At 47.7% G+C, this 143,277-nt stretch overlaps 2 protein-coding genes and 3 long non-coding RNA genes across 14 annotated transcripts; 3 read left to right on the top strand and 2 right to left on the bottom strand.

Moving 5' to 3' along the window:
- Positions 1 to 1,712: 1,712 nt before the first annotated feature.
- On the top strand, positions 1,713 to 15,266 carry RPN1 (ribophorin I). The gene is made up of 10 exons (XM_007059985.4): positions 1,713 to 2,124; positions 4,544 to 4,608; positions 6,415 to 6,721; positions 8,141 to 8,350; positions 10,740 to 10,932; positions 11,276 to 11,375; positions 11,673 to 11,811; positions 12,260 to 12,379; positions 12,909 to 13,154; positions 14,476 to 15,266. Exons 1-10 carry the CDS (start codon positions 1,768 to 1,770, stop codon positions 14,656 to 14,658), a joined length of 1,920 nt encoding a protein of 639 aa, XP_007060047.4. The 5' UTR covers positions 1,713 to 1,767; the 3' UTR covers positions 14,659 to 15,266.
- Positions 15,267 to 47,209: 31,943 nt separating this feature from the next.
- On the top strand, positions 47,210 to 52,321 carry LOC122466613. The gene is made up of 3 exons (XR_006292266.1): positions 47,210 to 47,339; positions 50,831 to 51,279; positions 51,438 to 52,321. It is a non-coding gene; the product is annotated as an uncharacterized LOC122466613 (long non-coding RNA).
- LOC114019533 lies at positions 47,289 to 101,572 on the bottom strand. 2 transcript variants are annotated; one of them, XR_005226331.2, is made up of 4 exons: positions 101,264 to 101,572; positions 70,667 to 70,834; positions 66,475 to 66,636; positions 47,289 to 47,417 (listed from the first exon to the last, which is right to left on the bottom strand). It is a non-coding gene; the product is annotated as an uncharacterized LOC114019533 (long non-coding RNA). The 2 variants fall into 2 exon arrangements; XR_005226332.2 differs by lacking the exon at positions 47,289 to 47,417 and adding an exon at positions 54,086 to 55,702 and having other exon boundaries at positions 101,264 to 101,553.
- A 3,447-nt stretch (positions 101,573 to 105,019) lies between these two features.
- Positions 105,020 to 107,733, bottom strand: LOC122466612. Its single transcript, XR_006292265.1, has 3 exons — positions 107,516 to 107,733; positions 106,576 to 106,742; positions 105,020 to 106,411 (listed from the first exon to the last, which is right to left on the bottom strand). It is a non-coding gene; the product is annotated as an uncharacterized LOC122466612 (long non-coding RNA).
- Positions 107,734 to 110,925: 3,192 nt separating this feature from the next.
- Positions 110,926 to 134,910, top strand: GATA2 (GATA binding protein 2). Of its 9 annotated transcripts, none has more exons than XM_037905180.2 (6): positions 110,926 to 111,346; positions 123,550 to 123,980; positions 124,886 to 125,491; positions 128,190 to 128,368; positions 131,398 to 131,523; positions 132,341 to 134,910. In XM_037905180.2, exons 2-6 carry the CDS (start codon positions 123,752 to 123,754, stop codon positions 132,638 to 132,640), a joined length of 1,440 nt encoding a protein of 479 aa, XP_037761108.1. In that variant the 5' UTR covers positions 110,926 to 111,346; positions 123,550 to 123,751; the 3' UTR covers positions 132,641 to 134,910. The 9 variants fall into 9 exon arrangements, with proteins under 9 accessions (XP_037761108.1, XP_043407521.1, XP_043407520.1 ...); XM_043551586.1 differs by having other exon boundaries at positions 111,017 to 111,346; positions 128,223 to 128,368; XM_043551585.1 differs by lacking the exon at positions 110,926 to 111,346 and adding an exon at positions 114,736 to 114,983 and having other exon boundaries at positions 128,223 to 128,368.
- The last annotated feature ends 8,367 nt before the right edge of the window (positions 134,911 to 143,277 follow it).

The raw sequence follows: 143,277 nt of genomic DNA, 5'->3' as shown, positions 1-143,277 counted from the left end.
TTCTGTACTAGAAAGGGCCTCACCTGGAATCCTGGATCTGATCTAATCTCCCCCAAACTTTGGGAGAGTTGCCTCCAGATCTAAACGTTGCAGTTTAGGACTATCTTTAACTAACACCCTGCTCATATTTGGCAGTCTCAGCTCAGAGAAATTAGGATTTATTATTTGTATTATGGTAGCACGTAGGGGCCCCACTGTGTTAGTGCTGTACCAACAGAACAAAAAGATGATTGTTGCTCCATAGAAATTGCAGTCTAAGGCCCCAATCCTGCAATCACAGTAAAAAATGCTAGTCTCTTGCCATTACCTATTTTAGGTGCTTATTATATAAGGTGCCAGTCACCCCAGTGCACTGTTAAAGCAGTAAAAATTTTACTGTTAGAACTTCTCTTTGCCTGGGTTAAGTCAGGTGTGGTTACTATGTCTTTGACTGTCTTGGATCTTTCAAACTTCAGCTTTATTTCACCATTGGTTAAGTTATTGGCTTCTTTTTTAAGCACTAGCACTAGCCGATTTTGCTCCCTTTAAAGAACATCATATTTTGATTCAGTTTAAACTTTCCTTTGGTATTCTCTTTCTCCTGGATAAACAAAATGTCACATGCCAAACAAACAAGGCAATTCTAAACAGGTACAGCTCATAAATTCAGAATGGAAGACACAATGAAACAAGCACCAGAACCCCATGTAAAGAGCATCATAATCATATCCACACCCAACAACTAAAACCCCTACTCAGAGCCAACGTTCCCTCTAATTTTTGACAGGCCGTGTGCACAAAAAATTTCTTCTGGGCAACTCGTTGTGCTTTTGTGCAAATTTTTGTGCGCACTGTGTTTCGCTGTGCGCGCGGGGTTTAGGATCTGTGTGCGTGCACACAGCTTAGAGGGAACAGTGCTCAGAGCTCTCAAAAAACAGCTTCAACACTACTCTCCATTCCCTGCCCTCCCTGATAGCCACAGAACAAACACCCGATTTCCTGCACCAGCCCCAAAACACATCTTCCCTGACTTTTTCTTGTCCTTCCAAGTTTCTAGCTCCCATGATTACAGAGAAAAGAGCTTGAAAACATGACCCAGTGGCATCCAAAATAGCTCGGAAACTGGAAAACAAAAAGATATTTTAAAAATCTCATTATTTTTAAGCCAATCTTATTTTTGGGCCCAACTAATTAATTTGCAGCTAAGGGTTAGCGATATTGACAGCAGTGTTGCCCATTCTTATGATTTTATCATACTTCTTATGACATTTGGTGGTTTTCTTAAAGCCCCAGCTCTTGGAGTCATGATGATGAGAAGCTCATCTTTCAATTTTAAAAAAGTCTCTAGCCCTCATGGTTGAAAAGCTTAACCCCAGTGTATCCTAAAGGTGGCTCAGAAACTAGACGGTAAATGGGGAAATACCCACATGTATTGTTTGAATGAACTCTCATGATACTGGAGCCTGGTCTGTGGTTTCTGAGGGTTGGCATCACTGTAAGCGTCATGTCCAGGCTGTGCCTAGATCTATCCAGGTTCCCGGAGGAAGCTGGGAGCTGTGAAGAACAGACTCAGTATCCACCCCCTGCACAATATATGGACAATCTCTGCTCTCTGCAATGAGGTCTGAGCTCTCACTAACTTAGGATTTTGATCCTACAGGAATATTGTCATGCTCAGCGCTGCCTTTGGTCATAGCATTTTTAGTTAGGCATCGGCGTAGCCCCCTTGGTTGCGGAGCCTGACAGGGTCCTGGCTGTCGTGCGCGCCGCCATCTTGTGCCCTGGTCCATGAGTGGGCGCCGCCATCTTGTCCCTCCCTCGGCCTGGGCGCCGCCATCTTGTGCCCTCCCCGATGGATGGGCGCCCCCACCGCTGACTGTGAGAGTCCATCCGGTTTCATCCGCTGCCTGGCCGGCCATGGAGGGCCTCGCCTGCCGCCTGCTTCTCTGCCTGGGCTGCGCCCTGGCGGCCCCCGAGCTGCTCAATGAGGAGGTGAAGCGGACGGTGGATCTCAGCACGCACCTGGCCAAGGTGACGGCCGAGCTGAGCCTGGCTAACCCGGCGGGGGGCTCCGGGGGCGCCAGCTCCTTCCTGCTGGCGCTGGACCCCGGCCTGGAGAGCCACCTGGCCTACCTCGGGGTGCAGGTGAGTGCGCGCCCCAGCCCGCGTGGCAGCGCGCCCCGGCTGCGCTTCGCCCGCTCCTCCGCAGGGGCCCCGTCCCCCCGGCGACCCTCGGCCTGGCCCGTTCCGCGGCGCGGCCTCTGCGTGGCGGGAGCCCCCGGGCTCCCCCTTGCGCGAGGCGGGGCCCCCGCCCCTGCATGGGCCCCCCTCGTGTGTGAGCGGTTCGGGGCTGGGTCACTCACTGCAGGCATGCAAACCTCCGGGGCGGGCAAGCGGCCTTGCGGGCCGTGCTGCCAAGCTAGGGCAGCGCCCAGCCAGCCCCAGCCCCGCGCTTCTTTCTTTCCCCTCGGGTGGCCGTGGATTTTTCTCCTGCTTTTGACTCTGAGCTGATGGTGCCGTGACAGCCACTTCCCTGCCTGGCAGATACTGACACGTAAGCAAAAGTGCCGCAGGCGTTGCAATGCAACCACTAACCACACCGTGGGGGAGAGGGAGAAATCCGAGGGGTGTCTTAGTAGGAACCTCTACATGGGTGTTCCCTAAGGCATAATGCTAACTGCTGCAGGCCACCTGCATGAGATCCATCCAGCTTCTGAAACCTTATTATTTCTCTGCTCTTTCTGGATGCCTTTAGTAGTAGGGACCCCGCCTGCTCTTATAGTGTAGATTTAAGTTTTTATTTTTGGCAGAGGGTGGTTTTGTTATGCCCTGGGTAGGTTGGTGACTGATTTGACAGTTAACATTCATTTCCTTGCAGTTCTTTGGGTTCAGCTTGGTGTGGCTTTAAGTTTAGAAGGGGATCCCATATAAATGGGAGAGTGAAAGATATAAATACAAGCGGGGCCCTGAGTCTGAATGGGCAACTGTCAGATGGCTGCCTAGCCCTTCATCCACTTATAATCTTCTTCAAGCACTTGAACCACTTACAGTATTTAGTGGTGAGTGATTCTGAAAAGCAGCTGTTAGTTCAAGGAGCTGGGAGCTAGGATTTTTGGGCTTTGATTCCACTCTGCGACTGACTGTATCACCTTCTGCAAAGTCACTTCACCACTCTGCCTCATTTTCCCCTACCATAAAGGATAAATAATGGTGCCCTACCTCAGAGTTTGTAATGTAAGTCTTAAGCCTTTGAAATTTCCTGGTATATAAAGAAATGGCAAAGCATTAGAATAATAGCCTAATGCTTTAAAAATACAGTTGGGATTTAATAATAGTAGAGATTATCAGTAAAACTCCACTGAAACACAAAAAGGATCAGGTTCTGCTTTGATCTAAATTTTGCTTTCAGGTTCTTGAGTTGTACACACTTGGACAGTGACTGCTTCTGTGAGTAGAGCTTAACACACTTTAGGCACCACTGCAGTACAAAGAATAAATCATTATCCTTTGCCAGCATAAATCTGGATCAACTGCAGAAGGGTTACTCCAGGCTTACACTGGTGTAACAGAGCAGACTTTGGTCCACACTGTGTTAATGTGGTACTGAAACAAAGGCTTTTGCATGCATATTCTGTGTGCTGCTTTTAATAGCACTCAAGTGGCTTGGTGGTAGGATACAGAGACTTTCACTTCTAGGTCCCCTGTTCAAAGCCAGCTCAGTTTGGTAATGACTGAGAGTTGTCACCATCAGATGTCTATAAAGTTCCTAGCATGCTGCTGGTGCTCTACAAATAATTAGGCTACTAAAAGGCCGTTATTATGACTGTGAAACAAGGAGGCTGGGTAACCTTGCTTAGAGTGTCTCAAAAGGGAATGAGACATGGAGAGTGATGCTAATCTGTGTGTCTCATTTACCACATCTAAATGTGGTCTTTCCAGAGCAGTCTTGATACATGTTGGAGCAGGACCCAGAGATGCATGGGGGAAGCTTTTGTCTTGCAGGCTGTGTTTGTCCTATGGATGCTCAGGAGACTTGAGTCTCCAGTTCCAGGGCTATCAATCCAGCACTCTTTTCCTCAAGAGGTTTGAGAGAGTAGCTGTGCAGGTGCTGCTTTCTGATGACAGTAGAATGAGACTGTTGTGCCAGTCTTTGCTTTTTCACTTGGTGGCCGCTCCCCTAGGAGCTCCAGTGAGAGAAGCTCTGTAAAAGGACCTGCTGGAGGAGTAGGGCTGGCCATTGACAGACTCCGTTCCATGCCTTTGACAGCTTGGGAATTGGCCTAGGACACTGGCAGAAGCTTCAAAAAATTTAACAGGAGCCTCCAGTTCCTATTCTTGGATACAGACCACAATTTGTTGAATTGGCCAATATTAATGACTGTGAAGCTAATAGATATTGGGTTTTTAATAAACAATTTTTTTGTCAACTAGTATGCGTTGTGTGCACTTCAATAAGAAATGAATAGGAATTGTGTAGTATTTGACCTGATAAATTCAGCTGCTTCACCTGGGAGGCCTAAATGGTGACATGGTGATCAGGCTGTAATGTTTTGTTTTGGAACAGGTGAAAGGTGAGGAAGAGGAGGAGAACACCTTGGAGGTGCGGGAGACTAAGGTGAAAGGTAAAAGGTGAGTCTTACCCTGTAATGCCAAATAACAGGGAGCAGTTCTGTTAGGGACCAGTATTTGTAACTTACCCATTCAAATTGGACCTCCCCAGTTGAGTAATAGCAGAATCAAGAGAGATGTTAGTCTAAGGAGCAAGTCCAGGACTTAAATATTTCATCACGCAGCCCCTACAACAATCTTGCTGGTGGTTGGGTGTCCTTTATTCTTTCAGAGGCCCATCTTACGTTTCACTCCACAGCCTGTAGCACAATTTGAGAATACAGATAACAGTGTAGGACCTGATTCCCAGGTCAGCAAAAGTAGATGCCCTCAGTTTCCTGGGGAAATGGAGAAGTCTGTCTGGCAGCCTCTCCGCAGAGAGACTGCTCTCTCTTTATAAGTCCCTCTATTAGGGATGCAGTACAGGTGTCTTCCTCAGCTCCCCTGTGCCATGTAGGGAACTCCCCCTGTGTCCTAGCATCTTATGAAACCCTCCTGTCAGAACATCTGTTGCCACCTCCCTGTATTAGGGGAACTGGGATGGAGATGCATTAGAACCACATGGGCCTCTTAAGGGTCTGTACTGCCCATCACATACAGTTACAAATTTGGTTTGGCTCTGTTTACGCTGCAATACTGAACCATATTTTTGCTGCAGGATGTTAGATTCTGCAGCTTAAAATGGGCTTGTAGCCCCTAACCCAGAGAGAGAGCCCTCTTTCTAGCCAGAGGCTCCACATCCACCACACTTGGGGAGTATCCCATATTTGCAGCATGCTTGAGGGAGCAGAAATTTGTAGTGCAAGGCTCTTTCAGAGGCTGTGCATGTTAGCTATTAAATAAGGTGAGCTTTTTAAACTGGTTCGGCACTAGTTGCTGGTGATCTCAAGAGGTTCATAGCTATGGCGTGAAACACTGAATTATCAAGGCAGAACAGTGCCCACTTTGTAGCTATGACTGGCTGAAGGTGCCCCAACTAATCCAGGTGGAGGGCTGCATCACCAGTGAGTTAGAGACTGCTCCCTTCCTGCAGCTGCCAAGGTCCATCCATTGGGGCTCTTATCTACTCTCCTTCCACTGTCTGGGCAGCAGTTCTTGCTAGGTGGTGTGAACCCGCTGGGGAGGTATCTGTTTCTTTGAAGGCTACAAGAGAACTCTGCTGTGGATTAGGTGAGAAGTTTTCTCTAGTCCCACACCTCCCGACTTCACTGTCTGCAGGATACCCCTGCTGGATCCCTGGCCATAGACATCCTTATTCAGCTTCAGCCCAATGGGAGAACAAGTAGTGCTGACTTGAGAGGTAACAGACTCTTAGGGGCAGGAACTTAGTATGTTTGTTTTCCTGTCAGATCATTGCCTATGCTCCATTTTAGATTATTCTCTCCACCTAGAGAATAATGGAAAATCCACAGTGAAGTGCAGCTATAGAGAAATGGTGAAAGGAACGCACCAGTATCTCTACCCCAAAAACATCACACAGGTGGTATGTTAGCTTGATTCCCTTTGAATATCCATTCAGGCCTGTGCCAAATGATATCCAATTATAGACTGCCCCATCACCATTTATATGTAAATGTACCCATACTGTGGAACAGAAATCTCCTCCTGAGGAACAAGCACCAGGCTACTGGCAGAAATCTACTTTGGGCCTGATCCTGCAAGGCCGTTTTACAGCACTCCCAGTTTTGAAGGAGGGAGTCCTTTAAGAGCAAATAGAAAACTTCCAGGTTCCCCTCTGCACCAGTGTGTGTTGCAGGGGCTTAAGAGTGCACGTCAGGCCAGTGGAGATCTTGGTGTTTATAGCTTTCCTGCTGTTCTCCCTTTCAGCGGCAAATTCTTCACCGTCAAGTTGCCATCTCCTCTGGCGCCAGGTGCCAAGATCCGTTTATCCATCGAAACAGTTTTCACACATGTCCTGCAGCCGTACCCCACGCACATCACACAGGCTGAGAAACAGTTTGTGGTCTTTGAAGGGAATCATTATTTCTACTCTCCATACCCAACGAAGAGCCAAACTACACGTGTGAAACTGGCCTCCAGGAACGTAGAGAACTACACCAAGCTGGGCAATCCTACCCGGTCAGAGGACATGATTGAATATGGGCCTTTCAAAGACATCCCACCATATAGCCAGGTAAATTCTTGTGGCTAGCAAAACCCTGGCTGAAAGGCTCTTGAAAATAAATTGTAGCTTGTTGTTGTCCTGCAAAGTGCACCACATAAATAGGTCAATTATGGCTCAAGACGTTGAATGGGATGTAGAGACATTTGCCTCTCGGTCACATATTAGGATGGTGCCAAGTGTCTGAAAACTGGTGTCGTATGTGAATTGAGTTGGTATTTCTCAGTTCAGTTCCTAATGGGTAAGTGTCAGTATCACAAAACCACCACAGCTGGCATTAATTGCCTCTGAACTTCGCCTCTCTACTGAGACTGCCAATGAGAAACCCTTGGAGAGAGGGGTCTCTCTCCAGGGCATGGATGTCTTGGGGTAGTGAGGGAGAGCTTGAACTGTAGCTGCCTTTACTATACCTGCTCGAGTACACAGAGAGGACTTGAGGGTGTCAATTCAGCAACACTAAATTCACTCCAAAAAAGTTAAAAGGAAATAGTTGTAGTAACATGCTGAGGGGCAAACACCTGCTACTCTGAGTGTATATTATTTAAGGAAGCTCATGGGATAGTATGGAGAAGAGACTCTGTTGAAATATAACCTAGTTACTTTGTACATATTGTCCTTAATATGCAGTATCAGCATTCTCGCTGCAAGATTCAGAGTTTGATTTAGCACTTAAGTGTTAAGCCAAGCACCTGAACATCTGGCTGTTTTTCCTGTCAAGTTTCACCCATGCATCACCAGTTGTTCCAGTGGGATTTATGTCAGGAACTCAGTTACTCTCATGATGGTACAGGTGTGGGCTCAAAGGAATGGCACCTTGGAACATAAGGGTCAGATGGTTTTGTTTATCTTGGGGTGCTGATAGCAGGAGATATGCCCCATCCAAGCTGTCTTATTGTCAGTGGTCTGTATGAGATAACACCTTTGCTCTGCGATCCTGATTCCCTCCAGTCCAAAGCATTCATCAGTTAGCTCAGTGAATCCTGCTACCTGCAGTCAGTTGTATTAAAGGCAGGGGACATCTCAGTATCTAGGGGCTTCCTATCTGCCCATGCTAACTTCCCTTGTTGTGAGCAGTCACTTGTGAAACCTAGCATATCCATTAAGCTGCTTCCACTTGATCAGTTAAAACAGCCAGAATGGATGCTGAAATTTTGCTAAAGTGCTTTAATTGATATCTCCAAAGTGTCATAGCTGAGCTTCAGGTTAGGTGTGTTAGTTTTGAGCTGTGTGCATTTTTCACCCTGTATTGTGTGACCAGCTGTTATAAATCAAAAAAAGGGGGGGGTCCAGGGATGGCCATTGCTAATGGCTGTCACTATAATGGAATGATTCACTCTGGGATTTGATGGAGGGGGAATCCTTTTCCCCTCCTCCCTCTGGGTTTGTTACTTCCTTGTCTGGGATTTATATCTTGTTTTCTTTCCTTCTCAGGACATCCTTAAGGTACACTATGAAAATAACAACCCATTCCTGACCATCACCAGTATGATACGGGTCATTGAAGTGTCTCACTGGGGAAATATTGCTGTAGAAGAGACTGTTGACTTAAAGCACACAGGAGCTGTGCTCAAAGGGCCTTTCTCCAGATATGACTATCAAAGGCAGCCAGACAGTGGAATATCTTCTGTCAAATCTTTTAAGGTTTGCATTTTGTGCCCTCCTTTACCACCTTCCTTTAGAAAATCCTATTGCCCTTTCTTTTGTCTCTTATTTGGCAGCAGCGCACAAGGGATAAGGGGAAAACATAAAAAGCTTTCAGATATTTACAAGATGTCATTACCAAAGAGGAATTACTCAAGGTAGTACAGGAAGGTATAACTGGAGGGGTGCGGGAGGTGTCACTTTGTTGCTTCTGTAGGCTTATTGCATAAACCAAGTGCTCCGTGTATCCTACATTGTCCTCGCAAGCTGCCTTTGTGCTACCTGTCAGAGATCCAGTTGAATGCCCCTTCTTGGGCACACACCAGACTGCTGTGAAGGGATCCAAATTCTGAATCCCTGTGTGCTTTAAGCCTCCAAAGTCTGAACAGTCCATTCACTGCCTCTAGCTTGGGGTCTCTAGGCACACTTTTGGGGTGCCAATCCTCTGTCTAGTACCCCTCCTGAGAGCTGTAACCCTGCGGTCCAACTACCCAGCCCCTGGGACTAGTGCTGGCCCCCCTGCCCCCAGACTCCCTTGTAGCTTAAACATACCCTCTCCCAGAACTCCAGCCATGTTCTGGATTAACTTTTCAGGGACACACGATAGGTGTGTCACATAACACACACACAGACTGCACAGAATTGTAAAATACCATTGCTCTTTACTTGATAGCACAAGAAATACACAGATGTATACAAAAATAATAAACATTACATGCACTTCCTTGCCTCAGTTTCCTCACCACTCTGGAGCATTCTTTGGGCTGGGCTCAAGGTCTTGTAGGGGTGTCCAGGATCCTCTGCTGCAGCTTATGGCATGATTTCTGAAACATGGAGCCCCTCTCCAGGGCAGGTCAGCTTGCTTTCTCTGACTGCTAAACCGGCCCGTCCTTCTGAACTCCTGCTTTGTCACCTCTGCTCTCTCTTTGTGTTGTATAGGAATTTTCCACTCTCCAAACATCTTGTTGAGGGGTTAGAGAAAACTAGTTTTCCTAAACTTAGCCAACCCATTGTCCTTCATATGTTTCCACCTGAATAGGCAGCAACTGAAGTGACCAGCCATTGTCTGGAGATGTGTTTTCAGCCCTGGCGGTAATGGCAGATTCCACATTTACATAGAAACAACAAGGAGTCTGGTAGCACCTTAAAGACTAACAGATTTATTTGAGCATAAGCTTTCGTGGGTAAAAACCTCACTTCTTCAGATGCATAAATATATGTATTTATGTCTGCATCTGTAATGTTCACTCCATGCATCTGAAGAAGTGAGGTTTTTACCCACGAAAGCTTATGCTCAAATAAATCTGTTAGTCTTTAAGGTGTCACTGGACTCCTTGTTGTTTTTGTGGATACATACTAACACGGCTACCCCCTGATACATTTACATAGAGGCATTCAGTGGTAGAGCAATTTTTATAGTAACAACTTCATATCATCATCAACCAGAACTCAAATTGTACAGACAGATTCCCCAAATCATCACACCACCCTCCCACCTCCTTCTATTTCAGGGACTCCCTGTAACCTCCCTCATAAAAGGGGCTCTCTGTGGCACCCTCCCACTCCTCTCCTTCCTCCCTATGGCAGGAACTCCACCGTCCTCCTCCTCCCATACTGTTATCTCCATTGTTATGCTGGAAGGTGTTAATGGCTGCCATCAACAAGTTCTTTGATTTGTAGACAATTACAGAGCTGGTTGAAGCTGCTTGCTCTGCTGATCAGATGCTAGGAGCTCTGCCCCCATTTCCCCTTCCGGTTTTCTGATTTTTCACCAGAATCTGTGGGCTTCTGCCCATTGATGCCTAGAATATTCCCTGAAATTTTGGAATTGATTGCATGCAGAGTTCAAAAAGTGTCAAGTGACATCAAGACAGACAGAGAAATGTTATTGAGTTGAATGTATGAATTCACAAGCTCAGCCCCCTAGGAGCAATGGGATGGAATGAAATGGGACTTTTAGGCTGATCAGATAGGATGTGAAATAAAATCCTGAAGGAAGTGGTAGAGCAGCACATCCAGGACATTGTGGTAGGCATGTCCCTCATTGCTTAGGAAACTGGACTGGATAAAGTACCACTGACTGTCTGTAGGGAACAATGTTACATTGAGTTCAAGGCCATAGACTGGATGATCCAATAGGGCTTCGTCATCTATAACTTCTCTGAATATGGGCAATAGCTTTTGCTGAGCACATTGTGGCCAATCACTTACATTAATGCCATTTTGCCACATGCTGCTGCCAAGCAGTCATTTTGTTGCTTCTTGTGAGAAGTGGTGCTATTCCTGACTGAAGCTGAACCAAGTGTCATCAGTAGCTGCTTTGCCTATTCTAGTGGAAATTTTCTTTCTCTAGCAAATGCACTGAGTGCTGCTTCTCTCCCCCATGCAGACCATTCTTCCTGCTGCGGCTCAGGATGTATATTACCGAGATGAAATTGGAAATATCTCTACCAGCCACCTTCTCATCCTGGATGACTCTGTGGAGATGGAGATCCGCCCCCGCTTCCCACTCTTTGGGGGTTGGAAGACCCATTACATCATTGGCTACAACCTGCCTAGCTATGAATACCTCTATAACCTTGGTGGGTGTCACAGGATTGGGGTAGTAAAAGGCCAGACTTACTGTGTTGAAAATCTGACATTTGTACAGTATGGGGCTCTTGTAACCTTTTAGTGTTTATTGCTAGCTCTTACTTCTGTAACTTACAAGCCAGTCTCCTGCTTGCATGTGCCTCTTCCTGTATCCTTAGACCTTTTGTTAAAAACTGCCATTTTCAGGGGAACCAAATGATCCTCTGCTGAGGAGTGCATACAGCCCCTGTCCTTCAGCATGCTGAGATTCACAGACACTGGGAAAACCTTTCCATGGAAGTCTGTTTTGTTAAACTACCTGGAATTTTTTCTGTCCTTTCTGCCTTCTCTCAGGTGACCAATATGCCCTGAGGATGAGGTTCATTGACCATGTGTTTGATGAGCAAGTTGCAGACTCTCTGACTGTAAAGATAATCCTGCCAGAAGGTGCCAAGTAAGTGACACTGCTCTTGTGCTGTTACTGCTGAAAATGCTTCACCTGTGCATTGATGGCCAAGTCTCCTGTCTGCTCTTGGGGATGGAGCACCATGAAAACATAACGGCTGACATGAGCACAGAAGACACCTTGGAACACAATCTGTCACATATTATAAATTGCTTTTTAAACTGCAGTGAACTTGTTTTCAATGTGCAATTGAGTAGTGTGCATTGGGCCACAACAGGCCAATCAAAAAGCCATCCCATCTCAGACATGTTAGAATCATGTGGGAGTGTCTGTTTATTCCTGCAGGAATATTCATGTGGACAGCCCATATGAAATCAACCGAGCCACTGACGAGCTCCACTACACCTACTTGGACACGTTTGGACGCCCGGTTATTGTGGCACACAAGAACAACCTAGTAGAGCAGCACATCCAGGACATTGTGGTAGGCTTGACCCCTTTGTTTGAATAACTTAAATGAGCAGCCATGCCTCCTCCTCACTCACCCTTGTAATCATAACAATATCTGGTCTGGGGCTGAGGAGTTCCTGAAAAATGACATGCAAATTGTGTGGCTTTGCTTGTCTGTTACTATGTGAAGTTCTCTCTGCTGGAAGATGTGAGAATCTGTAATGCAGATGCTGGGTTGCAGCCCTTAAGGAAAGCCAGTGTAGCCAACGCACAGCCCAGTTGGGGAAACTTGTTGCTCAAGAGATATAGAAAACCAGCAGTGTGACTAGGTTCTTGACTACACAGTTTGCATTATCTGAGCTGGATCCATTCTGTGTGCCATAACTATTCTTCCTTGGTTTTTAGGAACATTTAGGTGCTTGAAGTTTCTCCCTTGACTAATGGCAAGTCATTGATCCCATTCTCTGAATCCTATTTTGCAGGTGCACTACACCTTCAACAAGATCCTGATGCTGCAGGAGCCACTGTTGGTGGTTGGAGCCTTTTACATCTTGTTCTTCACAGTGATCTTCTATGTGAGGCTCGACTTCTCCATCACCAAGGTACTATATGGCAAGTTGCAGCCTTGTGACTGAGGGGAAAGTTTTATTCCCCTAATGGCTGGAAATTGCCTGTAGAAATAGTTCCCCTCACTAAATGTTCTTTCCATTGGAATATTCCTATTTAGGTACTTGGTGCCTTATCACCATAGCATCTGAGCACCTAAAGACATATTGGTTTTGTCTTGGTATGTGATGGATACTCCATCTTTAGCTTTCATGTAAAATATTCCAGCCCTGGGACAGCAAGCCCATCTGAATCTAATTGGTTTGTGAATGTCCTGTGGGAGTCCCTTCCTCCATATTTTCCCTTGGTTTTTATTAACCCAGAGCTAGGCTGGCTGATTAGAGGCAGCCAGAGGCTTCTATGCTCGGACCAAGCTAACTTCGGCATTCTTTTGACAGCTGTTGGTGTTAAATTGTAAAATGTAAGATCTGAGGTGCTTTTGCATAGCACATGTGGCTAGACAGGCATTGGCTCAGTTTAAGTTTTTTGTATGTGCTTGTCTATGTACCTTATCGCCCTTTATAGGATCCAGCTGCTGAAGCTAGGATGAAGGTGGCCTGCATAACAGAGCAAGTTCTCACCTTGGTGAACAAGAGACTGGGCCTGTACCGCCACTTTGATGAAGCGGTGAATAAGTACAAGCAGTCACGGGACATCTCCACTCTAAACAGTGGCAAGAAGACCTTGGAGACAGAGCATAAGGCCCTGACCAATGAAGTAGCCTCTCTGCAGTCCAAGCTGAAGACAGAAGGCTCTGACATGTGTGATAAGGTAAGAGCTCTCTCCTGTCTTAGCTGTGCTTTGTTGCTGGCCTTAAGCTACGCTGCCTCCATTCTAGATGTCTTCTGATGCTTAGCTTAACTGCTGCCTCCTGTTCTCTCTTTCATGCGCTCCAAAATTACTTGCTTCTTGTCAGAAAGATGTAGGGGATGGTATTAATTGTTTGTTTTTTCCCCCCCTCTGCTGTAGTTTTTCTCTTGCTTTTATTGCTTTATAAAATGTGTGGAGGTGAAAAATTGCTTGCCACTAGCATTCACTGTCTCCAAAAGATCCCCTAGACCAGCTGCCTTGGAAGCAGGATTGTATGTTACAACTGCATTATCTTATCATTACACTCCTAGTAATGGCAAATGGAATGAAAACTTGGATCTTCTAAGTTGAAACATAGCAACAGATTGTATATTATTAAACTATCCAAGCCAGTAACACAAGTTATTTTGGGGGTCCTGGGCTATTTCTGGGTTTGTTGCCAGAATCCACCTGGGAAGCTTTTGCTTCATATTACATGGCTTCTTTGGGAGAACAAGAGAACAACACCTACAGGTGTTCAGCTACTCCAGTTTTGTCTTGGCTGACCATGTCTGGGGCTCTTATTTTTGCATAGAAGGTGCCTCATCACATTGCTTCACTTGTATCATGGTAAAACGAAACCACAAGAGTTGAACACATTTACTTGTTAATGTTTTATTTTTGTGCAAGTGTGAATTTCACACTGGTGGAAGATGCTGCCTTCACAGTCCAATAGACTGAATTCCTTTCTCTGCAACAACGTGGCAGCACAGCACACCCCAGGCGCACACACTACCATTCCCAACCTTTATGCCTCAACTCTGACCAGAAGCAGCCACCCACCTTGAGGCGTGGGGAGTTCAGTTTTTATGCTGTGGGTACTGATCCCACTGTGAACTTCACTGAGATCCGCCAAACTCACTTCACACTGGCAACCACAATAATTATCAGAAAACAGCTACTTTTGGCCACCATGGTCCTGAGTTGGATTTGTACTGGTGACCTAGATTTGAAAGTCTCTAACTTATCATTAAACATTACTGAAAGTAAGAATTACACCTCTCTCAATGCTAGTATCTGGCTTCTGAGGTTCCGTTTAAACCTCCTCTGTCCATTTAGCCTCTGCCCCCTCCCCGAGAGGAACCCTCCAAATGCCATGTTCACTTATAGCCATGCCAGTGGGAGAGGCTGTTCTATATCCTGTGCTGTGTCTTCCTTGGTCCCAGCTTTTCTGCTTAGCCATGTCATAGGGCTGTTTGTGTTCAGTCCTCTTTAATATTCTTTTATTCTGAACTCCTACAAGGTGAGCGAGATTCAGAAGCTCGACAGCCAAGTCAAGGAGCTGGTTCTGAAATCATCTGTTGAGGCAGAGCGGTTGGTGGCCGGCAAGCTTAAGAAGGACACGTACATTGAGAATGAGAAGCTGCATTCCAACAAGCGCCAGGAGCTGGTCACCAAAATTGACAACATCCTCGATGCACTATAACTTCAGAGTTAAAGTGGTGGGAGGGGGGAGAAACGTGAGTTGAGATTAAAGGCTGTTGAGTGGACATGCTCGGAGCCAAACCAGTGATGCTCTTTGGTCAGTAAAATTGGGGAAGGGAGAAAATTTGAAATGGAAAATGCCTGCAAATAATTTTTTTTGGCTTACTCTTTTTTAGGGCTTGTTTGCCAATCAGAATCTGCTGTGGAAGGGACCATGGTATAACAAGATTTGGATTTGGTTGTAACAGGGTTCCTTCCACACAGACAAGGCAAGACCAGGTTATAAAGCAGTCTCCATTCTGTATTTTGCTGTGTAAGAGGGCCCTTACTGTCCCTGTACAACTAGCCAGACAGCCTGGGTGGAGACGTGCTCATGGCAGATCTGAACATTGGGGCCAGTGAGAATAAAGGCATCTTTGTTCTTCTGAAGGCTTTAAAATAAATCCACTCCCCCTTGAATTTATACTTTTATATTTTGGGGGATAAGGAACCCGAGCAAAGGAGATTTGTACTGTTTTTTGTCACAAAAAGTGAGGTTTTTGAGCTGGCAATGTCCTGAGTCTGTTTAAAATAAAGCCAGTGCAGCTGAGAGGTTTTCATCTCCTGAAAGCCTGTGTTTGTTCCTGGTATTTTTTTTAACTATGTAGACAATACCCAATTGAAATAAACAAGGGAGGATGGATATTTAGCGCTTTCTCTATTTCTGAAGGACCTTGCTGGCTCCTGCAGTAACTTATGGGAATGCCCAGCTAATATACAGATTGGAGGTTTTTTCTCATATACCCTTTTCTTGTGCCCCATGTCTCAGGGCATTAGGGTGACTCAGTGAGGCAGGCTCAAGAGGAAGAGCCGTTGTCTGGAGGAGAGGTTAACAGGGGCAGGAGAGATCAATAAGACTCGGACTTTCCAACCTGGAAAATAAATGACTAAGGGGGATATGATTGAGGTCTATAAAATCATGACAGGTGTGGAGAAAATAAGTAAGGAAGTGTTGTTTACTCCTTCTCATAACACAAGAACTAGGGGTCACCAAATGAACACACAGTCAGCCTCTTTGCCAGAGGATGTTGTGAAGGCCAAGATTCAAAAAAGAGCTAGATAAGTTCATGGAGGATAGGTCCATCAATAGCTATTAGCCAGGATGGGCAGGGATGATGTCCCTAGCCTCTGTTTGTCAGAGGCTGGAAGTAGGCAGCAGGGGATGGATCACTTGGTGAGTGCCCATTCTGTTCATTCCCTCTAGGGCACCTGGCATTGGCTACTGTCAGAAGACAGGAGATTGGGCTAGATGGACCTTAGGTCTGACCCAGTATGGCTGTTCTTAAATTCTTAACAGTGGCGACTGGCAGGGCAAGAGCTGGGAGTAAATCTAGCTCTGCTCTGGGGGAAAGAAGGTGCCCCTGGGGCAGCCCCTCTTCTTTCCCCCAATGGCCAATAGGGGACTAAACTCAGCCCTAGCCATGTTCCAGCTCCTACCCTGGCCCCCTTAAACTGTTCTGCTTCCCCCGCCACCCCGTCAGGCTTGGCTCACCACTGCAAGGGGCAGGCTATGGGCTGTCTTGCCTTCCTCACCGAGAACTGCTCTGCAGCAGCTTCTCTTCACAGGGGAACAGTTTGAGCCTCAACTAACCTGCATGGGAGTGTCAAGGTTCTGGGTTCCTTGGTTTTACTGTCACCACCCCCATTTCTGGGGTAGGCTGAGTAGCATGACTCAGAATTTGCCCACCAGAGGGCACTGCTGTTACAACACCTCAGGCCCACAGCGCAGGGCTCTGGGTTGCAGGGGGCTGAGTGCCCATGGAAGGGTGGGTTGGAAGGTTGGGGTGAGAATGGATGGGGCAGCCCCACACACCCTGGTTCAGTTCTACTCTTATGGTGCCATTGTTTTGGTTCAAACACTAACTCAGCTTGCCTAGGCCCCCAAGCCAGACTGCAGGGGGGTCATGCAGGGGGCCCAGGCCTACCCACAGCTCAATTCAGGCTCTCCAACCTGCCCAGAATCAACATTGGGCCTGTTTCAGCCGGAACAATGAGCCCAGGGAGGCTAGCTGCCTGGCCCGTTAATACTAGCACACAAAGACAGGTTCCTGCCCTCCAGAGCCTCCCTCCAGGTTGTTCCTTTCCATGTTGACTGCCTCACCTAGCACCAGTACCCAGACTGTCTTTGCAAAGATAGATCCGATAAAAGCATGTTGGTTCCTGTCAGCCTTTAGATTCCCTCACCAGTCACGTACTTTCCCTTAAGAAAGGAATGGGGGGTGAGGGGGTGAGAGCGAGAGAGAATTGCCTTAAACATATTCTCTTTCCCCACACTGGCCTGCTTCTGTAGATAGAAAACATGTTCTGTGCACCTTACACAAACCCCAGTTCCTGTCCCACTTTCTAGGTCTCTCCCTTCTGTAGGCATTGCTCATAAGTTGCACCCTGAGACCCTATTGTGTGCACATTTTTCTTTGTTCCAGACAACAAGCCAACAGTGGAAGTCATGCAAGTGTGGGCTGCAGACAGTCTGCCTGCCAGTACCACACCAAAGTTCTCAAGGCTGGTGCCACACTGTCTGCACACACATCCTGAAAGCCCCAGAAGGCAAAGAGTTTTCTATTCATTTACAATACTGAGTGATTGGATATGTGTTTCTGTGCAGTCATTTGTTCACTTATTACAGTCAGGGGAATAGAAACCTTGCTACATGTTTATAAAGCAACAGGACTGACAAATGTCCCTTTCCTCTCTAGGCCAACCCATCACTGGCCATTGCAGATCTGTTATGATCCATCATAGAAACCACAGAACTGTAGGCCTGGAAGGGACCTTGATAGGTCATTTAGTCTAGTCCCCTGCACTGAGGCATGACTATATGTAGACCTTCCCTGATAGGTGTTTGTCTAGCCTGTTCTTAAAAACCTCCAGTGACAGAGGTTCCACAACCTGCCCAGGTAATTTTTTCCACTGCTTAACTACCCCTTACAGTTAGGAAGTTTCTCCTAATGTCTAACCTAAATCTCCCTTGCTGCAAATTAAGGATGCTGCAATAATCCTCTCAGGTCTTGTATTCTGAATTGTTCCTCTAGGCCCTCTTTCCTGTATGGGGGTTCAGTGCAGTTCCCACTGGAGTCTTTCACTGTTCCTCTGTAGATCTCCCACGTGGAGAGCTAGACAGCACTGTGTAAAGGGAAAACCTCTGTCCCTCCAGAGTCAGCACCTGCTGCTGCAAAAGCTGGGTCTTTGCCCTGCTCCCTGTTCTCCTGAGGTGACCAAGAGGGAATCCAAATCCAAGTTTAACAGTGATAAATACTTAAAGGTATTTGAAGATTTAATCCTAGATCATACTGAAATTAGCTTTTAAACAGGTCCCAGTTAGGGAGGGAAGGAGTGACAGCAGCTTGGGTAAAAGAGCTATGTCCAGTTTGAATTTTTTGATTAATAGATTATAAGGCCAGAAGGGACCACTGTGATGATCTGTGACGTTTTCCCCCAATCAATTGCAAGGGAGCAATCAACTGCTGCTGGATCTTCAAGGTGTCTGCCCCAGAAGCCCAGAGTACATTATATCCTTACAGGAGTTCTGGTGTGGTCTCCAGCTGTGTGCTGCAATTCTATCTACTCCCAAGCTAAGTAGGTGAAGGGTGGGTCAGTCAGTACATGGATGGGAGCGTTCTAAAGAAAACCCTGTGGGTAAGGATGGTCTTGACTCAGCTGGCATTCAGTACCGACTTGGAAAGAAGAAAGGTGGGACATAAAACTAAGGTTCGAGTCAATAAAGATGCTGTGGCATTACAGTAAGTGCCCCAGTGACCTAGTCCATTCAGCCTACCTAGAATTCCTTGGCAGCTGTAGTTGAGAGATTTTTCTGCACTTCTGGTCCTAAAATGTTGTAGAGAGCTGTTAAATAGCTGCGGTGTTCCTGCCTAGAGGTGGCTGTAGCAAACCCTACACATCCCTTATCTACTTTACAGACATATGGTGAGGCTTAATTTTTTTTTTTTTTAATAAAATACTTTGAGATCCTTAGAAGGGGTCTGAGAAGGGCAGAGGGTTAGTATTTGCATAGAAAGTGTATTATTCACCCCTCTACCTTCCCTAAAATCCTTCCCCTTCTGCTGTCTTGGAAGCAGGTGATATTGCAACTGTGGACCACGGGAAGGCTGCCTTAGGCCAGGAGCTTTCTGCTGAGGAGGGGAGACATTATCTGACACACACTTTTCTCTGAAATGTGCCCTAACATATCCCAGCCTCCTGCAGGTGGAAGGGACAGAGAGAGCATTCAGAAGGAGAGCGGGCTGCTGCTTTGAAACTGGGCAAGAGCTTCTGGATTTAGAATGAGAGGAGGAAAATCTGTGTCCTTTTCTCTCTCTCCTCTGTAGGCCTCCTGAGGCTATGCTCTCCTCTGTCTTTTTGCCCTCTTTGTTCTCCCTCAGGGATTTCTCCTTACTGCACCAGGAACAGAAGGTGTGGTGCTAGGGCTTCCTAGTTCTGATGGGTTTCAGAGTGGTAGCCGTGTTAGTCTGTATCAGCAAAAAGAACGAGGAGTACTTGTGGCACCTTAGAGACTAAAAAAATTTGAGCATAAGCTTTCGTGGGCTAAAACCCACTTCATTGGATGCATTCAGTGGAAAATACAGTAGGAAGAGATATACACACACACACACAGAGAACGTGAAAAAAAAATGGGTGTTGTCGTACCCACTATAATGAGAGTGATCAGTTAAGGTGAGCTGCTATCAGGCGGAGAAAAGAACCTGTTTTTAGTGATAATCCTGATTATCACGACAAAAGAGTTTTTTTCTCCTGCTAATAGCAGCTCACCTTAACTGATCACTTTCATTACAGTGGGTATGGCAACACCCATTTTTTCATGTTCTCTATGTATATAACGATATCTTCCTACTGTATTTTCCACTGCATGCATCCGATGAAGTGGGTTTTAGCCCACGAAAGCTTATGCTCATATAAATTTGTTAGTCTCTAAGGTGCCACAAGGACTCCTCGTTCTTTTGCTAGTTCTGATAGCTCCTCCACCCTATCAATGCCTGAAGGGTTATAATTTACTTCAGCCAGCTGGCTTCTCACAGTGCTAATTAGACAACATATAGCTATTGCCCTCATCGTTGGGCAGAGGGGGGCTGTAGGGCAGCGTGGAGGAGGCCAGCCTTGCAGCACTACCTTCATTGCAGAGCCCACACCCAGCCCCATTGCACCTCACTTTGAAGTCCTTGTTCATCATCTCTGTAATTACAGTATATTCACATCTCATGGAGCCTAATCTCACAAATAACCCTGCCTTGTGTTGCCGTAGCCTGTGGGTATCCCAAACTGGGACTGTATCCAAAAACCCTGGACAAACAGACTGCACAGCAGCCAGCTCATGGATTGTCAGATCTCTTCTCTGGAGTTTGATCCCAACCTGCGCAGAGGGGAGCTGCAGTCCCTGTGCTATCTGAGGCTCCCTTGGCTCAGTATAAACAGGGCATTGGCAAGGGACCTGAATCACTTTTGCATCGTTTCTCCAGTCTCTGTTGTTTATAACCCCTGGAGAGCCTGTCCCTAGCTTTCTCCACAGTTCTCTCTTTTCCTCTTGCAAGCAGGCTGGTTTATGAGCATCCTCTCTCGGGGTTTTCTGTGGCACTCACCATCAGGGCATGTTAACACTGATGGGCCAAGCCATCTGCTGTTCCAGCCCTAGGACTCCACACACATTAACAAACCTCAGTCCTGACCTACAGCCCCACACCAGCTATTCCAGTCCTGGGACCCAACACAACAGCCCCTATTCTCAGATTCCTTGATTTTGATCCTTACCCAGTGCCAATGACAGGAGTGCTCTTGAGGCTGCATGGCAAGCAGAGTGGAGTGCAAAGCACTGCCTCTCCCAGACAGGTAAAGGGAGGGGGAAACAGATTCACAGCTCAGTCCCCCCTCATAGCCAGAGTCCTGGAGTGCGGGAAGAGGAGGACGGGCTGCTAGCTTAGGCCACATTCCAGGCCCATCTATCAGAAGGATCTGCAGTGCCACCTCCCCTCCCAGTCAGTTCAACCTCCAGGCAAGGGTGTGAAATACAGCAGCCTGCTCTGAGTTGGACCTCCTGCCATGCTGCCCATCTGCAACATAGAGAGAGAGGGAGTGTGGTGGTGGTGGGAAAATGTATTTCTGGTCCCTAGGAGGGGGAATCAGGCCAGCTAACATGGAGCTTGGTGTCAAAAAGAAAGGTGCCCATGAGAAGCCCCTGCCCTTACCCACATTGTTTGCTGGGCTCTGTCTGAGAAATAGGAGAGCCCTTATGTTCCAGCCAGGACCTGAGAATGCAGAATCCCCCAGGGGAAGGAAAACAATATTTCAGACTCAAACAAGTGCCTGTTTCCATCATAATACAAGCTGGATACCCCATAAATAGAGTGTGATGGCCCCTTACTGTTTTGTCTGTGCAAAAAATGACATAATAATACCTTGATCTTTACAAAAATTCTTCACAGACCCTGGAAGGCAGGTAGTTCTCCTCCTCCTCTTGCAGAGAGGGGACAGACACAGGATGGGGGAGCTGGGTTTGTAACCCAGGAGATGCCTGGCTCCCAGGCCATTACAAAAACTTAGAGTTCACATTATCTCATCTCATAAGGACTGACTTCCTTCCTATACCTGCCCTCCCCCTCTACTCCCTGCTCCCATATAAGCTCTTGGCCTCAATGAGTCAAGTTTAGATGCTATTATGAGGAGCCTCTACTGAAAAATTCCACACTGGACTGTTACAGATAGTAAAAGTACAGAATTCTGTATTCAACACTCCCAGGCAAGCAGGCTTTGAAGGAAAGCAGGGTGATAGGGCATATTCTGTGCCAGGGTTCAGGACACATTGGTTACCAGATTTTGAGTGGCACTGGGTAGCAGAGTGAAAGGGACTGGATTGGAGGGGCATCCAATGCCACTATGCGGGATCTGAACTCTCCCCTGTAAGACAAGGCAGGCAGGTCCTGCGATGGAGAAAGCTGCCCCCCTCAGGCACGGGGTTTGTAATGCTGCCCCCTGGAGATGTTGCCCTGTCGCGTTGGCTTCTGGCAGATCCGCTTCATGCTGCCTCTGCACCGACTAGCCTGACTGGCTACCCCTAAAGAGACTCCATGGCCCCCTGACTTTGCGCTGGGCTTTTCCCCCCAGCTGTCTTAGATCCTTCTCAGGAGGGAACTGTTTCTGTAGAGTGGAGCTCTCAGTGTCCAAGAGATCAAAGCCGCGCAGAAGGGACAGTGCATGCTGTGTCTTTCCCTCTCCAGCCCAAGCGGTTACTGTTCAGCACTTGAGGCTGCTGAGCAGCGCTCAGACTCTGCTCATTAATGGAGGGCTTGGCTGCAAACAGGCAGCTATAAATAGGAGCAGAACTGCAGGAAGCAAGGCATGGCAGCGGCTGCAGAGTATCAAGCTGATTGCCCGGTGGTGGCGGTAACTAACAGTCCCCTGGAGGGAGCCAACCCATTTCCACAGGCTGGTGATTAAAGCAATTACAGCAGGACCCTTTTTCCCTTCCTACCACCCAAATCACTCCCCAGTCAGGATGTAAGCAAATGCCAGTGCACTTTATAAACCAAGTCACATCACCCACCCAAAATGCAGCCACCTGCAGAGTTGGGCACAGCACATTAGTGGAGAGAGGGGAAATCTTTGGCTAGGCAGGTCACGGAAATCCCAACTCTTAAGAAAAGTGCTCTTGGGACATCTGATGCCCATATAGAGCAAAAAGGAACCTTTATAGCTCCATCCAGTGCTCCTGGCCCCAGCTCTGGGGAGGAATCAGACTGACTCACTGCTAATGCAAGTACTGCTATTGATATAAGATAGGTTTTAAGTTCAGGTATAAAATAGACCATAGACACATATTGATCCATATCCTCACAGAGTGGGTCTCATCCAGAGGAGTGACCCTTTGGCTTTATATCCAGGCTCAAGGTAGACAGAGCTGGATACACTAGGCCTGTGACTCTCAAAGTTCAGGGAGGCTATCACAAGCAAGAGGCAGGGGTCTTGAACGATCCTCAAGGCTCAATCCCCTGTCTGCTAAGCCCCAAAGAAAAGCAGTGGCTGGGCTCCTTAGACCTTTGACAATAGTCCATGGCTATAAAGACTTCACAATACATCAGAGACTCCTTACAGACCAGAGTCCACTACAGCTCTTGGCTCCCACCAAATCTATTTGTAAGAATTGGCCAAAAATGAGGAGAGGAAAACAAACCTACCCAGAGTTCAGGATCCTCACCAGCTGGAAGACAGACTCCAAACAGCCTCCAGTTGCAAAATGGCTCCTTTAGGGTTGCAGCTGTCTGTCACTGCCAAATTTAAAGGTCCAGCCACAGAAAGGAATGCCAGGGTGGGGAGGGAATTGTATAAGAAGACAGCCCTGGCCTGGGAGAAGGGTAGTAAGGACGGGAAGGTGCTAAGGAAGCTGGGCTTGCAGAAGGACTGTGTACATCACTATCTCTCAGAGCTGGAAAAGCCCTGGCCTCAGTGTGGGAAAGTTCCCAGAACTGTATTCTCCAAGGCATCTCCTCCTTGAAATAATTTAAGCAACAGAGTTTCCACCATTTCCCTTAGCCATGGAGTCCAGCAGGTCTCAGCAGTAGGAACTTTTCCCTGATAGCTCTGACATTTCCCTTTGACCAGTTTGATCCCATTCTCCTAATTCCCAACTCAGCAATTCCTTTCCCCCTAGGAGTTCACATGCCCCCACCGTAAGTGCCATTTAAAGCTGACTGGCCTTGTTTTCGTCTTTGCCTTCTTGAACAAGTTCTTCTGATTGGTCTTCTTATTGGTCAGAATATACTATGTGCCCCAGGTGATGCCGCTGGTCACCCCACTGTACCATCCCCGGTGGTACTTCCCATTGAGGTTGGCTGCTAGACAGGAGTCGAACCACCAGCTGGCCCCACAGTATGCACAGCAGTTGCCTATGCGGGTAGTTGTCGTTGTTGCTGTCCCAGGTGATGAAACACTTGTGGTCGTGGTTGTAGCTGCGACTGTAGCTCAGGGTGTTGCTGGCCTTGCTTTGGCATTCCCAGGCCATCAGCTGGTACTTGTTGGCCTTGCTGGCCCCCCTGAACTTGTGGTAGGTGGCATGGCACTGGATGCCACACCAGTCCTCCAGCTCCATACACAGGGCATGCTGACCCAGCCGGGTCAGGCTGTGCCGTTGCTTGTTGCCCAGCCAGGACTCACCCTGCCGGCTACCAAATCCCAGCCTGTACTCTTGCCAGGTGCGGGTAAAGTCCAGGGAGCCATCCTGCCGGCACTGGAACACAGTCCAGCCATCTCCATCGGTCACCATGTCACAGTACGCCTGCAGTGGGAGGGGATGGCAGGTTACGCAGCAGCAGCAGGAGCCTAACACCTTCCTATCATAGGCAGGGAGGGAAGCACTTCCTCTGGGATCGCTATCCCTCCACAGAGGCCCCAGGACACAGTGAGATCCCCTTCACGCTAAGGCTGGCAGAAGGCAGCTCACTTCCCTGAGTACTGCTCCTAACCTGGGTTCACTCTCTCCACAGAGCAGGCTGCATCCCCAAACTCCCTCCCTCAGGAACAGACCTCACGGCTGCCTCAGTGCTGCTCCCAGTCTGGGAAGTTCGGCACTCTGGAGGGCAACGCTGCCAGGTGTCCCGGTGCAGGCCTCGTGTAATGAAATGCGGTTGAACATGAAGTGTGAGATCCCACAAAGTTAGAGCAGAGGCTGCAGGATTCCAGCTCAGGACAAACGACCAAATGCTCCCACAAGAAGAGTGGGGAGGGCTGAGAGTATGGAGCATCCCTGTGCACAGGATCCATCCTGTGCCCTGAGAGCCTGGTGCTTTTGGGCACCTGGCACGGCCTGGGTGCATGGCACTATCGCAATAATCCAGTGAGACCCAGCCCAGCCCAGCAGCTGGTGCTCTTACCTCGAAAGGATGCTGGAGTGGGATGGGCTGGATGGTGTAGATCCCACTGCCCCGGGTCCTTTGCTTGTGGGTCTCAGCACAGTCCTGAGGGAATGTCTGCTCTGACTTCTTAGAAGAGTCCAGTAGGAGCAGCCAACATAGAGACCAATAACTCACAAGGCCTTGCAGTGAAAAGGCTAAAGTGTCTGATGTGTTACATTTTTGGCAAAGCCCTTTCATGTTTCTATGGGGATCCTGTGAGGAACTGGGGGTGGGGGAGGTCTGGAAACATGGCTCTATCATGCCTCTATTCAGCCGTGGTGCCAGGGAGCAGAAAGGGACGCAGAGCCCCCAGAGCCAGCAGGGAGGCACAGCTGGAGCCGCTCTGCAGGCGCTGGGGGCAGACACACATGACTGAATGATGTGGGAGTAACACCACAAGAGGAACCTTAGGGAGATTTCCTCCCTACAGCCCCTCCCCCTTAGCGAGTTCTGCAGTAAACGGTGATGAGGCCCACAGGGCTCTGCAAAAGTTAACTAATTTACCCTCACACACCCTGAGATGCACAAAAATATTATCACCCCCACTTTATAAATGGGAAACTGGCACGGAGAGGGGAAGTGACTTGCCTAAGGTTGCAAAGGGAGGCAGTGTCAAAGCTGAGAGTGGAACCCACAAGTTCCTGGTTTCAGTTCTGCACTCAGATCACCAGACCTGGCCTCTGCTCTGCTCAGTTCAGACTGAAGCCATAGGGGGTAGTTTCTGGGTTTAAGTGCTCCCAGATCTGACATGTGCTGTGAGGAGGTCACTCACTCCACTCAACACAAGGTGGAGGGACAAAGCGGCTGGCCCTAGATTTACCCAGAGGTGCTGGTGGCACCTCAGCCTTGCGTTCTCTTCCTAAATCTGCAAAAGCAGCAGCCATTGGACTCATCAACTTTACTGTAAAACCCCACTGTTCATACCCCTTGGTTCTTTCTCCCCTCCCCTCTCTCCTGGCTTGTGAAAGCTCCTAAGTTCCCTCTGGCCACTTCAGTGACTCAGCTATTCCAGTCCTAGGAGCAAGCCCAGCGCTGTTGATGCAGCTCACTCCTGCTATTCTGGTCCTGGGACCTCCCACAGCTCTGCCAATGCACCTTGATTCCAGTCCACAGTATCCCCAGCTCTTCCAGCTCATGGCCTGCTCCTTCAGAGACACTAAGAGTTGGGTCACACAGGTTTTCTACTGTGGACAAATGGGGACTAGGACAAGCCTCTCCAAACTCAGTTTAATTTATAGCCTGAATTAGTATTTGCCCTGCTGTCACTACACCCATTGATTCTCCTCTCACCCTGACTGGACTGGGTGCATGGAGTATCCAGGGAAGGAGATTGTCTTCTATGCCCAGACAAAAGTCTCCATGAACTGCTAGGCCCATTGGTTTTGCAATGGGGAGTTGAAATATCTTCTGGGGGATAAAAGGGAAGGTTTACATAGCAATATCTCTGGCTGTATCTCTCCACCTTGCCCAGGAAAGAAAGGTTTCAGTAACGCTAATTAATATGATACACTTTATCCCAAAGGACTGTACACACACAGGAATAATTTAATCCACCACTGAAATGCAGCCACCTCTGGAGCGTAATGAGACAGCTGATAAACAGCACACAGGAACACTGCACAGTGGTTTAGGGCAGGAAGCAGAGGATGTCATAGCTAACTGGTATTATGGGGGGTAGTTTAGGTAGGCAGTGTAGTTCCCAGAGTCTCTGTGGGGCTTACTTTGCACATCATCTCCTTACCTTGGGCTCCCACCTGCCCCATCCCTTTCAGTGCCAACTGTGGCTGTTCCTTTGTCTCCAGCGTCTTGCGGTGTCTGCTTGCTGAAACCAAGAGCCACTGAGTGAGGGCCGAGGATGGAGAAATCCCTCAACATCAGCAACCGAAGCTCCAGCGGAGCTGCACGGGCTGAGAGAATGTGTCCAAGTGCAGCTCAGTGCCTGGCTGGGCTTTGACCAACCATCGGCAAAGTTGGTTTGTGACAGTTTTTCCCCATTAAAGCAAATGGTGTGCCAGCGCAGGGGCCTGCGGGGGCAGCTGCTGGGGGCTCCTGCAGAAGTACGCAGGGGAAGCAGCAGCAGCTGTGCGCTTTCCAGCTGGGTACCCTGAGCTGGATGGGCCTCTGCAATGTGGAGCTAGAGTTCACCCTCTGACCATGATCCATGCCCCCGTTGGCCTCCCCTGGGGCTGCCAATGAATGCCAACTGGGATGGGGGTTTGGTTGGGCACACCCCCAACTCGCTTCACATGAAGCATTAAGGGCCAGATTTTCAAGAACTCCACTCCCATTTAGGCACCTAATGAAGTGACCAGATTTTCAGAAGTGCTCAGCATCCATCTGCTCCCATTATTTGCAAGGGGGCAGATGAAGTGGGAGGTGGTGGTTGGGGGAAACCTCCATTGTGCTCAGTGGGGATGGGGTGATGAGCACTTCTAAAAATCTGGCTACACGTGTGTTGTGCTTGCCATTTAAAACCAGCCGTTAGTGGAAATCTTCTGAGAACTTGGCACGGTATAAGTACCTAGTAAGAGGTTCATTTTCCATACCCGAGAGCAGATGTAACCAAACTATACACAAGGGCTGGTCACATTTAACTAGCTTAATACGGGCAAATGGCAACTACTCATCTTTAGTGAAAAGGTGCAGGCTGCAGAAATGACATACATCCCAGCATGCTGTGTTTCAGCTGGAGCTGAAGGAAATGGACAGCGTTCATTGTATGAAGAACCTGGCATCTTTTAGTGGTTCGTATTTTTGATTTGTGCATTTTAAGCATGTGTCACAGGAAAAGCTATCCCCAGCGCCAAACCAGTCTGATGACTTACAGTCATCATTTACATGCGGAGTGAAGAGGTGTCTGTGTAATATACATAGAGAGTGATTGCAAATCTGTGTCTAGAGAGAGACAGACACATCTGCCTCCACAAAGATTCTGAGAAATGACTCATGGTGAAAAAGCCCTAGTAGGTCCCAGGGGCCAATGCAGAATCCTCTGTGGTACATTTTTCAGGCTCACAAGCAGTCTAGTTTGAAATGTCTCCAGGAAAGGAGCTTCCACCACTTCCCTTGCAAGACCGTTCCACAACCTAGTAGATTTTGTCAGTAGGTCATTTCCCCCATATTCAACCGAAATTTTCCTTTGCTGAGTTGCAGCCCATCTCCTGCTAGGTATAACTCTGTGGCCCATCCTAAACAATTCCTCTTCATCCTCGAGTTTCAAGCCTTCAAATACCAGCTGTCAGTTATGTTCCACCCCCTGCCCTGATTGTCACTTAGCCAAACCAGTCATACTCAGCTCATTTAATCTTTCCTCACAAGTGACCCTATCCAGCCCCAGAATCCTTCCTGGAACCCCTTAAAACTCCTCTCTGACACATTTGAGCTTCTTGAAAATGTATTTGTGACCAGCACTGGCAGTAGGTGCCATGCATTTCCAGATACCTGGCTGACAAGAGACTACTTCTATTCTAAATGCTTTCTTCTGGGTTTACCAGCATTTATTTGCTCAGAATAATTCCTGAAGTAAAAGTCTAGTTCCTCCTGGGCAGCTAGTTCATTGCTCATAGCACCATCTTGCCTTTATCCTCTCCCCCTCTGTCCCTCTCTCTCTCTGTCTCTTCTTTGCTCTGGGTTAATAAAAAGTGAGGAAGTCTGCTGAGAAGGGCAGTGTGTGGAGGACTGAGCTGAGGAAATGCAGAACAGTGGGGAGATTGTGCTAGAGGCTTAGAGAGACAGAGAATTATTCCCTTTACATAATCAGAAAACCTGGTACCTATAAATGTCAGTAGTGAAATTCTCAGACATTTGTCTTCATGAAGGCGTCTGACCACCTGGAATTCTTCCAGGGACATGAAGTGATGGGATGCCAGGACATCAAAGGCAAGAGGAGTGCAAAATGTCACGCAAAAAAAATAAATAAATAAAAAAGAGTGGGAAGGGGGAGTGAAGGGAAAAATTAAGATGGAGAAAGAAAGACAGGCCGACAGTGAACACAGATAATAAGAGAGGGTCAGTAGGTCTGCCTGGCCCAGTGCCTCCTGATCAGACTGCCTTTGGATGCTGAAGGAGTCTGAAGTCCCAATAGCTTCTGCTCTGATTGTACTCCTGTTGTTCAGAGACTAATACTGGCTTTACCCAAATGAAACCAATGAGGTTTTGTAGAATCAGACCCAAAAGTGCCCGTATCTTTGCTCTCCCAGCACCGGCTGAATGGAACAGAAGCTCAGTCATATCACTAGTTGTTATTTGCACAAGAGCAGCTAGCTAATGGGGAAGTGGAGAGCCCAAATGCACTCACCTTGGATAGACATCTTTGGGACAGAATCGCTGTAGGACAGCTTGCAGCTAGACAGAATCCCCAGTAGCAGGACCACCAAGGAATTGAGTCTCTCCTCCAGTCAGCTCAGGTTGAGCCTGCTCTCCTCCTGCAGCCTTGAGGCCATGGACACCACGCTGGCTTCCACCAAGTTAAGCCAGTCCATCAGGTTCCTAGCCCTGGACGAGCTTGGTTTGCTTCTGGACCTGTCTGAACTCCATCTGCTGCTCCCCTGGGACATGCTGTACTTCTTCCGGGGCTGACTGCTCATCAAGCACAAGGTAGTAGAGCCTACAGCTCCCCAGTCCATCACTTCTGGGGAAGAAGGAGGATGGCCACCAGAGACTGGAAGAATGAGGGGTCTTCTTTCCTTTGGCTGCACTCAAGGCTGCCTGAGCTCAGTCTGCCTGGCTCTAGAAACAGCAGCAGGAGGAAGACCAGCTGTTTGCACTTGCTAGAGGGGAAAGAGATTTCCATCCTGCTGCTTCTGCTGCTGCCTCCAGAAACACACAACTTGCAAGACTGGGGTGGGAGCTGCAACAGGGCTCCCTCTGTCTCTGCTTGTCTGCACACAAGCTGTTGTGGGCTGGGAATTCCACTTACAGGCTGGTCAAAGAAATTGCATGAAGAGGCTGAGAGGAGTTGGGAGGCATCCACCAGGGGAATTGCAGAGTGGCAGAAGGAAAGGGGGAGGCATAGGAAAGGCTTAGATAAAGGAGCACTTGAGACCCTCCAGCAGATTAGCATCTCACAGGCAATTAGAGCCAAGCCCCAGTGGGCTGCCATGATTAGTGCTTCTCTCGTGCAGACTTTGCTACCAGAAGGGCTTGACTTGAAAGGGCTGTAATTTGCCTCAGTGGTAAAGAAAAACAGAAAGCATCCAAATGCAAGAGCCATGGCCTGAGTGCGAGGAGCTGTGATCTCTCAGTGAACTCTGGCCCCAACCTCAGCACAGGCACCCACGCCACCAGGAGCAAGGCTTCCATCCCACCAGCCCTGCAGCCATCATTCCCACTCCATCCCACGTGGAGCAAAGCCGTCTTTCCCATGTCAGCGGCTGTTTCTGTCCTGTGCAGCGAACGGGCTGCTGCTTCTGTGCCAGCCGCTGCTTCTGCCTAGTGCATATCAGGGATACCCCCATGCCAGCTGCTGCTCCCATTCCTTGCAGAGCGCAGCTGCCATTCCCATGCCTACCACGGTGATGCTTGTGGCTTCTGCGCACATGCCCAAACTTGCCCTTTATCCTACATGCCCAAAGCAACCTCCTTCCCCCCACTGAACTCAGCTGCTGGCCCCAAGCTGAATGTGGTCACCTCCATGCCTAGGTCATGCCACAGTGTGGGGGGGATGGACTAGGTGACCTCTTGAGGTCCCTTCCCACCCAACATTGCGATGGTTTTATGTCCCCATCATCCTTGGGCCAAGAGCATCTCCAGCAATGGCTGGTGTCCGGCAGGTTCAGGGCTGGGAGGCTGACATCAGGAGCCACCTTCATCGAGCTCTGAAACCAGTCTGAGATCAAAGACTGCAAACTCTTTGGGGACAGGAACTCTCTTTTCACTACGTATCTGAGCAGCACCCAACCCAGTGGGCCCTGGAGATCTCACTCAGTCAAAGAAATAATAACTCAAACACGGTCACCACAACTGGGGGTGGGGGAGCCCCCCACCACACTGCTGTGCATACTGGCCACGTCATAGGGGGGTGGGGACAGCCCCAGCTGTGCTGCCAAGTGCACTGGGCAGAACAAGGGATGAACAAGTCAGAGCCTTGGCCTCCCAGCAAGATGACAAAGCCCTAGTCTTGCTGAACCTGTCTTGGGGCAGCTTTTGTGTTTGCTCAGGCTCCCCACACGCCCACAAGAAATGGGCCCAAGCACGAGTTCATTCATTGGAGAGATGCCCCTGAGTGGCGCTCTCATGTTTTGTTTTAACAGTGACTTACTGTAAGAGCTGCTACAGCCTTTAATCTGGAAGTGGCCTCTTATCAGCAAGTGAGGGAAGGTGAGGCCGATCCTGAGTCAGAGCAGCCAGGCAAGCTGCTGCCACCCCCAGCCTCTCTTCATGGTCTCCTCCTTCTCACTAAGCCTGAGCCAGGAGGAGCATAAACCTTCTTTCCGGGCAGATCTCTCACTCCACATGCACCTCACCAGACAGTAGGTGAATTTGTCACGTTAACGCTTCCGGGCGTAGTCTGGGAGGTTCTAACACTTCTCTGGTGCCTTTCATCTGAGACTGACTGGGAGCATGGGCTGGGGGTCTGGAGGCTCAGGTTCTGTTTCTAGCTCTGGGAGGAAGTGCAGGTTAGTGGCTAGAGCAGGAGACTGCATTTGATTCCCAGTTCAGTCATTGGGTGACTTGGGCAAGTTGCTTCCTCTCTCTGTGGCTCTCTTATGAAACGTTCCTCACTCCTGGGGGAGGATACATTCTGAGACCACCTTGAATTGCATGATCACCTACTATCTTTCCCACAGGACCGCTGCCTCATTCAGTCCACAGGATGGACCATGCTCTGGGGATGAGTGAAGGAGGCTGTTGTCTGTAGGACCCCTGCCTTATTTGTTGCAAAAGTTGGAAGGTGTGCAGTGAACAAGGCAGGGTATAGCAGGAAGAGATGGAAGAGTCTTGTGGCTAAGGCAGTTGAATGCCATCCTGGAAAACTGAATTCTATCCTTGCCTCTGCCACAGAGTTCCTATGTTATACTGAGCAAGTCACTTAAACCAAACTTTTCACAGGTGGCCACTAATTTTGGTGTGCCTCATTTTCAGAGTGCTGGACTTGATATCCTGTGTTCAGATCTGCAGAAGTGCTGAGCAGCCAATGGGAGCTGTGCTTTGAACATATAAAGGGCTATCTAATACTAAGTTCTCTGAAAAATCAAGTCACAAATTAGGCACCCAAATTCTGCAACTTTAATAATGTTCTTCTAATGCCTTTTTTGGGAAATATCTATATAGATATAAGGATCACATCCCTTATCCCTATAATGCAGCCACCTCTGGTACAGAATATTTAGGAGCAGGTGTTAGAAAGATTGTCTGTCCCGAGATCATCGGCAGCATTCCAGATCTGGTCAGCCCTGATACCAGCATAAACTTCTCTCTCCCTCTCCTGTAAGATGCTCATGATGGCTGTGCAGAGCCCTAGTGCCTTTGTGGTTTGAGACTAGCCACTGAGTTCCCTTTCGAGTCATGAATTGTAAAGAACAGTTATATGGCACCATCTAGTGGCCAGAAAATGACTGCTTTGTAAATGCATTGGGTGGTGGATAATTCTTTAGGTTCCTGCTCCAGGACTAAGGGGATCCTTGTATGTAATGTGAATACAGTGAGAGAAATTTTAGTAACATTAATTAGTGCTGCTCTTAACACAAAGCAAGCGAATGTATCCATAGCGGCGACATGGAGAGCAGCTCCATTTTCCAACTTCACAGAGCCGATGGCTTTCAGAAGCGAAGCTGGTACATGGCATAACAGTGCTAGCTGTTAGAAGATAGGGGAGCAATATTCCCCATGACTCCCTTTACAGAGCTGGGGAGACAGTCTAACTTTTGTCACATAATATTTCACACTTGTAGAGCCATTTCATCCCAAACTTCACTTGACGCACACACTATGCACAGGGATCACTCACCCAATCCATGCAGCCACCTCTAGGGTCAAACACAGCAGCTGTTTACCACCACACAGGAACATTAGGACAACAGTTCTGAAGAGGAAGTAAAAACCACTCTTTCCCACTAGAAATTGCCAGGGAAGCCAGGTTGGTCAGCACGGGCAGGAATTACTGAAGCTGGAGTTTGGCCAGGGTAGCAGGATTACTATTGCCATTCTTAGGAAATGTGCCACGGGATCTTTAACGACCACAAATGGGTAGGGCCTCAGTAATAACTCTGAAAGATGGCAACCCCGCCCCCTCCCCCCCAGTGCACTGCTAGTGACTCAGACCCCCACCTCCTGAAACCTCAGAATCACTTACTGCAGCACCTGCAGTAAGGGTTCCCTGGTGGTCTCTCCAGACCTACCCAGCTCAGCTCGTCAGATCTGACAGGTTCCCAATACAAGGCGGAATGGCTGGGAAGGGAGAGGGTGGGGGAAGTTTCAGTGAGTATTTTAGGAAGTCCTGCCAGTGCCACGTCATCCTGTCACTCACTCTGACCTTCCTCCAACCAACTGGATTTAAGAGATGCATCTGCTGAAGGAGATGCCCTTGTCCAGGGACAAAGGACAGGGTGCGCACACCAGACCCCTGGGGCAGGCTGCAGGCTGGGTTCGCTCATCCCTCATGTACATGCAGATGATCCAGAGGTAACCCAGAGATCTTCCCCAGTTCAGCCAGGTCATTCCGATGAAGGCACAGGGCATTGTTCAGCTACTTTTGCCCCATTGCATTTACAGCAGATTTAGGTCTCTTCCTTACCAAGTCAGTTCCTCTCCTCTTTCGAAGGTAACCAGGAACTCCCCTGATAGAGCCCCCACCCCGACTAAAAAGGAGTTCAATAGCAAATACAAACTAGCTCCCAGTCTGCAGAAAGCCCCAACACGGAGCAAACTCTCTGTCCCTAAACTCAGCCTCTAGGCAGAGGCCCTCAGCTCTGACAGGTTCTCCTGCCATTCAGACTTAGTGCTGGTTGTATTTTGGACACTGTTTGATGGGTGTTGGGGTCTGGGGTAGGCCCCTAGCTCTCTCTGCTCCCCACCCCACTCCCTTCCTCGCTGATCCCGAGATAGAAGGAGCTTTTCTACCCATACTGCCATTCTGCAGCTTCCATGACCTAAGGGCCAGCCTTGTGATGTGTAGGGCCCCAGCTGCTGAAGTTGTGGGGGAGAGGAAGAATTGGCCATGGATTGCCTCCCAATCTGATTCCACCCAGAGAAGAAACAAGCCAGCCAGTGGGCTGTGAGCTTGCGGAGAACCCCAATAAATCAGTTGTGTTCCTGGGGCTTCAGGCTAACCCAGCATGCACTGACACAGTGTGAAGGCCTCTACTTGTTAGCAGATCCCTCTGGCTGCTCAGTGGATAGAGGACTCAGCACTTGCAGGGCTCTAGCCCCAGCCACAGGAGTAGGCACAGAGCACCCACTGACGTGAATGGGACTCAGCATATGGGCAGGACAATAGACCCTTCCAGGTCCGGCCCAGGTGCAAGGAATGGGAATGAACCCTAACGGCTTTGCAGCCCCAGGATGTTCAGTCTAACTCGTTGGCTGAGGCGGGATGGTGGTTCTGAGACTGCACCATTCCAGAGCAATCAGACATTCCTAGCAGGGCAATCCTGTTCCACCGCCCTAACTTGCCCCTCCAGTTTCAAATGGATACTGGGTTCTTCCTTGCTTTTCCCACACTACTCGTTCCACCACAGAAGGGCTGCATTGTGGGGTGGGGTCACATGACCCACATAGTTTAGGCTACGTCTACGCGTGGAGGTGGGGGGGTAATTCCCAGCTCCCACAGACACACCCAATGGGAGCTAGCGCACTAAAAACAGCAGTGTATCTGTGGTAGCAGAAGCAGTGGTGGTACAGGCTCGGTACCCCAATTACATACCCATGGGGCGTGGGTGGGTTTGTACTCAGAGTGGCTAGCCCAAGCCTCCGCTCATCACTGTCTGTGCTAGCGCGAGTATGTCTATGCGAACTGGGAATCACATCCTGAGCTCCTCGTGTGGCTACAGCCCGTGTTTGTAAGATGCTTCCCAATGGAAGATGCTACAGAAACATGCAGTATTACTGGCTAACATTGCCTTCCCAGTAACACTAGCACTCTTTGCAGCAAGTGGCCATTAACACAGAATGAACATTGAATTCCTGCCTGGACCCTACTCGTCTACACTCTGTTACGGTGGATCCTGGCATGCCCCAGGGACTGGATCAGGGGTACTTTCTCACCTGGGGCCAGGGGGATGTGGTGTGTACCTCCTGGTAAACCCTGCAGTCACTCTGTGATGAATACCATGGCCTACTGTGCTAAAGGGTGGGCTCACACCTCCTCTTTCTCCCAAATGCTTGAAATGCATCCGAGCTGGGAGTCAGATGGCGCAATACAGCCTGTTTTACCACTAGGGGGCAACACAATTGATCTGACTGAAGAAGCTAATGACTACAACAGGTTGGGAACATCTTACCTCTTTCCGGCCAGGGCATCCGTTGGCCAAGCTCCTCCAGACATTCAACCCCCCCACTGTCCACCCACTTTCGGCCGCTTGGGGGACCCGTTGCTTCTTCTCTGCACACACAGGAGGAAAACAAGAGTGACTAATGGGCATTGACAGGGGCATCATTTTTTTCCCATCCAATTTGTCTTCAAGGCTGACACCAGAGAAAACCCCAAATTGCAGCTTGTGCCCTGCACAGTTTTACCACAGTATCCTGAAAAAGCATCTGGTGAGCTGATAGCAGAGGGGGGCTCCAGGCAGGAGCCCCTGCCGGAAGCCTAGGACTGGCAGCGGTTGGGGACCCAATGCTTCTGCTAGGACGTCAGACAGGAAACTTCCTGGAGGCTCTGAGAGTTCCCTGGGCTCCAGCCACTGTCACTGTAGAGAGAGGCAGGCACACAACCCCCCTGCCTGGGGCATCAGTAGCCCATATGGCTCTGGGCCTTTCAGGCAGTGACATTCTTCACAGCATGGGTGCCATTTTGTATTAGGCCCTCAGCAGCAGGAGACATTGCAGTCACTCAGAGGCACTTGCGATGCTTTGAAACCTAAACGTCCCTTCCCCTGAGGGTATAGGAATCGGCCTGTACAAAGAGGCCTTTGAGTTTGGGTGAACTGTCACCCATGTGTTGTGATATTCCAGGCCTTGCCTAGAATCACAGGCCAGGCTGGCTGCAGAGCTGTTAGAGCCCATAGAGAATGGACAACTTAAAGGGACTTTTGAGGAAACAGATCTAATTAGAAAATGCCATTTCCCCAAGAGACCATCTGGCCCCACTGCTCCCCCAGCTCATTGACCAATACAGCAAAGCTCTAGTCAATGGGAGGTAGCTGCACGTAATGTGCAGTGAAGCTCTGCAAGAGTTCTGTACCACCCTGGCATCAGAGCACTGAATGAGGGCACTGAATCACCCACGCAGCGGAGCTCTGTCAGATGGTGCTGCATTACTCCCATTGCATCCCATTGCAGCCCCTGGTGGGGCTGCGGCTGCGTCGTCCATGCAGCAGTGGGAGGATGAAGAAACAACAGACAAAAGAATAACCCATGAATAGCATTTGCTTTCCTGTAACACATTTCAACTGCAGCGAACCCCAGGGCTTTCCAAAGCAATGAAGAAGGTGGCAGAAGAGCAGTGCCCATGGTGGCCATTCCAGGAGTCATTCTGCACTCTGTATTAGCTCTCACCCAGCCTGGGACATCACAGCCACTCCACTGAGAGAGGGGTTGCTGGCCACAAAACCTAGGCTATTCCCTGCCTGTTCTCTATTCCTTGGGGTGGCTGGCTGAAGACATCCCTCTTTAATGTCTCACCTAGAGGGCATCACCTTTAACCATGCAGCACCCCACAGTGGTGCCCTGTAGTGTTAATGTTGGGCAGGAGCGGGGACCTGAATCTGTATAATGACCCGTCTTCCTGATCCACCTCCACTCCTCCTGGATTGGAGAATGTTGTTTCATGGGGAAAGTCTTGAGCTCAGTCCCCCTGCAACAGTGACCCGATTGAGACATGGGGACAGAGCTGTCACCACCTCAAACACAGCACAGCGCTGCGGGGAACACTTCCCTTGGAGTGGAAGAATTTACCCGTTGGCGAGGGTGGGGTGGTAATCCACTGGGATCAGGAGGAAATGCAGTGGCAGGTTGTTGGGGTCAGGATCAGCCTGTGACTGTGTTTCCATATAGAGAATGGAGCCGTGGCATCACCGTACTGGAAGAGGTGAGTGATCATATTGAATCTCTGAGAAGGGCTGATGCCAGGTGCTTCAGAGAAAGATATGACCCCCGTCCCCCGTCCTCTCACACACATCAAGTCCCTAAATGTACATTCCTATTCCACAAGCGGAAAATGACACCCCTTCCATTCACCTCCCAAGCCAGCAATCAGCTGCTGATGCCCTGCAGCATGAGGGCCCGGGAGGACTCCGGTCTGGTTCACTGTCTAGGGAGTGACTGAGATCCCTGTAATAATGGACTGGTTTAGCCCATGAAATTATGGGAATCAGTGAGAGTTCAGGAGGATAAACTTCATTGCAGAAGGCAGAGCCAGCCCCTCTTGGGGATTCATACCCTCTAGGGGGAGAGCTGTTGCCCTGAGCAAGAAAGCTCTCTTCTTTCTCTTCAAGGGCAGTGGGAAATTAGGATCATTACACCTTCCTCACCTTTAACCACGTCCCTAGAGTGCATTCCCCCCCCCCAGGACTACATTTCCCAGCATGCACCTGCCCAACCGGGGCTCTAACCCTGCAGGGCAGTTGAGAATGACAGTGCTTTGCTAAACAGAACTTGGTACACTGCAGAGTGTAAGGCTGGGGAGTTCATGTGTGACCCCATATTCCATTTGGTGAACACCAACATCCTCTTTTCCAAATTCCACTGTGTCCAATTTGATCAATCCCCTGTCCCTCAACTGTTGGCCTCTGCACCCTAACAAAGGTGAGATCAACAAAGAGTTTTCAGCTGAGTGAAGCTCATGGCTTGAGCAGTGGAGAGACTCCCATGCTCCTTATCTGGTAGAGCTGCCATCTCTGGAGCACGGAATGGAGATCCTCACTCTGGCATACTGTGTTCAGTGCAGCATCAGACTGGAGAGAGGCTAACAAATTGGAGGGTGGGAGAACATAATTTATGAGAAAAGATGGAAAGCGCTAACTCTACATAGCTTGAGGTAGGGGGCATGATAACAGCCCAAGCATAATTGGAGAGGACAGACCAAGGAAGGACGGGATTTATTTAGAAGGGTGTCAGAGGAGGAAGCTAAGGAAGGGGAAATTAAGGCTGAGCGTCAGGGAAAGCACCCTGACAAAGCCCATCATCCTGTGGAAGAGGTTCCACAATGGAGGAAACTCCACTGCTGGGGACATTTAGCTCTAGACTGGAAAATCTAGGTTCATTTTAAAAGGAGCTGAAAGGACACAGATGAGCAGAACCAAAGAACTAATCACTGACCAGATGGATGCTTAAACAGGTAAATTGCAGCACAGAGCAGAGAAATTTCACTGCATCTCCTCCTCATGACCCATATCGTCACTATCACCACTTCTCCTCCACCACAGAGAGAAGCCCAATGGAAAGCGCTACACACATGTTAGCGCTAACAAAATGCGCGCACTCTGTGAACAGAGTAGATCCCCTCAGATATGTACACAGTGGCTTACAAAAACCTTCAGCGTGCAGTGTAATAAAAAAACACCTTAGTGTATCTCAGGACATACTCGCCTCCTCCCTATCAGACTAAGTGCATCACCATAGAAACAAAGTCCTCATCTCAAGTGGTGACTAGTTTAGAGAAGGCAAGATCAAAGCAATATGCCTTGAATTTGAGCAGAAGGTGGGGCTAGTGCTGATCCTTAGTTCCTGGGGGACTTCATTACACAGTCTTGGACTGGTCCCCAAGAAAGCTCTGTCTCCTGTACAGATGAACTTTACTCTTATTGTGGAAAGTTCCATTGTGCCAGAGGAGAGAAGTTATGGACCATGGTCTTCAATGTGGAGCTTCAGTCCATCTTTTAGATACCTTGAAGGTAAGGCTTCATGGATATGGAACAAATTTCAGCTCAAATCAGGCGCGAATCAAGGGAGAATGGGCTGTAGCAGACCTACTGCTCATAGCTAGGGATGGAAAACTATTAGTAACAAACAATTTAGCCAATGAATATAGCTTTGTTTTCTGTTTGCAAATTATTTGCAAATGGACTTTGATTTTTTAATTCCTAATTGCTCAACAAATAGACAAACAGATGCACCATGTAAGAATTCAGATAGTCAGAAAGGGATTTCAGCCTATGTGTTGTTCAGCACATTGCCTTTTGACTGACTTTGATTATTCACTATGAGCTGTGACCGGTCCTGTTTCTGCTCCCTGATTGGATGACCCTACTTTCCAAACAGGTGGCAAGCAGTTCCTTCACAAGTAAGGAATACCCTTGTTTGCACGTATCCAGGTATTCACGGAAAGAGCAGCCATTCCGCAGCATTTGTTTGAACAAACACAGATTGGGATGGATCTGTGGGACTAGCAAACAAAGAGGGGAATGAAGGCAGCTGAACTGAAAAGTAATTCAGAATTCCTGAAAATATTTGCCCATCGTTTCCTCCAGTGTTCGCCCACCTCTCCTCACAGCTCTTGAGAAGAAAACAAGCAAACGCCTAAGAGCCTGAATTACAACACTCAGCCCCCCCAGGGCCTGGTTTGTCTGTAGCAACCACACTCCTTACATTTGTGTATCTCCTCAAGCTTAAATGCACAACACTGATTATCTCCCCACAAAAGAGCTGGCCAAAAATTTTTTTACACAAGATTTGACCAGCTATAAGGACGGAGTGGAAAGCAGGAAAATATTTTTCATCATTTTCACAGATGTGTTTCATAAAAAAAAAGTCAAAATTTTTCCAAACTGCTCTAATTATAGATGTAGAATTATAATAATAGATCATTGTACTTTTCGTCAGTAGATCTCACAGTGCTTTACAAAAGAGGCATCATTATCCTCATTTTACAGATGGGGAAACGGAGGCACAGAGTGGTGAAGTGACTTGACCACGGTTACCCAGCAGGTCAGTGGAAAAACTAGAACTAGACCCCGGTCATCTGAGTCCCAGTCCAGAGTGTTATCCACTAGGACACACTGTCTCTCCATAACACATGCCAAGCCCCCATGGGTTTCTATAGATACTGACACACAACTTCCCTGCATCAAAACACCTACTTTGTGTGACTCTTAACAATTCTGCCCTTAGAATATGCTTAACTCCCTGTGCATACATACTTGCATGTAAACCTAACTGCAGATTCAGTATTTAGGGCTTTGAAACCAAGTAATTAGGTCTCTGAAACCTAGGCTGGACAGGTCACTTGTTAGCTATGCGTGGTCCACCATTGTTATATTGCACTCAGACATTAAGGTGATGGACACCAGTACAACCCCCCTAAGGCATGTTTACAGCATCCTATATGCACATGGGCTAAGCCAGTGCTCATGGGAGCAGCTGTTTTTCTTGTTTAATATAAGTGTTCTGTTATGGAATCTAAGCAGGTGCTTGGCGATTCCTAAACACAACTGCCCTTTAAAGCATTTGGTAGGGAACATTCCTGCACTGGCCATGGGAGAAGAACTCAAGGGAGCCTCAAGTCTTTTCCATCTCCAGTGTCTGTAGTTCGAAGATCTCACGAGGGCTCTGGTTTGAGTCTCGCATGCCATATTACAAGCAGACAGGCTACTCCACCAACTGGCTGTAGTGTCCAGGTGCCAGTTGGTATGTGTAATCATCTCCTTCACCCCTTTTCCCTGCCACATCTATGGATGCTGCCTGTACAAAATCTCACAGGTCCCCTGTGCAGTACATTGGCATAGCCAGAATCGAGTCCATGAAACTTTTCAACAGACACTGAAAATCAGCAATACTGTGCACCGTACGGGAATAAAAGTGATCAGTCATAGCGTCTTGGGCTGTCTATCAGATAGGGAGGGTTACTTGTAAGCAGGCTGGTCAGACAGCAATCACTAGCTTTATTATGACAGGTTTCAGAGTAACAGCCGTGTTAGTCTGTATTCGCAAAAAGAAAAGGAGTACTTGTGGCACCTTAGAGACTAACCAATTTATTTGAGCATAAGCTTTCGTCAGCTACAGCTCACTTCATCAGATGCATACACTGTAACTCACAAAAGCTTATGCTCAAATAAATTGGTTAGTCTCTAAGGTGCCACAAGTACTCCTTTTCTTTTAGCTTTATTATGTGAATGGCATCAGAAGCCTTTTCTTCTAGAGAGACAGCTGTGATCCCAAAGGTCTTGGGGCACCCAACTGGAGCCAATGCCAGGAACTTGCCAGGAGCTCAAGGATGGCACCAAAATTAAAAGGAGCCTATGGCAGTCCCCTCACCTTTACCAGGAGAGAGGATGGTGGTCTTGTGAACAAAGCACAGAACTGGGACTCAGGAGCTGTCTGGTCAGTACCCTGCTCTGCCACTGACTTCCTATGTGACATCGGGCAGGTCATTTAATCTCTCTGTGCCTCGGTTTCCCAAGTGTAAAGAGCGGGTTAAAATATTTCCTTTCTCTTGCCATTTGTCTCGTCTATTTAGGTTGTTAGCACTTTGGGGAAGGGGCTGTCTGTGTGTGTGTGTGTGTGTGTGTGTGTGTGTGTGTACAGTATCCCGCACTATGGGGCTCAGATCTCAGCTCTGGGGGTTATTGGAATACAAATCAATAATAATAGCATGCAGGTGCAAGAGACCATAGAGAAGGTTAGCCTTTGGGTTTTAGGGAGGGCAGCAAGCTGATTCTTTGAACTCCCCCAAACTGAAAGACTCATTCCAAATGAGGGGCACACCTTCCCCTGCCCTCTGAACAATGGATGGACTTATTCCCCCTTCACGGTCACCACAGTGATGACATCTTGCTCCAGCTGTGCAATTTCACCTTCGTTTGCACCCTAATAAACGCAGTGAGACACAGCAACCACTAGATGCCCCCCTAAGGCAGTCTTTGGAGTTAAGAACAGACTGGAGCTGATGAGCCAAGTTCCCCCCCCCCCACCCCCCCCCCGTGGAGTTTACCGGTAAAGGAAGGCTCGTGACTGAGTTGTTCCTGATTCACAGAAGCACTAGATACACTAGGGGTGACTGAGCCGGCCCAGGGAGGTGCCTGTCAGAGAACTGACCCTGGCCGGAGCCAAACAAACCTGGTTACCTTGTCTCCCCAATATTATTATTTGTTATTTTCATTTCATCGTATCATTGCTGCCTTTGCTCACCCTTAGTCTGGTCGGTACTAGTGCCACAATCTGTCTCTCGTGCATGGAGCCAGACAGAAGACGAGACCTGAGGCAGAAGCACAGAGAGAGAGGGTTTAAAAAAGTGTAAAAAGGGTTGAGTGTAGCCAGAGGGAAGTAATGATAATTCCTAGCTGCTATATAGCACACTTTTTATCCATAGATTTCACCGCCCTTTACAAAGGTGGTCAACTACATTATCCCCATTTTACAGATGGGGAAACTGAGGCACAGAGCCGAGACATGACTTGCCCAAGGTCATCCAGCAGGGCCAGTTAAACCTAGGTTTCCTGGGTCCCAGTCCAGTGCTCGCTCTGCTAGGCCACAGGTGCACTAGGTGCAGGGGCAAAGGGAGTCCTGCAATGAGGAACCTACCAATAGCAGAGCGGAGGAGGAAACAGACTGAGGTTTAGGTTCTGTTGTTTTAGTTAACAAGGCAGGGCTTTAACTGGGAGCAGACCCAGTGTGTGATGTGTGAGGAACAGGGGGTGGGATGCCACCATTTTACAGAGAGATGAGCCTGAAAAGTGAACAGGATTGTGAGATGACTAAACCCTGTGCATAAGCTGGGAAGGCACTTCAGCAACCTGATGGGATAAACTAAACCCTGGGGTTGTGAGCAAGATGCAGGCTGACTTCATCTCCCAGTATGTGGGGGAGAGAGGGAGATCCTTGAATCCCCTCCCTTCAGGAGGGAGTAGACAGGGAGCAGTTCTTGATGAGGTTGCGAGCGACTCAGAGAGGGCGCGGATGGCTGGAAGGGGAAGAGGTGTGAAGGAGTCCTAATCTAGGCCTAAAGTGAGGCCAGTAAGGGGTGGGGGGGGGGATTGAAAATGCCCCAAATGCATAATAAAGGGGAGGAAGCCCAGGGTGAAATGAATAGATGTCACACGGTGGAAGCAGACAGTTCAGTAAGCAGGTGCTCAAGGCCTAGCATTCTTAAACTGAGATGCCATGAATAAGACTAGGCCAATGTGTGACAGATAAGGGGGTACAAAGGAGTCCTATATACTGAAGGGAGAAACAGAAAGAGTGGAAAAGATCCCTGACTAAGGTGGAGAACGGGGAAGGAGATTGACATAGAGAAGATATGGCAGGTTACCATACATACACTGGAGTCACACAGATGGCAAGGGAGAATTTATGAACTGCAAGGACTGCACACCGGCCCCAGAGTAACCTAACTAAACTGCTTGCCTCGTTGTTTATAAAGGCCTTGTCTCTGCTTGGGAATAGCCCCCCCGATACAGCAATCGATGTAGCTGCTGGCTGGTTAGCTTCAGTGCTAACCCCTAAAAATACGTCTACACTGCAAAGAAAACCCATGGCACTGAGTCTCAGTGCCTGGGTCGATTGACTCAGACTCGCAGGTTCAGGCAGTGGAGCTAAAAATAGCAGCATAGATGTTCGGGCTTGGACTGAAGCGTGGAGTCTGAGACCCTCTGTGGGTTTGAGAACCCAGGTTCCAGTGCAAACCCAAACGTCTACACTGTTATCTTTAGCTTTGCAGCCCAAGTCAATTGACCGGGGCTCTGAGACTCAGTAGACAGGGGCAAGCTGGGGCTTGCAGTGATTGAGTTAATCAAGGTTCAACCCTAAATCCCAATTAGTTCTGGTGGTGCAAACCCCTGCTTGCTTTTGTCTACACATAGGGGTCAGCATCAGGAAAATGGTCAGCTGCTCCACTTGCTGGCCACTAACTACCGAATCAGGCCTACTCCCAAATGTAGACAAGGAAAAGGAGGGAAGGGAGAGAGAGAGAGAGCTGCTCCTGCAACTGGACTGAAGTTCACTGAAAAGGAAGGAAGGAGAAAACTCTGGAGGAAAACTATGCAGTCAAGAAATGAGAACTGAAGAATGAGCAGTTGCTATGGGGTCCGTTCCAGAACCCTACAGGCAACGGACAAAGAAACAGGGAAAATTTTAGTGGATGCTTTTAAAATAGCATTTCTGGAAGCCGACTGGACAACGAGATAAAGGGAGAACAGGAAGATGACACATCGATCCAGGTGTCTGCTGGTAGGGAAGATGCAGGAGGGACTGATAGTAATAACTTCCCATTTCTGTAGCACCTTTCACATCCTGAAAGTGTGAAGTGCTTTATTACACACCAGGACCCTCGGGTACATGGCTGGAACTCCCACTGCTTTCAAGAGGAAAACATTCCACCCACCACTGAAATGCAGCCATCTCTGGAGTGGGATGCAGCTGGGTGACTGACCAGGGGAACACCTGGCTACTTTGTATTTGCAAAGTGTCAGCAGGGATTCCCGCACAGGGTGATCACACCACCAAGCCAGGTAATCAATGTTTCTAACATTAGCATTTGGACAGAGTTATGGACAAGCCAGGCCACCCCCCTACCCTGGGGATCCTGGAGGTGCCTTTACGATCTGCCAGCTAAACATCAGGAGGCAGGTTGAAATGTGCACAACAAGGCTACCCCAGGGCAGAGCACGGGCTCCCCTCCCACTCCTCTGATGGCTGGGCAATGCTGCAGGGGCAAAGGAGCAGCAGGACCATACAGCTCAGCATGCGGTGGGGGAAGCAGCATCTCACCCCTAAGATCTGTTTGATTCTCGTCAGCCCTTCGTTTCCTCCTGTGACATTTGTTCACTCGCTTGTTGACAATTCAGACATTAATCTCCCCCAGTCTGGTGTCCTGGACAAGTTCATTTTTATCACAGTTCCGTTAGTGCCAGGTTGAGCCGGCTGGAGCCTCGGAGGGCCCCTGCACAGGCTCTTGGCAGTGACATCGCAGGTCCCCTGCACAGGCTCTTGGCAGTGGCCTCACAGCCTCTGCTGGCACCAGCAGCCTCCGTTATCCCCCCCGCCCTCCCTCAGGCAGGCCTGAGCTCCTTACCACATCAGGATACAGAACAGTGCATGAATTCCGGCCTCACTTATTTCAGAGCTCTGGTCAACCGCAAGCACCGTGTGTTTCACAAACGCATCACTACAGTGTGGGGAGGGCTGGGGTCTGGGCACTGGCACTTAACGGATGCTAAGAGGCAGTAACTACCAGAGTGGATTCAAACAAACATGTCCCCCCGCCTTGTCAAACTGGGCCAGCACAGGGACTGTGCTGACACAATCCTAGCCAGGCCTTTCCAGGCCAGCAGCACCTGGGGCTGAACTGCCAGAAAGTGTGTGGTGTACTGAATTTCCCCAGTTCTCAGGGTGGGTTGCAGCACTTTGGATCTCAGTTTGATGATGGGCTATATGTAACCTGGTAAAAGTCAGTCCAAATCTGTGCTCATCTAACTACAGGTGTTATTTTGCACCAGTTTAATGAAACTGGTGCAGCTTTGTTTGTGGACATTCTTCTAGTGGTTTAAACCTGGCTTATAGCAGTTTGGTGGTTCAGTAAATGTGCAGGTGCAAACTAAACCAATATAATTAGTTTTAAACTGATATGAGAGAGTCCATGAACAAAAGCTGCACAAGTTTCACTACACTGATTGAAGTTAAACCAGTCCAACTTGTGCATGTAGATAAGCCCTCGGCTGCAGCCTGCCAGTTAGGGGGCACGTGCTATTAGCTGTGTACTGCTTTCTAACAGGTGGCTTTGTAAACAGGGAAGTGAATTTATCCAGCTTGTGAAATGGTTCCCCCTCTGGTGCCCTGACTGACTGCGTGTTCATATCCTCGCCATACCTGGTACAGTAGCCATAGAATTGTTGGCTCTTTCACTGTGTTTGGTATAGTTTCTCCGCACTGGGTACTGTAGCCCTGTTACAACTGGCTGTATCACCATGCTGGAACAAACTACCCTTTGTATTTAGGGGCACTGCTTCATCTACAGGCCAGATAAATGGCATTTGGGTGGCATTTTGTGTGGGATGAGAGTGCCATCCAGTGGCTGGTTACCCATATGTATCCCACTGAATCCTTTTGGAGATCTGGTGATCACTTGCCATCCAGAATATGATAAGCCAGATGATTCCTGCACAGTGACTGCAATGCTGTAGGGCCAGCAGCAGATTCATAAGATGCGACGTGAGAGAGGAAATGTCTGCAGAGCAAACACCACAGCACAGTAAGGTAGAACACACTGCCATGTGGCCCGGGCATGGTCCCAGAGGGGGTCTGCTGCCCTATGCATCCTTGCCATGAGAGAGCGCTGAAGTAACGCATGCAGTACCACTGTCCCATGGATGGCCAAAGCTGCTGGAAATTGTCTCTGAGCACCAGGCACAGCCAGGGCAAGACTGAAGAGCTGAGTGTTTCATGAGCATAGCAGCACTGGCTCCTTGGTCTGTCCTAGTACAGCAGAGGGAGGGAGGAGGGGGTGGAACCAAGCTGCTGAATTTGAATCATGGAAGGACACTACTGTGAAATCATGGCAGAGGGTCTTGGGTGCCTCTCATCTAGCTGCTCACACCCTATGGTTGTTCCTGCATATCCCCCGTGCGCCCACCAGGCAGGGATTTCCATTCTGTTACAGCACAGTTACGCTCTGTAAGGCACTTCTGTGAAAAGAGGAGTGTGAACTCCCTGCCACTCTCTTCCACTGGGCCAGCCCCCTCATCCCAGCAGAGGCAATGAGGTAGTGGTGGTGGGGTGGATAAATAAGTGCAGTATCTGCTCAAATGATCTTACCAGACCTAATGGGCTCAGTTTACTGGCCAAAAGACAGTTTTTCTGTTGATGCTGCAAACAACCCTCCAACCTCCCTCAGGATCCACAACTCCTGCTGAGTCCTTTCTGCCTCCACCACCAGGGCTGCTAAGAAAGATTCTGCAGCTGGAACCAAGCAGGCCATTTGCTCAGGGAAGCTGAATGGGCCCCAGCTCACTTTCCTGCAGCTGCAGCTGGTCCAGCAGTGCTAACGGGCATAGGAGCTTGTTTGCAGCAAGCAGTAAAGTCAGCCAATTATTACATGTCTTATGGCAGTGCCCAGAGACCCCAGTGAGGATCAGGGCTCCATTGCCCTGGGCACGGCTCACACACATAGTAAGAGGTTCTCCTGGTTACGGTCCAAATAGACAAGGGGTGGGAGGAAGGGAATATTATATCCACTTTAACCATGGGGATCAGAGGCACCTATGGAATATGAGACTGGCCCAAGGACACGCAGGAAACCTATGGCAGAGCCAGGAATTGAACCCAGCTCTCCGCCTTAACCACAAGCTCATCCTTCCTCCCTTCCTCAGTGCAACGCACAAGGCCAATGCCACGTGTTGAGTAAGAAAAGGACATGTTTACATAATTGCTCTTCCTTTAGCAGCAGACACAGCTACTGGCTGCACCCAGGCCCTGACACGGAGTTGCCCGGACAGACCAGCTTATAAAACGATGCACAGACTTGGACTTCCCTTGTGGCCGTGGCAGCGATTGATGGGCTGCAGGCTGCGTTGCCAAGCAATAATACCTGCTGAGAGGGATCCAGAGGTCCCAGTGTGCGCAGCAGTATCAGGAGGTGGAGGAGACAGCAGAGGTCGCTGAGAGATGGTTCTGCTCCTGGGACACGTTCTGTCTGTCGTCTGGGCAGCTTCTTCTCTTTGAGGTACTGTTATCTCTCTGTGATTGGGGGAGTGGGGTCTTCATCAGCCTAATCCTGCCAAGTATCGTCCTTCCCTGGAACCTGGAAAAACAACAATAAAAGCCCTTAATCACCTAATCCCCCTGGTTTGGGAGGAGTGGCCCCTGCTTTGATATCGTCCCTGTCTCAGCTCATCCATGGGGGAAGGGAGGGAGCTGTCATCCTCACTGTCAGGTCCTGACAACCTCAGCGAGCATCTGGAGTGGTCTGTCACCACCCTCCCTGTGCATACAAAGGACTCCTCCAGGTCCACGGTGATGCACAGCCTTCTGGACCCCGCCACCGCACACCAGCAGACTCCCTTTCCACCCTGCTCCCTAGACGAGTCCACCAGTGCCTGGGCTAATGTCTGGCCTCCACCTCTGCAGCAGCAACAAACTGAGTGTGAGAGGAAAGGCCCACACAAAGGCCGGAGCCCAGCAGAAAGAGATACCCGAATGTCAGAGTCCAGATCCTGCTGTGCCACCCAGTTACTGGGAACTCCTTAGATCCAGACTCTGATGGGTTTATAGCTGAGCTCCACTGATTATGTCTGGATGGCACAAGAATCTGTGGGCACTGAATAAACCTCCAAAGTCCCAGCTCAGCCCACTGGGGCTGGGTGTAAAACCTGGGCTGATTTTCTGGGTTGTAATTCCAGCATTCAGGTCAGGAACATGGAGGGGACATCCCCAGGACATTACAGAGCTTTACTTCCAGGGCTAGATTAACCTTTTGTGGGCCCGGCACCAAACATATTTGTGGGCCCCCACGGGGGCAATGGAGCGGGAAGGTCAGTCCCTAGAGCAAGGGGCCAGCCAGGGGCATAGTATGGCAGGGGTGGCCCCACTCCGCCCAGCCCAGTGCGAGGGCACTGTTTACAAACCGGCAGTTGTCAGACGCACTGTGGCATGCCCAGCCCTGTGCTGCCAGCATGCCCCTTCCCATCGGGGCTGGCCCATGCCACGCCACACATCCCTCCCCGCCCAATACCCCCCCGATTCCTATGGCCAGAGCCCCTCCAGACCTCCCACAAATGCATAGCACCCTGCATACCACCACCCCTGCCCACAGCCCCACCACAACTGCCCAGCACCCTCCACAAAATCCCCACTCCCTAGTGCCCCAACACACACATCTTCCCCATCCCCTCACAGCCCAGCACACACCAGGCCTCCCAGAGACCCACTCCCTGCCTCCTGGCCGCACTCATCAGCACTGCTGGGAGATGACTGTGTCTGCCGGGCTGAGCTGGCAGAGTAGCCAGGGCTGGTCCCGGAGCCGGGAATCGCTCTGGCCCCTCGGGAGTGGCACGATCACCAAGCGGGCTCCCTCAGGACCCACTTGCCTGAAGGGGCCCAGCCAAGCCCCCCACACTGTCTCCCCACCCTCAACTGGCTGAGACTGGCCAGGCTTCTGTACCAGTCCCAAGCGGCTCGGCTCCGGGGAGACAGGCAAAGCCCCACAGGTGGTGGGAAGCAGAGACTGCCCGGAGCCAGAGGTGCACTGGGTCTAGCCAAGGGGGAGAGAGGAGCAGGGAGGTGGGGCGAGGAGGAGAGGAGCCCTTGGCTGGCTGGCGGGCAGGCTGAGAGGAGAAATTGGTGGCCAGGGGGAGCCAGCGGGGTCTCAGGGCACACTGCAAGCAGAGCAGGCCTGGGCTCCTTCTGAGCATGGGCCCGGCTCCATGGAGCCACTGGCACTATTGTAACCCCGGCACCGTGTACTTCCCTGCAGTTTGGAGATGAAGCATGTCACTCCCTAGGCAGCGCTGTCAGGTTCTGGATGCACTTCTGCGGTGGGGGATTCACTGAGTCCCAAATGCAATCCCCTACATGGGAAGAGATTTCCTCCCAGCCACCTGCTGTGATCAGTGCATGCCTGAGGTCTGATTGCCATTATTTTACCACTAAGCACTATAGAAAAGCACCCGGCCACAGAATTTGGCATGTCTTCTCTCTCTCAGAGGAATTCACCCTGCATTGCAGTCCCTGTGTACAGGCTGCGCCAACATAGAGGGGCCAGAAGCAACCCCAAGCCAGGCAATACCCTGTATCCAGCATTTGCCTTCCCTGTACAGAAGCCAGGGATGGGAAGAGCATGACCCTGCACCCTGGCTATTCCATGGCTGCAAGAGGAACCAAGAGCCCAACTGACCCAGCAATCCCGGAATCAGGGAGGCACAAGCATCTCTCTTCCATCCCTGTGCCGGCCCTACTGCCCATACAGGAGTGAATGAACCCCTGTCTCTCCCACCTGTCTCTGGTTTGCTCTCACTGTCTGCATCTCTCTCCAGTGCAATCAGACGCCCGCCTGCATATAGTCTCTAATCTGGGTCTCCCTTTCCGCTCTCGAATAGGAGATTTATATCTCGAGTGGAAAGACCTCAGTGCTTCCTCTATTGTCCTCACGAGTGAAGGCAGCACCCAGCCCAGCAGCCTAATGTACAGCCCCGCCTGCAGGCAGAAATCACGCCAGCTGGACTCGAGCCCAGCCACGAGGCAGCAGAGCAGCAGCGGCTTGAGCGCCATGTGAACCTGGTGCCTTGCTACCCTCTTTCAGGGTTGTCAGAGAGCCTCCCTCCTCCAGCACCTCTTCAGAGTTGGGAGGCCAGGGGACGACGCTCCCAACACGAAAGCAGCACTTGTGCCATCTGAGACCCTTGTGGGGCTGCACGATGCACACCCACAGCAGGTACAGCATGCACAGGGGCGGGGCAGACTTACTCCATGGCAGCATGCCTCAGCCCTTCCCTGGGGCGAGAGGGGAGTTCAGTCTCCACGGCTCATGCAGCCCTTGGCGCCTCTGCTCAGGCTCCCACTGAGGGGCCATTAATGCTGGCTGGGGTGATACCTGATTCGCCACGAAGAGCTGGTGAATGGCTGAGGCCTGTCAGCTTGTGTCATCAGTGCCGGGCTTGATCTGAAAGTCTTGACAGCCACAGGGATAGGCACTCTCAAAAGGGGAGGAGAGCTAGGGCACCTGCACAAGTAGCCTTGGGGCTGGGGACCTGCAGGGCATCCTCAGTGGGCAGAGGCCCTTGGCTCTGGATTCACTTCCCCCACTGGTCTGACACAACCCAAGTTCCATGAATTTCAGACCATGGTGTAAGGCTCACATACTTCTGTTTGAGGGTGGGCAAACTGCTGCTGTGACCATCTACTCCCCTTATACTTATCCAGTCCCCACAACCATATTCTGTGACTGCCTCACACCTTGAATGTATTTATCCTCACATCATCCATCATTCCAATGTATAGGTGGAGACCTGAACCACAGAGCGACTAAATGACGCCCAAGATCACCCAGGAAGTCCACAGTGGACCTGGGAATCCAACCCAAGTCCTGGGGGCATGCCTTAGCTACTGGACCAGACTTCCTCTCCCACAGGGGGAGGTGGGGAGATCTTTTGCTGACCTGTGCCAGGCTGTTATTTAGCGATGGGATGTTTGTTTGAATTGTTGCTGTTATGCCCAGAGATGATGATGCCACCAAATGGCCATCAGTTGGGAATGACTTTTGGTCACTATCAGCTGGGCCTGCTTTTGCCTGCAGCATCAGATCCCTGGGTTGGAGGTGACAAGTACCTTATTCCATTACCAATTCAATGGGCAAAGCAGCCAATCCACCACATAAGAAGCAGTCACAGCTCATTGTTAAAGAGGTGCTAGTGGCTCCCAAGAGCAACACAGACCCATAGGAAGCTTGGCAGCTTGGATCCAAATGTTCAGACTCTTCTCCCGATCTATTTGGGCTGAAAATCTGCCAAGACTGGGCTTTGTAGTGAGATTTTCAGCTCTTCCCAATGCTGTCCGGGCCCATATAACTAGAGTGTCTCTTCTTCAGCACCAAGACTGGAAATACTTTCCACACTGCTAGCAGCCACTTGACTCCATGTGAAACATTGCGTGAAGGGATGTCCTTGCATGTAAGTGGAAGGGAGACATTGTCCTGGCATGACATCTGCTTGTGTACCTCAGTGCCATCACCGCAGGAGGATGCTGCCCCCCAAGAGGGCACCATACAGGACGACACCTGTTCCCCATTAATTTTTCTTCCCTTCTCTTCTCTACTGCTTCATCCAAGCCAAAGCCTCGGTGGATCCAAGAGCAGGCCGCCCTGGAGCAGAGAGGGGAGCGGAACTCAGGGTCCAGAGGAGAGAAGCAGGTGGATCAGAGAGACCGGAGTTTGACTCCGCCTTGCACCTCCAGTGCACAGAGCATCACACAGCAGCAAATGCCCCCAGGTCTTAACATGCAGGTGTGACAGATGCAGAGAGGGAGTGAGGATTGGGGGCTTCAATAATGCTACCCTGAGCCAGGGGAAGGAGTTACTGACCCTTCAGCTCCAGGTAGACTGCTGCTCTCCCCCTTCCCCCACCCCAAAAGAAAAAGCCTGCTGGATAGTCTGTAGGCTGTAACACAAACAGGAAACTCGGCCAGGACCCAGCCCTTCCCAGCGGGGAGAGGAAAGAGACAAGCTTTGTTTCAGAAAGGTCCTCAGTGAGGACACGCTGGCAGCCTGCGCAGGGACATAGGGGGTCCGGTTATGGGCACGGAGCATCACTGAGCTCCCAGGCCTTGATCTACCCTATTGCAAACACCTGGATGGCTGCAGAAAGGTGATAAAATCCCTTTGTTTTCCTGGCCCCTCTGCGAAGTCCCATATTACACCCCATCCCACCTCACAGGGTCCTGGAGCCCAGGCTTGAGCCTGAACCCGAGCATCTGCATCACAATTAAACAGCCCCTTAGCCTGAGCCCCGCAAGTCCGAGTTAGCTGGCATGGGCCAGCGGCGGGTTTTTAATGCTGTATAGACATACCCTCTGTGTAGGGTGACCCGGTGTCCAGTTTTCGACAGGAACACCCAGTTGACAAGGGACCCTGGTGGCTCCAGTTAGCACCACCAACTGGGCCGTTAAAGGTCTGGTTGGCCGTGCTGTGGAGCTAAGGCAGGCTGGTCCCTACCTGTCCTGGCTGGCACTGCACTGCGCCCCGGAAGCGGCCAGCATGTCTGGCTCCTAGGCGGAGGGGCCACTGGGCTCCGCATGCTGCCCCCGCCCCGAGCACCGGCTCCGCACTCCCATTGGCCGTTTCCTGGCCAATGGGAGCTGGGGGGGCAATGCCTGCAGGCGAGAGGGGCCAGCACTCCCCCTGGGTTTCTGGGCCTGGGAGGGCTATGCAGAGAGAAAGCTAGCTCCCAGGGGAAGGAGCTTGATAGGCTAGCAGAAATGAAAGTGCTGTGGGGGCAGTGGAGTGCGGAAAGAAAGTCAGATCAAGGCAATCTGAGGCCATGTGCACACTACAACACAGAGCCCTTGTGGGTCCACTGCCACTTTGTGGTCCTGTCTGTCCTGTGGCTCCATTCCCCTCTCGAAATGGAGATTGCCTGCCCCGCCCCCCCCCCCACAGAGGCCCTTGTCTCTCCCCCCAAGTAGCATCAGGGGGAGCAGTACTTACCCCAGCAGAGGGAGTGTATCCATGTGGGTGGGCCAGGCTCACTGCCCTTCTCTCCTCCTGCCACACCCAGTGTCCCCCCATTATACTGGGAGTTGCAAGGCCCCCAGAGCAGTAGGTCTCAGAGTAACATCCTGTCGATATGAACAGGGTAGTTCATCCCTCTCAGCTATTGTTTAAGGCTCTCTGCAGACACAGGCAGAGGTATGCCCCAGCACTGGTTACACTTCATTCACATTTCCACACATTTCTTTGTAACTATGAGGGCTACAAACTTTAACAAAAACAAACAAACAACCCCCTGAGATTCTGCTGTAATCCCTTGACTCCAGGAGCTGGGGCCCTAGACAAAGGCCTACAGGGCCTATGCTTAATCATCCTCTTCCTTCTCAAGCTAATGAAGGTTGGCAATGTTGCAGAAACAGCATGCACAGCCCCAGGGAAGTACTTCTTTGTTGTTCCACAAACAATCCTCTGGTCAATTAAGGAGCAGCATAATGGCCTGGAAAAAGACTGCCATCCAATCAAGTGGTTGTGATATGGGACTTTTGGGGTAGGAAGATAGGGAAAAGGAGGGATCCTTAGGACTGACTGAGGTGAGAGAGATACCCTCCCCTCAAAAAAATATAGCAGATTGCTGTCTCTCTCTCACTGGGCCTGAGTAACCAAGCACCAGTGGTCATGGTATAGCCACTGCTATAGATTCAGGAACAGGTGGAGCACAGTGAGAGACATGTTGCCAACTCTCACAATTGTATTGCTAGTCTCATGATATTTGGTGTGTCTCTTAAAGCTCCAGCTCCTGGAGTCATGTGAATACATGAAAATCTCAGCTTTCATGTAAAAAAAATCACAAGTTTCTAGCCCTCATGGCTGCTGAGAAAAGCCTGAAAATGTGACCTCCTAAAGGTTAAAAAAACAGGAGACAAATATAAAGACGTCAATATTATTTTGAAAAAAAAAAAATCTCATGATTTTTAAGGCAATCTCATGCTACTTTGGGACCTGACTTGTGATTTTTGAACACTTGCATTGGCTTTAGGTATGCATAACCCTCCCCACGTGGCAGCAAAAAGCAGGATCTCACCAGGCCTTTCTGTTTGGTGGGGCATACATTAAAGCCAACATCCAAATGCCTGTCTGCAGACACACAGCAGGGTCGCTGTAGCATTGGATCCAAGGACGAGGATTCTTTGGGAGAGATGCCAGAGCATTAGTAGTTATTAATTAATTGTTATTTTATTATTAATTATTATTATTTTATTATTAAACATTTATAGCAGCATCCAAGATGAATGTAGTAGAGGCTTTGCACACACTGAAGAAGGGGCAGTCCCTGCCCCAAGAACCTCACAGTCTAAAGACAGACAAATAGATAGAGATTAGGGGAAAGGGAACAACAATCAAGCGTTTATATACAAATGAGTAGATGATGCACTGTCGGAAGTGGGTCTTTGAAGGACAGAGTTGTTCAGCTCACTAGCGCATGCACCACTCTGTACCACAAGGAGGTGCAACTGGCTAATTTATGACAGCTGTCAGAGTAGCAGCCGTGTTAGTCTGTATTCTCAAAAAGAAAGGGAGTTCTTGTGGCACCTTAGAGACTAACCAATTTATTTAACATAAGCTTTCGTGAGCTACAGCTCACTTCATCAGATGCATAAATTTGTTAGTCTCTAAGGTGCCATAAGTACTCCTTTTCTTTTTATTACAGCTGTTATTCTTTCACCTTGTTCACCAGGCTCATATGCAGACAGCGTTTGCTCTGTCTGCACAGAGGGAAGGCAGCAAATACCTGGCTGGCCATTAGCCCCACGCAGAAGGTGCACTATTATTATTTATATTATTCTAGCACCTCAGTCATGGACCCCACTCAATAGACCCCAATTGTGCTAGGTGCTGTACAAACACAGAATGACCAATCACTCAATAGCCATATAAAGTAACCAGTGTTAGAACCAAGAACAAGCTGGGTGTTTGCCTGGTCAGAAAAGGTTCCCGATATATTTATATTGGCAGCGGGGCATTTTTATTTGTGTGTGTCTGTGCAGGGGTTGCCCCATTTTAAGAGGGCAATTTAAATAGTAAACTTGGTTTTGCCATGTATGTTTTATATATTTCCTATAAGGTTTAACACTTTCCCCCATGGTAAGGCAGGCTCTATCCCACGTGACACCACCTCCTAGCTCAGAGGCTGCTTGTTCTCTGGGGGAAAAAAAAAAAAAAAAAGATAGCATGGCCAAGATGTTCCAAAATGGGCATTTAAGCTTAGGTTACCAAGTCCATCTTAATGTGCCTACATAAGTGGCCTGATTTTTCAAAAGCACTGAAGACTGAGCAGCTCCTGTTGGCTTCCCAGACTAAACTCTCCTTGCAACTAACCACCAGAAGTCAGCATTCAGGAGAAATGGTGTCACGCTGGATGAGAGGCCAAGCCATAAAATTCAGATGGGCAGCCAGCTCTGCAGATGTGAGGTTCAAGTGGGAGCCCGTTGCTAATGAGACAGTGAGGCTCATATGCTGTCTGCTCTCCCCTATGACCTTACCAATGAAATAACAACACTCAATGCAAGAGAAGCTGAACATTGAGAACAGGAGTGGTGCTCACGTGAAGGATAACCTGGGCCACAGCACAATGTTGCCTGCAAATGAGGTCCCAAAAGCAACATCCACCATGAACAAGGTGGGGGAAGACTGTGGGATCACCCAGGAGATGCTGGAAAGGCTCTCTAGGGATCCCATGTTGGGCAGATGTTCCCTAATTCTCCATGTAGACGCTGCTGGTTTCCCACATCCAATGCAACCTGGAGCAGTCTTCATTCCCTTGACACGTGGCTCTTCTGGCTTCAGGTATGGATGCTCTTTAAAACATTTTGAGGGAGTCAAGCTGAGGGCTAAAAGAAAACTACAAAATTCAATACGAAGACCCTTCTCCTTTTCTCACACACCAAGCACGAGAAACCCCACAAAACCCCCAGATCAGGCATAAATCCTGCCCGATACCCGAGAGACACCACTAATCCCTTCAGCATGGCTGTAGAGCTGGCTGGAGGAGAAAAGATAATGGCACCCATGCATGTTCCACCTGAGAACTCCAACTCCCTAGCTTCAAAGCCCCACCAGAGCAGGACAGATGGACATGGACCATCTGTGATGCTGGGTTTAAAACAGGAACATTGGCAGGCCAGGGAGAAGGGATGGAGAGAGAGCACCTGAGGGTTTTAGGACAGCAAAGGAGCCTTGTTCAAACACAACTGTCTTGGATAAGTAGCAAAAATAGCCAGGGATATCATAGTGAGACATGGTGGTCCTCAGACTCACGGTTACTCTATATCCTTGAGAGCCCTGGCACATGGCAGAGGTTACTAGTTCTTGGGTAGGAGGGAAGAGGCTGTTCTTTCCTGAGCCTTACATCAAGCCCCTCCTAGATCTTTGTATCAAACTGACAGCTGACTGTGCTAATGAAGATGCTGGGGTATGTGACGGCATCTCCGCTGACCTCATCTGAGTGACTCCCAGCTACATCAGAGGTGAGCTGGGCCTGTTGTGTGTGAAATGGCAGCTCACCCTTGGGGAATGGTGGTGATGCTGCAGGTTAAGAGCAATGGTTTGGCCAATACATGTGTGTGGACAAATGCCGAACTGATGGCTAGGCCTGTGTGTCACGGGCTGAGGAGGGGCTGCGCAGAGAACCCCCCCCAAACCCATGTCACCTGCAACTTAGTTCCCTCAGAGACGAGAAGCTGTGCCGTGCCTGGCCGATGGTGGGAGATACCAAAGCGACGGGGACGATCAGAGAACAAAGCAGCCTGTGCAAAACCTGCTTTCAGGCCGGCTACAATTGCAGGCTTCAATTGTGCTTCGGTGGTGGTTGTCTTTGATGCAACTCAAGTAGCCTTTCTTCCTGCCCGATGCCTCTGGCACTCGTGGCCTACAGTGTGTTTGAGGCAAAGAATGTATCCTGTCACCACGGCTGCTTCCCTTTATTTGAAGTGTCTCACTGAGCTATCTTCCCCTGACATGCTTCTTTCAGTGAGAATTATTTCCCCCTGCTTCTATCTGTCAGTGGCCCCCCCTTATCCCCTCCCCCGGGCCTCCATGCTCCCCGTATGTCCGAGCAGGTGTGAAGACAGGCTGGCCCTTTGTGTAGAAGCTCTTTCCTCCCCCCTTTGGACTCCCTCCAGTGCTGTCACTTTTTTTCCTCTCTCTGCTCCGTCTTGTTTTTCAACAGAGCGCAGGGCTCGCTTCTCCTGTCACCTGGACTGAGGCGGCGCAGCCGCACGCCTGCTCTAATCTCGCCTTCCACAAAGGGCATCCCTGTCACTCATGGGAATTAGAGACATACCTGGATCTAGGGCTCGGCGGATAACACAGCCAAGCTGGCCGCAGCCAGGGGGATCCTGCTGATAGCACCAGCAGGAGCCTGGCGCGCTCTGCTTTAACTTCGCACCAACTCTCCACCCTCAGAGAAAACTCTTGCTTTGCACAAACCTGCTTGTGGGGTATTAACGCCGGGAGGCAGCTGCAGGAGATCAGCCGAGCTAGGTTGAAGGTTGCTCTCCCATTCTCCCAGGCCCCGCAGCAGCATGAGGGGCCAGGAGCACAAATGAGAAGGGCCGTGGGGTTTTCAGCACAACGAACCAGGAGGACAGGCGACCGTGCCCTTCGCTCCTAGAGCAGCAATTCAAATCCGGCCTGGATGGTAGTAACTCATCACCTCCCTTCTGCTGGCTGTTCAGTGGCCCTGGCAGGTGAATCTCATCACAGCAGCTCCCCTTGCAATTGGCACTAATCCTCCCCCCTCCCGCTGCCTCATTGGCAGCCTCAGCAGTGAAACTTAGGACTGGTTGGGCCAGCAAAGTTCAATTCTCCCTCAGCCCTGCAGGGGGTGCCCCCAAGCCAGCACTGGGTCAGCTGGGAAGTCTGCAGAATGAGGGCCACGTGGTAACCATCCTTGTCCTTCGGGAACAGCCAGGATGCCAGTCGCCAGGGCTGTCAAACAAAATCAAAACCAGTCCTGGTGCTGCTGTTTTCCCCTTTCCCTCCCCTGCTGTCACACTCCCCTCCCTCCAGCAGCAACTGCATCACTTGAAGGCCAATGAGAATGTGTGGGACGTGAGGGTCTCCCTTGCACACTTGGTGAGAACGGCCTCAGGCCCCGGCTCTCCACTCCACAACCCAGGCAGCATGTGCTCGGGTCCATGGAACTGAGGCAGAGTAAAGCCAATGTAACAGAGTGGAGAAACAGGCTCATACGCCCTAAGATGCCCCTATATCTGTGCCTCCTCCTGAGATCACAGGAATCATTCTGCTAGGCAGGGGACTGGTATCAGACTGGTCATAGTGCAGTGATAGGCACCTTATAAACGCCACATAGTTAGGCCAGACAGACACCAGTGGCCAGGCAATAGAGAGGACTTCACTAGAATGGGAGCGAATCAGACATTTTGGGCTGCATGCCACCACAGCACATGGCACAAATAGACTGTGTGTGAATATTACCATGGCTCAGACTCAAACGAGGGGTCTCACAGGAGCCTTCTGAGAGCAGATCCACTTGGGGAGCCTAAAGAAAGCTCTCAGCTAGGTCAAGAGCTAAGCTGGGATCATCTCTGCTGGAAAGGTTCAAGTAAAGCTTGTTGGCCATGAGTCCCAAAGTATTCAGCCATTCCTGGCAATTACAGAAACAGGTGTGAGATGGAGGACAGGAAATCCCACTGGAGAATATACCAGAAGGAATGTTCCTATGTTGGCTCAAGGGACAGTCTAGATAGGAACCTGACAAGGCCTAATGTCTATAGTTGCAAGAAAGCCAGATGAAGAGAAATCATACTTTAACATGCTCCCAGTCCTTCCAGAGGCTGATTTAACAAGGATTGTTTAGTAACCTCAAGAGCAGATTGATTAACGTCATTTTTTAAAAATGAATTCAAGGATAATAGCAATTATCTTTACAAGTGTGTGGGGTTGTTGGTTTTGTTTTGTTTTGTTCTTGGAAATTGCACATGGGATGCCACAAAATAAAACCACAAACCAGCCTGATGTCCAAACGGTGCCCGAGAGTCAGTGTAGCCAGCAAAAATATAAGCCAGGCTAAATTATACAATGAAGGGAAAAAAGGAAGAGGAAGAGCAAGAAGAAGAGAAAGAAGGAAAGAAAGAAGAGAGAACGCAGAGGAAAGGGAGCACAAATACAGTGTTAACACGTGATGGAACGGTCTCCTCCCTGTACAATTAAAGTGCCCATCACAACCGTCTCATCTGTAGGTGATTCTCTCCTATGAAGTTGTTCCGGTTGATATTATCATTGCTCATTACATGTATCATAGAAAAACTGGTGCTAGCGCTGTACAGACACATAGGAGGAGACAATCCCTGCCATAAAGAGTTTCAAAGACAGACACAGCATGGGAGGGGAAACAAAAAAGCAACTGGCTGTACTGCTGACTTGCAGTCAGTAGCAGAGCCGGGAATGGAACCTACATATCCTGAACCAATGCCTTAGCCACTGACCCCTCTGCTGTCTAAAAGTTAAGAGGTATGCTCCCCTGCCAGCACAAAGAGAAAGCCAGTGTCACACTCCCTCAGGAGCAGGCATGCTATGGTGGTCTGAGAACAGGTCTAAGTTCAGGGTACTCATTGGGTTCAATCCTAGCTCTGACATTCACTTGCTATGGGACCCAGGGCAAATCACTTCTCACTGAAGCTCAGATTCTCCATTACCTTACTCCTTATGAGGTCATTTACAGCTCTGCAAAGCGGGTGTCATGCTCTCATCAGTGCAAATGGAGAATTCTGGGTTCTCCTCGACATGCTTTTTTTAGTCTCTGTTAAGTGAAATGAGAACCCCCTAATCACCAAGTGGATTCACCAGGAGGAAAAGTGAATGAGCCCATTACTATTCCGACTAAGGGAGGGGAGTACTGGTGTCTGATTTCAGTTGAGGAAGGGAAGGGGCACAATGATGCATGTGTGTATAGGAGATAAAATGAGCTACGTGCAATATATTTGTGAAGAGTTTTGCTGTATTTTTCTTCCAGCCAATTTACAACTTGGGTAAAAAATCCCTTCCCAGCCCGTGTCCGGGAACATGGACAATGGCTGGAGGATTTGTACATCAGCCTCAGGAACTGCAGCTAGTACACAAGTTCCAGGAGTCAAGACGGAGACCTATAAATCCTGTGGCAGGAGTCTCTTCAGAGCACTGTAGGGGCAGCCAGCAGCTGAGACACCTCTAGTCCCTCAACCCTGATCCAAGAAGGGGATTTCTCACGGCTTTGAGACTCCAGTTCATTGTGTGTGAGGACAGCAGGTGCCGGCTAACGGTGGTGATTCGCTCTCTCCTGGCATTAAGTAATACTCCAGAGCTATTGGATTCAGTGCCCAGAAAGTGCTTCCTGCCACCAGCCCAGACAATAGACAATAAAAGGGGTCAGCCCTCCACTCTGTGGTCTTGTGACCTTGGATGCTTTATAAAGAACATTTTTTTCCCTAGTATAGTTGTATCTGTGCCGCTCACAGAGGGAGGTTTGCTGAGCTCTCTGGGCTTTTAAATCATTATTATTACAAAGTTTTATTTTAAAACAAACAACACTGATAGAAGGGGCCGGACCGACAGCTCTGAAGGCCCCTATTTATCTAGAAGCAGGCCCAACAGCCAGGCAAGCTTCCCCATACAGACTGTCCCCCTGCCAAAGTGCCACTAGACTGACCTAGAGAGACCACCATGCTCCGCTTATGCCTGGCACTCCAAAAGTGCATTATGGGAAGTTTCTCTTCTGAACCTGCAGGGGTTGGGCTGGATGAGCGGTACCAAAATAGAGGGACCAGTGTTCTCCTCTGATGTGGCAGCATCTATGGCCAATGTCTCCACCAAGCTGGGTCACACGTGGTGCAACAAAATGTAAGCAAAGGAAAATGTTGAGAAGTGATAGGCCCATATTTGGAGACCTGAAGCAATTGGTCAGATTCACCCTCCGGGTAACTCAACTGACTTGGGGGAACTACCCAGGAATGACTGTGGCCCATTCACCTTGATGGTTCCATATAGGACTGTCCCAACCATATGGCAGTCTTTGTACCACAGACAATGATTAAAGTAGGGATCCTGGGGACACTTCACTTATTGACATCCCTGCTCACTATGTAGTTGTCAATGATGTAGGTCTCCGTAAAAGGCACTGGGGCTTCTTTACGGTGAAGCAAGAGCTTTCAGGCAGGGCTCATGCCTTTTCTATGCTCTGTAAAGTGACCAGCAGTGTTAGCCCCTCTATAAATAATCCTGATGCAATATTAAGCCCAATTCTGCTAATGTGGAAATCAATTGCAAAGCTCCCAGACTTAAATGGAAGCAGGATTTGGCTAATTGTGTGATATAGTATGGAACTACTGCATTTTACAGTATCGAATCATGGTACTGGATTGTATTGTACTCAATTCCCAGCACTGCACGGCATTATCTGATATTGCATTGTACTGCATTGAATTACATCGCATTGCAGGATTGTATTGCACTTTATTGTATAGCAGCACATTGTACTCTATTGTATTGCTTTGTGCGGGACTGTAAGGCACTGTACCACACTCCACTACTGGCCAGCCTGTCACTAATAGCTGCCTTAACTTTGGACTATTGTAACTGCCTCACAGGGGAACTGGGCAGATGAATTAGTTAATCTGGGTAACAGATTTCTGTCAGCAAACAATTGACATCCCAGTTGCTAACTAAACTTCATTTTCTGCTGCCCCATTGCAACTCCACAGAAGTCAATGGGTTAAATTCAGCCCTGATGTAGGCAGGCTCAGTTCCAATTGACTTCAATGGAGGTTGCATCTTTTTCCAACAGGGTTGAATTTGGTCCAGTGTTGGTGTAATGTGGCCTGTCCCTGGAATGTTTCCCTCCCAGGTAGCACCACTTAACCCTATCAAAACGAGATGCATTATGTTGCAATTTGTTTTTGTTGATTCCCAGTTGTTCTCTTTGCTTTTCAAGGCTCCAGCCTGCAGATCCCTTTCTGCCTTTCTCTCTTTGCAGAGTCTGTTTTGCAGGCATCGGCCTTTCCTCTCCTGTGTCCCTCAGATCATTAACTAGCTGCACTCTCTCGCTCTCTTTTTTTTTTCTTTTGAATGTATCAGGCTACTGGAATCAAAGAGGCATTTCAGTGACTCAGGCGTTTCCCATTGCCCTATTCCAGCATCCTCTACTCTTAACGCTGAGAGCTTTTCATGTCCTATTTGGAACTGATAGGAAGCCCTTTCATTGTTTCACTACATGGATATTAACACTGATGAAGGAAATGCTCCATCTGATAACAGAACCGTTGAAAAGAGCACCGTTTCCAAACGACCAAACTCTGAGACAGTGGATTACTGCTGCCCGCACCAACTCAAACCTTCTTGCCTGGTCAGGCGAGGGCATAAGCAGGACCTGTCTCTCTTGCAGCCAACACTGCTCTGGGATTTATTTACCCCCGTCTTTGAGGTCCTTCAGGAAAAGGGGATTTCCCTTGCCTGAGAAATGTTCATTGATCATTTTTACTCTTCAGATGAGAACAGAACCCATCATGTTAAGTCTTGATGATCAAGCCGAAAGACCACAATGACTCAAAGGATCCATTGGCTTATGGAGGTCAATAACATCAGTGAATTTAAATCTAGGATGGATATGGATCTAGTTAACTGCAATAGTTGAGGAGTAATATCCCTGATGGGACATGAGGTTTTGTGGTTCAGATGACTGATTCATGGTTCTTCTCTGCCCAGATGTTTCCAAGCTTCAGGTTATTTCTATTTAATACAATTTAGCATTTATATGGCTATTTTAGCACCTTCCATCCCAGAATCTCAAAGCATCTTGCAAGCTTTAATTAATTAATTCTCACAGCCCCTTCTATACAGTGGGTAAGTACCATTATCCTCTTTTCACAGAAGGACAAACTGGAGCACAGAGACAGAAAGACACGTGTGCTGAAGGTTACACAGCAAGTCATTAACAGAGCCAGGAAAAGAACCCAGGGATCTTGGCTCTCAGTCTTGTGCTCCCAGAGGAGATCACTGCCTCCAAAACTTCCAGCCAAACGTTCAGCTTCCCTGGTCAACAGGAGATCTGTTCTGGTCCCAATCATGGCAGGTGAGTTTGCCAGCTATTCAGATACAATGTGCACAAGAGAAGCCTGGAGCCTCCTTCCAGCTTAATTCCAGTCCAGTTTCCCTTTTCAATAATATTTAATCTAGCCCCGTCAAAGGAAAGTTCAGTGTCTATATATTGGTCCTCTGGTTTTCATCTTCTCTCTCTGAGCTCCTTGAAGACAGAAGCCATGCCCATTTTAAGAGGAGGATGTGATAATCTGGGTCCTGACACCCGAAGGGGAGAACAGAAGGTTTAAAACCCCCCAAAGAGCAGTTGAAACAACTGATTACATTTTTGTAGTACAATAATACAGTATGTATTGAGTAAGGGCTTTTATATGAAAGCTTGTAATGTTCTGAACTTGATGGTCATGATGCGATACGTATACAGACTGTGGTGATGAACCATCCATTATCCAACCCAGGAAAAGACAATGCTAGATCATTAAAGTTCATGGGAAGACACTACAACATCCCAGCTATCAAGTCAAGAGGGAATTTTCCCACTCTGAATAAACCATGAGTAACTGCAGACAAAGAGGAGGGCAGAAAAGAAAAAAGGAAAAAGCCTTTTAGAAACAGGCTTGGGACTAAGACATTTTTATCCAGAACTTGAGGGATGGACTCAAGACAAGAGGCTGTATGTGAAAGCTGGTTCCCCCTATCCTAGGGTGTGTTCTGGGAAACTGTTTGAAGGCAATAGGTAATTTGTATTAGAAAAGGGATTTTATCTAATATGGACGTGTAAAACCTGAGGTTTTTGTGTAGCTGGTATATGTTTGCTCTCACTATTTCATCTTTGAATCTGTGTTTTTTTCAAGTCAATAAACTTTTTGTTTGTTTTTCTCCCCAGCCAGCCTCTGGTGTGCAAACTGTGTGGCGTGTGTGCACCAAAGTCAGCTGTTATCTGGGGCGCTGGTTCCAGGCCTTCAGGTGTGGCAAACCAGACAGGAACGGTCAAGTGGCTGGTACTTTGGAACTCAGGAAGGATGGAGTTGGGGAGGCTCGAGACTGGAGGGGCTTCTGCAAAGAGTAACTAGGCTGTTGGAAGCCAGGGGGAGCCCTTGTGCTCATGGGTATGCTACTGGTGTCAGGGAATTGAACCATAGCTGCATAGCAAAAAGATCTCCCAGAGTTACAGAGCAGGCGGTGACAGGACCCTTTACTGGTCTGGGTGGGGTCAACAATGTCACAGAGGGAAAATGCAGAGCTGCTAAAGGAAGGGACACCAGAGCCTGAGCTCCCCTCTCATCTTTCAAGGCAGGGAAGTTTGCACGGCTCATGCTGTTCCTGTTCTGTGGATAGCACTGTCAGCTAGTACCTTCCCCCAGTGCTAAAGTCACACAAAAAGTAAAAAAAAAAAAATCTTGTGAGTCTTAAGCAAAACAAGTGGCCACTCCCTTGTCAGTATCTGAGTTGTTCCCCTTGATAAGGCACAGCAAAGGGCTTCATCATCACAAGGACGGGCATGCATCAGCCTGCCTAATGTGTATGTGCTTTTACAGTCGTTGAGCACACAACTTGGGCATTTGATCACTCAAGGGGCCAGTGACACCCTTAACCTGTGGATAGGAACACAGGACTTGCCCCACTGAATCAGATCCAATTGCCCTTCTAGTCCAATGTCCTGACTCCTACAGTGGCCAGTACCAAGTGCTTCAGAGGAATGTGTAAGAACCCTACTGTGGCTAGATGTGGGTTAATTTGCCCCCCACGTTAGCTCTCATCCCAGTCCCTAGTAGCTAGGGATTGGCTTAAACCCGGAAACAAGGGGTTTAATGTCCCTTCCAAGATGTTGCTATCATAAATACCTCACTAGTGCCCCCTGCTGCAGTCCCTACTCACCCACATGTACATGCTTTCAAACATCCTCTTGTGTTCTGAAGTCAGGCCCCAACGTGCTCCCTACCATCATTAATATTCATTGGCAGCCCTTTGCTCACACCATTTCTCTTTCCATAGCTCTCTGCTCTTCAAAGCGATGAGACGGGTTTTGATTGTTCAGGGTGTTTTGTTGTATCCTAAAGGTCTCTCCAAAGCTGGCTGGCCTCTCAGTTTTCTGTCCATCCTGAAAGTCATTTCCTTTCGCTGTGGCCGCTCTAATCAATTAACTGCCTATAAATAGCCTTGCTGATTTCACTATGACATCCTCAGTGCATTGTCGCTGCCAACTTCCTTCTCTACCTGGGGAGCTGTTTTTTTCCACAGATCAGAAAAAGCTCCGAGGGAGGTTAGGGGAGGGACAGCGAGAGGGTGGAGTGGGCGGTTAGAGACCTGGTGTTCTGCTCAGTTTAATGGCTCCAATCTCCGGTGTTACTTTCCACTATGTGCCAGGCCCCTCCCTTTCTCATGAGGAAGCTGTGTGGAGTGCAAAACTGCTGCTGCCCTAAATCATTCATCAGTCCTCTAAATATCTGGACCAAATACCCTAGCAGAGCAGAATGGTCCAGTCCTATGAAGTGCTGAGCACCTGGAATTGCCCAGGCAGGCCCCCTTCTGAACAATGGTTTCCTGGCCTCAGAGCTGCACGCAGGCAAAGCCTCACACAACACAGAATCCAACCCCTCCTCTCAGAAAGATGCTTTAGTTAGCATCCAGCAACCCTTGGATGACCAGAGTTGATGCACCCGGTAATTGGTGATAGGCCACTCTCACAAGATATGGAGGGGCACTTTATAATGGGACTGCCAGACCAGACCAGACCCATGGTGCATGTAGTCCAGTATCCTCTCTGCAACAGTGGCCAGAACCATATGCTTCCAGGGAAGATGCAAGAAACACCAGAGGAAGCAGGTATGAGATAGTCTGCCCCCTAGGAAAGGCCACATCCTTATCTCTAATGGCTAGAGATTGGCTTAAACCCTGAAACTTTAGGTTTTATATCCCTTCCAAATATTTTTTTAGTGTTGACTATTAATTCCTAATATTCTTGTTATTCACATAGTCTTCCAATTCCTTGATAATCTTGGTAAATTCTTAGCCTCAAAGACATGCAGTGGCAATGCATTCCACAGTGGCATTATGCGCTGTGTGAAAACCTATTTCCTGTGATCAGTTTTGAAAGTGCCACTTTTCCGTTTCACTGAATATCCCCTTGTTCTTGTGTTAGGAGACATGGAGAACACAAGCTCCTGATCTACCTTCTCTACACTTTAAAATTGTAATGTCTATGGCCATTGCCTTCTCCTTAAAATCCCGCCACAAAGACTATTCTTGGCCAATTCATAATGGCTAGCCGGCTAAGCAGAGAGGCAGATGGGGATACCTGAGACCTTCTTCATCTATTTATAATATCAGAAAAATGCACACACACACACACACATATATATATGTCTATGAACATTGCACACATTCTATTGTATCCCTCTCCCCTCATACTTCTTATGTCCTTGTTGTCTTAGACTGTAGTGTAAACTATTTGGGGCAGGGACTATTTTTAATTGTGTCTCTAGAGCACCCAGCACAATGGGCTTCCCAAACCTGATCTGGCCCTCTGGGCACTACTGCAGTATAAATATTAAATAATAATAATGCTTACCTGAACTTGAGCCAAACGTCTTGCTTCTCCAGAAGTGGAGTGGAAATCTCTCCCTGGCAGTCTTCTCAGGAGATTTATGATGCATGCTTCTTGCTCTTTGTCAGGCTAGAACTACCACAAGAACTGACTTTCTTTACAATGCTTCAGCCCTTCCACTTCAAACTGGAATCAAAAGTGAAAAAGAATTAAAACAAAACATTAACAGACAGTTGCCAAACTTCAAAAGAGGCCTAGTTCGAGTTCTGGATGGAGATTTGTGGGGTTTCTTAATAACACTTTACACTTCTATAGCTTCCATCAGAGGAGGCTACCAGTGTGCGTCGCAAGCAGTTACTTAAGCTTCACGCATGGGTGAAGGGAGGCACAGAGCTCTGAAGAGACTCACTCTGGTCACACAGCTAGTCAGAGACAGGACGAGAACCTATATGACCTGGTTCCATGCTCTAACCACCATACCATGCTCCCTTCTTTCTTAGCTTAACACGAAGGGACAGGTTGAACGATCTCTAATGATTCTCCACCCTCAGAAAGTGCCCAAGGGACTGTGTGTTCGGTACATGAAGAAACAAACTTACTTTAAGCGCCAAGTAACATTCCTGAGTACCTGAGCCACCAGCACCCTAGCACAAAGGAGAGAAAACTAGGAACCTTTTTGAGATTCATCCATTGCTAGTTCATAACCGAGCATGGGCATGGGAGAACCTGAGGGTGTTTGAGAATGAGGGTGAGCCCTGCAACATTTTGCTGGTGAGAACTTCCTTCTGGCTGTGATACATATCTACAGTGGGTCGGCCTTGTCTATAGAATAACCCAGTGCTCCTGCAGGGAGTCAGCATTTTTGGCAGTTTTCATGGTTTGCCCCATGGATACGTGTAGCCAGGGCTAACCAGCTTTTGGTGCTTACTTGGGCACCATTATCCATCGGCTTTGAAGGACTCTATTTCTTCCTCCACCCAAAACCCAAACCAAACCAAATCCGTTTATTAATCATCGGAATTTACAGCCAAGGGAAACTACATGCAGGGGAGATGCTGCATTCAGCCAGCTGGGGCTCTCTCTTTTGCCATCATTTCTATCTATCAACACACAAGAAATTAACATGGTAAAACATTGTCACTTTATACTGAATTTGTTATAAAGATCAACTGCTGCAGTCATTGCATTCCAAATCAAAATTAACAGATGAGCTTGTTGTTTATTATCCTGGAAATGCAGGAAATAAAGTAGATAAAAACCAGGAAAAAAACATAAAAATTCATAATTATCCATCAACATTCATTTAAAAATAAATAGGGTCTTTTCAAGGCTATTTCTCTATTACCAGATCTCCCAACTGTGTCATAGACTCATCTGGTTTGCCAGTTTATCCCCAAGAAGCAGTCACTTAACGTGTCAAGACATTGCTTCTTTAACCCTCGCCTGACTGTCATATTTGGCTGGTTTATATGTGGGTAGATGAAATCACCCAGTCTTACCATTTCATCAGACTGAGATGCCTCTTTGATCAGCTGCCGGGTGGATTTTCAGGGCTACACTCTGTCCAGCCCTTGCAATTGATCAAATAGCACCACCAGCAACTATACACCACACAACAAAAACACTAACCCAGGAACCAATCACTGCAATAAACCCCGTTGCCAACTCTGTCTGCATATCTATTCAAGGGACAGCATCATAGGACCTAACCACATCAGCCACACCATCAGGGGATCGTTCACCTGCACATCTACCAATGTGATATATGCCATCATGTGCCAGCAATGCCCTTCTGCCATGTACATTGGCCAAACCAGACAGTCTCTTCACAAAAGAATAAATGGACACAAATCAGACATCAAGAATTGTAACATTCAAAAACCAGTAGGAGAACACTTCAATCTCCCTGGACACTCAATAACAGACTTAAAAGTGGCAGTTCTTCAACAAAAAAACTTCAAAAACAGACTCCAATGAGAAACTGCAGAACTGGAATTAATTTGCAAACTGGACACCAACAAATTAGGCCTAAATAAAGACTGGGAGTGGATGGGTCACTAAGAAAAGTAATTTTCCCTCTGCTGATACTCACACCTTCTTGTCAGCTGTTGGAAATGGGCCACCTTGATTGCATTGGCCTCATTAGCACTACAAAAGTAATTTGTCCTTCCTTGGTATTCACCCCTTCTTGTCAACTGTTGAGAATAGGCCATTTCCACCTTAACTGAATCGGCTTGTTAGCACTGACCCCCCACTTGGTAAGGCAACTCCCATCTTTTCATGTGCTATAATATATATTCTGCTTACTGTATTTTTCACTCCATGTATCTGATGAAGTGGGTTTTAGCCCACAAAAGCTTATGCCCAAATAAATTTGTTAGTCTCTAAGGTAACACGAGGATTCCTCATTGTTTTTGCTGATACAGACTAACACGGCTACCACTCTGAAACAAATAGCTTCAGAAATTCAAGTGCAAGTCCTGGAAACTCTTCTGCAGGCAGAGGAATCTGTGGTTCTGACAGCTGGATTCCAACATGGGGGATAAAACACCGGGAATCACTGCAGGCGAATGGCCAGGGATTCCATCCTGAATGCTCCCAAACCATCTCAGCACAGCATCTCTTCCACAATGAGACCATGGCAGGGTTCAGCCAAAGATTTCACCAGCTAAATGCTCTCACCGATCATTTTGCCAGAGCTAATCCCCAGAGGGATAAAATGAAGGTGAGGGATTCCTTCCCACCCCCAATTTGTGTTAATGGTGAAGATCTGTCATGATTCTACTTCTGACCTCTGGGCATGTAGGGGTTTCCTGCCTCCTCCCTCTGACCAGGCGATTACCGTCTGGTGCTTAGAGAGTTTCCTTTTGCCCAGCTCCTTCCCATTGTTCTGGAGCCAGGCAACAACTAAGTGCCTCAAGGTCACTTCACACCAACTGTCTGGTGGGTAATAATCTCTCCTCAGAGTGGCTGGGCAGAGGCCGAGAAACATCTTGCTCTGATGTTTACAACTCCATGTTTGATCAGAGATCCTGGGAAACAGCTCATTGACTTTCCCAGGAGAGAGGCAGCCTGACCTCATGCTCAAAGCACTGGGAGTAAGGAAATCCTGAGCATTAACCCCCAACTCTGGTGCTGACTCCCTGTGTGGGCTCCAGAGAGTCACTTAAACTTCCTGCAGGCCACAGTCACCCCTGGGCAGTGGAAGTTGAGGTTTCTGACACCACAGCTTTATCTGGGCCTTGGTTCACTTTCCCCCACTGTCACGTGAAGAGGGGGATGCTTACCCACCTCAGCGAGGGGTTGAGAGATGAGTGAGTTGAAAAGGTAAAGTGCTAAGTATGAACATATCCGAGTGGAAGGTGCCCCTCACTGCCCTGGGTTAGCTCCCCCAGGTCCCCATACGAACAAGCTAAGTGAGCCAAGCATTCCTCCTCCTCCGCTGCTCATTCTGGTAATTATTTCCCTCTCAGCATCTGATACAGCAGGGCTTCTCAACCTTCTTCCTTCTGAGCCCCCCCGGCTATTAAAAACTCCATGGCACAACTACTCCTTTTCAGCATCTCCAGTAGATTAAAGGTGGTATTAAAGCGATAGTTATACCATTAAACACACACACATATAACAGAAAAGGCAAATATAGGTAAAAAATTTTAAAAAATGCATATTATTTTTGTTTTACTTACTCATGTGTGAATATTGTTGCTGGTGCTGACCCACAGGCTGGGTGGCTGGCTGAGGTGAGTCAGGGAGTGGAGGTGGCACTCCCTTCACAAGCCCCACCGCCCAGGGCTGAAGCCCAAGCCCGACCCCAAGCCCCCACCCTGTCACCTGGGGCTGAAGTCTGGTTTATTTTGGCAGATCCCTGGTTGAGAACTGCTGTGCGACAGGACCATGCTGCTACTCTAGTGGAACAACAACATGCCAATGCATGAGGGATCTGGCCCCAGGGAACAAGAGAAACTCAGGAGGGCTGGGCAGAGAGCGAGAAGGGAGGGAGCACCTCACCGCACTGCTTGGTACTTGGAGTGGCCCTGAAAGCTGAAAGGTGCTGTCTTTAGTCCAAGGGAGGATTAGCACGGGGCATTAGTGGGAGGAGAATGAAGTGGGTGGAACAACTGTGGGGGGGTCCTGAAACCCCCCAACACAGTAACCTGCACCCTAACATGCAGTGGGAATGCCCTCCTGTGGTGATTGCATGGGCTTCTCCACTCACCTTGTTTCCTGGTGGCATATTTAGCTGGATATTCCATTGCTAGCCTCATGAGCGGACAGCTGCACACACCCAAATGCTGCTCATGGAAAGTCTGAATTTCAGCAATGTTCCTCTCCTGAGGGCCTGAGAGGGAATCCAGAAAGTACAGTCTCTTTTTCCAAGGCCTGCCTTTGAAAAACAACAAACAGGGCAGGCCCAGCATGTGAAGAAAGCTTTCCACTGCCCATGAAATACACTTAACATCTTGTCACAGGCAGCAGCTATGTGTCAACAAAAAGGATATTTAGAGTGCATGTGAAAGTGAGGGGCTGACAGTCCTGGCTAGAGATGAGCGAAGCACACACAGGTTCTATGTGAGGTTTCCACACGTAGCTCTGCCAATGCACCTTATTCATGACCTGCATCACCCCCTGCTCTTCTAGTCCTGGCCTCTCCCCATACAGTTCTGCTAATGCACATTAGACTTGACCTGCAGCACCCCCTGCTATTTTAGTCCTGATCTCCCCACAACAGCTCTTGTCAATGCCCCTCAATCCTGACCCCAAATATCCCTCCCTGTTTCAGTGCTAGACTCCCATCATAGCTCTGCCAATGCGCTCCGGCTCTGATTTACAGTCCTCCCGGCTAGTAGAGTCCTGGTCATGCTGCAAATTCATAGATTCAGATTCCATGGCCAGAAGGGACCACTGTGATCATCTCGTCGGCCCTTCTGTATAGCACAGGCCGGGGAACTTCCCCAAAACAATTAGTAGAGCAGATCTTGTAGAAAAACAGCCAATCTTGATTTTAAAATTGCCAGTGCTGGAGAATCCACCACACCCCTTGGCAAATTGTTACAAAGGTTTGCAACACCGCTATACATTTACACCTGATTTCCAGTCTGAATTTGCCTAGCTTCAGCTTCCAGCCATCAGACCACGTTATACCTTTCTCTGCTAGAGTGAAGAGCCTTATCAAATATTTGTTCCCCATGGAGGTACTCTTAGATTGAGCTCCTTGAGAAGAAGATGCATACTCTAGTAGGGATAAGTAGGCAGTGTAGGCCAGGTTCAAGTATGCAGTACAGGAAAAAAGCTACTTAGCGTGGAAACAAGCACAGAGCAGTCCACTCCAGAATAAGGTACTATATTGTCTTGGAGGTTGCATTGCATTGCTTTGCTACTAGAGACATGATCCTTTCATTGGGGCTGCACTATACTTAAGACCCATCCCCTAGCACAGACAGCATCAGGGGGAGGATACATTGTACAGTGGATATTTTGGTATGGACATAGACTGGTTAATCACCAGTTCAAATCCAGCCCGAGTGGTAGTGATTCACAGCCATTCCCATCTGATGGCTGTACAATGGTACTGGCGTCTGTGAAATGAGTTGGGTGGGTCTCAAGTCCAATTCCAAGTGGGCAGGTGTCCAAGTCTCTCCACAATTGGCCCCCATGCTGATCAGCTCAGCAGAGGGACCCAGGATTGAATGGGTCATACAGACTGAAGTCCCCTCCGATGCCAGAGCTGGGGAGCCTGTAGGGCTGGGTGAGACAGACTGGTGGGAAGGGAGGGAGATGTTTGCACTGCTACTGCCCATGCTGTGTGTGTCCTGTTGGGAGAGCATTTCACTCTCCAAGGCTGTCAGTGCAGCACCTTTCTGCAGCATGGAATTATCCTTTCATGCTCCCCGCTCCAGTCATTCAGACAAAACAAGCACCTCAGTCAGTGTCGCCAAATCTTACAACTTTATCTCAAGTCTTCTGATATTTGGTGTTTTTCTTAAAGCCCCAGCCCCTGGAGTCCTGTGATTATGTGAGAAGCTCAGCTTTCTTTCTTTTTTTAAAGTAGGTTTCTAGCCCTCATGGTTGCAGAGTAAAGCTTGAAAAAACAAACTCTAAGGCTCAGAAATCAGAAGGCAACAAAAAATAACCCCCAAATTATTATTTTTTAGATCTCATTATTTTTAAGCCAATCTCATAATTCTGTGGGCCTGACTCTGATTTTTGAATGCTTGACATTAGCAATACTGTTCTGCATGGGGATCATTTTTCTCCTGTCCCTCGAGAAAATGGAAATTTACCCCTGAATACAATCCTAGATGCTCAAAATGGAAATGCAAAATGTAATAGCAATGGCAGAGATGGGCAGGGCTGGGTCCATCTATCTGACTTCTGGAGGGGCCAATATAGGCGTGATTGTCGGCTGCTTTGGGGAGGAGGCTGGCTGTCTGGAGATGCTGGTGGAAGGGACTCTTTGGTGGACGGCCAATGACAATCCAGCCCCACCAGTGAAACCAGAGGGTCCTCTGCACATTCCCCAAGAAGCCCAAACACCACAGGGTTGTTGATCAGCCCACACAGGCCCTCCCTCTCCAGCCATGGCCAGCCTTAAACATGTTTCCACGCAGCTGGAGGGAAACCCCAGCTGCAGTCCTGAAAAATAACAAATAATAAAAGTGGCTGTGAGCAGCAGCGGGGCTGGCAGGAAACATTCCCAGTAGCACCTGCTTCCTGAGTGCGACATTTATTTGATCCCCTGGCACCATCTGGGCCATGCCCCACTCTTTGTTTTCATTAGGAGTTTAGAAAAACAATTCAGCTTTGACTAATTGCTCTTTAAGGTTTTAGATTCACCCTGTCTCCTCCCTCCAACTTCCTCTCCCATCCCGTTACCCTCATTTGATGCCCTCTCCACCCTCTCTCTGTCTCTCCATTCCCATTTCCCCCTCTTCCCATCTCTCTCCTTGCTCCCCCACTTCCTGTTCTGCAGGACACACAAACTCCTCTATGCTTTCATTTCCCAAGGAGCCCCTTTTGCCTCCAAACCGGCCAGCGGAGAGGGGCGGGGATGTAGGATCTCTGTGAAGCATGAGAGACTCTCTGTGTGCTGTTCCAGGATGGCTCCTTCCCTGCCCCTGAAGGCAGCCGCAGTACAAATGCATCAGCCTGTTACTGTGTGTCACAACATGTCAGATGACTCACGATCTGTCGCAGCACAACTGGAGTTATGGCTGTGAGTGGGTGGGGAGCAATTGGAGGTCAATGCTAATTTACGGCTGAGTCTCTACACAGTTGGGGAATGCCCCAGGGGCACCTAGCTTTGGGAACAAACTGATATTACGACACAGTTCTGGAAAGGAAGCCATTCACTCATGATCCACGGCTGATTCCTGGGCCCATATCTTCTTCCCTGGAAAATAAGTGAGGAACTAGATGCCTTACTCAGCTGCCTGCAATCTTTGCAGCATCAGAGGGTTGGTGGCAATTGTTATTCCTCAGCAGTCCTGTGATCCCCATAGCCTCACCTGATGGGTTTAGCAGGGTCGACCACCAAGACAAAGAACCAGAGGAATTCCGGCTGCCTGTTGACATTTATTGTGAAGACTTTGCAATGGCAGTATCCCTCCCTAATTACCACAGCATGTGGATCTGCGGACAATCCATTCTCATGTAATTAGCAGACCACATATGGCATTTTTCCCCTTGACTCCTCCAACTTCAGTGCAATATTTGTAGCTTCTCTCCCCTCTCCCTTTTGCACATCAATAGCACTTCCTGTCTGAGATCTCAAAGCACCATTTAGCATTTCTACTCCCACCTTCCAGTCCAAAAAGAGCCAGTGGCCCCATTTCCTTGCTCATTCCTAACAATCACTTCCTGCTCCATGATCCCTGTGATTATTTGGAGTGCACGGACTGCTGGGGAGCTGGGATTTCCTTTCCTGGAAACCTGGAAACAGCTTTTCTGTTCTCTTATAGACGCCTGTGTAACTAATTCTCATTCTGTTTATGCCTCATGATACGTGCGCACAGATCAACCAACACGAAAGCTCCAAGTACCTTCCCCAGTCCTGGAATCAGAGCCCGCTGCATATGGTAACCACAACAACGAATAACGTTACACCTTCTTCTGAGCACAGTGTCCCATTCTGATTCCAGTCTTGCCCTTGTGCTGCGTAGCAGCAGTTGGGGGCCTCGGGTGCCAGCTTTCCAGTGGAATAGAAATCAGTGATGCAGGCTCTGGGTATATTCTCAGCGTAACTTGCTTTACTGGAAAGCAGTGCTGAATTGAGATGGTCAAACAGCATGCAGGGCAATGCCTTCTTCTAAGGATCTCAACCAAACCCGATGCCCAGTTCCCAGGAGACAAAGCTCTCAAAGACTAGACTCTAATCAAAGCCCCAGGCAGCAGCAAACCCCCTGCTGCTCACACAGCTCCCTTGTCCACAAACTGCCTCTACACAAAACCTTGTGTAACTCCAAATTAACAAAACATAGCATGTCTTGTCATCCCAAGAGTCAAAACTTGCTCACACAGTAAGGAAAAGAACTTATATGACTATGTGCAATCGCAGGTGATGCCTGCCACAAAAACATCACCCCACTCCCTAGATTATAGGTATTATCCTGTCTGAAACAAGTTACCTGCGGCCACATGCAGGAGCGTGCACATTGAGACGGCTTGCCTGAAAGGGTGGATAGTGAAAGTCTCTCTCTGAGAGAGGCAGCTTACATTAGTGATGAAGTGAGAGGGTCCTAACTCAGAAAGCCTGAAGGTGGAGTTTGACAACCTGAGCGTTCAAGGGAATTTGGATCGGAGATGTCAGTATGGGGCTATCCCTACTTACTGCACGACAGACAGTCAGACTCAACAGACACCCTCTAGTCATAGATTTCCTCCCCTTCTTCAGACTCCATTGTCCAGAAGGGGGAAAATGTTATGGACTTTAATAAATACAAATCAATGACTGGATTCCTAGGTGCATGGAGGAGGTGCGAGTATCCATCCAAATCATCCAAGCAAACCAGTCCCACAAGGACAGACTTGCCTGGGAAAGCATTAGCACAGATCACAAACAGTGACTATTTAATAGGCGGCTGACCCATCCCTTGTGTCTATTTATCAAAGGTTTATTCAGGAAAAAGCACAAATGTCAGGACTGGTTTCAGAGTAGCAGCCATGTTAGTCTGTATCCGCAAAAAGAAAAGGAGGACTTGTGGCACCTTAGAGACTAAAAAATTTATTTGAGCATAAGCTTTCGTGAGCTACAGCTCACTTCATCGGATGCATGTCAGGACTGTGACTCTCCAAGTCAGACCCACGCTCATTGGTCACTTTCAGCTTTCCTTTCTCCCACAAGGCTGGCATTGCCAGATCTGGCGATTTAGGGCATTCAGCACATGAAGCAGAGCAAAACAAGTGTGAGCCCCTGGAATATAGCAGCCACATGGCCCTAACCAACAGCACAGGGCCTACGAAGAGCAGATTGTGCCAGACAAACTGGAGAGCAATTTGCAGTCTAATTACAAAGTTAGTGAGTGGCTGGGTACAGCCATTGGATTGGTTTGGAATTAGAAAAATTAGATCAAATAGACTTGATAATGACACCTTACAACAGAGTGAACGCTGGCTGAGAGACCATAAGGAGAGAGTGATTATTATGAATGAAGCTGGGATGGAGCGCCGAATGGGGTCCCTCACGGGGCAGTGCAGAGTCCGGGTTGGTTTAAATATTTTCATTTATGATCTGGAAGAAGTCGTCAATGGCACATTGACTAAACTAACAAAGGACATGAAGCAAGGGCGAGTTCTAGAAACCCAGGAAAAGGGGAGAGAGAGATGGCAGAAAGTAGCCAAATGAGATTGAACCTGGAGAAATGCAAGAGACTTCAGGTGACAGGGAAATAACCCAAAGTACAGATATCTAGTGGAAGGAAGGTGTTTGGGAAGCACTAATGCCATGACATATCAGACTGCTAGACACCAAAAAGCATGGACTGAACAGAGACACTGGCTTTATGGCTTATTACAACATTCTGTAACCCACTAACCCTCTTTTTGTCCTAGGCCTGCAGAGGTGTTAACAGGTCACTCTACCTTGAATGGTCCCTTGCAATATATGCGAACTACTTACGCTAAACAATCTGTTGCACCTTGCATTTTGCTGGGAGGCTGGGAGTTCCATTCCCAGCCCTGCAGAACAGCTCCGTGTGGCTGGAAAGCTCGTCTCTCCCACCAACAGAAGTCGGTCCAATAAAAGGTATTACCTCACCCACCAGGTCTGTGTAATATATCAGGGTGCAACAGAGGGCAGTAAAGTGGACAAGGGCTTAAAATGCAGTTGGGATGGAGGAAGCAGCAAAAAATAGCCAGAGTGGAACAGGATTGGGGGGCTGGAAACAGGCTGTATTTTCAGGGGTGGTCTATATTATGGATGTGGGCGGAAGTGAGGAGATATAGTGTATAGGGAGCTATATATATCAGGGACCCGACATCCATCCTTATATGTTGCTGGCTTGGCCACCTACAAAATACTGCATGGGGTTTTGGGCACAACAATAGAAGAAAGACATTGACAAACTGGAGGAGAGAAACAGATGGTGAAGGCTTTGGAGTTGCTGGCCTACCAGGGAAGGTGCAAAGCAGTAAATACAGTACGTACAGCTTGAAGGAGAAATGACTGAGAGGTGATTTGGTGGGGGTCTTCAAACATTTCAAGTAATAGAGAGGGGAAGGACCATTTACCATGGGCTGAGGAGGGAAACTGTGGGATGAAACTCAAAGGGAGATTTCGGCAGGACATCAGATGTTGCCAAACTTTACACTGGAGTAGACTCTGGAACAGCCTCCCAGGGGAAGTCTCTGAAGTAGAGCTTGTAGGAAATTTTCTGAAGAAACACAGTTTCTCTGCCATGTGGACTGCCTGGGACCCAGGATCCCAGGCTTCTAGGATCCACAGTTCTGGGGCAGCTCTGCCATGTGGCCTGCCCTGGACCAGGGACCCCAAGCTTCTGGGGTCTCCAGTCCTGAGGCAGTCTATATGGCAGGGCTGCCCTGGAGCTGCAGACCCCAGGAGCCCTGGCAGCTGCTGAGTAAAACTGACATTCTTGTTAGTTTCACCTCTGCAACAGAATGCCAGTTTTACTCAGCAGCTGTTGTTCCTGGGGAGTAAGTTTATTTCAAAACTTCTGGTTTGTAGGAAATTTGGTTTCACTCTGATCCCGAAAAAAAACAGATTCCAAAACTGATCAGAAATCAGAAACCACAAGTTTCAGCCCAGCACTAGTGTGAAGCCCTATATCAGGAGTTATTCAAAAGCTGGTTTGACAAAGCACTGAGGAATGTTCTGCTGGGGAGAATCCGGTAGGGTGAGAGGGGAGTGGACAAGATGAGCTCACTGGGCTCTTTTGTCTCTAACATGTATGAATCACTGCTATAGCTGTAGTACTTATTACTTCATGGAGGTCAGCATGTAGTCACCATCCTAGCTTAAATACACACAAGCCATCTGCCATTTCATTTAGCAGTAGGGTTTTGGCTGCATGTCTGTTCACCTCTGCATAATGAGCTTCCTGTTCACACCTAGCAATCAAGCTATGCATGGGAAGGGATGTGCTCTACAGCAGAGGAATTAGTCCAATGGTTAGAGCACAAAAGGACCAGGGCTTAGGAATTCTGGGTTCTATTCCTGGCTCTGACTTTCTGAGAGATCTTGGGAAAGTCACTTCACTGCTCCTTTGCGTTTCTCAGTTTCCCTAGTGGAGCTTTACCATCCCACCTGTGCTGAGAAGGGAACGCCACTGAATAAAACTTAGTTCCCATAAACTCCCCCCCCCCCCCCCCCCCACACACACTCACACTTCCTTACTGGAAGCCAGGTGGCTTTTTAAAGCTCCAGGACTGTCCATACAATAGAGGCCTTTCTTATCAGGTGACCACCAATTCACCTGATGCACTCACAGGCTGAATAGCTCAGTTTCTGTCTCCACTCATCTCCCCTTCAGCTGAGCACGGCTCTACTGACCCTCTGCAGAGCAATGAGGGTTTCTGCCCACAGTTTGGATCTTCACGCTTGAAAGGGAGCCGTATTTCTCTTCCTGAATGTACAGCCCTTTCCCCTCTGTTCTGCACAGTGAGTGAGTCGCTCCCCAGAGCTGCCGGCTCAGCAGAAAGACTCTGCAAAGCCAGAGTATTCCAGGCATGCCGCAGGAAGAGTGACTTGGGTTTCCATGGTTTAGGAATGCCGCTGCAGCCTCGCTGGCTTTGGCTTCTCTGCAGCTCACTTCCTGAAGCACTGATGCACACTTCCTGCCTCAGTTCCTGTCTCCCCCACCCACACCCATGCTCCTTTCTGGAGCCAGCGCCTGGAGTTTACTGGAAACTCCAATTGCTCCCCAAAGCATCCATCCTTTCAGCCAAGGTTTCCATTTGGCAGTTGGCTTCCATAGCTCCGGTGGGGGCGGGGCAGGCTCTTGTTTCACACTCCTATTGTTGGGAAAGATTTGTTTTCTGCTTTAGATATACAAGGAGTGAACAAACCTCTCTCTCTCTCTCACACACACACACACCAGAGCACAGATCATCACATCTCAAAGACAACAAAGGGAAACTGATCACAGATCAATGGAGGTGATTCAGAGGCAATTCCTTACAGTTTATACATGGCATGTGGGACTACATGGGAGAGGGACAAAGAGGCCAAATGCTGCTATTGAGCAGTCAGCAGTGGAACTCATTTGCAGATACACCCCAAAACTGGTGGTTAATCCCCCATAAGATATACCAAACCAGCAAAAAAAGTAAATTTCTGTTCCACCACACTAGCTAACAAGAAGTCAGAAAAGCAGTTTCCTTAGGTATTCCAGTCTTTGTATCACCACCAAAACACTACACTTACAGATGAATGGTTCCTTAAAAGCAGTTTCATCAAACAAAGAGTTCTTCTGATCCCAAAGGACCAGCTACACACCCAGGTCAATATATCAGATCTTAACCAATAATCACGCTGTTGCCAATCCTTTAATATCTAAAATCTAAAGGTTTATTTATAAAAAAGAAAAAAAGTGAGAGTTAAAATTGGTTAAAGAACCAATTACATACAGTAATGGCAAAGTTCTTGGTTCAGGCTTGTAGCAGTGATGGAATTAAGTGTTAGCTTAAGTCAAGTCTCTGGTTGCTTCCAAATCATTGGAAGGTCCTCAATTCCTTGGTGAGAATGCTCCCATTAGTATAAGTCCATAGTCCAGAGGTTTGAGCAGGAGAGAGGATGGAGCAGGAAAGAGGCAAAATGGAGGTGTTTCCAGGGCCTTTTAATAGCTTCTGCCATGTGGAGGGAAACCCATTGTTTCAAACAAAGCCCTCAGCACCGTTAGTGGAAAATCACAGGTGACAAGACGGTGTTTGGAGTCACATGGGCCAGTCACATGTCCATGCATGACTCCACTTAGTGACCCCAGAAGCCGTTGCCTATACCTCAGACAGCATGTTCACAGGAAAGTCCATTGTGAGTTAAACGTTCTTTTGATGGGCCACTCAATTTGAATAGTCCTTCCAAGATGAGCTGGCTAACTACCTTGTGGGTGCTACCCAGGTGCAAACATTTTGAAATACAGGGATAGAGACAACAGTCATGCATAGACATAGTATAATCATATTCAGCAAATCATAACCTTTCCATAGACACCTTACTTGACAACCTTTGTACAAGATTTGTTGCAATTATATAACAGTGGTTGCAACAATGATCTACATGGTCAGATTTTAATCAGATAACATCACACCTTTCTTTCTCTTGTCAAGGCTTCTATCCAAGCCTTGATCAGTTCACAGCATGACTGCTGAAACCACCCTCCCCAGTACCCATCCTGTTCCCTACTAACCAAGCCAAGACACAGTCACCAAAATTATGTTCCTCGCCTGTCAATCGGACCATATCACTCTTTCCATGTGTCTTTCCACTGGCTCCCACTTGCACGCTGCATCCAATGTAAATGTCATGCCTTTCGAGCCTTACAAAACTCCTAAGAGCTCAGACCTGGTCACTGATGTCGATTCCCCGTTTGCGCACACTCTGCTCTGTGGGCAATGCCAGCCATGACCCCCTTTCTATTTCCTTCCACTATTCACCTCTCTAGGCTGGTTTTCATGCTGCTCTGTGTGTGGAATGACATTCCTAATCCATGCTTGAAATGCAGCGCAGGCAACAAGCCTCTCTCTCTCTCTCTCTCACACACACACACACACACGCAACAAGCCTCTCTCTCTCTCTCTCTCTCTCACACACACACACACACACACACACACACACACACACAGAGTCCTTTTCTCTCCACCCTGCCAACATGCTTCAGTTTGACCTGGAGAAACCTCACTATCCAGGGCCTAGTCACTCACTCTGATGAGCCTACCATCAAAGGAAGTATTTAGAATGGTGGGTACTCTGGTGAGGACAGGTAGCCACATAAAACTCGAATCCACTCCACCAACCTCAAACACCGCTGACAGAATGGCCATTGGACAGTCATGACCTCTGGTCACTGCCCATTATGGCTACATTGGAATCAGCCACTTAAGAAACACAAAGTATCCCAATTCCTAACTGGAACAAAGGGGAGAAATCAAATCAATTTCACTTAAACAACATATCCGCTGGATAGGCAGAACTATCTTGCACCATGTGAGGCAACCACCAATGTTTCTAATCTCCCCAGAGACAATCCGTCAAAGCTGTTCCTGTTCAGACCCTGATAAAATCTGACCGAGATGTTTTTAACAGTAAGCTGGGGTGATTACAAAGCAGCCATCCCTCACCCACTGGCTGGAAAAGCTTGACTTGGAGTTCTGTTTATAGCCATGTACTTGTAGATATATCGTTCAGGTCCCAGTGCGACCCAACAAGCTGTTTGTGGGCGATTCCCAAACAGGGATCAATGCAACTCACTCAAGGCATAGCCAAATTCCAGCTTCATAAAATAGCCCCAGATGAAATGCAAGAATGAAACAGGGTCCATTTTCCTCCCTCATGGAATGCAATATCACTGAATCGCCTAGGTAGCAGAGGGCAGCTGCCTATGGCTAAGCTCAGGTGTCCTCTTTGGCTCTTGCCAACAGCCAGGCAACCTCTTTGATTTCTGAGGTTGCACATGTCAGCAAGGGCAGAATCCAACCCTCACTAACTCACAGTGAAAGGAAAGAAAATGCAGAGACATAAACAGGAACTCTTGAGATGTGGATTTTTGAAGCCTTGATTTCCCTTTTTGCATATGCACTTGGCAGGCACAGTTAATATCACTTAGTGTCCTGACATGTGGCAAGCAGGTAGGAAAATGGGTAAATATATGAGCAACACCTGTAAAAAGTATCATACATGGTGAGGCCAGGCATGACTCCTTCCCTGCTCCACTGAGGATAGGAATTTGCTACCCCTCAATAGATTTACACCAGCGTAATCCCGTTCACACTGGTGGAGTTATACTGGTGTCAATCAGGAGATTTGGGCCCCTGATGAGAGGAGATTTGGGCCCCTGATGTCATAGGGGCGACTCCATTATGGTCAATGAGAGTTTTGCTTAAGTAAGGATGTCCGGATTTGCTCCAATGCGAGTGATGAGTGCAGTCTGGGTGAGGAAAGGACTTAATTCGCAGTTAAATTAACTGTGAAGACATCACACTGGCCGTTCTTTGGGAGCAGCCAGCACTAAAAAAGGAACACTCTTTTCTCCATCCTTAGAGTTCCAATGAAATTACAAGCCTGTGGCTTTCACGCTTAAAGGAAAATTAAAAAACAAGTACAGTGACCACCAAAATAACCCAAACCCAGGATGTGCAATAAATAACGCAGGGACCAAAATGCCCTTTCAACTGATTTTTTAATCTCCTCTCCCCTCCGCTCATAATGTCGCTTTATTGTTTTCTGATTTGGTGTCTGATTCTTACGAGTGTAATGGATGCTGACAGCAAAGTAATGGAGTGGTGGCAATTTCATCTATGCAGCCCTCACAGGATTTAATATGTCTGCAGAGACTGAAATAAGGGAAAGGTGACTACGGAGGACTGGGTGTGCTGGAGAAAGAGTTGCCATATAATAAACTGCAAGAAATCCAGGGCGATAAACAGCCTGACATGCAAAGTGGGGCTCTGGGATTTTCAGCAGCAGGTTAGTAGCTTCCTTTGATATAAAGTCCTTACCTAACATTGTAGGTGTCTTCAACATGGCTTTGCATATTTAAAGATCAGATTTCAATTGGTGGGGAATGTGCTAACTGGGTGAAAGTCAATAGGGATGATGGGGCTTCCCAGTCTCTCCCCTTTCCAGTGCCTGTGCACAGCTTCAGCAAAAGAAAGGCCACTTATTGCTGCACCCCCTGGCATGGGATAACCAGCGAGTCTCCACAAATCCCTATGTTCTGGCTGGACAGTCCAGCGTCCCATCTGGCTCCCTGGCTGCTATTTAGAAGTGTTGTTCCCAATCCAGGGGACATTTGGGTGTTCCACAAATGCCCCCTCATAGCCAAGACCCAGCTTATTTGGAAAAGCGACTAGTAAGACCCCTACTGATTGGCGCTGCATAACGTTAGCCTTAGGTCTGAGCATTGGCCCAAATTTCACCTTAAGGAGATGATGCATTTTGGATGCACTGGATTCTGACAGGCTATCTACACATTTGCCACTGTGAGCAATAATCAAGTAATCAAACCAGCTGTGTTCATCAGCCTTCCATTTGTTGATTCCTTGGTCCCATTAGACCCTGCTGCCCCAAAGGTTTCCATTTAGATGGACCAGACCTGCAAGGCACATAGAAACAGACTGGATCCCTCTTGACACAAATGCAGGCAGTCCAATCACTTCCTTTGGCCCAGTTCCTTGTTTGAGCTCCACCGTGGGATCATTCCAAACTTTCACAGCATCCTTGGCAGGCAAGAATGAGACAATCTTGGCAAGCTTGGGGTTACTGACTGTGAAGAACTGAACAGTATGGTCACAGATGTGGGCAACCCCAGAGTCCATGCTGATGCAGCTCCCTCCTTGACCATGCTTCCTTATGTCAGACATCACAGAGTTGGTTATCCCAAGCTGAAACAGTCTGGCTGCACACACCAGACCTGATATACCTCCACCCATGACAGCAGCCATAGCGCTGGGTCAATTCATCGTAGACCCATCCAGCAAGTCTGAAGACTTCTGCTGTATTCTGCAGTGAAAAAAAAAAACGTTTAGGTCTGAAATGCTGGGGATACAAGGCGGCAAGGTGTATTTGGATCCATTCCCTTGTAGCCCCAGGTCTGCTCCATCATGGTAACTTCAGCTCATTAAAGTTGCTTTGTCTTCCCAAAAAAATTTTATATGGTCATTTAAAAATGCCCCAAACCAATTTTGAACAGCGATATGACAGTAGTAGAGGTGAAAGATACTTAAGAGAAACACTTGATGGCAAAACATAAATGAAGAACATGGAATTATGTGCTGCAAATGGTGTCACGTAAGAGCTAAATCATTCATTCTGAGCCTCCCACACCCATGCAAGAGAACATACTTCAAGGGAAAAGATTTCCAGAGGCCACAAACCTTGTACTGTCTGTGTGTGCATGCCCTTTCGGCTGACAGCTGGACACATGACTGCGGCTGGTGTGATAGATGAGGACTGGAGTCTCTTTAATAGTATCTCACAGTGGTTTCCGTAAGTTAATGGAGATTGCACAACACTGCTACCAACTGCCATGCCGGATATATTTTGCAACCAAGGCTGCTGTGCCACATCTGTAGATGATATGCCAGAGCCTTCTGAGGAGGCCTTGAGGAAGTCTGAATTAAAAAAAAAAAACAAAAAACCCAAACCTCTTTGAATAGCAGCTTGTTGGACAAGTGGCTTTGGATGATGTGAGCAAGCACGAGCAGACGTCTGATGTGAAGCAGCATAGCAGGTTTGATTACCACATCTCCACCAGAATGTCTGGAGGAAGGTCCACTTTGCCTACAAGACCAAGGGTCCTGAGATACAACAGTACCATACGTGGTGACATGAGCTACCGTGAGAGAACAAGCCCATGAGGATCATGTGATGGGGACAGCAGAGATGCAAGTAATGGCTTGCATTAAGGAAGTCTCAATGTTAACTGTGCAACACATTGACAAAGTTTGTCTCTGAACCCCCTTGTGGATGATCTTCAGCTGGCTAATGCTAATGAACTGAATCCTTTAGCTCAAGTGGCTGGGGTCTGCGCTAGGGGGTACAGGTTCTGTCTCTACTAATGTCCCAGCCACGTGTTGTAACATCAATGAAAACCCAGGCCAGTGCATCAAGGGGCTGAGTTCCAATTTACCTCCTTCTCCATCTGTCTTCTTAATGAAGTAGCAAAAACAGGAAAGGAAGGCTAAATGAAATGGGTTAAACTGGTTAGTGACGTGTGTTGGCAAAAAAAAACCACACACACAAAAAACCAAGATGAAGTGGGATCTGCTTAACACCTTTGAAGGTCACAAAATATTTTCTTAAACAAATGGTCCTAACAAAGTTGATTGATTTCATCCCCATGCTGTCCAATAAGCAGAGACTCGGAGATGGTAAATTCATTTTAGAAACCCATAATGGTGACCCACTGGAACACAGAGACTTTCAGTTTGTACCGAGCATCTCTTATTAAATCTCTAGACTCCTGAACAGTTTTCAAATACCTGCACAATCACAAATCTAAGTGGTTATGATGCCAACAGGACCCTTAAATAAGACTCTGCGGGTCACAACAAACTCACTCCCTCTGAAGAAGTTTGGACCTTGCAACATGCCCTGAAACTCAACAGGCAGCTCTGTCCGATCAAGGCACCTAGGGAGAAAGATAACCCCAGAACATCTTACCCCCAGCACCAAGTATACAAACTGAGGGATCATTGGACTGAGTATTCCAGCTGTTCTCAACTGCCAAGTCAGGACACAAGGAGAAAGGCAGCCTCTAAGATACACAGAACCCAAACTACGAAGGGCCCTATAGGTCAAACCCACCCACCTGGAAATGAAGTGGAACACAATGCAGTCTCTGGAACAAAGGTGTGTGTGAGACACACCACTAAGTAAACAGGTAGTTGAATTCCTCCCCAGCTGAAGTTTCTAAGTATCTTATGTCTCCCCTCACCAGTATGCAGAGACCAAAGTAGAACCATGTAGTTCCAAGATTTATAGCAATTAGTAAAAGGATCATAAGACCTTGGAAAACCATTGACAAAGACACTCCAATGGAGTCTTAGCTTCCAGGGTGGATCTATAAGGCTCAGAGCTGACCTCATTCTTCAAGAATAGGAGGAAGCTGGAGAGACTTGGAACAGAAGGGAAACAGAGGGCCAAGTTCAAAAGAGCTCAGGGTCAGATTTTCAAGGGCTCAGCACTCAACATTGGGGCTAGAAAAAAACCCTGAGCGCTTTTGAAAATCTGGACCTGCTTGTGGGTACTAAGCCATGTTGAAAATTCTGTCCACAGAAGACGTTTACTGTGCTAAGCTCCAGGGCAGCACCATCCAAAAGGCAGAGGCAAGTTTTAATGCAGAACAGTTGCACTGCCCTACAGGTACCCCAAATAGCATGACCTCAGGAACAATGTTCCCTCTAATTTTTTACACCCATGTGCGGAATTAATTTTGTTATGTGCATCAATATGGAGGTGATGTGTGGCAGGGGTGGGGCCGAGGGTTTTGGAGTATGGGAGGGGGCTCAGGGCTGGGGCAGAGGGTTAGGGTGCTGTGGGACGAGGACTCTGGCTGGGGGCGCGGGCTCTGGGGTGGGGCCAGGGATAAGGGGTTTGGGGTTCAGTGGGAGGGGGCTCAGGTCGATGGCAGAGGGTTGGGATGCAGGGGGTGAGGGCTCTGGCTGGGGGTACAGGCTCTGGGGTGGGACCAGGGATGAAGAGTTTGGGGTGCAGGCTGCCCTGGGGCTGAAATGGGGAGAGAGGACTCCCCCCGAGCCCTCTCCCTGGCCAAAGCAGCTCCGGGGCCTGGGCCAGAGGAGGGGCGTCTCTCCCCACTGCGCATCTGCGCAGTCCTTGATAGCCTGCTGCATGGACGGGCAGCTTAGAGGGCACTTAGCTCAGGAACCAAACACCAGGCCCTAATTATTCAGCACTGCTCTGGTGGTGAGTGGTTTGTTTTTTTAAAAATGAACATAGTGGTGACTAAAAGTGCTAGAGCAACAGCCCTGGACACCAAAGTCCCCTATCCACAGGGCACATAAAACATAATATAGCACAGAAGCAGGACCAACACTCTGGTTTGCAAAAACAGTAGTAGTAATGGAAACCACCACTAAGGGAGACAGGGAGCTCAGATGTCACGGCTCATTCGGTCTTTGGCCCCTCAGCTGAAATTGCCCACAAGGGGGTAAGTCATTGCCAAAACGTGATGTTGAGCCCTGCCCTCTAGGAAATGCACTGAGACAGACTCCTTTCCCATCAGAGCATGGGCGGTGGGTGGATCCACCCTTTGGGGAGGTTAGTCCCAGCCCACTCCTGCCCCTTCTGCCCAAGGCCCCATGGGCAGAGCCCCGAGACCCGCTCCCCATGGCCAGAGGAGACCCAAGCCCCCCGTGGCTGGAGGAGCGACTGAGGAGGTAGGATGTGCTACTCAGCTTCCTGGGTTCATCAGTAATCTCCCTGAAGTCCACCTCCTCAGCTGCTCCAGAACCTGCATGACACATAATAAAAACTTCCTCTGGCAGAAGCCCAGCCTATGCAAACTGCCAAAACCTGCTACCCAGCATCCAGTGGCGGTGGCTGCTTCAGGGGAGGCCTAGCCTCCCCTGGCCTATTATGCCCACCACTTATGCACCAGGGCTACTAAACAGTTGCAAATGACTTTTAAACACTACTGGCTTGGGGTGGAAATGGAACCAGTGGCTTATGCGTGATCATATTTCTGAACTCCCTGAGCTATTCAGTCCCCTTCAGTGTAAATTTTACTATTCCCATAGAGAGAGATTTCCTAGCACTCTGCTTTCCCACATGGGAAATAATGGTGATAGTAAGCAATTCTGACACTTCCAGAACTGTTCTCTAGTTCCTGAATCTGGAGGGTGTTGGTAATCCATCGCTGTTGATGATATTGTTGCAGTTCTTCTCTATGGCTACGCATGTGACTCCAAAGTCCGAACCCTGATGCACAGAGTCGGCCGCAATGAGCACATGGGAAGTCTGTATCTATGATGTTTGATGATACAGCTCCATGGCGCCTTTCACATGCCGCCTGTAGATGATTTGGCAATCCTGCTCAAACCTGTTACATGCTGATTTTGTCAGAGACCGCCAGTGAGGCCTGTTCTGGTGGGTACGGGACGGCTTAAAGCCATGACAGGTGCTAGTTAGCACAGCTTCTTCTCACTCTGGCACTGCAGCATCAGTGTTTCTCCTGGTGACCCAAGAATGTTAAAGGATCCTTCAAAATCAATAAAATGTGGGTGGATTTTAGTGTTCTAAAGTGCTTGCTCGGCATTATGTAAATAATCCCTTTTCCCTAGCTCTGCCAATACACCTCGGTCCTGCCCTGCAGCCCCCTTCCTATTCCAGGCCTTGCCTCCACTCTCAATCCTGACCTTCTGCAATACCTGCTATTCCAACCTTAGACCTCTTCTGAACAGATTGCAAATCATGCTGAATTATACCGAGCTGCATGGCAGTCACTGAACAAGCATACATCAAGAGTATTACCCACATCCGTCTCGCTGCCATGTACCTGGGCATCTTGATTATTTTGGAAGAGATTCATAAACACCATGTTGGGGTAACTGCTGGACCCTGTTTAATAGGGGGCTGTCACTGCTTGCAGGGCATTAAAATAGTCCTGAAATATAGCCAGGGGCTGACGCAACCTCACAAGGGCATAACACACACAGCACTGAGCAGCGAAGCAATCTCAGTGTGGTAATGGGGACATCCCCACATTAGCTTATGGGAGAGGTTTCCTTGGAGCAGAATGTTAATATGTTCCTTAAATCCTGTGCTTTGAAGCCTCTTTTACTCGGCAGTCAGCAAGAAGGTGGAGGGGAGACTTTAGCAACCAGGGAGCTAGCAAAAGCAGCTGTTGCTACAGTTGCCAAGGAGCACAGTATCCTCTGACAGTCCCAAATGACTTCCTAGACCTACCTGATTGCTGGATTATCTGCTTTTCATGAACTGCCACATCAGCAGCCGCCCTGCAATCCCTGCACTGCTCACTTGACACAGTCTGGTTTATGCTTTGCAACTGGCAAAGTCAAGACCACAGTAATAGAGGTAAAGGATCAATCCCCTGTTGCAACTATTTTCCTTGCAGACATTGATTTTGAGTGGTGGAATTTGAGAACTTTTTTTTTTTCTTTTTTTCCACATAGACTGTCAGGTCTGGGTTCATGCAGAATCAAGCAGCAAGTTAGGGAGTAATTTTATTTTAGTCTCCTGTTGTAGTTTCTGTAGCTGTCCCTCAATGCCTGGCCCTGGTGTACCCCTGCCCACCACTCACCAGCACAGCTGGAAACCTGCAAAGCCTGAGCCTATAGGGACAGCACCCCAAATATTTAGCTCACTAACTTTAGCTTTTCACTCAGTAGTCAAACTGCTTCCAGACACTAAGGTCAGCTTCCTAACCTGCCCCGTTCTGTAGTTCTGTCTGGCCTCATTGCTCCCAGAATTCCTTGTTTTGTAGTCTTCACTATAAACTGATTCCTACTTACTAATCACACACACATGTATGGGCAGAACTTTTTCTAGTCATAGTTTTTCAGGGAATGGCTTATCCTGTACCAAATCAAATACATGATCATCTTCACCTGCTGCTGGGAAGCTCAATCTATACTCTTGCTTCCTCTCTCTCTCATTTAAATCTCAGCCTCTGTATATCAATCACTAACCAACCAAGTGCCACATTTACAGAAGTGGCCTCTAATTTCAGGTTTCTCTGCTTTTCAGCGCCTAGTGTTAGACAACGCAATATCTCAAGCTGATGTTAGAAAGTGAGGCACCCAAAATTAGAAGCTACTTTTGCAAATGTGGCCAAAAATTAATTTTCACAAGTGCTCCTCCCCTTGATTTTGGGAACCCAGTTTCAACCATCACGACATCTGAACTGACTGTCTTCAGTGGGATGGATCTGTGTATGTGCAGCACCTCTGAAAAATGAGACCACTTCTCTTGGCGTCTACATACGGACATAGATCACTAACTTAAGGCAGACATGCTTGAAAATGTTGGCATAAGTAACTTGCCAGAGGCCACAGAGAGTCAGGTTTAGAACGCAAGTTCCTTTAGCCACAAGACCATCCTTCCTCAGTACAACTGTGCTAATTCCTACCAAACCAACAGCACAATCAACTCAGTGTCCAATACACTGTTCAGTCTGTAATAACACAGGAATCTATTATTATTATTTATTTTACAGTTGGCCAAAGTGTGCTACCTGCCTCCCAGTGCAGACAAGAAGACACAGTGCCTCCTGCAAAGAGCATACAGTCTTAAAGTGAATATTTGTAAAGTTTAGCGCAGGCATTAGCGTTTGCAGGGTGGGGACCTGAGCATGCATACACAAACATGGTGACAATTTTAAAATAAAATAGAACAATAGAGAACACATTGGTCTGGAGTTTTTTCTCACACATGCAAAATCCATTTTACAGCTTGCATGCGGTAGCCCTGAAACAGCCCTTTGATGACATGCAAGCCACGACATGGAGGTGCTGGTTTTTGCCAGCAGGAAAGGGAGATTTTGTGGTCTACCTTAGTTAATGAAGAATTCATTTTACATATACATCCTTATGGTATTGCCAGGAGGCTATATTTTACAGCTGTGACACTGTACCTATTCAAGAAGGCAGCACTATCTAGTGGTCACCACCCAGGCCTGGAAGCCTGCACTCCTGGTTCTATTACCAGTCATCTCTGCCATGGAGTCCTCGTGTGACTTTGGGACAGTGGTGCAGGAAGTGCTCCGTGCCTCGGTTTCCCTGTCTGTAAAGCCACGATAATACCTCCTGCCTATCTCAGAGCTGCATTGTGAGGCTTTATTAACATTTGCAAAACACTTTGGGATCCTTGGACAATAGATGCTGTGAGGTACAAATTGTCAAGGCTAAACATGGCATTTTCAAAAAGCCTGAGGAAACCCCCAAACTGTGTGTATAGTGTTCCATCATTCACACAGCACGATCATCACACCACAGGTTGGTCTGTCGAGCTATCCACCCTTGGCCCCGCAAGAATTGCTCTTTTCCCTCCTCTTGTTCCTCCTCAGGCAGTAGATGGGGCAAGACTAATAATTCAGACGACAGAACTAAGCTGATCCTGATTAGAAAAGGCCTTACCCCCAAAGAGAGCCGACTCAGGCTCTGTTCTGCCCTGTAATCCAATAGTCTCTCCTGGCCTCAGCAGCAAACTCAAAACCTGCCTCCAGGCAAAGACATTTTGTCTTGAAATAAGGGAAGTTAAATGTGTCTTAATGGGAACTTTGACACGCTTTGCTTTGATTTTACTAAAGTTACAAAAGTAGCTGTTAGAAAATATTTCAAACCTTCCCTCCCCCTCCCCCCCCCACCTCCCGTGAGGGACTCACTCCTGATGCATGTCAGCTTTCCAAAAGGAATCAACGATTGCAGAAATTAAAAGCCTGGGTGCCAAATCTCACTCAGCACCCCCTCCCTGAGGGCACAATCTGACTATTTAATTACAGCTTTATCGGGAAACAGGCATCCCACAATCTGAAACAACAGTCATAGTTTGACAGGCGAAGAAACACACCTGCCTTGGCTCTGAACAGACAGCTGACGAGCTGGCACTGGGGTGCCAGTATCATGATCTCACAGTACACTGACCAGTCCAGGAGCCCACGGGAATGGGAGAGAAGGGTGGGGGCAGGGGGTGTCAAGTGAAGGTTTGACTACACCATTCCAGAACATCTTGTAAACCTTAAAGGGGCGGTTAACCCAGTGAAGAGACTCCTGGGTCCTGCTACCCCAGAATCATGGAGTCTGTCACCGGGCTGCACACAGAAGGTAACTGAAGACACTGGAAGCTGGAGGAGGGGGAGTGGGCAGCCCAGATTCTGTCTAGACAGAGGGTCCATATCTCCTATGAGACGGCCCTGCAAACCTTCAGTGAAAGAATGTTTCTGAGGCACAGGGAACACCATAGAGGGAAATGAAGCCACTTTCCACAACAGAGATGGGCAGATGAGGCCTGGCACAGCTAGTTCACTGTGTCTAGGGTGGGGATCATGTCAACAAACTGGAGTGCGCGTATGTGCCACTGCCCTCTGCAAGATAGGGTTAGAACCATTCAACTGTGTACATAGGCCTTATACAGCTAGTAGCTAATGGAGAGTTTCCTCTAGTTCAAGTAGCAGGAGGTTTGTCCTTTTGCAGCAGGAGGATCTGAATTCTCACCTTGCTGGGGCTGTGAAGATCCCAGGAGGCCACAGATTTGTTGCATTAATTTTGTCACTTTCTTACCTGTTCAACACAGGCTTCATTTCACTGTCAGGAATGTCATTTCAGCCTCAGAGAAGTTCCATGAACATGATGACCCTTCTACCCTTGAGTCCTAAAGCTGCGTTGCTGATATCACGCAACGTCATGCAGTCTGGAGCAAGGAAGAAGCACACATTGCAGGACAGACCACAAAGACTGTCTGACACCAGAAATATACATATAGAGAGGCCTGGCCCTACAGAGACAACACCTGGGAATATACACATTATGCAGGTTACGCAAGATGGCAGGATGTTTGCTGCCCTATAATATGCTGATTCCTAGCCATATAGGACTCCTCCCTCTGAACCACTATTCTTAGCCCAACACATCAGCACAGTGTTAGGAGAATTGTACTGAAGCAAGGACTGTCATTGGATTAAGATGAGTTACAAAACCAAGGTCCATGTAAGGTGATCTGGATTCCATGGCATTTTTTGTAAGATAAAAGGTCTTAGCCCCAGTGTCCTGGCCAATCTCCACTTTGGGTAATTGTCCTCCCTGTCTAACTAACTTCTGCCTTGTAACTTCAAGTGGACATGCGATTTGGCACCATTTCCTTTCCTCATGGCTGTATCGTGTTGATGTCACGCAGAGTGGCTGCCTTTCAGAGGTGGGTGAAATGACCCCTCTGTATTGTACAAGCCGTGAAGCACTACAGAATAAATGGGGCCACAGAAATATAATACTTCCATGCCCTGCCCTGGCTATTTTTGTTCTCTTCCTCATTTGGGGTTTCTGATCAAACAAGGGAACCCTGTATCTTGCTTCTATCTTTGGGCCATGGCAGGCCCCAGCGTCTTTGTCTGGGCATATACATGTACCTGTGATTACATGATTAGCAGGCAGCATCTGAATTCTGGCCTGACTCTTCTTCCAAGGTCGTATACTCTTTGGGGTTTTCCATTATTATTTCCAACTCTGCTTTCTGTGATGGAATCTCTCATCTCCCCCGATCACAGCACAGAGGGATTCAATTTGAAAAAGGCAAGATGATGACATGAGCATGTTATTAATTTCCTGAAGTTTCATAAACTCAGCTCCATTTGGCTCTGAAACAGTGGCCAGTAACCTACCAGTTTTCACTGACATGATCAGTCTTGCACGGGGAACGTGCTGTATGCTGCGTAAATCTCACTGCATGATTCATGAAACTGTTCGTGCAGTGTAACGACTGAATAGCACAAGTCAGTCCTCTATAAAAAGGCTGTTAATGATCAGTTGATACCTGGCATTCAATAATTGCATGAATGCATGTAAAGCGAGATTCTGCAGTCTCTATTTTAGATTATCGTCAGCTCACTATTAAAGATGGGCCATGAACCAAACACCTCTCAGCTCTGGGGTGTTCAAACTTCACCTCCCAATTTTGCAGCTGGGGCCCCTCTCTGACAAACTTATTTAGTCAATTGTAATAATTATCCAGATAAAACTCACCTCTGCAGCTGCTAACCCTGGGGAAGGGATTTCATAGTCTCTAGGGCCCTATTTCACCAAGCTTTAAGCATGTGAGTAGTCTCCTTGGGCACGTGCTTAAGTACCTTGCTGAGTTGGGGCCTATAGTAATAGAGTCAAACAATGGTAGTTAGAATGAAATATCCCCTCTACAGTCTGACTCCATCTAGTCTGTGACATTGTGGGGGTCAGGTACTACAGTGATTGACATGACACGACAGGATGGATGGATAGAATAGGGGCAGGAGGAGGGAATGAGGGTCTTGCTAAATATGCATAGACAGGGACATCAAAGTAAATAAAATGTTTCTCTATCACCTTCCGTTCTGCAAGATTCCAAAGCACTCTTGGGTGGAATGGTCAAAAGGAGTTTGCCTCCTAACTTCTGTTTAGGCAACTAACTTCTGTTGAAATCAGTGGAAGTTAGGCACCTAAATAGAAGTTAGGAAGTGAACTCCTTTTGACCATTCCACCCTTTACAGACTTTATGTCGATCTGTTCATCCGCTGCTGAAATGCAGCCCACTCTAGGGTGGAACCTATCAGGTATTTAACAGTGCACAGCAATGCTACACAAGAGTTTAAGACAGGAAGCGAAGAAGAATCCTGGATCCAATCAGCACTGCAGGGGGAATCATTTTAGGGAGGTAGAATGTAAATACCCAAACTGGAATAAATTAAACAGATAAACAATAAGGGTTCTGAAATTACAAGTGGAGTCTCTTGCACTCATCCGCAAAGGCAGTGTTTACATGCTATTGTGGCTGGTGAAGCCCCATTCTTGCCCTGACACACATGGTATTACATTTGTAAGCTATTTTTTGTTGTTTTAAAGCAACGCTGCAATTTTAACCCAGAGTCTCAGATTGTCAAATAGTTTTTCTTTTCTTTTTTTTTTTTTAAAATACAGCTGAACTAATTTGATGAAAGGAAAAAATAAAGCGTAAGCCAGACTAAACATACAGAGTTCCTACCTACAACCAGCGTTCAGCTTCTCACTGCCAAAATCAACACGTGTCAATTTTTAACATGACAGGATTTTAAAGAGGAGGTTTGATTCCAGGACAAGGGGTGGCTGGAAAACATTAATAATGGGCCCTGTCCAGGCTGATATGACAAGCTCTTACAAAGGGTTTGGACTTTTATTTGGTGAAAAAATTATTTATGAACTTTGTCTATTAAGCTAAAACAACAGCATTTTCTAGCCTGTACATAGCTTGTGCTGGCCAGCGGGGTATACGTACCTGTGTGTGTACGAGTGTGCATGTCTTTGTCTGACTGTGTATAAGTTCTATGAGGATAGATAGAGTGTGTGTCTATGTGCATCTGTGGTGTGATGTGTGTGTGTGTAGATGTATTTATATTAATGTGGCTGTGTGTGTTGTGAATACTATATGTAAGTAAAAGCATGTTTGGGAGAGTGTTTGCCTCTGGGTGTGTAAGGGGTGATCTCTCTGTGTTTGCAAACACATTTTTTTCTCTCTCTCTCTGCAGGAATACTTATCTCTGCTTGTGTCTGTATCTTGGACTGCATGGGTCTCTATGCAAGTGTGTTTGTCTGTGTGATGTGTGTGTATGAGCATGAATCTCTGCGTGGATATTAGTCTCTGTGCGAGTGTGTCATGTGCGGGTTTCTCTGCATGGCTGAAAATTTTACGTTTGCATCACATTGCTAAATTAAAGAAAAACTGGTTATTTATTTAGGAATCTGGAGAACTGACTGGTCACTGAGAGTCAGGAGTAAAAGGTCAAGGATGAACTTTACCAGAGCTCATATTCCTGCCCATCCCATGCCACGCAACAGGCCATTTTACCTGATTTTGTCTGGACGAGATGAGCAACGGGCTGGCTGGCCCAGCTCACTTGACAAGCCTGTCTTGTCTTGAGTCTGCCTTATCAGGGAGCATCAGTGTCAGCCAGACTTCATAGAATTTATTGAGCCGAACTGACTTTTCCAGTGATGTGCCTGTCACATTGGAAATGGCAGTTTTGGGTTATAACTAAAAGCCACTTTTATCGGCCATGCAGAAACAGCGTATCGCTTCTGTGAACGGGGTGTGCTTTTCATAACAAGGCATCCACGCATATTTAAAATAGGTCTGAAAGTGAACGAAAGAGGTGGAAGCTGGAATGTCCTTGAAAAGTGTCTATTAAACTATACGGTAGGACCAAATATACTGAAATATGGAAACACAAATCATATCCTAAGAGACGTTAACATTTGGCTGGTTGGCGTTATCTTTCAAATACGTGGCTTGGCATAATTCAGCACAGGGCCTGATTCTCCTCGCTCTTGAATTGGGGAGAATCAGGAGTTAACATCAGAATAAGACCAGTTCTTCATTACCCTGCCCCTTGTGCAGTCACCTAGACACTGTAAAAATATGAGGGATCATAGCCCTCTTAAAGATCAAGATGACACCCAACATGGGGGACAGATGATCTCACACCGGACAACTGAGGGATTCTTACACCTTCTTCTGAAGCATCTGGCACTGGCCAAGATAGGCTACTGGGCTAGATTGACATCACGTCTGATCCAGTGTGGCAATGCTTATGTCTCTCTCTCTCTCGGTAAATGACTTTGTGCTTTGCTAGGATATCTGAAGAGATGATTCACTTCACTCAGCGTGAGGCAAACGCAGAGTCACAAAGGGAAGACAAGTCAGCTAATGCCCCCCACTTGCTGCTGTGCGTCCCCTCCTCCCACGTACCCCTTCTCATGGCAGTGGCAGCATTTACAGGGGCATCACCCCATGACACAGGCTGAGAGGTCCCTAGGATTTTCCCATGGAATTAAAATAAATACAGAGGTCTTTTGAAGGTGTTAGAAGATGGCTATACATCAAGTTGGTTATGCTTTTAGTGGGACTGTGACCCAATACGTTTCTTTCTTTTGTATTTCAAGTGTGTTTGTGTGCAAACTTAATGCTGCTGTATAATGCAGGCAGGTGCTAAGCAAGCTTCGTACAGATACAGCTTTGCCAGCGCATCTCAGTCCTGATCTGCAGCACCGCCTGCTAGTTCAGGCCTGGGCTCTCATACATTCAGCTTTGCCAATGCACCACATTTCTAACCTGCAGGCAGCCCCCCGCTACTCAGATATTCCAGCCCTGGGCTCCCGTACACACAGCTTTGTCCATACACCTCCATCCAGACCCGCAGCAGCCCCTGCTATTCCAGTCCTGGTCTTCCCATTCAGCTCTGCCACAGCACTTCAATCCTGAATGGCAATACCTCCACTAACCTGAATCTGGGCTGCTTCTTGCCCGAGGCTATTAAACATGAGGCCTGATTCTCTGTTGTGCTGACCCAGTCAGTGTAAATCGGAAAGGTCACGTTGCACCAGAGTAAATGACTCCACAAGGTGCAGGGTAATGGTGAATCGGGCACATTGACTTCACCAAAGTTAACTCCTGATTAGCACCAGTGCAAAAGAGAGATGGATCAGACCATGTGCACGTGTAAATTGTTGTGAGGATTGGATCGGGGGTTAGGAGGTTAGAGAGTTACCTTATTTGTTACTTTTCTCACTGCCACAACACTCAACTTTATTTGCGTTTAGGGCTTTGTAGTGAAGGTCTTGGTTTCACTTGTACACGTGCAAGTAAAAATTCTTTTCACCGTTACACACATTAAAAGGACAAGATAAAAAACTGGTCAACCATTTTTTAAAAGACCATCTTCTTTTTAACAATCCCACTTATTCCCTCTTCCTCTATTTCCCCCTTTAAACGTCTATATTGGGGTAGTCAATAGGCAGAACGTGGGCCAAATGCAGACTGCCAGATGCTTTTTATTTACTTCTTCTTATTTTTGTATTATTTTCTGTGGAGTCTGGGCCTTGACTATACCTTGACTAGGAAATTTGATCTTGACAAAAAAAAAATAGTTGACTACCCCTGCTCTATAGGAATAGAGGACGAGGGAATAAACGGGATTGTTAAAAAGATGGCCTTTTAAAAAAAAAGTGTGACCAGTTTTCTCCTTGTCCTTGTAATGTCTGTAATCGTGGAAAGAATTCTGGATTGCTAGTGTGGACAAGGCATGTGACATTATATATATATATATATAAACTGCTCATGTTAAACCTAAGCCTCCCTATAGGCTTTAAAGCAACCAGTTTAGTAGATGTTCAAGGCAGCATGCCTATACTTTTAAAATATATTAGTTAGCTCCTCAGCTAGACCAGGCCTCAGGCCCTGTCTTGGGCAGGCCTAGGCTATAACTCACTCTACTATATCAAGTCATTAAACTGCATCCACATTGCTGTTATGTGGGATTTTAAACTAAAGTGGGAGTTTCAGCTAATTCAGCTGAAGAAAGCACCATTTTCCTAGTATAGACAAGGCAAAGGAGTGTGCTTTTCATTCAAAATGAGCTAACATGACTGAAAATACACCCTTTTTGCCTATTAAAACAGGGCCTTACCAGTCAGCTGCTCAGACATTGGGATTCGCTTGCCATTTGGTCAGAGTGGAGTGTCAACCAGTTGCTAGGACTGCTGCCAAACAGAGGGCAAACAGAGAGAGAGAGAAAAAGAAAAAAAAGAGGTAGGTGGAAATTAGAATGAGGAGGAAGGCTATTCACTGGGGATGGGCTAATGGAAGGAACCTTACATACATCTCTCAAGAGTTGCTGAGGACACAGCCGTGGAGACAGTGATGTTGTCTGGTACCCTTCCTCTCCTTTCTGGTCAGAACATCCTTCAGGTCCAGGAGATAAATCCCCGGTGCCTCCCAGTTTGTTTGCTGTTTGGGATGGTGACAGCCATGAGGACAATGCTGGTTGATGCTTCTGGCCATGCACAAGCAATTTGCCAAGTGCACCCAGGAAGGAAATGTCTCAAAGGAGGCAGCAAGCATGTCCCATCAAACCAAGAATCTGATGCTCACATCTGGGGACACTTCCTCTAACCTTAAGGGATTTTTAGTGTGTTGCTATAACAATTCCATAGGCTCACAGGAACCTGGGAATGCCCTAATCACCAGCTCTTTCAATTCAGACAAGCTCACTTCACATACTCCTTTGGTTCTGTTCTGTGCTTTCTTTGAACAATAATTTAATGTAACATGTTTATAGATGACAGCGATCTCTCTGCCACCTTCCACCCACTCTGGACAATTTACAGCTTCATCCAAAGGTAGGATTCAACACAACTAGAGGACCTGTGAGCCGGTAGATGCAAGTATTTTCAGGTTCAACGTAGGACCACCTGTGAGAAGGGACCAGCTGTTTAACTTGAACTTTGGAGCCTCAGGCAGCATTTACACTAAATATTTCCCACACAATTGCCTATCATTGCTACCTCTGGTTGTAGCAATGGTGGGAGTGACCGTGTGGATAGCGCTGGCATCCACCACCATGTGATCTAGACCTTCTCTGAGCAGGGTTAGCTGACATGGTGTTCAAATGCCAGCTACCAAGAGATCTGTGTCTACACTAAGGCTCCCACCATTGCAATCACCCATGGAGCTGAGCCAGTGCGAAATGTTAGGCAAAATGGTTAGTGTAGACGCAGCCTTAGGTTTGGAATGGCCATGTCTAGTGGGTGCAATAGAGGAGATTTAGCCTTTTGGTAGGCCAAGCTCTTGACTCAACAGCTCAGAAAGTTATTTGATGTCAGTGTTCTGTGCCCATAGCTTTTAGAAAGCACTTTACCAATGCATTTTGTGAACCTGCTGCCTACCAGCCCTATAGTAACCAAACCAAAGTCATCTCTGCAGGCAGCTGCCTAGTGCATGAACTGGAAAACATCACCCCCAAACAATGAGAGCACCTTGTTCAAAGTCAATAGTTACTGCTTGTTCACTTTGAGGCAGTCATTTAAATCATTAGCTCCTGGTGGTTGCTAACAAACTCCATTCTCGGTAGCTATGTAATGGGTGAATGATTGCTGTCAGCACTCTGCTAACTCAACATTCCTCAGGACAAAGTCAGGGCTGCTCCTCCTGGGAGGTGGGGTAATAAGTGGGGAAGGTATAAACACAAGCAGACACAACCTAGGCTGATTTATGGGTTTTCAGCCAGCCAATGTATTGGTCAGTCTTGGTCTTTTTACATTTATGTAAGTACAACTCAGTGAATGAGGGTGGGAGTGGGGGACAGAGCTCTCTGGTCAGGCATAAGGGAAGATGGGCACTAGCTGCTTAGGGCAGACAGGCACTGTTCCCGCTGTCCCACATAGTTCTGCCAATACATCACAAGCCTGATCAGCAGGTCCTCCCCTCCCCTGCTGTTCCAGTCCTAAGCCTGTGACATGTTTCTGCTGATGTCCCTCCAGAGTGATCCAGCAAGCCCTCCTTTTATACCAGTGCTAGAGCTCTTCTGAGCAGAGACTGGGAAGCACACACTCAATTCTGCCAAACTAGTTAGTGTGTTTGTGGTGGGGACATATGCACTAGGAGTAAGATTCATACCTCCCAAAACAGATTTCACGTGTGATATCATCTACACACAAACCAAGTTCTCCACTATGGAGAGGCTAGTGCATTATCCTACTGCATCCCTTAGCTTCCTCTCTGTCTTTATGCTGGCTACAAATGCTACCATTCCCAACTCAGTGTTTGCCTAGCAGGTTCACAGACATTGCAAAAATAGGCCTTTTAAATTAAGTCATCCCCGTGCCACGCCCCCCCCCCCCCCCCCCGAGAGGATAATTGCCCCACTCCCTGTTAGAAAAGACATCTCAGGTGCTAAATTCATGCAATATTTGATCACAGCCAAAGAAATCAAGATTATTTACAGAATTCATTCATCTTTAAATGTCAGCCATGCTATTATTCCTATTCTGAATGGTGAAATTACTATATTTCCCCATTTTCCTATTAGAATAGTAGATAAATAGTAGATCATGTAATAGGAGACCTTTCCATTGTAGGACTACTGTAACATCAATCTGAGACTGAAGCTCAACTCAGCAGACCAAGGATGGAATTCTCTTGTTAAATATATATTATTACTGTAAATAGGGAACTTCCATTTACATTCAGTGGATCGTATTCTGCTCTGTTATACTGATATAAATCTGGAATGATGCTACTAAAGTCAATGGAGTTACTTTAGATTTACCTGGGTAACTTAGAGCGGAATTGGGTTCAACTTGAGATCATTCAGAGTAGCATGACTGTGTGGTACCATGGTGTGACTGATTAAGAGCATCATGATGGTATGATACGATAGGTAATAAATTGAAAGTCTCAGCACTGCATGGCATCATTGTGAGAGAATCTCAGGGCTCTATGAAATCATGGCAGGACTAATAGGATTTATCTTGTCTGCAAGTCTAGGTGAGTTTTCAGACACAGGTGAATTACAGAAAGAAGTTAAGTACCCCATATATACTAAATATGAATAACTAGCAGTCGGAGGAGAAGTGGAACTGAGAGACTCAGCTTCTGTGGCATTTATCTTACAGAGACTTTGTTTTCTGAGGCTTTTTAATAGTGAGGTTGATGCCTTTCATCATACACTACCATCCTCCAGCTGGGCCTCTTCCTGGGAACTATGCGTAAAGTGCCAGATGCCACTGAGACAGAGAAACAACTGAGGACTAACCTGTGGCATTCAGCCACAGTGCTGCATCCAGCACATCATGGAGCCATACCCTCCCACGCCCAGCAGTGGGCAGAATGCCTCTTGGAAGGCCTAGGTCGCGCCAGGTGCCAAGCAATTTGCTGCACTCTTTCGGAGATGTAGTTTTCCCGCTTGCACAGCCAGGCAGCTCAGCTGAGCGGCAGGAGATGGGGTGGAGCCACTTGTCAAGTGCTGCCCCATGGTAGTCAGGCCTAATGGTCAGAGCAGAGGATAAGCCTGACTTAAGGTTGGGACTGGCCTGAGGGTGGCACTAGAATCTGGTGACAGGCTAGGGTCAGAACAGAGATCAGAGTTCATAGACAAGCCAAAATCAGTACCACAGCCGGAGACAAGGTGCAAGCTAGAGGTCGAAGTCAGGCAGTCAGAATCCAGGGACAAGCCAAATCAGTATGGTAGCTGGGGCAAATACAGGCCGAAGTTCGAAGCTGGGTAGTCAGAGTCCAAAGGTCCACGAAGGGTCAAGAAGTGGAGGCAAGGCTGGATTGGGTCAGTAACAGGGCTGGAGTGAGTCAGTAACAGGGCACAGACAAGGCTGAGGCTGGAGCAGGATCAAGAACAGGCTGGGAGCCTGGAGAGTCTGATATACTGGGAGGAAGGTTCCTGGCCAGATAACACCGTTGCAAAAACTGATCTGCAGCTCTAGTGGGGTTGGGGAAATACCTGGGCCTGAGGGTCATCTGACCCAGGCTCGGCTCAGCCATAGGCTGCTGCCACATGCCTGAAGGCTGGGTCACTGCAGGCATTGTGGGAAGGGTAAGTCAGTGCAGCTGGGTCCAGGCTTCTTGCCTGCATGGTGACTCAGCTCAGCTCTGTTGGAGAGGCACCTGTGCGAGTAGCCCACGCTTGGCTGTGGGTTTGCCTCCCATCATGGTTCCACCTATTCCCTGCTGCCTTTCAGGTGTATTGCTCCTGGGCAAGAGCTGTGCACGAGCAGCCCCTAAACATCCCACAGCTTTCCCCAACCAATAAATAAGCACCCTCTGAAATTAGTGTAAAAGCTTGAGTCCCAAGTGTCTGTTACCAAGCTGGTGCCAGGCCACGATATACCACCACCAAAAACAAAATCAACCTAAACTCTCCATGCTAGCTTGCAAAGGCATTGTGACAGACGCTCAGGACCTGCAGTTCCCCCGAGCTGAGAAACATCAGCTAATGCAGAATGTGGCTGCAGCCAGGCAGGGGCAGCAACAGCACAGAATGTGCATGCTCCATATCCTGCACTGGCTGCTAGAAACCCCCTTGGCGGGGACATTCAAAGAGCTAGGCTGGGCCCAACTACCATTTCTTGCTCTCCATCCTGGCACACAGCCTGCTTTCAGGCAGAATGCTTAAGCCAAATGTCTCAAGGGTGCTGGGCTCAGGGCATTCCCATTAGCAGACCTTTCCTTCTGGCAGCTATTGACTCTAGGAGTTTGCCAAAGCCCAAGACAAATTACAATGAGAAAATACTGTAAGACTTACCTATTGGTCCAGGCTTTCCCCTAAGTGTCAGCTCAATTTCCATTATGATCCACCCATTGTCAGCATCCTCATCATCTCTATCCTTTCCAGTCATGTCATGGAGCAGGGAGGCCTAGGGGTATTAGCTCCCTATACATGGGAAATGTTTTTCTGCCAACTTAAGCCTTATCTAGTTCACTCAGATACTATGGTGATGGGCACCATATCAGTGCTAGTAATCAGCTAGATAGAGAGATAGAAACATATGCTTTAATACCCAGGCTCTAATGACAGGGTGAACTTTAACAAGAGAGGAGCTCTGATCCCCAAAGTATTCCATAGTTATTTTTGTTACCACTCTTCTTCTGGACTTATGCAGCTCCAGGCCAAGCTTTGTGGTGCTTCACCACATGAGCATGTAACATAACTAAGTCACAAGGAGAGAAATTCATTCCCAAGCCACTAAAACCTGAGCAATAACAGTATTTTTAAGGCTCCTTCCTACAGCTTTGAACCCAAGGGTTCTAAAAATCACGAGCCGATCCCCAAAACCATGGCAGTGGCTAAACAATCCCATGAGACTTTTAAAAAAAAAAAAATACTAACTATGGTGTTCACTTAGTCTGCCTCTCTCTTTTGGAGCCTTCAGGGTGCACGCAGATCAGATTCTCCAGCTTTTCTCTGCAACCACAAGTACTAGAAACTAATGCAGTTGTAAATGAGACCAGACGCTGGCCCTGTGGAGGCCCACACAAACAACTATTACTCCATTTCAGGCCAGAGAGATCTAAGAGTTTCATTTCAAGAGGTAAGTGACACACACAGAGCACAAAAGCAGTGACACAGCACAGTGGAGATACTGTAATGTTACTAGGCTGGTGTTCCGAGTCTGTGCTGAAAGCCTGCTGCCTGGCCTCCAATACGCTGCTGTCCACCTCCTAGCCATTCCCACCTTCTGTTGCTGCTTCCAGGGCTGCCTGCCGCCCAGAGTCACTACTATCACCGCTATCTCCTGAAGAGAACGGACACCCATAACAAGGGGGCTGGGAAAGGTTGGGGGGGGGGGTGGGAAGAAATAGAAAAACAATTCTTACTTCTCCTCTCTGACTGTTCTCCAGCTGCTGTTGCTACTGTTGCTTTCCCACACAGATATTCCCATATTTAAATATTCCAGAATAATCTCAAGAACAGCCCCTCCAAGTACACAAAACATCATGGTTCCAGACAACAAACCAGGCTTTTTGTACATCATGAGCTCACATATGCGTGTGCGCACACACTCCTTCCCTCTCCGCCAGGCTCCCAGCAGTCACCTTGGAGGAGGGAAGAGCTGTAGTTCTTCATGTTGTAGAGAGAACATATTTGCCACCAAATTGTCTAAAGCCTGCCCAGGTTTTATTTTATGGCATTTCCAGGGGTCACCAAACCCCTCCCCCACACCTGCTTGATAACAAGCGACTTTGTTTTACTTCTTTATGCCAGCCTGGGCCGGGTGGTTTAGTTGCAGCAATTCAAATCTGTCAGCTTGGAAAATGGTGGTGTGTATATAACACAAGGCTTTTTTTTTTTTTTTTTAAATACGTATTTAGCAGAAACCTGCAGTCTTCACGGCAAAACCACCATGTAAATAAATAAATAGAACGTGGATACCAATTGTTGCAAAGGTAAACGCGTAGTGAGCCATAAGCACTGGAAAATGTGAAGTTGATCTTTAGCATATTATGAGAAGCGGTAGAGAGATCACTGTTGTGAAATCAAAAAAACATTTATTTACTCTGTGCCATTACTGTGCGGGGCTCTGCTCTGTTTGGTGATCAGAGACCCTCTGCAAAATTTCCTAGCCAATAGGAAGTTATAGAGAGTTCACCGAGATAATCAGGCTTCAATACACCCAAGGATTTAAACCCATGATTAACCCTAGCTGCATATTTAAATCTGGTTGACTTGAATGGGATTTAAACATATGCTTAACTTTAAGCGTGTGCTGAAGTGCTTTGCTGAATAGAGATGGACTTCTGAACTGGGGCATAGTTCTTAAGGCTCATTACTAACACATATTAATGGTTATATAGAACACTATAGAGAAGGCTGTTGAAAAAGCTAACAGAATGTTTGGAACCATTAGGAAAGGGATAGATGATAAGACAGAAAACATCATAATGCCACTACATAAATCCATGGTACACCCGCACCTTGAATTCTGCATGCAGTTCTGGTCACCCCATCTCAAAAAAGATACATTAGAATTGGGAAAAGCACAGAGAAGGGCAACAAAAATGATTAGGGGTATGGAACAGCTTCCATAGGAGGAGAGATTAAAACGATAGGGACTGTCCAGCTTGGAAAAGAGAGGACTGAGGGGAGATTTGATAGAGGTGTATAAAATCAATAATGGTGTGGAGAAAGTGAATAAGGAAGTGTTAGTTACCCTTTCACATAGCACACGAACCAGGGGTCACCCAATGAAATGGATAGGCAGCAGGTTTAAAACAAACATAAGGAAGTACTTCTTCTCACAATGCCATCAGCCTGTGGAACTCGGTGCCAGGGGATGTTGTGAAGGCCAAAAGTATAACTGGGTTTAAAAAAGAATCAGATAAGTTCATGGTGGAGAGGTCCATTGCTGGCTTTTAGCCAAGACGGTCAGGGATGCAACCCCATGCTCTGGGTGTCCCTAAACCTCTGACTGCTAGATACTGGGACTGGACAACAGGCGATAGATGATTCAAACTGCCCGGTTCTGTTCACTTCCTCTGACACATCTGGCACCCAGCCACTGTTGGAAGACAGGATACTGGGTGAGACAGATCCTTGGTCTGACCCAATGTGGCCATTCTTACGTGCTTAAGGTCTCATCTCTTGCGAAACTGTGCATGTCTAGTGCTATGACTGTGAAAGGCAGCAGGATGGTGAGGATTTATCCCCTAATAAGGTTGATCTAATTTCTTCCTACTTTAGCTCATAATTCAGCCCAGTTTTTGCTTTTCCCCAACAGAGTGAGTGAAGTGCTAGGCAGGTCTGTTGCTCGTGGCCTTTCCTTGAATCCACAGTTATCATGAAGTGGATCAACCAAAAAAGAAGGGACAGGACACATCTACTTTTTATGCAAGATAAAGAAGAATCTTTATTTTACACTGATCGAATCCACTAGCTAGTGCAATAAATATTACAGCCACTGGCTAGCCTGACTGCACCTGAGCGTGGGTCATTTTGAAAGTGAGAAGGCTAAATAATCCCAGCATCAGAAAATGGGCCTTACCTTTCCAATCCAGGAGCTGGTCTCTTGGCTTTCTGGCACATGATGCTGTAGCAGAACAACGTTAAGTGCAGCTTTCTAGCCTAGTTGGCCATGAAATGGGTTCTCCTTCCCGCGCTTAACTTCTGGGACCTACTGCACCATAAACAAACCAAAAGCTTTTGCTTAGGAAACTCGGATGCTTCGCCAATGCTGGCCAGAAGGTGGCGGCCTTCGCCTGCAAATCTCAAAGAGCCCAATTAGCTGTTCAATATCACTAGAAATCATTGCTGTTGATAGAGATAAATGGGTAATACACTATCTATGTAACAATAGTTTAAAAAAAAAAAAGAAAAGAACTTTTCATCAACGGCTAATCATGTTTTTTTATTGCTTTGCTTTGCATTTTCTGGGGAATAAAACCTCAGAGGAGCCCACTCTGGTGGAAAATGAAAGGGCATATAAAAAAAATGAACGTACATGGATTCTAAATATTTCAGGTTGTATGACTTTGTGTTTGACCTTAGCAGAAGATGAACTAATCCTGCAATATAATAGACTTTCATAGAGATATGGAAAATGGCTGCTTTTTTATCTCAGTTGCCATGGGAACCATCAGAGAGAAGGCCTAGCTGAGATGCAATAGAAGGTTATTAAATGTGTGCTTGTGTATATTGGAAAAATACAGCTTTTTGTCATCCTGTGTCACTCATAGGTCTTTAATACCTAATGTTTAGGTTATTAATAAACTAACAGGTCCATTTTTTGCAGGGAACAGCGGTGAATGCAGCTGTAAAAAAAAAAAATTAGTACAAGTTGGACATTTGCAAAACTCTTTCATAGGGGCAGAGGCTGTTGGGCTGGTTTTTCTGAGCTATTATTTCCCTCAAGTTTCCACCAAAGTTTTCGTTCCTTCCTTGAGGGAAAGCGAAGGAATACAGGAATGGAGCCCACCTATTCAACAAGGCAAAGATCGCACGCCTCCCCTCCTCTTTGTCTTGTACTGGCATGGAAGCCAATGGGACTAGAAGGTGGTGTGGGTCTCACATAGCTGCTTCAGCACAAGGCTGCCAAGGTGAATCATACTGCACGTTGGCCACGTCGTTGTGCTGGGTTAAGACCTAAGGGGGGAAAAGGCTTTAGGAAATATTTCTCGGCTAGAATTGTTCCCCTTTTACATTTTTTTTTTTAAAAACCCAGGCAGCAAATTAAAGTAACAGACTGCAAAGAAGGAAAACAAGACGCAAGGATTGATGGCGGAGAACAGCAAAGGAGAGCCAACATGTCTCTCCAGGTGAAGGGATAGTTTCCCTCTCCCCCGCACCTCCCTGGAATTTGAAGCTGGGGGCAGAGCAGAGCAAACTCTCCCTGCTCTGCCTGGGCTTTGGGGCCAGGGTGCTGGGGCGGGGCGACCCTTCCAGGGGCACGTGGCAGGCCCCGCTCTGGGGAGTCAAGTCACTGTGCAGGAGGCATTTTCCTTAGGCAGATGTTCGCAAAAGCTCGGGCTGCTGGTGCCCGTGTCCCGGGCTGGAGGGAAGCGCAGTCACACGGCGCTGTACCCGGGGCAAGACCCCATCTCCTGCGAAACGGTGCGGACAACAAAATACCCCTGCTCTGGGCTCCCCACCGGAGCGGGCTGCCTGGGGGGCCAGGGCTGCGGGGTGAATGCTGCCTGCCTGAGCCCGGGACATTGGAGCCAGGCCCCCAACCGCGACCGGGGGCAGCGGGGATGCGATCTGCTCCCACGATCAGCCCCGGCGCCCACCTAGCCTCCAGCTCGCACGGGAACCCCAAGGGGAGCCCGGCCTACCTGCCCCCGTTCACACTTGTCCCGAACCGCCTCGCCCGGCCCCCCGGGGAGAGGAGGGAATGAGGCAGGGCTCCCCACGCCTACCTGCCCCGGGGTCAGCCGGGTGCCTCTGCCCCAGCAGCCCGCGCGTCCCCGCGGCAGAACCCAGGGCACGGGGCGCTCCGGAACGAATCCGAATCAATCTAAAAGCGACAAATCCGGAGCTAATCGCTTGGGGACGGGACAACCCAGCCCCGCGCGGGAGCCGTTGAGCGCAGCAGAGGGGCTGGCTGGGGATTATTGACCCAGCACTAGCCGATAAATGCCCAGGCGGCCGCGACCTGCTCCTCAGCCACTTAGCGCCCTAACCCGGAGCCGGTGTGCTGGGCTCTGCCGGGGAGTTAACCCCTTCGCTGCCTCGGGCCAGCGCGGGGCGCCCTGTGCTGCCAGCGCCTCGGAAAGCGAGGTGGCTTCCCGGAGCGGGGAAGCTGAGGCTGGAGGGTTTGGGGAAGAAAAGGGGCGAACCAATGAGTGCCAGATCCTAGCGGGGGCAATTTGGTGCCGGACTGTCCTCAATCAACAGCCCTCCAGCAGCCTGGCGCCAGCGACCCCAGGCCAGGGCACAACAACCGCCCCGAGCCAGACTTCGGTTTCGGAGCTGGTCTGAAGGCAAGCGAGCAAAGCTGCTTATTTCTCCCGGGCAGGGGATCCCCAGCATGTCCGGACTGGAGGCAGCCCCTGCGCAGAGGCTGGGCACCTCCCAGTCACAGAAAGGGGGACCAGATCACAACGAGAAAAGGAGTACTTATGCTCAGATAAATTGGTTAGTCTCTAAGGTGCCACAAGTCCTCCTTTTCTTTTTGCGAATACAGACTAACACGGCTGCTACTCTGAAACAGATCACAACTGTTTGTCTTCATTTGGTTTCCTACCGAAAAACAACCTCTCCCACACCCACCTGTGTATAGATATAAACGTAAGGTAACGATCTCTCTCCCTATGATCACACCCTTGGGGTGGGGAGGGTCTGTGTGTGCCGTTAGATATATATTTATTCAGGCAAGTTTGCCATCTCCTAAGTGGTCCAACCAAATCTAAAGGAGTCGTTACAACGTGTGTTTTTCCCCCCCTCCCTCCCATATTCTTGTGCCATTTTTCTCGCCAGTGTCAGAGATGGTAGGAGCGCACTTTGTTACACAACGAATATAACAGTGAATAAATGAGGAGTGCTAACAAAATATGAGCTGTTAAAGATACCAGCCTCACGAATAGCCCATGCATTGCACACACACACACACACACACGTGTGTATTTCTAGACAATCGCTGGCTGGGCACACACATGCAGGGCTCACACACAAGCATGCATGCATGCTAAGTCAAGCAAAGAATACATAGATTTTGCCTATCTGCCGATCAAACGCGGAGATCTGCTCTGGTAAATGATGCATTAGATGCGGTGGCTGTATTTGTTGTGTGAGTTTTGAAAGGGTCCTGATAATCTGGAAGCGAGAGATAAGGAACACCATTTATTCAGCAGCACTTTGGAACCAATTTTCAACCCTGTTCAACCCCATTCTCCAGCAGCCTCCAGGAGCCCAGGAGATAAGGATTGGGCTATTCATTATCTTCACAAGGAACAAAGATTAGCTAGCAGAGATGAAAAATTACCCCTGGATAGTAATAAGGAGGAGAACCTCTAGAGTAGTGGAGCCTATATTCTCTCCGCTGCTACTACTGCCTTTAAATTCTCTCCCTCTCTTTTCTGTTAAATCGATATTGAAAGGGTTGGGCGATTTGTTAAACCTACTCACTGTCTATCATATTTTTTCAATATGCAGAATGTGGTTGTTACAGTGGAAGAAAACGGTGCGGGGTTTTCCCCCCCTTACCCTCAGACTTTAAAATGACATCTTTAGCATGAAACCTAACTGGTGCAGGCAGAATAAACCCTCATTAGCCTATACTAAGCATTCAGCAAAATACATTTTTAAAACCTGTATTGGGTCACGGTGGAGTTTGGGGATTACTCCGTACAGACATCTGACCAGCCGGGCAGATAGCAATGCAGTTCTCAAAGAATAGACATTTATCCGAAACTCTGACCTTTCTACAAAATTAAAGCAAAAACACCACACACACACACACACACACAGCGCCTCTGGGTTCAAATCCCCATCTCTATTAAAATGCATGCGTAAGAACCCCACGGCTACTAACCCTTTGAATTACACAGGACCTTCCAGGTTAGGGGACTTTTTTTTTTTTTAATTCGAATATCTGGATTTGCAATAGCGCCTGGCTTTTGCCTTTAAAATATGAGCACTTTTTAAAAAATAATACAGCCTTTCTTTTTTTTTTTTACCCTGAATAAATCTGGTTCTGTATCTCATCTCTTAGGACGAAGGGTGATACAGGCGAGTAATTAAAACAGTTACTTTGGAAATGGGCTGCTGGGGGCTGATAAGAATTATCTTTAGCACATCAAGGACCTTCCCCCCCCCAGCCCAGAATCATATCACAAAGACAGACAGAAAATGCCAGCAAAATGGGATTTTTAGTTGTTTTTGTTGCTCACATATTTTTTACAGCCATTATGATAATTCTTCTCCAATGAAACTTTTCTGCTTCCTTCTTGAAACGCATTTCTCCCTCCCCTCCCCCCCGGGATTTTTTTTTACGTTAGTGTGATCATTTAAATTGGGAAAGTGGGGTTCCCCTTGCCCCCAAAAGGAATTTAAAATATTTGAAGTGTTGGTATTGCATCCCATCCTTTCCTAATCGAAGGGCAATATTCTCTCTCACACGCTGCCTTTTGCCTGAAGAGCGGATATACAGTTTAGACACAGCCCTTGCTGTGTAATGTACCAAAGAAGTTATTTTGCTAGCTGTACTATGGAGGGTGGGGGAAGTGAGGGGGGACAAGGTGAAACTCCCTATAAACCAATAAGAAAATAAAGAGCAAAGGTGAAGATTTCCAGCCTTGCGCTGAGTCTAGCTGCTTGCAAACATTTTCAAACACATTAGTTCTGGCTGACTTGCCTAATGGGCTGGGATAGATGCATTTTAACATTTCTTTCTTTGCGCACAACGACTCGCTGGTTGGTATCTGCTTTTTAATTCCTTCCTCCAGCCCCCTCCCCACACACAGAGCTGATATTACGTTCAGGTGCATAGTCCAGCAGATTAAAATTATGGACAGAAAAATAAGAACGATTATAAAAGGCCAGCATGTTAAATGCAAGATTTACTCCCCTCACCAGGAAGGGAAAAGAATACAAACTGTTCTCCTTTCTTGAGAGAAATAGGAAATAAAGGAGCAAATAAAGAGAGACTGCAGCTATATAGACCTTAAATCTGAATCCCATATTTCTTAGGAGACTGTAGTGTCTTTGTGTGTGTGTGTGTTGTTGGTGTTAATATCAATTCATTTAAAAATATGAAAGTCAAGTCGCGTAGACTGTGACAGCGAACGCAACAAAAGGTGCAAGCGGCAGACAATGGGATGTGCTTGTACAGATATTGTAATGATGCAAATGAAGTTGAGGGGACGAGCTGCCTTATTATGTACATAAATACACACCGGCTCGCTGTGCCATCCGTGAATGCAGGAGAGGGAGAGGGAGAAGGGGAGGGAACGGGGGAAAAAGACCAGCTCGAAAATTGCTGCCAGGTTTAAACTGCCTACCCCTGGCAACCCCTCTGCTGGCCTGCTTATGCATTCACCAGCCATTTAGACCCTTTCCTTCCTCTTTATTCACATACATGAAGGCGAGCTAGGCAGAGGCGAAAGTGTGGTCACTATTAGCGGCTCCAGATGTGCCTGCGCCGCAGTCAATGAGCCCAGGAAGAGAGAAGGAGACCCCCAGCCCCCCAGCAAAGAACGCAGTGGAAGGAGATCAAGAAGCACGAGAAGAAAAGTCACTGTAGGGAAAAGGTAAGGGTATTACAAATAATAAACGCGTGACAAAGTGCCTTGAGAAACGGGGCTGGGGCTCTGCTTCCTCGGGCTGTAGATTAAAAACCTTTCATTTCGGCAGAGGGGGGAAATGCCAATTGAAACAGAGAGCTTTGGCTGCGGATGTGGGGAGCTTACTGCAACTCTTCCTCGCCGGGGCTGTGATGAACTGGAGAAAGTGGACACAGCGGGGCTCCCAGGGAGACAGTGCACTTGGACAGGGAGAGATTGTCCTTGCAGCCAGGTGTTCTTAGCAAGGGGAGATGGAGCGTTGTTTATTACAGACTCTCCCCTAAACCGCCCCTATGCATTTGTCACTGGCCGCTTGGATGGAAATGCAGAATATTTTGGGTGCTGTTCCCAAGCCACTCCATGAGGGACCCGTCTATCTAAAGAGCGGCCACTGCCCAGTGACAGAGAACAGCTTGGCGTGTCAAATAAAGAACTAGTGCTCGGTGTTTTAAATAAACCAGTCTTGTCTTTGCAGATGATTTAGGGCATTTCTTGGGGTAGTTTTTCCTCTTCCAGAACAAATCAGAGAATTTGTTATTTCTAAAAATGTGCAGATCTACTACATATCTGGTGGGGGTGGAAATCGTTCGCTTTGCATGGTTGCTTTATAACCCGGCTGGTTTCTTATTTGAACTAGCTGCAAACAGGTAAAGCCATCCTTAGAAAATTTAATAATTTACAGACCAAATTTACTGACCAAATGAAGCGATGCTTCAAAGAAAATCTAGAGACATACAGCGCGGAAGAGTAAGCTCCTATGAAATAATCTTGTTCTCATTCACACTGGAAATGGGTGGTTTTTTTCTGTTTTGAAAAACATTTCACCCCTAGCGAATAGCAGGCTCAGAGATTAAAATAAACCAAGAGGGTTGGAAATTGGGAAAGAGCTGGTAGTTTTCTGTTTATAATGTAAACCTTGTGTCCCCAAATTATCTTGCAACTCAGGTATGAAAGAAGCGATCAAAGATTCAAACTGCTTTGCTGGTATATTTATATATTAGATGGATCTAGGTCGGAAACTGATTTCTAATGAACAGTGTTTTTTCATTCTTAAACTCGCAGTCACTTTAGAATTCCCAGATACTTTCTCTTCTAATAGACTGGCCCTATTACAGCTAAAGAATGAGAGCGTTTTAAACGCCACATCATCCTGCCAAACTATTCCTTTCGCAAAGAGGGAAGAACACGGATTATTGCGATGGCCCAATAAACAAACTAAACCAAACCACCGTGAATTAATAGCAGTGAATCTCCCAGGATTAAGTATGTGTCTTTATGGCTTATCATTTTTTTAAAAAACCAGCTCCACTTCGGAACCTTTATTTCTTTTCACCAATGGGGGGTGCAATGTTAAATTGACCCTCCCCCCACACGCCTGGCCCCGTCCTATCCCCCCTCTCTCATTGTTGTCAGATTTGTTAATAAAAAGATGCGAGGGTTTGTTCTCCCCTGGAAAGCCCCGCATCTCCGCCGGCCCTGGGTTCTGCTCCGTTTGCACCTGCCTAACCAGGGAGCCTTTGCAGCCCCAGTCCCGTGCAGCAGATTTACACAGCTTTGCATGTTTTAAAATTACCCAACTATAGGCTTCAACCGCGTTTTTTTCCCAAGGCAGCTCTTCCACCCCCACCCCACCCCCTTTATTCTCCTTTTGCTGTGGGGTGCAGAGACTGGGAGAGAAATCCACCCTGGAGACTGAATGGCTTTGAGGCGATTTCAATAAGAATAGTTCGGGTGCAGGATTTGGAGCCAGGGTTGGCTTGTTTGGTTGGAGAGCGAGAAGCTGAAACAAGGGTAACATCTTTATTAATTTTTTTAACTTAGATTTGGCCATGTCCAAAGAAACTGGCAAGTAAAGCAGCTGCCCAAATACACAGTATCATTCCAATGATTAGTTATTTTAGATAGATAGATAGATAGATAGATAGATAATCAGTTGTCGCAGACAGCTAATTGTACCAAAAACTAAATATCTGGGTCTGAAACTGATATCGAATCGTTCTCTTCCAGGGCCCGATCTTGCAGCCTTAACTCAGGCGATTTCTCCATGGAAGTGTTGTTGCCTGAGCAAGAACTGCAGGATCGGGCCCCAAATATCTGACACCCGAATTGACATCGAAATATGCGTCCAGAAAATCGAACCCTGCAACGAAATCTTTGGTATGAGAGTCCCATAGACCGTCTACCATTACAACCGGGGAAGCAGTTATTAATTGCACGTATTAATTATTAGTAGTACTATCCTCGTTATCGCTGCAGTTGCTGCATTTTGAGCAGAAGTAGGTTTGGCAATTTCCAAAGCCTTGGGGTGGTGCTGGGGTTTGGGACTGCCTGGCACGACCAGGTCTGGGGCAACAGACTCTGGGCTGGAGCATACACAGTACTAACCAAGGTGGCTCAAGTAAGGGATGCCCTGCAGATCGTCGTGCCCAGCGCCCGGGGTGAGGAGAACTGGGGAGCCAGTGAGGCGACCAGGGAAGCCAGACAAAGGTTCCAGGGCTGGGGAACTTTACCGGGATGGACAAATTGCAAACAAATTGCAGGGGAACAAAACGAATTTACAAGTTGTCAGGCGCGTCGAGAGAACAGGATCCAAACAACCAAAAAAGCCAGGAGGGAAAACAAGAGCCACGAGGGGTGACCCAGTGGGGAGTGAAAACTCCCATGGAGCAATGGGCAAAATATCCGATCTGAATCACCGGGGGGGGGGGGGGGAGGGCAGATCTAGGCAAGGCTTTTACGGTAGTTAAGAAGAGTACGTGGTCGGTGATTTATTCCCTAAATCGCTCTGTTTTTATGCAGCTTAAATGGGGGCTTGCGGTTAAGAGGTAACTGTGTCATTTTATAACCTTCTTAGCCAGCATTAAAAATGTACTAGTCATGCAGGTCGTATTTTAAGAAAGAAAGCAGGAAAGAAAACGAAAGGAAGAGGAACACTGGGAAAAGTCTGGAGAGAAGGGCTGGAAAGTGACTGCTCGTATTTCTAACCAAAGACTCCCTGTAGCGGCTAGGCTCTGAACCATGATTAGTATTTTAACTAACAGCAGAGGACATAATCATGACAGTAACAAACGCGGCGGTGCCTTGCTCTGCCTGGCAGACTCTCGGTTCCCCCTCCCCGGGGTGCGGAGCCGATCCGGCAGGACCGCCACCGCCCGGGCTGCGTGTGCCCGCGGGCAGGGTCCCCCACTTCCCCGGGCCGCGGGGAGAAAGGCTCTGGCGGGCTCTGTACCTGCCGCAGCAGGCTGCGGGGCTGCTGGCTCGAGGGCTAACCCGGAAGAGTGTGTGTGTGTGTGTGTGTGTGCCTTTCTGACGCCAGTCATACGTGTTTCTATTTCTGTACCTGACTTAGCCAGATTGCTGGAAGACTCGGGGTTGCAGCAGCCCCGGCGAGCAGCGAGGCGGCTGTGCGTTACATCCACAGGCCTGCTTCTCCCCCCCCCCCCCCCCCACCAGCTCCAGCGCAGCCGGCTTCCTCTGCCTCTCCCCCCCCCCATACACAGACACATCCCACTCTGCACCCCATGCTGCTGGCACTGAGGATCTGGCTCCTGCTGCTGCTGCAGGGGACGGGCGTCGCGGGAGACCACCAGCGGCCCTCTCAGCAGTGAGTACCTTGCATTGCGCTCCGCCAAGGTCTGCACGGAGACGCAAAGGCGCCCCCGAAGCCTGCGTGCCCTCCGACATGGCTCGTGCCGTGTGCAGCCCCTCTTATCTCAGACCCTGTAGGGGTTAATTAAGTGCGCCTCTCTCTCGCTCGCTCTTTCCTCCGTTTTTGATGGCTGCACCAATTAGTTGCACAGAGGAAAGGACGAGAAGAATAGGGTTACAAAGAGAGGAAAAACTTCTGCTGCCCCTGGGGTTTGCAGTCAGGGTGAGTGAAGTTTAAACAAAGAGGAAAGTCGATGCGGTTGCAATTCGAACAATACATCTGAATGAGAGAGCGACAAGGCGAGGCTAGGAATTTATGCTAAATCATAGTCTGTGCTGTGGTATGTTAGATGACATGTTAGTGTACGCCACTGTACCTAGCACTTCACCCCCGTGAAGCAGGATCGGGGCACAGAGATTGCAGCTCTGATGGCTGGGGCGGAGTTGGGGCGAGAGATTTCTTGTATTTACTTCGCGGCGGCGTGGTCTGGTGAGAAACCTTGCCCGGGAAGAGTTTACAGATTGCGATAATTATTATCCGTTGTCATATCTATATCAAAGGCGTGAAAGGAGGTAGGAGACGGCCGGAGTTCCCTCCTCGCCTAATTAACAAGATAAATGATAGGAAAAGTCCAAAACTGCCAAAAAGAAAACTGTCACAAAGGACAAGGCTGAATGTTCCCGGGTACCGAACCGCTCCCCATCCGCACGGACAGGCCAGGGATTATCAGACAATTAGCTCCGCCACCGCTTTCCTCCCCAAACGTTCAGTGTCCACATTCTGTTACAGCAGAGCATGGGGATTTGGTTATTTCCCTGTTGAACCTTTGCCCACTTCTTGTTGTTTTTAGAGTCTGGCATAAGGTCTCTTAAATTGAGATTTCGTCAAATAAAACAGGGGCAAACCTTGAGGGCATGTAAATAAACAGTCTGCGTGTAGGTCTGGGCACATATGTTTTCTGCCTTCGAATATATTTGCGCTTTGATCACAGACACAGGTGTCTTGCTACATCAAATGGCCCCACTAACTGTTGCTAAAACATGTTCCATCCCCCCCTTAAGGAGATGACATCACTTGTCAATCAAATTAAAATGACCAGCTGTGCTTCCAGATCTGGAAGATCTCCCTTTAAAAATTACAACAAAAAATTAAGGTTAGTAAAACTGTTGTATAAAAAGAGATAAAAAAAGCCAGCCCTGAGAGATAGACAGCCAGTCTGAGGAGAAAACTTTATAACTCATAAGAGGCATTTCTGTTTTACCAGTTTTCGCTCTCACTAGATAAATCCACACAGATCTATCTATCTATCTAATCTACCTACCTATCTATCAGAAAGCACAGATAGCTGATTTATCGGCTTGTCTGGAAAATATACAGAGAGACACTTGAAAATAAAAGGTGGGATTTGATGTTTGGAGTTCATCCTGACACAATTCTTTCTTTTCTTTTCTCAGTTGCCATACCCTGCAGACTATGGTATGTGCAAAGAAGGAGGGCGATTTGTAATGCATTTGGCGTACCTTGTGTTTGCATATAACAGCCAATAAATCTAGCAATCTACTGGAAGAGGCTATGGAATAGAGATGGGGGAATGCAGGGCCCACGGAGTGACTTCAGGGACTGGAGCCGGCTGGCTGCAATCCTGCAGCTCACCGCCCGTTCAGGCAGATTCTCTCCAGAGAGGACTTTAATAAAATTGACAGAATAGTTGTTTAACCAGCCGTGTGAAACAGGCTGAATCTCAGCTCCAGAAGATTAGTTAAGCTTCTGCGCCGAAGGTCCTTGTGCGGGTTAGTTTATGTTCCGATGAGTGCATTAATTAAATAAACGTCCCCAGCATGCAGCTTTGCTCCTTTGCCCCCACGGTGTTGCTGCAGTGGGGGCATTTAATAACAAACCCACCCTAACAAACAAGACCGAAGCACTGAACTGCCACGAGCTGAACAAGCACTTTGTAAATCAGAGGCGCGGAGATCACTGAACCTGGAGTTCTCAAAACACGTTTGGAATCGAATTCATAATGATCTATTAAGCACAATTTCCACACACCCGCCCTGCGCTCAAGTAAGTATCGGTGGAGGTGGATCTGTAATACAGGCAGGAGTTCTACGCTGTGTCGAGCGATTTCACTGGGAAGAATTAAACCGCCTTTGAACTCCTGTATCCCACGGGGAAGGGGTATTTTGTTTTTTTAAAAGGGAGGACGATTTTATTCGCTGTTTATTGTCAGGAGTTTAAAGAGAAGAGCTGGAAAGCGCGATTGAGGGGTCATCCCAAGGCGGCGGAAAGTAGTGCATGGGAGCAGTGACCCTGCAGCTGCTCAGAAGACATAATGAAACTTAATAATACATAGAGACACTCATTAATAATAAGAACCGGCCGATGGGAGGCCGTGACTTTTCAGGAAAATAAGAGGCTAGGAAGAAGGTGCCCAGAAGCCTGGGCGAGGTCAGTAAGAGTGTCAGAAATACCCCGAAACCATTGGTGGCAAAGGAAGCCAGTGAAGGATTTCTGTTAGCGACACGATCCAGTCCCAGAGAGAGGCGGCGGCGGGGACGGACAGGCAGGGCATTCGGCTGGATTTTGTATTTTCATGTCTGCGGAGGAAGCGGCACAGTGTATTTCCCCACCCCCAGTGTCTCCCCAATGCCCCGCGGACGGGTTGGGTTTTTCCCCTCCTTGCCGGCATGTGGATGTTGTAGGCAAGATCTGCAGAGGAAGCAGCGAGCTCCCCTGGCTGCAGGGAAGTGGCAAGGGCCGGCTGCAGGGTAATCTGACACGGGGGCTTCAGGGAGAGTTTCCCGGGCAGTTTTGGGGTCTGTCGCTCCATAAATCAAGCAGCCTGATTAATCTTTACAATTTGTCTTTTAAAACAAACATGAACGAATTATCAGCTCGTTAACTGCGATTTTATCACCTGCCTAAAACAAACAGACCCCCCCCCCAACGCCGCCTTGCCCATTGCAGCGGGGAAATAATTAAAAAGGTTGGTATTAATTAGTAAGAATGCATTCGGAGCGCATTAACGCCGGTGTTAATACGATCGCATTAACAGCCCAGCCATTGCGGCGAACTCGGATTCTTCCCCACACTTTCGCGGGAGCTTTTGCAATCACGTTCTGCGGGGAGCTGCTGGATGATCTGTGATTTTTCAGTGTGAAATGTTTGTTCGGATCTGTTAAAACATTCTCCCAGCAGCCCCCTCCCGGGTAATTTTGCAAACGGGGCCAGGAGAGCATTTATTTCTAGTAAACAAACGCGGTGAGATTTGTTGTTCCCGTCTGTTGTTTGCAGTTTGATACTCGGAAGTAAAAATACCTGATCTGCAATCGCCTTATTTTCATTTAACAGATCGATTTGGGTGTGTGAAAAAATATAGATAAGTTTTAATTATTTTTTTAAAGAGGTTGTCACCTCTCTCCCTCCTTCACACTCCAGGCCTGGTACAGAGCCTGCGGTCTATATAGCCTGATATTGGAAGATCATATCTGCTAAAGCGCCCTTACACCAGAATCCGAATAAATCATCCAGGAATTTCTAATGCTGCCGAGTTTATCTTTGGGTCTATACTGTACTAAATCCTGCATAGGGGGCTGCAGCGGCAGCTTCTAATTCAGTTTGTGTCTATGTCAGGGTACGTCTCCCCGGGCCCCGATTTCACCGGAGAGTGTGTGTGTGGGGAAGCTGACAGACTTACTCGTACGATCCCTTCTCTCCTGTTTTAATCCCTTTCACTGGCTGAAAAGAAACGGGAAGTGTGTGAGTGGGGGGAGGGCGGGCTGGGCGAGAGGGGTTCGGGGAGGTCCCAAGCCTGGGGACCGCGGGCAGGCAAGGGGAAGCCCGGAAGGGGGGAGAATCCGAGGACATGGGGAGGTGGTGGTGTGAAGACGGGGCTAGGTTCAGGATTCTGGGCCCGGGTTGTCGCACAGGATGCGGGCTTGGGGCGAGCTCCCGGCCGGCCTTGGCTCAGAGCCGGGGCACAGACATCAGCAACCCCCCCTCTTCCCTCCCCCCTCCCCACCAGCAGAGCTGGGCTGGCTGAGCCCGCGGGGAGCTGCGCTGTGTTGCCCCGGCTAGCTCCGAGCAAGCCCAGTCCCGGCCGGCGCAGCCAGACCTCCTGTCTCCAACCCCCGACCCCTCCCGAGGCCGGGCCAGCCCAGCCGGCTGCAACTGCATCGCGGCTCCTTTCTGCGGCTCCCACCCCGCCGGGGGGCTGGGGAGTGCAGGGTTTCCCCTCTCCCGCAGGGGCCGGCGGCGGCACATCCTCAGCCCGGCTCACCCGACCCGGGTGCTCCCGGTCCTAAAGACCCCGAGCAGAGCCCGGGACCGGAGCTTGCTGAGCTCCCACGGATCCCCACGGCCGCGCGGCGCCCACCTCCCGGTCTCCGCCTGCACAAGCTGGGGCCGGGGCCCGGGGGATCCTGGCAGCGGAGCTAGGGGCGCAGGAGTCCGGCTCGCCTTAGTTTTCCAAGAGGGGCAAGGAAGCCCGCCGGGGGGCGGGGGGGGGGAATCCTAGCCCCCCCCCCAAGTCCCCGCAGCCCCCTGCCCCGCAGCCCGGCCCAGCCTGCAGCCAGCGGGGAGGAAGATGCCAAAAAAAGGGGGGGGGGGAGGCTGTTCAGTGTCTGGCCCCCGCTTGCCTTGAAAATCTGGACTTGTTTTGTCTGGGTGGGAAGGTGGCAGGGATGGAGGCAGGAGCAGCAGAGGGGGCCAGGCAGGAATTGGGGGTGTCCGGGACCCCTAGTTCCCAGGGAGAACCCGCCCCGATTCGAGGAGAGAGGGGTTTGTCTTGTATTATTATTATTATTAAAAAGTTCATTTCCTGGCGAATTTGGCAGCGGCGGGTGACGTCAGAGCCCCGGCGTCTCAGTGACTGGGGCCGCCTGGCTGGGGAGAAGCAGCCTCCTATTACCCAATTACTGACTGTCAATCCTCCGAGCCGGCCCCCCTCCCCTCTGCAGGGAGACCTTCCCTTGCACACCCAGCCCTGCCCCTGCGGGGGGGGTTATATAGCCTGGTCACCCCAACACACCCAGCCCTGCCCTATCCTCCTGTGTGGTGTGGTGGTTTTTTTTTGGGGGGGGGGGCGTTATAAAACCTGGTCACCATCACCACTGCCCTGCACTCTGGGTGTGATCATATAAAGCACCCCCTAAAACACACTCCTGCCTTACATTGTGTGTGTGATTATATAGTCTGAACACCCCCACCACAAGACACCCTACATTGTGGTTGTTGTAGGATTATATAACTTGATCACCCTCCCAATCCTCCCCTAACCACCACCCCCATGGGGGATTATATAATTTGATCTAATCAAACAAATAATCCCGAGGGGGCAGATATCCCCGCAGGACAATACAACCTGATCACAACCCCCACCCCAACACACATACATCAATTTTGCCTTACAGTGGGGAGGATCTACCCTCCTTCCCTGTCAAGCATATTACACCCTGCTCACAACATCTCCCCTCTCTCCCCCAACACACCCCTCTGGCCTGGTGCAGTGGGGGGACTCCCCAGCCCATGATATAACCCGATCATAACTCTCCCCTGTCCCCCAAAGCACCCAAATCTCGCCCTACAGTGTAGGGGAGGTGAGGAGATGTACACCACCCAGAATGATACAACCAGATCACACACACGCACACACACCTCTCCAAACCAGCCACCATCCTCCAACTCTTCCATTGTGACCTGGAAATGAGTTGGTAGAAGGAATAATAAGTATGGAACTTACACATAAAGTAAGGAATGTGACAAGACTTGGGGCCAATCTCAAAAACATCTCCACAGGGTCCCCCGAACCCACCTTTCTTCCCTAGCATAGTCTTCATTTCTGAGGTGGATGGGAGAGAGAGGCATTTGTCTTGCTTTGATTCCACCATTGAAATCTATTCATGTCAACAATTATTTTCCTGCATCTAGGAGATAAGAGGATTTACAATAAAATGAAAACAGCTTTTAAAAAACCAACCAAAACCTATCAGTCAATTAGTTCTTTTTTAATATCAATATTTTTAGGGGTAGGTAGGGACCTGGCCCGCACCATGTTAGTCTTAGTTGTATTTTCCTGTCGCCCTGTTGTTCTTTGCCGCCTCTCCCTTCTTTCCCCCTTCTCTGGAGCCGCTTTTCGCAGTACACAGGCAGTTAAAAGTGGGACCTTCAAACTGTGATAAATTAATTAGCTCCCTGCATAAAAAGCCTGTTGATTCGGACTGCACTTCTCATCCGCCCTATACCAGGCGGGTTGAAAGCCTCCGCTGCTTCAAACGGACAGAAATACGTCAAAAAACCAACCCAAAACAAAGAGAGGGTTTATAAAAATGAGTTTTAAAAAGGTTCCGGATGAAATAGCACTGTCGGGCTCCGAGGGCCAGGACTGGTCCCCTGCGCTTCAGGCTGTTTATTGTCTAGTACAAACATACACTTACTTAAACAAGGGTGTTTTTTTTCTCATTATCTGGGTGTTTCCTAGATTTGTAACGCTGTAATGTCGCTTTGGGCCTGACCATGCTTTCGGCGCGCAGCCCAAACTCACAGGCAAGTCAGCGAGCCCAGTGTCCGCATTACTCAAGAGATTTCAGGGAAGGGTCCCAGGGAAGTCCAGGGGGGCTCTGCGCGAGAGACAAGTCGCCAGGATCGGGCCCGAAAATAGACAACCAACGACTAGCTATAAAACGAATGACTCAAATGGATTTTTGGACTCCTAATCCCTCTAGTTTACACGCCCACCCCAGGTGGGCTCCAAACAGGCTTGCGCGGGTTTATTTTCATTTTAATCTTATTTTATTTTGCTGATTCAGTTCTTTCGAACGAACAGGACGGTAACAATCCGGGACAAATCAGACATCTGCTAACGGCCCGAATCCGGGGTTTTCGAACATTTAAAGTCCTGCTTCGGGAAAACTAGAGTCCTGGTTAAATGAGAAAGGAGTCCTGTATTAATGCAACTGGCTAAAATAACCTGCATTCGTTCCGAGCAAACAGCCAGAGTTCACTGGGGCAAACGCATCACGCTTAAACGTTTAGGAAAGAAAACGAGCATGTTCCTATCAAATCTCTACCTATCAAATACCTTTTCTGTTTAGGAGCCGGTTCCACCGTCCTTACTCACACAGAATACCCCTTCACTTTAATGGGAGATTTTGTCTAAGGAGAGCCTGCACAATCCGATTCTGTCTTTACAGCGTACTCCCGATTGAGGTTCACATTCCAATCAAATAAACAGATAAACATAATTTTGCCTTAATTTTTTTTTATAGATTTGTGAGGCAATTAGCAACTCAGTTAAAACGGGTTTGTGAGCGTCTTCTAACAGGCTGCTGCCCGGGCATCTTTCCTGGGAGAGCCTCCTGACCTACTTAGGTGTCCCCCCTTTCACTCCTTTGGTGCATGTATTTCGATCCCCAAAACTGGTTGGAATAATTTGTTCATAACTTTATTCTGGAGCGTGGCGGGGTATTTAACGTTAGCCGCAAACAAACACCAGCTCTGCAAGACAGGCGGACCTGGATGCTGCTGCGGGGAGGGGAGAGTGGAAGCGGGGATAGTGGGAGGTGGGCGGAGGGGAGGGGGGGGTCTTTTCTGTCCTTGGCGGGTTCAGCTCTTTTAAGATGTTTGGAGTAAATTAGGGGAATGTGGAGTTCTGGGGCCAATGGCAGCGCGAGGCTGGGCGCTAGGACGCTGATTGGCTGGGCGGAGGTTCTTAGCCCTGCGCGTCGCCCCTAGTTCATGTCTACTGAACTGAGTCCAGCTGGCGCCAGGGCTGACATAGGATGCTTTGGGGATGTTACAAAAAAGGCCAGAATAAGTGGAGCTTGCCATCTGAGTAAGAACCTCCATCCAATCCTCCTCTTCCTTCTCTCTCTCACTCACTCTCTTCTGCATTCGCATCCTCCAAACAACCATCCATCACCACCCCTCTCCCACCCTCTAAACTTACAACCCCAGAAAGAAACTCTGCAAACATTTGGAATTAGATTCACTCCACTTGGAGGGACTTTGTGTAAGTATGTTGGGGGGGGGGAAGAAGAGCTGGGTTTATTCTGCAGGGAAATTGCTTCTGAGCTGCTGCTGCTTTTTCTTCTTCTCCTTCTCTGAACATTCCTTTCACTTTTCCTTTTCCCCTTTTGCTTTTGTGTCAGTTCGAGCTGGTATAAGTAGGTGACATGAGACCTGCTGGCTTTACTTTTTCACCCCCACCCCCTCAAGGCAGCTGGAAAAACTCTTATTGACGTTTGTAGAAAAGAGGAAACCTTTTTAAAAAAAGCTCTTGAAAACAGATGCTGTTTATTTGGGGGGCGGGGGGAGGTGAACCCAGGGTAAGAACTTGTGGGGGCGACGGAGCACAAAGAGAGACTTTTTTGGAGGGGGGGGCACAAAGAGGGACTTCTCCTACCCCCGCTCAGCTGCATGTTGGGAATTGCGGAATTAGATCAAACCAGATGGAAAATGCGGAGGGTGACGCGCCACTCTTGAATAGCCATGTAAAGTACTAACCACTCCTTTCCTCTTACAGGTGGTGTCCCGGGCGTGTCGCAGGGAGCCTCTCGCCACAACTTTCCAGCTAAGAGAGAGGGACACGTTGGCTTTCCCCCCCCCGCCCCCGCCCGTCCTGAGACAAACACGAGCCACCTGCCGTTTGTATCATTCTGGTTTTAGAACCGACCCATCACCAATCCGTGCCGGCTGGGGGGTGGGCTGGGGGATTCAGCGCCGGCATGGAAGTCGCCACCGACCAGCCTCGCTGGATGGCTCACCACGCCGTGCTGAACGGGCAGCACCCGGAGACGCACCATCCGGGACTGGCTCATAACTACATGGAACCGGCGCAGCTCCTACCTCCGGATGAAGTCGACGTCTTCTTCAATCACCTGGACTCCCAGGGCAACCCCTACTATGCCAACTCGGCCCATGCCAGGGCCAGGGTGTCCTACAGCCAAGCTCACGGTAAATCTGCACCGGTCTCTTCCCCCCCCCCGCCCCCCCCAGTTTACTTTCTCCCCGGGTCCTCTGTGGGCTTGTGCCGGGCGCGGAGTGACTAGAGACCAGGTTTGTCTGGGGGCTGCTTCAGTATCACTGGAAAGGGAGAGCCGAGAAAAGAGGCTCGAAAGGGAAGCCCGGGTGGACTTTAACCCTAGACATAACCGATGGGGGGAGGAGGGGGAGGAAGGGGAAATAGACTGAGAGGGTGGGTGGGTGGGTGCGCGCATACAGACCAAAGAAACTTCCTAGTCCCGAGACACGGGCACTTCCCGGATATGAAATACAAACTAATTCAAATCACGGGTAGATTTTATTTTGGGGGGACCGGGGTATTAGTAGCAGCTGAGAAAGTGCTCCCCAAGCCTGCAGAGCTAGTGGGTTTTTTCTTTTTTGGGGGGGAGGGGCTGCTCCCCCCGACACTGTGCTTTGGTCGCTCCCCATGCTGTGGCTGCTGCTTTCTTTGCTGTTAAATCCAAGGGGCAAGTGGGTTGGGAGCCTTTCGGGGCTTGCAGGGTGTTGCTGGCGCCTGGATAGGGAGAGGAGAGGCGGGCATGGGGAGCCTGCGTTGTCCCCCTGTCTCGTCAGGGCACGTCTGCTGTGAACCATTCACCCCAGCCACAGCGCGGCTCCGTTGGCTTGGGGATGGCGGGTGTCCTTGTGCGGGCGCTGGATCTCCCTCCCCGGCGATCTGGCTCTGGGCGCGTCCCACGCAGAGGGCACCGGAGCTGAACCGAGAGCCGCCGCTGGACACTTCCCCGGCCCCCTCTGCGCAGGGCAGGCCCCCTGCCCGCGCCCCCCAGCGCTCTGCAGGGCCCGTCTTCCTCGCCGGGCTGGCCTGTGTGATAGTGAAAACTCCCCTCTCCCCACAGCCCGTCTGACTGGGAGTCAAATGTGCCGGCCTCACCTGATCCACAGCCCCGGGATCCCCTGGCTGGACAGCGGCAAAGCGGCGCTCTCGGCAGCCCATCACCACAACCCGTGGACGGTGAATCCCTTCACCAAAGGGCCCCTGCACCCTTCCGCCGCTGGAGCCCCCGGGGCCATCTCCGTGTACCCGGGCAGCAGCACCTCCAGCACGGCCTCGGTCTCCTCGCTCACCCCGGCCTCGCACTCCGGCTCCCACCTTTTCGGCTTCCCACCCACCCCTCCCAAGGAGGTGTCCCCGGACCCCAACTCCACCAGCGCAGCCTCGCCCTCCTCCTCCTCGGCCGGGGCCAGGCAGGAGGAGAAGGAGACCATCAAGTACCAAGTGTCTTTGTCGGACGGGATGAAGATGGAGAGTGCCAGCCCGCTGAGGACCAGCTTAACCTCCATGGGGGCCCAGCCCTCCACCCACCACCCCATCCCCACCTACCCCTCCTATGTGCCGGCTGCTCATGAGTACAGCAGCAGCCTCTTCCACCCGGGCAGCTTCCTCGGCGGCCCAGCCTCCAGCTTCACCCCCAAGCAGAGGAGCAAAGCTAGATCCTGCTCAGGTAAGCCCGGCCACTCCTTGATCTCTGCAGCGCCTGTGCGGTGTTTGCCTGGGGGGGTTGGTTGGTGTCGCGGGCAGTTAGGGGGGTGTTGCAGGTCAGGTTTGTGTATGTGTGTTTTTGAGGAAGGCTGGAATGCGTGTACCATGATTCTAGTTTGGAAAAAAACCCCAAGAAGACAGCTTTTTACATGCACTCCGACGAGGAGGTTAGGGTGGATTTACTTTGTTGGCACCGAGATACATCTTAATCTCAGCCCCCTGGATTTTTTAAACACGCTGTTGTTGGGGCAGCTCTGAAAAATGGACCTAGCTTTTCTGTGATTAACTGCTGGTAGGGCAAGCAGCCTCCCTTAAAGGTCTAGTCCCTGGCTCTCTGCTCTGCATCAGTCTCATGGCAGGGCCTAAGGGACACAGTAATCCCTACAAGAAAAAAAACTGGCAGCTCTAAATTATGCAAATACCGGTTTATACGGCAAAATCTCACACAGAAAAAGAAAGACAGTGGCTGGTTCTAGTCACTGGAAATTCTGGGCCAGATCCTGCACTCTTTACTTCGGTGAAACTCCCATTGACTCCATGAGGGGAATTTACTTCTGTTTCCTTGCAATAAATTTGCACCTTCATTAATAAGAGAAAAGGCCAGCTTTTAGCATTGAGCACACATTCACAATTGAAATTACCAAGCCAATTGCTTAAAACTGAAGAGGGCTTGATTTCTTTCAGATCACACAAGGAACAAAAGTTCAATAGTTTACACACCAGTACTGAGGACCAAAGGTACCCAGTAAACGCCAACTTAAACCAACTCAATAAAAACTAGAAAATGCGATCGGACATGATTGTTCTCTGCCTCAGACCTATCCCTGTTTGCTAAAAACGGATCGCAGAGCATTCCCCTCTTCACTCCAGTTTTCCCTAAAAGTGTCTTCTGAAGCCAGCTCGTTCACTGATGGCTCAAGTTTTGATCTCACTTTCAAGTGTCCCCAGCTGAATATCTAGACGAATTAAGAAAACTGTATGTTGTTCTATTCACCTAAATCCTCTTCCCCGTTTGTCTTCCCATCGGTGGAACAAAATAAAAGTATATATTTGGGATAGCGTTTTAAAGCCACCTTTAAACAAAACTAAATATGTGTACACACACACACACCTCTATTTGCTATTTTGAAAGCGGCCATTAATTAGGAAACCTGATCTCTTTTAGGAATTTTGCAACAAAAAGATCAGGCATTTTACAATATCAGCTCTATTTCAAATTGCTCTTTTAAGGGATTTTTTCCCCAGTGTTTGAAATGCGGCTGCTGTTTTTTCTTTTTTTAAACCGTGAAAAGAAAATTTAAAATAGAGTTGCCCCCCCCCCCCGACTGCTTTTAGAAACAGCTCGAAGAGTCACTGCAGAGAAATGGATCCTTAATGGCCTTTTTTGGGTCCCTTAGTTCTCGAGGATTTTATTAGATGGGGGAAGTGAGTGATCTTGATTTTTTTTTTGTTTTGTTTTGATGGGAGCCCCCGCGCATGGAACTGGGGAAAGTTCGTGACCACTCACTGTTTTTGTAGGGAAACTAAGACTCACGACACGACGACTCCTGCAGCTTCCTGCCCTAGGAGGGACAAAAGCTAGGAACGCAGAACTCCCCTCATTTTTCACTGCAGACTGTGTTGTTTAAAAGCCACCCACTCCCTAGATGGAAGGAGACACAAGCCCTGCTGAACTCGACAAGGCCTGCTCCAGCTACTCGCAAAAATAGTTTCCTCTGCAGTTAAATACTGTACAATTTGCATAAACTGTGTTAAGAGAATTTCCTATATTAAGCAGACCAGCCCTCAAAACATCAGGGGCAGTGAACTTTAAGCAAATAGCTTTTTGAGGCCAAAACAAAAAGCAACAACAACAAAAAAGGCAGCAAATATCTAAGGGATTATACGTGGTATTCTAGTTGGAGATACAAGATGGGTGAGCTAATATCTTTAATTGGATTTTGGGTATTTTTAAATGCTGGTTGGGCCACTGTAGAATCAGGCCAGTGTTGCCACTCACCAAAAATTAAAGTATTAAAACAAATGAGGAAAGAGTAGGAGTCAGATAAACCTCTCCACCAAATCAAAATTTTCCACTTAAAAAGTAAAGTACAGAAAAAAAGCTGTTTTTATAAGTTCCAGAGTGCCTACTTAGATACAATTTTTTCAAGTGTTGCATTTCAACCAGTTTTGCTAAATTAAAATAAAAATAATGATTGAACCATTTAGATGCTGTATCCACTTCCAAGCTGCCCTGCTTTATTTTAGGATATTGCAGCACTTGATGCGAAGTGTCTTTTGGCCCAGATACCCCTTTTCCTTCAAAATTTTCGCTTTGTGTGTGTGTGGCGGGATATATGTGACCTAGCCATAGAGGTGCAATAGATATGGCAGGGGAATGGTGCACATTACATGGTAAGGGAGCTCTTGTTGTTACCGAAATGATACAAGTGCCATTTGACACAACAAGAGTGTCCCTCTTTCTCACCTTGCGGAGAGAGCAACTGGTTTTTGATCACAACATAGAGTGCTAGTTTGTATTAGAGACACTAAGGAGAGCCTTGCCACATGTACTGTAAATAATCAATGCTGTCTAATTATGCTTGAATAATGCACTGTTTTGACTTCTGGAAAATGCCTAAAGGACAATGCAAAAAGCTTTTGTGAATTTGTTTTTAAAGAAAGAAATCCGGTTTCTTCGTGTTTCCATTTAGAAGGCAGAGAGTGTGTGAACTGTGGAGCTACTGCCACCCCTCTCTGGAGAAGAGACGGCACTGGGCATTACCTGTGTAACGCCTGCGGGCTCTACCACAAAATGAACGGTCAAAATCGACCACTCATTAAACCTAAACGAAGACTGGTAGGTGTCTGTCTCTGCTGGGTTTGGGGATAAATTATACAAAGGGACCACACGCAGACCCACCCATGGTGTGTCTCACTCATCTCCTGTGCTTCAGACCCCGCATGGATGCTAGATGTTGTATTGTACATGAGACTCATGTCACTCAGAGGTCACGGCATAGCCTAAGGACAGATTGCAGGGACTCCACCCATAGCAGCTACATGCCAAGGTATAGAATGTAAGTAGGCTAGCAATCTCGATTATATTCCTACACTCTGTTCCTGTTGGAAGATATGGGGCACGATGTGTAGCTGTCTTTCTCCTTCTGAACACACACTTTGATCCTTAGATGACAGCTTTCATTTGATTTCTCATTTATTTGGCCTCGTGGGGCAGTTCAGAAGTGAAAGGGTTACAAGTGTGACTGGACTCCAACATGTACTAAAAAAAAAAAAAATTCCAGCCCAAAAAACAAAACAAAAAAATCAAATGAGTCAAACCCACTGCTCCCTACTTAATAATTATTTGTATAAAGGCCATGAAGTAATTTTCACTCTTCTATTCCATGACAATATTAATATTCGTTCCCTCCTCAGACAATCCCCTAATGTGTTTTTTTTAACCCTATTATTTTTCCATGGAGTCACCTATACTTTGTATTTTCATTTGAGTGATTAAAAAAAAATGTCCTTTCTAAGCTCCTGGTAGTAGTTTCCTATCCGGATATCTGTACGTTAAAGATAAGGAAACTTTGTGTATCTGTTTCCTGACTCTAAAAGCTTTAGAGAGTTTCTATAGGCAAGGCATGCCAGTCATGCTTGCTGTTTTGAAATTTCTAATACACTCTACTCCACAAATAATGTGTAAAATGCTAAGAATAATAAATATATATATTTTGGAGCCATGTGATTTATAGTCCCTAAATCTCTTGGCCATTTTGGGGACATTTTACTGGCCTGGGAGGAGGGAAGGAGAGTTGGTTTTAATGATATAATGCTGGGATGGGATAAAGAGGATTTCTGTAGTGAGCCAGAATTTCAACTATGCAAGCTTCTTAATGACTTGCTTTCCTTCTAAAGTGACTGACACATACAGAAAAATGTTAAGACAACAGTGTAACATTATCTGAAGTGCTTGCCAGACTGAATGGGACAGGCCTCAGAGCTAAGCAGCATAGTTTAGTATCAATAAGCCATTTCAAATATGCAAACATAGCTCTTCACCTTCGAGTGGGCTGGGAAATTGCCCGACTTAGCTCACTGAAAGGAGTTTTGGGGAGCTAGATTTTTTTCAGTTGTGTTTTTGTTAAATGTTATATATATATATATATTTTTCCCCTGTGGTTCACTCCATTTGTTGGGACTGGAAGAAGACTGTCTTCATTTACGGGTTTATTAATATTAGTTTTTTTATTGCATGTCAAAATGACATTGTCAAGGCTTGAAGGCCTAACGTTAGTTGTCTTTTGGTTTGCTTACATGTGCATGCACTAGGGGGTACAAACTGACTCAGCTCTGGCTTTTGGCTTTGTTCTTGCAGGCTAGCAGGGGGACTGAAATAAATAAATCTCCATGGCCTGATTCTAGTCTCACTTTACTGAATACTCCTCTGCCTTCAGTGGAGTTACTTCTGATTTACACCAGCATGTACTATAAATAAGAGCAAGATCAGGGCCATAATCTTCAGAGCAGGACCAATCTATGGTTTGATATTTAGCCAACTCTCCAGCAGAGCAGATGGGCAGAGGAAGATGCATTACGAGGTGCATAAAGCCCTGATCACAGAGAAAACCCAATGTTCTAGGATTTTATGTTGTAGATTCTCCCAGAAGCTCAATGCCTTGAAAGGAGCATTGCTGAGGTGCAGGAAGGGATGGGCAGTAGCTTGTCCCAAGGATTTTTGTAGCCAACTGTAAAAATCCTTAGGGAGCAGGGCCCCCAGAAAATTAGCACAATGTAGGTGTTTTATAAATAAATATTTAATTCTCAGAATTCTCTGGGTTGTACAAAATGGAATGTATTCTAAACATTTCCTAGAGCATCTTTGAACCTTCCTAATAAGGATGTCTCCCCAAAATACGGGGTGCATTTTGTCTATTCCTAACATCTTCTGAAATGCCACCCTTGTCCAAGGATGTGTTATTGTAGGGTCTCTCACTCAAGCTCATATACCGAAATCAATTGGTCTTTTGCATGCATTTACATTTTTCCTATCTTGCTGTTCTCATTTGGGAAGGTTGAAAGGTTCCCTCTGCCCCGCCACGGGTCAGCAGAGCAATCTGATTAAAAGCATCAGATTTTAAGAGAGGATATTTTTGGGGCTTACCAGCCTAGAAAATGAATAGGGATAGAGGTAGTAGCAGGGGCAGCACAATCATTGCTGAAAGGCATGAGACTAGGTTTGCTAAATATTTAACAAAAGTTGGAGCTGGTTCTGTTTTCTCTTTCACTTGTAAATGGAAACTGAAATTTTAGTGATGGCTATGATAAATACGGCACCCATCTAAGTAATGCAGCTGGTTTTCCTTGCTGGTCACCTTTACAGGGACACGATCAGTTTAAAAATAATCTTCTAAAAGTCCTCCTTTCTTGTATTGTACTATAAACACTGTTGGTGCTTAACAAATTCGTAATAAGAATATTTTAAAAATCAAAGTGATCTTGAATTTATGTGGAGCATTACAAGGGAAAGCTTTTAAAAACAAATGTATTTCTCCCACTCCCCTCTGCCCCTTATTAGTGCTGTTTAGCTTTTGCATTATTTTTGTCTTGGACAAGGAAAATAGACTACTCAGCTTCACTGTCTGGTTTTCATGCAGTAGCCAAATGTTCCAATATTTGGGTGGCTGTTACAATGGGGGACCATTTAAATACAAACAAGCAAAACCCGAAGGGGGGGGGAAAAAAATCAAAGCAACACTTCTCTGACCTTTCTGTTTTGTAAATAGATTTGGGATTAGTTACAAATCCTACATATTGGACCTAAATTGACCTTTAAAACGGGCTTGTTCCAAGTATACGCAATAATTTTCCCTCTCTTTTGGTTAGTCAGCGGCTAGGAGAGCAGGGACCTGTTGTGCCAACTGCCAGACAACCACCACCACCTTATGGCGACGTAATGCAAATGGAGACCCAGTTTGTAATGCCTGTGGACTTTACTATAAATTGCACAATGTGAGTATTTGCTTGTCTTGTGTGTCTCTGCTTGCTTAGCTGGGATTGATGCTTTAACTGGATGGCATGCACTGGCCTTTTATTGGTTTCAGGTTTTTTTTCCTCCCTCCCAGGTTCCCCTGGGGACTCAGAGCCATTCTTTGTTGGCATAGTGATGCTAAGTTCACTGACATTACAATGTATTAGCTTGGCTTCTAAAGCTTGGGCAAATCAGGCAAAATAGAGTTACAACACTAGTTTTAACTAAGCATGTTGTTTGCGCTTTCTTTCTCCAGCAATGCAGAGGCCATTTGAAATGGATTCTGCGCAAAGGTTAATCCCAGGGGGGAGGTATCCTCTGTGCAGAATTGTCAAGTTTTTTGTTTGTTTGTTTTTAATAGTAAAGATTTAAAAAAAAAAAAAAAAAGAATGAATTTGGAACAGGAATCATTCGACACGTTAGAACATTATATAAAATGTAAGTAACTGAGGTTGCAGCTTTCCTAGGAAGAGACCACTCCCATTTTAGAAGTGAATTCAGGTCAGTGTGTGCTGCCTTGTTTGATCTCTTCTATTAGGAAATGAATGGGGGGCAAAGGGTAAGCATAAGGGAAGGATGGCCATCAGCTGCCAAATTCAGTCCAACTTGTTTTCATGTCTGGGGTTTGTGTGTGTGGCTTCACTAAACAAATCAATATAAACAAGAGAGAAACACCATTTTGTTTGGCCAGAAAAAGTTCTCTGTCCAGGAAAACACATGGGGGCTGTCCAAATATTTTCCTTTTTGCACAATAAGGTCATTTTGTCTGCATGAGCCTGATTTTCTCATTTCTTGCAGGTGAACAGGCCATTGACCATGAAGAAGGAAGGAATTCAGACCAGGAATAGGAAAATGTCCAACAAATCAAAGAAAAGCAAGAAAGGCTCTGAGTGTTTTGAGGAACTGTCCAAGTGCATGCAGGAGAAATCCTCTCCATTCAGTGCCGCTGCCCTCGCCAGTCACATGGCACCAATGGGGCATTTGCCACCTTTTAGCCACTCTGGACACATCCTACCAACACCTACTCCCATTCACCCATCTTCCAGCATCTCATTTGGACATCCACATCCATCCAGCATGGTTACAGCCATGGGATAGAACCTGAGTATCAAGAGACCCACACAGAGATTAAGAACACGGGGCTCTGTCTAAGATGACACTGAGTAAGGAAAGATTCTGCCAAGAGGAGAACATAGGGAAGGAAAAAGGGGACCTTGCGCCAATGTGGTTGAACTCTTAGGGTTGGACTAAAACCCTGCAATGATGAGTCTGCTGCAGAAATGCTTAATGGTGCCTGTTATGCACTTTGCCCCTCAGGTATAAGGAAAACGAAGAACTCACTTGTTTGATACCTGCTGGCCCAGCAGAAAGCAAAGGTGGCAGAAGCAGCAGAAGACGGATGCTGGAACTGGCTCTCCTTTCTCTGTTATTACTGTGAATATTGTAAAGAGATAGCAGCCTCCAAAGGCGGAGCAAGCTGGCTGGTAGCCACCCATACTGGATTTCTATGGTGGACTTTGTCTGGGGGAGAAGGGGTGGGAAACCAGGACAACTTTATAAAAACTTAATTTTTAAAAGGAAATCAGACACAGAAAGTCATCATTTATTTTGCTCTTGTTTTCCACAAAGAGCCTCAAACCTTCTGACTTGCATGATTTTGTGCCTTTTTTGGGGGGTGGGGCGTCAACCCTGCTAGAATAAACACAGCTTTATAACGGGGGGGGGAGGGAAGTGTGCGCTAACCAGCCACCCCTTGATTGTCTTCATCAACGTTACATACAAAAAGATCTGTTAGGGAAGGGATGAGAGAGAGGGGAAAACAAAGCAAAAATGTACCTGGAATATGGGAATGTAATGGGCCCAAGATGTGGATTATTTTGACGTAATGCCTGCATTCTTTTTCTTAACATGAAAGATTTTATTTAAAAAAAAATACTATTCCACAAACAGCGAAATAGGACAAATCACTAAAAAAAATACACTGTAGGGAACAACTCTGTGCCAGGTGGAAGTAGCTAGAGGAGGTCTTATTCATCTGTCCCATCTAACTTCTAGGAGTCTATCAGCAACCAGGGCAAGGCAGAAAAAATCCCATTCAAACCCTTTGGAGGTTAAAGCATTTTGTTCTGCCTTGTGGGCAGCTGTTGCTTAAGACACAGACTAGCTGCTTTGGTAAACTCACCGTAGTTTGGCTACCACATCCATGCAAAGCCAGAGCGTGTGCTGTCTGTAGGCATCCAGGCTACGGCACAGTTCACATCTGGGAGTGAGGAAGGGCAGAAAGTGGATTAAGATCACTGGACAAGAGAAAGAGAGAGAGACAATCAGTTTCAGCTTCACATACCCTTCAAATCCAAGAGGCAGCAACAGCTGAGGCGTTGAGGGACGGTAACGTTCCAAGGGGGACAACTATTTCCCATAGCGCATTTTATATCTAAAAAAAAAAACAAATAAAAAATGAGTCTCCCATTATTAAACCATATTGTACGTAAACAACTGAAAACAGCTATTGCCAATGTGAAGTGTATTCTATTGATTGTTGTGACCTGATGACTCTCATGAAAACAAGCTCCAGTATAACATATGATGTACATATTTAGCTATACTTCTGATGAAAATGCCCCAGTGAGCAGAGGGGTTCGATAATGTAAACTGCGTAAGCTTAATTCTGTGACAAGCTTTTTCTTTTTCTTTCTTTCTCCATTTTTTTTTTGATCAAGCCAATTGTATCTTACTGCAAAAGTTCTGCTTAAAAACGAACCCACATAAAAATGGATGTACATTTTTTTTCCTAAATAGGTAATTGAGATATTTGATAATGAAGTAAGGACCAAGCAGCCATGGAAATCCTGCTTTCCTCCTTTTTCTGGTCTGTGTAAGGTGCACTTTGTAAAAGTGGAAATAAATGAATGGGGCGGGGGGGGGGGGAATTGGTTGGGAGATGCTGTAAGAATTTTTAATTTACTGAGTCAAAATTTGGTCTTTTTACTTTTTACCTGTTACTATGGTACAGTTGTACATTATTTGTACCCAGCTCAAATTTCTGCAGGATTTGGGGGGTGATGGGTGGGGGGAAAAGGAGTGGGTTACTGATACAGTTGACAAAGTGCAATATATTGTCAGTCACTGCAGCGTAGACAACGGCAGTCAAGATTTAAATTATTTTGTACTTGTATCAGCATAAAAATTCTGCAGTATTTTCTGTTTTTATTCTTAATTTTTTATTTTGCTTATTTTTGGATTAGTGAATTAAGTTATTGTTAATTATGTACAACATGTTTATATATTGTCTGTAAAAAGTGTATGCTTTCCTCATATTCCTTCAAGGTGAATACTGCTAAGAATAATAAAATACCTTTTTTGTGAAAGCAGTTGTGCCGTTTCATGCAATCAAGTTGTGTGTGTGTGTGTGTGTGTGTGTGTAAAATATTACAAGGGCTAAAATATTACAAGGGTGATTATGACCAGTGGAATGATTAGTTTAAAATTTGTGAGGCTAGATTATCAATATGTTTTAAAAGCTAATGGGTTTAGAGAAATAAAAACAAACTTTTGAATGTTCACATACCAAGGAGCATTCTCAGGGTTGTATGTTATCATAAGGAGTTCAATGTATTATAGACTCTAAACCAGTTTAGCACAACACCAGTGTTTCTAACAACAAACTGATTTTTAAAGTTTAAAATAATAAATCCTTTTAAGAGTGAAATTGATGCTGAAGAAGGGCAGCAATTTGCTTCAAGGATATCCAATGGTTTGGTTTGGTTCTTTTGCTATTGACTTAAATGGGAGCAAAAGCGGGGCCTAAGTTTGATAGTCCTAGATACTGAAGTTCTGCGTCCCTAGAACAGGTAACAGAGGGGGACGCTTCCCTGGGATACTGCTCTGCCGCGGTGCCTCACTCCTGCCCCAGGGCTGCAGGACCCCACTAGGGATGGCAGGGGAGTTCAGCCTCCGGCCTGTTCGGTCTATGGACATTGCTAACCAGGGGCACAGTTAGTGCCAGCTGTGATGATGTGTTGGGAGGCAGGATTAGGTTTGTGTGACTCACCCCTGTGCACTAGGACTAAGGCAGTAACACATTTCACCCAGGCCACCAACCAGCTGTCACAAGGTTACAATTTTGAGGGCTGTTCTAATCCAGTTGGCTGATCCTGACATACCTAAGGCACTCATCTGGGGCCTTACAGCATGACAGGCTGAGCGTCTGCAACCCCCCTTGACTTCTGTAGGTGAGGCAAGGGGGTCAGCACCCCTCCAGGTAAAGCAGAATGTTAAAACCAAATGAAAGATGTGCTCCTGCTCCTGCTGAGGCTGGGGGAGTTTTTGGCCCTACTTTCAGTGGAAACAGGCTAGGGTATAATTGTTTACAGTTTAAGAAAAGTAACCTTTTTAAAATGCATATATTTCCCATCAATGCTTCTTTTAATCTGCAATCTCCCCTCTGGCTCCCCAGGGAGGCCATGTTAGTAAATAAAAAATGACAGATGATAAAAAGACACTAAATTAGGAAAATTAGACAAGCAAAAGTAACAGATACAAGGCTTTCCTGCATCATTTCAAGTGTGTTAGTCACTTTTCTAATTTGCTTAGCAAGGGTTAATGCAAACACTAATAAAAAGTGGTTTACGGGCACAGATACAATTCAAGTTTACTTTGCAACTTCTATTTAAAATGAAACAAGCCAACCATAAAACAGGTCTAAAACTGGGTTATATCTAGAAGCTTTTCCCTTTGAAACCATAACACACTCATCTTGCTCTGATGTCTGCAAGAATTCAGCCAGCTGATGATGGTTAGGCTGAGGGGAGAATGGGAAGAGCTAATATTATTTAAAACAACACTTTACAATTTAGAAGCACTGAGCTATTAGCTTCTATTGTTTGGAACATACCCTTGTTGTTTCTTAGGACTTGTCTACACTGTGGGCTGGCTTGATGGGCAGCGATCAATCCAGCGGGGGTCGATTTATTGTGTCTAGCATAAATGCGATAAATCGACTGCTGATCGCTCTACTGTCGACTCCAGTACTCCACGTCAACGAGAAGCACAAGGGGAATAGACGGGAGAGCATCTCCCCTCGACACAAGGCAGTGAAGACCCTGCGGTAAGTAGATCTAAGTACGTCGACTTCAGCTATGTGAAGTTGCGTAACTTAGTTTGACACCACCCAATAGCGTAGACCAGCCCTTAGACTAGGGCCTGGTTCAGTAATTGACTCTGCACAAACCAATCCCTGTGCGTGCCTTCATGGATCAGCTTGCAGAATCCAGGCCTTGATTGTAAACTCTTCAGGAGAGGGACCATGTTTCCTATTTTGTAAAGTGCATAGCACAAGAGGCTCCTTCTCCTGACTGGGGCCTTTGATTGTGACTGTGACACAAATAATAAATAATCCTGTTTCCATAAAGTGGCACTAATCTGTGAAAGATCAAAATGTCTTTCTGTACCATGATGTCTTGAGATATTTTACACAGTGGAAGAAAACAAAATAGCAGGGAATGAAAACTGAGTAAATATGTAAAGTTAGATACTAAGTATAAACACAGAGCAGATATCAAGGCAACAAATCTGGATTTAAACTCATTTCATTTCAACCGAACACTGGGGGACAGCGTCTCATTGATGGGGAGCCCTGACATTACTTGCCTTTGGTTCCCATTGTTGGGATTATTGTTTTAAGCCGTGCTTAATTGTCATGTCTCTACGGCCACATCAAAAGTCAAGGAGATTAGGTTACAGGGAGTGTTTAATGTCAAAATACAAAATAAATAGAATGGAAGCTGGAAAAGGTACCCTACTTCTTGAGATTTCTGCTCAGGCTTTTGCCTCAAACATTTTCTATTTTTAAAGATTGCTTTTTTAATGATAGCGTTTCTTTGATTTAAACTTTCCTTTCCCCAAATGACTTCACTGTTTTCCTACAGCAGCACAAAAGGGTTAATATTCATTCTTTAATGGCAAATATGGTATAAGTTATGCAAGCTTCTTAAGTATCTTGGTGACCTGTAGATGGCTACAGGAGAATTTTATTATTTACTGACTTGCCAAACATTTATCGCTTGTAACTAGAAAACTAGGAAACAGATATTAAGTCTGACGTCCTTATCTGTGATTGTATGGAAAGTTCCTACCGTACAGCATGTATATATCAATCACAATTAAACATTTCTCTATTTATTTATTTTTAAAAATGGATTTCATGTTGGTGAAAGGTGTCAGACTGACAGACCTGAATAATGAAATCGTCTCTGCCCACAGAGCAGGTTCCACATGGCCAGTGACAGGACAAACTTCCCCCACACTGTGACCTTGACCTGGAGGGTAGGAAAGGAATTTAGTTTCCATGGTCCGTTCAGACCTCTGCCACTCTGCTGGTGTTGTCAAAAAGGGAGCCAGTCAGTGCCAACCTGTGTGCATAGATTTTGTGGTGAATTCCTATTCACTAGGAACTGGGCTGAGAACCCCGGCACAGGATACAAAACAGCCATCAGGTGATAAAGTTCATTTATTACCAGCCTGGACTGGATTAGAATGCATGACCTAGAAATGAAATACTTTGTTATACCAACTCCCTGAGCCATCTGGTGCCTGCAAATAAACATTTCTAAGTGACATTAAATGATCGTTTTTTAAGTACATTGATATGACTGAAAACAAGATTGTGCTGGATCTAATGGCTCTGACCGCAGCATCAGGATTTCTGTTCCGTGCCTATTTAGGAACTTCATTGACTTTGAATAGCCTTGAGCTGGATTCTCATCTCATTCTCACCAGTTTTGCACTGGTTTAACTCCATTCACTTCACTGGAGATACACCAAATTAAATCAGGAGTGAGATTCCCAGAACTTTATGCAGTATTCTAGGTGCAGTCAGTGGGCCTGCTTTCTAAGAGGTAGAAAGACATCAAGAAATAAGAGGGAATTCAGGGAAGGGCAATAAAACTGAGGACAATCCTGGAAGTACTGAAATGAAAAAAAAAACTACATTTTTTCCCTCCAGAAGTTCAGTTATGCACTTGTGCACCTAAATTTTGCGTGCATTTCTGTGCTGGCAGTATATGCAATTATTGCACTTGCAAAACATAAAGAGCTAACTGAGATGTGTCCTAAATGATGGTGTAAGTTGCATGTGGTTAAATCAGCATCAATTGACCAAATCTTGGTCCTATTGACATGAAATGTAGTTTTGCCCTAGACTTCAATGAGTTAGTGTGGTAAAAGTGAGGGCAAGTCTACACTTAAAACACTGCACTGGTGCAGCTGTGCTGCTGTAGAACGTTAATGAAGGTGCTCTAGATTGATGGGAGAGAGCTCTCTCATCAGCGTAGTTAATCCATCCCCCTGAGAGGCAGTAGCTATGTTGGCGGGAGAAGCTCTCCCCCCGACATAGCACTGTCTACCTGGGTGGCATAGGCACCGACTTTCTAATGTGCTGAGGGGTGCTCCTTCCCCAGCTCCGCCCCAGGCCCAAGCCCCACTCCACCTCTTCCTCCAAAGCCCCACCCCACCTCTCCCCGCCCCCATCCTGCCTCTTCCCACCCCGTTCCACCCCTCCCCTAAGTGCACGGTGGCCTTGCTCCTTCCCTCCTCCCCCAGTGCCTCCTGCATGCTGCGGAGCAGCTGATCCACAGCAGGAACCAGTATTCCACAAAAGATTGGTACCACTAGGGCTTCTAAACAAAAGAGAAAAATTAGAAGAGTATGAAAAAAACCCCAGTATGACAACACAAATGAGAAACCAGTGACCTAAATATATTCTGCACATGTTTTCTCTGCATGGTTTGCTTTTTTTCACTGTAGTGTACTTCGTGAACAACAGTTAGCTCTGGCATAAGGAAATTTAAATCTACAGGAGCTGGGCCCATTTATGCCAGGGATGAATTTTGGCTCTTGTTTCTTCCAAACATTTCTGCTCCTCACCGTGAGTCTCCTTCAGCTTCTTTAGTGGTGCCCGAGTCTGCTTTGGAGTTTGACTCTGCTTTGCATACTGGTTGCGGAGGAGAAGCCTGAGACTCTGCTATGGCAGATTTCTTTCCCCGGGGTATAGAGAGTTGAAGAATGGGATTAGGTTATCTGTTCTGGTTGTCCATCAGATCTTTATCTTTAGCCATCTCATCCATTCTCCCACCTGGCCACTCTGGCATTTTGCTCCCTATTCCAGCAGAATATTTTGCTGGAATCTTTCCAGGCTCATCCCTAGCATGGTTTCACTCTAACATTTTGAATCATTTACTACCTCCATAATATATTATTGGCCTTAATTTTGTTCTTTCCCTTTCATGACCTTGTATAGTTCTATGATAAATGCATCCACATTTTAAGGGCCACAGTGGCCAGTAGCTAGAAGGGCTACAGTAAAATTAAATAAAATAAAGCAGACTGAAGACATCCTAGAGTGCAGTCCAGGGAAACTACATGTCCCAGCACCAGTGGGTCCATCTTTAGCTGAGCAGTTTTATACAGCTTTCCTCATGCCAGAATAAATGCTTTCATTGCAGAACTCTTTTCGTGACTAATGTATGTTAGGAGAGAGCGTGCTATCTGGTTAGTCCAGGTGACAGAGTCAGAACTCCTGGATTCTATCAGACTCCAGCACTGGCTTGCTGTATGAGCTTGGGCAGTTACGTCACCCCTCTGTGCTTCAGTTTCCCCATTTGTAAAATAGGGATGTTAATAATGACCTACCTCACAAGGTATGTGAGTGACTTCTTATATGTCTGAGTGTCTAAGCATACTTCTGAGCAAGTGAAAACAAACAGTAAATAAAAGTCCACAGGATGCTTTGAGGTATTCATCTGCCAGGCACTAAAAAAGGGCACAGTATTAATATTCTTAGGCTAGTCAGGCTCCTCCCATGCTTCCCCGTATAACTGCTGTACTGCCGTTAGCCTTTCTGTACAGCTGTCTGTGGCAAAAGTGACACATCAGAGCGATTAGTCATTGGAGTGTGTCAGCCTCCACCACCCCACGTACCCGACCCCCCAACTGCTCCAAACACGCACAGTAAAATATTTCAGCCCAAGCCCATTGTGAAGTAGCCCTGTCTCCATCTCCCATGCTGTCATCCCTTGACCTTTCTTTCACATGAGCTGGTGGTCACTATAAAACCCTGAGCGAAAACAGCATCACTATTAAATAGCACTAATTTGTCTCCAGCCTCGCCCTCCCCCACCAATTTAACGTTTAAACCAGCTGAAGTTTACAACAAATCAAAACCTCCCTATAGACTCAGATTGTCTAAATACAGAAAACAGGAAGTGAGTAACCTTCAACAGGAAATAGTTCAGCTGATGGAGGCCAAGACCCAAGGCCCAGTGCCTTTCAGGCCTGCCCGGAGCAACGCCAGACAAAGTGTGTGATCTATTGAAATGGACACTCAGGGTTTCAGATGAGGGAGTGGCTCGGGGAAGGGCCTCTTTTATGCTTCTCTTGTGGTTAAGTTGAGACTGTTTCAAGAAAGGGGATGAGGTTAATGTCTGTGACGAACAATAGATGGGTAGATGTTGGGCTTCAGTGGTGAGGGGAGGGGGGAGGGAGGAAGAACCCAGGAAGAGGGGGAGGAGAAGAAAAAGGTGACTGGAATTGAAGTGACTGCATATTGCTTCCTATGGAGGTGATAAAGTAAAGCAGTGTCAGGGACTGCATTGGGATGTTTCCAGCCTACAGGGGTGGGAAGGGTTTTTGAACTCAAGCCCAATCAATGAGAAAGGAGGCTATTTCATTTCCTAGGCACATATAATTTAAAAAAAATGTTTTTTTATAGAAGTTTTTTCTTTCCAGGAAGAATTCAGAAGTGATTTACAGACTATATATGTAGGGATCACATTACCCACCATTGAAATACAGCCCTCTCTGGGGTGGAACATGGCAGCTGTTTGAACACTGCACAGCAATGGTTTTTAGGAGGGGAATATGAAGAACAATGTCTCTAACTGAAACTGAAGAGGTAATTTCCGGACAGAGGCTAGACTCCATCAAGTTTAAGCTTTGCTCAGATTCTAGATTCGCAACTCCCTCAGCATCACAAAAACACAAAAGAAATTGGGACACAGACACCCCTCTATCCCATCTGCTTTTCTTCTCCAGGACTGAAGAAAGCTGAGTGCATGTTATCTCTCCTTCAGATATAACCCTGCCATGCACACTGCCGACAGGGTTAATGGAAAAACACACCAGGCGTGGCAGCTGGGAGCTGGACACCTCCTTTACTTGCTCACTGTAGTCTACTCTATACCCATACTCAGATGGGGATTTCACTCTGTCCTAATCACCACTGGGCTGGAGAACCATCAGCAGCCTGGGCCACACAAAATCAAGATTGAAAAAGGGAAAAAGAAAAGGAAGGCATGCCGTGACCTGTGACCTAAAGTTTAGCAATACCATGTGGGAAAGCTGGGTTCGAGTGGTCAGTCCTGGTGACTTGTCCCTGGGTTGGGGCTGAGGGTTATACACAGGCAAGTACACTCATCTGCTGATGGGCAGGGGAGAGAAAGGAAAGTCTCCTAGAAGTCTGGATTAGCAAGAGGTGGTATAGAGGGGCTCTGGAGGGTATCCATCTTGAATCCTCAGCTGGACTGGAGGAAGCTTTATCATGAGGCCTCAAGGGAAGAGGGATATAATATGGGGGATTTGGAGTCCTTACAGTTCAGTCAGGAATGTGAAGATTGCTTCTCCACCTCATCCTCAGAAGAAAAGTGTTAAATATAGGGAATGGAAATGTTAATTCACAGAATAAAGTCCCCTAATCCCAGAGCGATGAGTGTCGTCTAAATGCCAAGATAAAGATAAAATGCACGCAGGATCTCTGCACTGAATGCCACATTTTCAAACTTTGATGCCTGAGAAAAATGTGCAGGAAATGGCCGTGTGCACTGGGGGATGAGGGTAGCACATTGCCGGAGGAGTGTGGGGTGTGTGGAGGGAGGAAAGTGAGAGGTTAGGCAAGTTTTTGCAGGTGCCCTCTTGCATTCATTTGAATTACTGGCCAAAAGTTACATTATGTTTGAAATCCCTCCTTAAAACTCTCCTTTGCCATGATGCCTACAAAAAAAACTTGACAACAGTTAGGTGGCTGGTGTGCCAAGATCACACCTTATCATGCTGCCCACTGTTGTCTCATTGTTTCCTTGTAACTCCCCTGTCTGTCTGTACCCATCTGTTGTCTCTTGTCTTATATTGAGATTGTAAACTCTTTGAGACAGAAACCATCTTTTTATTCTGTGTTTGTGCAGCGCCTAGCACATGGGGTTCTGGTCCTTGACTAGGCCTCCTAGATGCTATGGTAATATAAATAATAATAATAACAGTACAAAACTGTTAAAACAATAGTACACGACTGTAAAAAATAAAAGGCAGATTCTCCTCTCGCTTACACTGTTTTTTCACCACTGTATCTTTGCCAATTTAAACAGATGTCCTTCTAGTTTGCATGGGCATATCAGAGAGCAGAATCAGACCCAATACATGTGTTTCTCAGTGATTTTGTCATTTGCACTGACATGGTTTTTTGTTTGTTTTTTAACTAACAGTCAATAAATTTACGGCTGGCTGGCAAACTAGCTGGGCAGAGGAAGAGGCTCTCCAATCAGAAGGGGATTCCCTGCCTCTCTGGGGAGAATTCTGTTTTTTCCTCTCACATCAGGTTTCCCCTTTGTTCTCTAGTGGGCAGGTGTTGTCCCACTGGGATGTGGAAAAGGGCAGGCGCTGATCTCATGACAGATATCCCCACTCAT

The sequence above is a fragment of the Chelonia mydas genome, chromosome 7 (assembly GCF_015237465.2).
Source record: "Chelonia mydas isolate rCheMyd1 chromosome 7, rCheMyd1.pri.v2, whole genome shotgun sequence".
Lineage (NCBI taxonomy): Eukaryota > Metazoa > Chordata > Testudines > Cheloniidae > Chelonia > Chelonia mydas.
Note: the sequence above shows the minus strand (reverse complement) of the source record. Positions and strands in the feature narration are given on the sequence as shown.

Bases quoted from the DNA above. Each gene is read 5' to 3' on its own strand.
- RPN1 (XM_007059985.4), top strand. From the start codon at position 1,768: ATGAGTGGGCGCCGCCATCTTGTCCCTCCCTCGGCCTGGGCGCCGCCA. The intron at 4,609-6,414 runs GTGAGTCTTACC...TCTCCCTTTCAG, and splicing joins ACTAAGGTGAAAGGTAAAAG to CGGCAAATTCTTCACCGTCA. The intron at 11,812-12,259 runs GTAGGCTTGACC...CCTATTTTGCAG, and splicing joins AGCACATCCAGGACATTGTG to GTGCACTACACCTTCAACAA.
- GATA2 (XM_037905180.2), top strand. From the start codon at position 123,752: ATGGAAGTCGCCACCGACCAGCCTCGCTGGATGGCTCACCACGCCGTG. The intron at 125,492-128,189 runs GTAAGCCCGGCC...TTGTTTTTAAAG, and splicing joins CAAAGCTAGATCCTGCTCAG to AAAGAAATCCGGTTTCTTCG. The intron at 131,524-132,340 runs GTGAGTATTTGC...CATTTCTTGCAG, and splicing joins TTTACTATAAATTGCACAAT to GTGAACAGGCCATTGACCAT.